The 129,028-nt window shown below is 36.3% G+C and overlaps 1 protein-coding gene and 1 long non-coding RNA gene across 3 annotated transcripts in view; one reads left to right on the forward strand and one right to left on the reverse strand.

Moving 5' to 3' along the window:
• The first annotated feature begins 9,458 nt into the window (after window positions 1-9,458).
• Window positions 9,459-85,290, forward strand: ATG4C (autophagy related 4C cysteine peptidase). Of its 2 annotated transcripts, none has more exons than XM_045064655.1 (11): window positions 9,459-9,816; window positions 33,192-33,329; window positions 41,452-41,535; window positions 47,211-47,444; window positions 49,352-49,682; window positions 51,692-51,762; window positions 55,240-55,376; window positions 61,354-61,432; window positions 62,089-62,165; window positions 68,986-69,105; window positions 83,435-85,290. In XM_045064655.1, exons 2-11 carry the CDS (start codon window positions 33,254-33,256, stop codon window positions 83,600-83,602), a joined length of 1,377 nt encoding a protein of 458 aa, XP_044920590.1. In that variant the 5' UTR covers window positions 9,459-9,816; window positions 33,192-33,253; the 3' UTR covers window positions 83,603-85,290. The 2 variants fall into 2 exon arrangements, with proteins under 2 accessions (XP_044920590.1, XP_044920589.1); XM_045064654.1 differs by having other exon boundaries at window positions 9,460-9,770.
• Window positions 85,291-120,422: 35,132 nt separating this feature from the next.
• The window catches only part of LOC123387343, a 34,628-nt gene continuing 26,022 nt past the window's right edge, over window positions 120,423-129,028 (reverse strand). The window contains exon 3 of the long non-coding RNA XR_006601773.1: window positions 120,423-120,559. This is a non-coding gene — a long non-coding RNA (uncharacterized LOC123387343). The remainder of the gene's footprint in view (window positions 120,560-129,028) is intronic.

Here is a 129,028-nt window from a genome sequence, read left to right on the forward strand (position 1 = left end):
CTGTTTTTCTTCCTCTCTTCATCTCCAAAAACTCACCACCATCTAACATTCTACATAATTTACTTATTTTTTCATTTTTGAAAGTTTATTTATTTTTGTTAGTAATCTCTACACTCTACAATGTGGGGCTGAAACTCATAACCTTGAGATCAAGAATCACATGTTCTTCTGACTGAGCCAGTCAGGTGTCCCTATTTTATTTTTTGTTTGTTCTGTCTTAACCAACTAAAATGTAAGCTCCTTGAGAAGAAGAACCATTGTGTTTGTTCACTGATATAACCCAAGCCCCTAAAACAGTGCCTAACACAATGTAGGCAATCTATACTTATTCAATATATTACCAAATGTTTGTAATAATATTTTATGTTAATATAGTCATAAAAAGCTAAGATTATACAACAAATTCCTAGAGGTCACTATCTTCATTGTAGTATGTTTCCTTAGTATTTGATTTTTTTTTAAAGATTTTATCTATTTATTTGACAGACAGAGATCACAAGTAGGCAGAGGCAGGCAGAGAGAGGGGAGGAAGCAGGCTCCCTGCCGAGCAGACAGCCTGATGCGGGGCTCGATCCCAGTACCCTGAGATCATGACCTGAGCCGAAAGCAGGGGCTTTAACCCACTGAGCCACCCAGGTACCCTTTGAATTTTTTTAATCAAAGACTTAGATTATTTTATTTGAGATTTCATTTATCTATTTTAGAGAGAAAGAGTACACATCTATGCACACAAGCAGAGGGAGAGGGAGAGGCAAAGAATCTCAAGCAGACTCCATGCTGAGTGTAGAGCTCGAAGAGGGCCTCAATATCATGACCTCATGATCATGACCTGAGCCCAAACAAAGAGTCAGATGATTAACTGACCGGGCCATATAGGCTCTTAAAAGATCTAGGTTATTTTATAAATCAGAATATATATGTAGAGGGGTGCCTGTGTGGCTCAGTTGATTAAACGTCTGCTTTTGGCTCAGATCATGATCCCAGGGTCCTGGACTTGAGCCCCATATCTGGCTCTTTGCTCAGTGGGGAGTTTGCTTCTCTCTTTCGCTCTGCATTTCCTCCTGCTTGTGCTCTCTCTCCCTCTTTGTCAAAGAAATAAATAAAATATTTTTTAAAAGGAATATATATTTACATAAACATGTACATGCATGTATACGCATAGATACAAAAGTGCATGTATATGTATATTCACACATGCATATCTATATTTAGCCCAGCGCAAATTATCTTCTACCCTGATATGGAATTTATTTTGAGGATTTATTCTTATTCTATGCCACAATAAGACTTTGTCTTTATTAAGTCCTATTCACATTCGGCCTTGCTTTATAATTTATTGTATATATTCTTGTCTCCCTCAAAAGATTTCAAGCTTTTCTAGGGCAAGACAATATCATGCTCACATAGGCACCTGGCCAACTGAGTTTTTAGCCTTGCCTCAAAGACCAAACATTTTCAAAACTCGAGTAAATTTATTTTGAAAATGGCATTTGTCATTTAGTGGTACAAATTTGCGAACTTAATAAACAAAACTAAGTACTGGGACTTAATAAACACGATCCTTTCCAGCTTTTGTGTTTCTGTGGAGAAGTAAAAAAGAATAAATATCAAAAGGAGTTCTCTTCTGGCTGCTTTTTACTTTAAGATACATCAATCTAAGGTTTTTATAAGTTCAAAAACTACAGCTTTTGTGATATCAAGGTTTAATATTAATACCAATTTATTATTATTCTTAAATGAGTAACACCTTTATATTTATAAAATAAAATACAGGTTGTAGGGCACCTGGGTGGCTCAGTTTGTTAGGCTGTTGCTTTCGGCTCGGGTCATGATTCTGGGGTCCTGGGATCGAGTCCCGCATTGGGCTCCCTGCTCAGCGGAGAGCCTGCTTCTCTCTCTCCCTCTGCCTGCCACTCTGCTTAATTGTGCTATATCTCTGTCAAATAAATAAATAAACCTTTAAAAAAAATACAGGTTGTAAATCATTTGTGAAGTGTAGAAATCTGTAAGAAAAAAATTATTCAAAATTTCATCATCTAAATGCAACTGCTATTGATATTTTAATCTGTATATCTTGATATCTTTTCTTCTAAGTGTAGTTTTTCATTTGTTTAAAAGAGTTGTGATTATTTTACACACATAATTTTTTATTCAGCTTTTTTCACTTGTCATTAAAACATAAAACACATTTCCATGTTATGAACTGTTGATAAACATTTGAATCTTAGCCCAATTCAAAGTTTGAGATCTGGCTTTTGGTTCAAGTGACAAGTTGCCAGTATCAGACTCTTTCTCCTTTCTCCTGTCTCCTAAAACCCAAAATAGTTAATAATTTTCTATCAACAGCGAGAGAGAGAGAGAGAGAGAGAGAGAGAGAAACTATATTTAGATTCAGAAGAACCTGAAATTGAGTCAGACTAAGACTTAGACTAACACAAGTAATGTTTATGAACAGTATTAAATTGCTATTCTTCCCTGGAGAGCAGTGTTTGGTGGAAGGAAGAGTATAAGTGCTTGTTTGTTTGTGTTTTTTTTTTTTTAAGATTTTATTTATTTATTTGACAGAGAGAGACACAGTGAGAGAGGGAACACAAACAGGGGGAGTGGGAGAGGGAGAAGCAGGCTTCCTGCTGAGCAGGACTGTAGGGCTCAATGCAGGGCTGGATCCCAGGACTCTGGGATCATGACCTGAACTGAAGGCAGACGCTTAACGACTGAACCTCCCAGGCACCCCCTTTGCTCATCTTTTAATTGGGTTTTTATCTGTTTCTGATCTGTTAGTTCTTTGTATATTCTGGATACTAAACCTTTGTTAGATATATGACTTGCAAATATTTTTTCTAACCTGTGGATTGTCTTTTCACCATTTTCACGGTGTCCTCTGATGCATAAAAGTTTGTGAAGTTTGATGAAGTCCAACTTATCTATTTCTTTTCTTCTTTGTGCTTTGGTGTCACATTTAAGAAGCTATGGCTGAATCCGGGTTATGAAAATAAACCTGTATGTTTTTTACTGTATGTTTTATTATTTTAACTTTTCTATTTAGATCTTTGACCTATTTTGAGTTTATTTTTAAATATGGTATGGATATATCATATGATTAGGGATTCAGATTTATTCTTTTGCATGTGGAAATCCAGTTGTCCCACCACTATTTGTTGAAGAGACTATTCTTTTGCCATTAAATAATCTTGGCATGCAATGCTTTTTTTCCCCTCCATTTTTTTTATTGTAGTAAAATATACATAACATAAAATTTACTATTTTAACCATTTTAAGTACACAGTTCAGTAGTATTAAGTACATTCACACTGTGGTGCAGCCATCACTACCATCTGTCTTTAGAACTCATTTCATCTTACAAACCTGAAACTCTATAACCATTAAATAATAACTCTTCATTCCCCACTCCCCCAGCCCCTGACAACCACCATTCTACTTCTGTCTCTGAATATGACTATTCTGGGTAGCTCACATAAGTGAAACCACACAGTGTGTGTCTTTTTGTGACTGGATTATTTCAGTCCTCAGGGTTCATTCATGTTGTCTCATATATCACAATTTCCTACTTTTTAAAGGGCTGAATAAGATTACATTGTGCGTCTATATACATTTTGCTTATTCATTCACCTGTTGATGAACACTTGGGCTGCTTCCAGCTTTAGCTACTGTGAATAATGCTGCTATGACTAGGGTGCCGAGCATGAACTGCTTTTTGTTAGCAAAAACCTTTTCCAGAAGCTCCCTGGCAAGTTTTCCCTCACATCTCATTGTCTGGAATTGTGCCACATGTTCATGCCTAAACCCAAATAAATGTTTGATTAGAGTCTAAACTTTAGGAAAATCATACTTTATGCCTTGTAGGGTTTGGGGGAGGAATATCCCTGCCCAGAAGCTCTGGGCCGTAAGGAGGATGTGGATTCCATCATAAAACAAGGATGTGAGTGGAAGCCAGTCAGTTGCACTTTCTGTGGCCAAGAGTCCTGAAAGCTACACACTATTAGGGTCAACCTCAGATTTATGTCGAATTTCTGCTTTGAAACCTCGAGCCTGGTGAATATACCTCATATTCCTCTCATCCTTGGTCATCATCTTTCTTTTTCTGTTCTCACCTGTGCTTCGCTTTCCCCTGACCCAATCCTCTTACTACTTTTCTCCCTTAGAAGTCTTTCCATTTCTTCTCTCATGCTCTAATTAGCTACAGCATGATTCTCCTCACAGAATTCACTTCCTGTTTTTTTTTTTTTTAAAGATTTTATTTATTTATTTTCGAGAAAGATAGCAGGAGCAGGGATGGAGGGCGGCGGGCCGTGGAGGGAGGGGATAAGGGAGGAGCAGAGGGAGAGGGAGAAGACTCCATGCTGAGCAGCTGAGCAGGGAGTCTGTGGCAACTGGGGCTCTATCCCAGGAACCTGGGATCAGTCTAAGGCAGATGCTTACTCAACTGAGCCGCTCCCCTCACCTCCTGTTCTTTTTTTGTTTTTAAGATTTTCTTTATTTATTTGTCAGAGAGAGAGAAAGGAGCGAGAGCAAGAGCAAGCACAAGCAGACAGAGTGGTAGGCAGAGGCAGAGGGAGACGCAGGCTCTCCCTGCCAAGCAAGGAGCCCAATGTGGGACTCAATCCCAGGACGCTGGGATCAATACCTGAGCCGAAAGCAGCCGCTCAACCAACTGAGCCACCCAGGCATCCCTCAACTCCTGTTCTTAATGAATGCTGACTTTTCTCTGGATTTGGTCTCTCTGCAACTTTCTTGAATTTCTTTTTTTTATTGTTTTAGTCGTTTTGTTCTCATTTATTCATGCACACCAGGTCCAGAGACAAGTTCAGCTCTCTCTTCATTCTGAAAATCCTCTGCTTTTATGTAAAAATCTGTTCCTTGAAGGATTTCGAGACATTTGTATATACCTTCTCTCCCTTACCTCATTCCTGAATTATAAGCTTATATCTCTATTTACGTAGCTCACAATCTTATCCATGCCCAGGGATGGCTGGTGGCTCAGTCGATTGGGCATCTGCCTTTGGCTCAGGTCATGATCCCAGGGTCCTGGGATGGCATCCTGCATTGGCTCCTTGCTCAGTGCGGAGCCTGCTTCTTCCTTTCTGCCTGCTGTTTGCCCTGCTTGTGCTCACGCTCTCTTTCTTTCTTTCTAACAAACAAACAAACAAATAAATTAAAAAATCTTCAAAGAAAAAAAAATCTTACCCATGCCCACGTTTTTTTCAATTGTCATCTGAAGTCAATTACTCCAAAAGTATATATTGAGCTCAAATCTTTCTCTTAAGCTTCATATCTGTCTCCTGGATATAGCCATCTGGGAACTCTAAAGCATTTCTTTCTTATTTTTTAAGATTTTATTTTCAAGTAATTTCTACACCCATTGTGGGACTCATACTCACAGTTCTGAGATCAAGAACCACATGCTTTTCTCACTGAGCCAGCCAGGTGCCCCAACCATTCCTAACTCAACATATGGAAATTGTAAAAGCAGAAACCTGGGGGTCTTTCTTGATTCCTTCACCCCCTCATACCCCCTTTTGATTCTATTATCCTAATATCCTAATAACTCTTGATCTCAAGGTTGTGAGTTCAAGCCCCACATTGGGCATAGAGATTACTTAAAAATAAAATCTTTTTAAAAAATCACTATTTACTTCAGATTTCCCATCTTTAAATGTGAATTATGAAAACAGTATCTTTTTAAAAAAAATTTGTATTGTTTATTTGACAGACAAAGATCACAAATAGGCAGAGAGGTAGGCAGAGAGAGAGGAGGAAGCAGGCTCACTGCTGAGCAGAGAGCCCAATGTGGGACTCGATCCCAGGACTCTGGGATCATGACCTGAGCTGAAGGCAGAGGCTTTAACCCACTGAGCCACCCAGGAACCCGACTCGATCCCAGGACTCTGGGATCATGACCTGAGCTGAAGGCAGAGGCTTTAACCCACTGAGCCACCCAGGAACCCCTGAAAAGAGTATCTTAACTGTTCTTTTCAGCCCAAGACATTCTCCATACCACTGCAGGCTAAAATGCAATCAAATTATACCATTCCCTAAATGGTTCCCTATATAACCAGGTTCAAGTCCAATATTCTTAACATAGTACACAAGACCCCTTCAGGAAATAGCCCCAGTCTGTCTTTCCTGCCTTGTATCGTACCACTCTTTCTTTCTTTCTTTCTTTTTTTTTAAAGATTTTATTTATTTATTTGACAGAGATAGATCACAAGTAGGCAGAGAGGCAGGCAGAGAGAGAGGAAGGGAAGCTGGCTCCCTGCTGAGCAGAGAGCCCAATGCGGGACCCGATCCCAGGACCCTGAGATCATGACCTGAGCCGAAGGCAGCGGCTTAACACACTGAGCCACCCAGGCGCCCCTTGTACCACTCTTTCACTCTCATGTTCCAACTGTAATGAATTTATGAGTTATTCTCCATTGGTTCAGCTGCCCTCTTCGGTAGATGATTAATTATTTTTGTCATTTAAGTTATCTCAGGACTTTCTACTCCAAGGTCTCTCAATTTGAGAATAAGTGACATGCCTTATTCTCTTAATACCTTGTCCATACCTCATCATAATGTTTATTACATTGTATTGTGGGACCATAATTTTCTTATCTGAAGTCTCTTCATATTTCCAGGATTTAGCACAGTGCTGGGTATTTGGTAGACATAGGTTGTGACTAGATCGTGTGCGGCATTTCAAGACTAAGGTTTACCTTGCTGCACTTGCTGAATGTGGCTATGTAATGAAAAGGAGGAGGGAATAATATTGCATTTAGGAGAGAAGCTGAATCCACTGAACTCGCTTTCAAAATTATGAGGATTCTGTAGCTAGCTAGGTTGAGATAAAGAGGGCAGTGGAGCAATAGAAAGAGATAGAATATGCAGGAGAGGTGATAGAAATAAGGTCACGTGGAAAGGAGGAAAGGTTTTAAGATTTCCTTAAAATAGGGGCATCTGAGTGGCTCAGTCCTTAAGATTCTGCTTTTTGCTCAGGTCGTGATTCCAGGGTCCTGGGATTGAGTCCCACATCCAGCTTTTTGCTCAACAGGGAGCCTGCTTTTCCCTCTCTCTCTGCCTGCTGCTCCCCCTGCTTGTGCTCTCTCTCTCTGTCAAATAAATAAACACATATAATAGCTTATGTTAAAACTACATAGTATGAATAAGAAGGGAGTTTCAGGGCCTCAGACATCACTCTGAACTCCCACAAACACTTATGGAGAGGGAGTTACTCTGAGCAAAGTGCTGTGTGAGAGCTGAGAGGGACACACATATTTAAGATGTGGTTCTCTCCTCTTAGAAGTTATATTAGCTAGTATAGGGTTCCAATTAACCAAATCCAATTAACCAAATGCATAAATGATTGTTAGTAGGCGGTGTTACACATATTTTACTTTCTGTTTTCCATTCTAATAAAGCTCTCTTATCTTCTTTCCATCATCCTTTTAAATCTTTCCCAACTATCAAAGCTATCTGTGCTTCAGAAATAGATGGTAGTGCCTAAGCAAAGTGCTTTGTCCCTAGAAGCACTAATTGTGTATGTGTTGAACTAAAATGAGTATCTTGTCCAGTTTTAACTCTCTTGTGCTTGGCAGTTGGCTGAATTGGAAAGTCAAAGACACACTTAAAAATGAGGAGAGAATATTGCGGAGTATTGCAGCTGCCAAGAATCTCCTTTCAAAACCTAAAAAGTCTGTTACATAAATTATGTACTCTTTTAACTCTCTTCCACTTTCATTTACACAATTGATCATTGAAACTACTTTAGAATATGTATATCAATTATTTAGCATATTTTAAAAGCTTCCTTAATAACATCTTTAATAAGTGGATGCAATTATGTATTTATTTACTGCAAACACTTATGAATAACAGATAATCTAATTATAGTTTATCATTACCTCTAACCATTCCAATGGAAAGGTTTCTCTCACTGTATTCATATTGTTGCTGCATGAGTATGGAAAGCAGCAGCTTGTTTTCTGTGATCATAGATTTTAAATATTTACTCGCTAGTGCTGCATAATTTAGCACACTGTAGTTGGAAAGCAGTTTGTATGGTAGTGCATGCTTTGTCAGTGTTACAGAATACAGTTTCCCTCTGTGACTTCTATGTGAGGTTGTAAAAATGGAAAGTATTCTACTTCGTTTTTCTAACCAATTAAAATCTGTTTAGCTGTAAATCCATAGAAAACCAATGTTTATGATATATTTCAATTTTATTTTGTGGAATTACTATATAATTTAAGAATTCAAGCATTGTTTTCCATGGGCTACTAGTGCACAATATCAAAAATAAAATATATTAATTCTTGGTAATGTAAATATTTTTTATTAAAGATCTTATTTATTTATTTGACAGAGAGAGATAGCTACAGAGGGAACACAGCCAGGGGTGAGGGAGACACAGGTTTCCAACCAAGCAGGGAGCCCACTGTGGGGCTCCATTCCAGGACCCTGGAATCAAGACCTGAGCAGAAGGCAGATGCTTAACGACTGAGCCACCCAGGCGTCCTGCTAGTGTAAATCTTAATGAAACTAACAAAAAGGAACCCAGACAGCTTGTTTGATTCATGGTATCTGTCCTAAGAAATCAAAACAAAGTTCTGTATTTTAAAATATGGAATCACAGGCTATTTAATGAGGCAAGAAAAGTTATTTTGTTTTGTTCACTCTAATAAATGTTACATTTATGATCTTGCTATATTCTTTGTGTGATTGGTTATTGGTTGCCTTACCACATAATAGAAAATAAATAGTTCCAATTACCTGTTTTTGTAAGAATAATGAAAATAATCCAAACTATTAGCACGTTAAAGAAGTGGAAAACATTTTAAAGTTTAACATTGAACTTTCAACTCGGCATTCTGAACGATTTTCTTTGCCATGTGGGTGCACAGTCCGACAGTACAGATTAATTTTTCACTTCCAGCTCTTACTTTAATTTCTTACGCAGTTCAGGATCATGTCTGGTAGTCCTTGCTCCAACACAATCTTTCAGTACTGCAAAACGATCTAGGATTACACTTTGCAACAATTTATTATTATACCCCTTATGAATGTGGATAAAAACTTCCATTTCATAAAAAGCCTTTATACTGTCCTGGTTTTCAATCCTTGAAAATAACGGGAATATAAAAAGTGCACACGTTCCTTAATATTTTGTAAGTATTTACCTACAGTCTCAACTACAGCTTGGCTTAGGGAACCTTCACAACAAGACAGTAAGGAATAGCGGCATTTTTATCAAAGTGGGTCTACATTAGTCCAAGGAATTTAGTGACTCCTCTGAAAGCACCCCTCGGCTCTGTGGGGATCAAGAGGAGCGAGAAGGGGGCGCAGTGCATACTGGGTATTGTAGTTCCTGCGCAAAGGAGGGGGGGCATGGTGTTGCGTAGCACTCTGGGAGTTGAAGTCCACTTGTCCAGTGGGAGCTCAAAGAAGGCATACTGTGAATTGTCCGTCAGAGTCACCAGTTACAGGTTGATGCTTTCTCTTGGCTCTGCGCTTGCCGTATTGGTGGCCGAAGGGCTGGCGTGGCGAAGAGTGGGGAAAAAGAATGAGGTGGAGCATGGGTCTGTTGGTTGCAGATATTGCTACAACAAATCAGAAGGCTTTCGTGCCCCGGAAGTGGCTGACCTACTCGGTTCGAAGGGGAGGCCTTTCCTCTTACTACGGTGGCCGGGGAGCTCGGGTCCCTGTGGCAGCGGCGCTGAGGTCGGAGCGGCTGCTTTTGGGGCGGCTTCTGCTAGAGCTGGAACACTTCCCGGGTTGGTGGCTCCTGCACATTTTTTACACTTTTCCAGTTCTGTTTCGGTGAGGGGCGCTTTGAGCCTGGCGGAGTCAGGAGAAGGTTGGGACTTAGTGTTTCTGGTCCCCAAATGACCGGATTTTGGGGGGACCCTGCCCTCTCTGAAGATCCTGTTGCCAGCCGTTTCGGCTCTCTCTTGAGAATTTTGGCACCTCCCTCATCTACCTTCTAGGGTAATTTGTCTTCTGACCCTACGTTCTTCCTAGGCTCCAAAGGCTAACAAACCGTAAGCCTTCCTGTGGGCAGCTGTTCCCCTCTCCTTGTGGCTTTTCTTGATGTTCGAGATACGACCTCTTGTCCCCTAAGCTTTCGCAGCCGTTTAACTTTTTCCCGTTTAAAAGGAAAAAAAAAAAAGAAAAGAAAAGAAAAGAAAAAAGAAAATCAAAACAAAAGAACTAGATTCTCAAGATGTCAATCTTCTCATTCCTAAAACCTTTCCTCCTTTTTGGCCTTTGTTACTGCTGCGGACCTTAACACAGTCGCCTGAGTGTCTTAATGTCTTTCCGTCCAGACACTAACGTTCACTCACTTTACTGGGTTCTCACTCATCCTCAACGCTTCCACCTCCATCCACATCTAAGGGCGTTATAGGTTGAAGTTCGAATACATTCTTAGGATGACTGGTGAATCTGAGAGACGTCAATGGTCAACTCGGCATGCTTCTGCTTAGAGAGTTTATATTTCTTAAGATTTCTTTGGCTTGCATTTTTGTTTTGTGTTGATTATTTTCCCACAAGGGATTGGCTGCTAGCTTATAGTTAGAGGAGAATACCTTGTCCTACAGTTCTTTGTATCTGAGTTACTTAGGTGGGATATTCCCCACTCTGTTCGTAGTCGGATCACGTGTCCCCTGTGGAATTTGCAATGATTTTGTGTCAGTCAAGAGCAGATAGACACAAGGGAATTCTCTTTCCTTATTGCTTGCTTGTGATTTGTAATTAGATTATGAGTCATTGAGAGTACCCAGAGGGATTGGAAAAGCTTTGAAAGGAAAGTCTATGTATGTTCCAATTTACAAATTAATAAAACTTCTTTCCTGAACAAGGAAGAGTTTCTAATTGGTACAATAATCTCATGCTATATTGACTTATCAGTTCATTCTCTGTAAAATTTTGGGGACGATTTAAAGTTAAAAAGTAGCCAATATAAGGAATTATATAATGTAGTATAAAAAAGTTTGAAAACCGTTTAACTAATGCTCTTTTTCTGTAAAATGGAATGCAAATATGTTGAAAATTTTATTTGTTGTAATTGTGTATTTTTTAAAAAGATTTTATTTATTTGAGAGCGAGAGAAAGAGAGAGATAGCAAGAGAGAGAGCACAAGCAGAGAGGAGAAGGGAAAAGCAGGCATTGTGATCAATCCCAGGACCCACTGGGTCACGACCTGGGCCGAAGGGAGACACTTAACTGACTGAGCCACCCAGGCGCCCCTATGGTGTATTGTTATATATTTTGATAAATCTGGTAAACTACATTGTTTACTATTCACTAATATTTTGTAGACAGAAATTTTTTTACTTCCTGGCTTTATGGGGACTGTGTGACTCAAATAAGTTTGCAGTTTCTCTTTTATTCTGATTATTGCTCTATGGAAATCCTAATAGTAAAACTTCATTCTTCCGTAAGCATCGAATATAATCTATACATGTCAATAAAATATAATTTTTAAAAAATATTTTATTCATTTTTTGACAGAGAGAGATCACAAGTAGGCAGAGAGGCAGGCAGAGAGAGAGGGGGAAGCAGGATTTCCACCGAGCAGGGCGCCTGATGCGGGACTCAATCCCAGGACCCTGAGACCATGACCTGGTTGAAGGCAGGAGGTTAACCCACTGAGCCACCCAGGTGCCCCAGTAAAATATAAATATTAATACCTGTATCCTGTCAAATTGGACTTATTCCTAATTAGTCAGAAATGGTTTCAGTCATGCTTATGATTTGGAGCTAAATATATAATTCAGATTTAATTCACTCATAGAATTCTTGACAGGATAAATGATAGGCTAGATATTACACAAACTTATTATATTTTTCCCGAGACTTTATTCATTTTGTAAGCAATTATTGAATATGTCTTGCTACTTAACTATTGTAAGAAAAATCATCAGAATATTTATTGAGAGCATCCTCTTGTCCTCAGCTTTGTACTAGATGCTGTGAAAGCCTTATTGCGTTTAATCATTATAACAACTCAGTGAGATGGTGAGCATTATTTACATTTAGCAGATCAAGAAACTGAAGCTCAAACAGTTTAAGTCATCCAGTTCATTTTGACTCTTCCCACTATACCACAGCTGCAAAGATGTGTTCTTTACCCTGGAATCTATAGGGAACATTAATTCAATAAGTATTTTTTGAAGTAGCTGTTATTTGGTACATGATAAATGTTATCCCTTGCTGGAGATATAACAGTAAAAAAAAGAGACAAAAGTCTCTGCTCTTGGGAAGCTTACAGTATAGCAGAATGTATGGGATGTAAACCTTACCTTCAAGAAGCAGCAAGTACAACCAATATGCTGTATTATTTTTTATGTGTTTTGGAATGTTAAAGTTGAAAAGAGAAATTAACTAGGAAAGATTTAATGAAGAAGATGAGATTAAATCTAGAACTAAAGTAGTGACTAGGTTTGGTAGGTGGAAACTGGGAGGAAAGTGATTCTAGTTTGAGGCATAAAAAGAAGAAAATTATGAATTTTGGGGACAAGAAAAGAAAGGGAGGGACAGGTAACTGGACTGCTTGTATCATCAGTTCCTTGTACACACAAGTGCTCAGTGTTGGTTGAATTTGAAACAAATATTTAAATGAATGAAGCTATGACAAGAGTTCAGATATGAAGCAATGAGGAATTAGATAGATCTAGTATTATAGTGGGACTGGGAGAAAGGAATGGATTTGATAGCTCTTGGTGAAAGAACTACTAGGTTCTGTTAATTATTGAATGTTGGGAGTAAACGGTGGCCAAAGGAGAAAGGGAGGCTAGATTACCAGGTTTGAACTGAGTGATAGACCGGATGTGAGGAATGAGGGAGAGGAAGGTGGTGCCACTGCTAGCTTTTTGGCTTATGTAACTGGATGTATAGTAGTACAGTGCACTGAGAGAACACTGTAAGATGACCAGGTTTGGGGGACATGGTTTGTTTGTTAATTTTTTTTTAATGGTGGCATCAATTTTCAAGGCTGATTTCTTATTTCGTCAAATAATGAGATTAAAAAAAAAATTCCAAGATGCATCTTTGTTTTGTGAACCACTATGAAAGAAAAAAATATTGCCAATTTAACAAAGATCATCAACTATAAGATGTATTTATTTCAGAGTTAAAATGTAAATGTATGATCTAGAAATGATGAAATAAAGTACTCCTTATGGTTGGTGGAACTGATAACCAATTTTTTTTTCTGTTTATAAATAAACTTGCAGTCTTTGACATGAATTCAGTCATTTAGCATTTACTTATTAACTGGGCACTCTCCTAGGTCACAATGATGAAATGGTGGGTAAATACAGTTTCTACCCTCATAGAACATATTGTATAATTGGAGAGGCAGACATAAATCAAATGTTCAAAGAAATTTAAAGTTCTGGTTATTTTAAGTGCTATAAGAAAGAACTTGATGTTCTACAGAGGAAAAACTATTTATAAGAGGGATAGCAGTGTGGATAGGGAGAGGCCAGATGAAAGATGATATCTTGGGCAAGATGGTGATGAAAATAAAGTGGGTGGATTAGAGATATTTAGGAGGTGGAAGTGGGTGATAGACTGGATGTGAGGAATGAGGGAGAGGAAGGTGGTGCCACTGCTAGCTTTTTGGCTTATGTAACTGGATGGATAGTAGTATAGTGCACTGAGAGAACACTGTAAGATGACCAGGTTTGGGGGAGATGGTTTGTTTGTTAATTTTTTTTTTTATGGTGGCATCAATTTTTAAGGCTGATTTCTTGTTTTTTTTTTTTTTTTCCTTTTATGTCATTGTTTGAATTAAGCATACTTGAGGAATGTTGTACCTGAAATACATTTTTTTCAGGTTTTTTTTTTTAAAGATTTTATTTATTTTCATTTGAGAGAGAGAGAGAGAGAGAGAGAGAGCACAGAGAGGAAGAGGGAGAGGAAGAAGCAGACTCCCTGCTGAGCTGGGAGCCTGACAGGGGCTCCATTATAGGATCTAGAGATCATGACCTGAGCCAAAGGCAAACACTTAACCATATGAACCACCCAGGGTCCCTCCCCTGCCTTTTTTTCCCTTGAGTGAGCAGGGATAACGTTCTAGATGAAAGAATTTGGAAATATGTTGGTATTTGTTTTGAATTTATATGTAACATATTCAGTCATACATATGAATAGGTGTATGATCTTTATTTTCACATGGGATTATGGGCAATAAATTGGGCATCTGGTTAAATTCTAACTTCATTCAGTTAGTGTTTTTGTAAATTTAAATGTGTATTAGGGAAGAAAGAAGTACTTTTTAAAAATTTTTTTTAATTTTTTATTTTTTATAAACATATAATATATATATATATTTTTAAAGGGTTTTTTAAAAATTTATTTATTTGACAGACAGAAATCACAAGTAGGCAGAGAGGCAGGCAGAGAGAGAGGGGGAGGCAGGCTCCCTGCTGAGCAGAGAGCCCGATGCGGGGCTCAATCTCAGGACCCTGAGATCATGACCTGAGCTGAAGGCAGAGGCTTTAACCCACTGAGCCACCCAGGCGCCCCAACATATAATATATTTTTATCCCCAGGGGTACAGGTCTGTGAATCGCCCGGTTTACACACTTCACAGCACTCACCAAAGCACATACCCTCCCCAATGTCCATAATCCCACCCCACTTCTCCCAACCGCCCTCCCCCCAGCAACCCTCAGTTTGTTTTGTGATTAAGAGTCACTTATGGTTTGTCTCCCTCCCAATCCCATCTTGTTTCATTTATTCTTCTCCTACCCCCTTAAACTCCCATGTTCAATCACCATTTCCTCATATCAGGGAGATCATATGATAGTTGTCTTTCTCCGCTTGACTTATTTCACTAAGCATGATATGCTCTAGTTCCATCCACGTTGTCGCAAATGGCAAGATTTCGTTTCTTTTGATGGCTGCATAGTATTCTATTGTGTATATATACCACATCTTCTTGATCCATTCATCTGTTGATGGACATCTAGGTTGAAAGAAGTACTCTTGATTTTTCCTTGAAATGTCTCCTTTGTGTAAATTTTGATAGATATTGAATTAATGCACTCAGTTTATTTTTTAAATTATATGTTTCATAGTAAGCAGAAGAATGTGTAGAGCAGAGAGCATGGCCTCTGGAGTCAGACTGCCTAGATTCAAGGTGTGTTTTGCTATTTATTAGAAGTATGACCTTGTAGAAGTTATTTAGTCTTTCCAAGCCTTTTTTGCCCTTAATCTATAAAATGAAGATGATAATAGTATATACATTATAGAGTTGCTGTAAGGATTAAATGAGATGATACATGTGCATAGGTTAACAAAATTCCTGGTACAGAGTTTGTGTTTATTATTGTTATAGATATGTGGCCTGAAATTGTATGTCTGTGATGACGTTTTAATTATAGAAATCCTTAACTAAAAGATCTCAATTGGAGAAAAAATTTGCTTGGTTAGTCATATTTGAATTTAGAGTAAATATTATGTAAGATAGCTTTGCTGATTCATAATTGTCATGAGTTAATACATGTCCTCTTTTAAGCATTTTCATCAGAGATTGTGTTTAGTCTACAGCTGTAATAGGAAACTGGTGGTGGGTTGGTTTATAATTACGTATTATTTGTTAGTATTACTACTTTTATTTTTAGCCAACCTTTTCTGAACTTCACACTTGCTTTTAGTGCTTATGGATAGGATAAAAAAGTAGTTAGACAATAAAATCTGATCAGCAGCTTGAAAGTCAATTTAATTTCCACACTAGTTTTTTCTTTTGAAAGTTTCAAACCTAGGGCCCCTCGGTGGCTCAGTCAGTGAAACGTCTAAATGTTTAGGTCATGAACCCAGTATCCTGCGATTGAGTCCTGCCCTGAGCTCCCTGCTCTGTGGGGAGCCTGCGTCTCCTTCTGTCCCTCCCCCTCAACTTGTGTGCACATTCTCTTTCTCTCAAAAAAAAAAAAATCTTGGGGCGCCTGGGTGGCTCAGTGGGTTAAGCCGCTGCCTTCGGCTCAGGTCATGATCTCAGGGTTCTGGGATCGAGTCCCGCATCGGGCTCTCTGCTCAGCAGGGAGCCTGCTTCCTCCCCTCTCTCTCTCTGCCTGCCTCTCTGCCCACTTGTGATCTCTCTCTTTCTTCTGTGTCTATGTCCAAACTTCCCTCCTCTTATTAGGACATCATTCTTTAAAAAAAAAAAAAATCTTAAACAAAGTTTCAAGCCTATTAAAAAACTGAAAGAATAGTATAACAAATACCTGTATATCTTTAACTTAGATTCAGTAGTTGTTAACATTATATCTCACTTGCTTTTGCTCTCTAAATACACACACATGGCATGCTTTCTTTTTCTTGCTGAACCACTGGGAACTAAGGTGGAGTCATCCTAACACTTAACTCCTAAATTCTTCCTTATATATCGCTTATGAACCAGGACATTCACCTACTTGGCTATAATGCTATGTGCACACCCAAGTAATTTAACAGTGTTTGACTATACTATCTGATGTATAGGCCATATTAAAAAATATGAATTTGCTCAGATGTTTATCAGTAATGTCCCTTATAGCTTAAAAAGCACTTTAAAAATACTTAAAATTTGGGCTCCTGGGTGTCTCAGTCAGTTAAGCATCTGACTCTTGATTTCTGTTCAGGTCATGATCTCAGGGTCCTGGGATTGAGCCCCACATTGGGCTCTCTGCTCAGTGTAGGGTCTGCTTGCTTGTCCCTCTCCTTCTGCTCCCCGCTATTCCCTTCTTGCACTCTCTCTCAAATAAATCTTTTAAAAAAATACTTCCAATCAGAGATTATGAATTTTCTTAGTTGTGTCTATTTTCATTTATCTAGAGCAATTCTCATCTTTACTTTTTCCTCCTTCCTTTTTTGTTTTTTTGGTCTTTCAAGACTGACAATTTTGAAGAGTCCACGCCATTTTGTTTTGTATAATGCCTCACAAAATGAATTTGATTGTTTCTCCACAATTTCAGGTTAAATTTTTTTTTTTCATGACTATTAAGTAGGAGATATTGTAAACTTTCCATGTCACCACTTCGGGAAGAATATAATGGCAGTTTGTCCCATTATTGGTAATGTTAAGATCAGCCACTTAGGTTAGCCAGATTTCTACATCCTAATGTTATCTTTTCCCTTTTGAAATTAATAGTTAATCTGTGGGGGTAATACTTTCAACAGTTTTTTTTTTCCCCTATCCTTGGTTTTTAGTAGCCATGGATCATCCTTACCTCAATCAGTCATTGTGTTGGTGGTTGCCAGATAGTGATTTTCCAGTTCTCTCAATCCTGCATGTTTGCTGGTTATCTTCTCCGAAGAAGAGCTATTCCTCCTCTTTTCTTTTATTTTAGTGTCACTATGTACCCAAGGATTCTTTAAAAAAAAAAAAAATTACCGGCTGTAAATCTATTGCCATTCTTCTTTTTTAAAAAGATTTATTTATTTACTTATTTATCACAGAGAGAAAGCACAAGTAGAGGGAGTGGCAGGCAGAGGGAGAGGAAGAAGCAGGCTCCCTATGGAGCAAGGAACCCAATGCAGGGCTCAATCCCCCTGGGATCATGACCTGAGCTGAAGGCTGATGCTTAACCAACTGAGCCACACAGGTGCTCCTTCTTCTTCTTCTTTTCTTTTTTTTTTTTGAAGTAGGCTCCACACCCTGTATAGGACTTGAACTCATGATCCTGAGATCAAGAGTTTCATGCTCCATTGACTGAGCCAGCCAGGTGCCCCACGATTATTCTTTCTTTTTTTTTTTTTTAAAGATTTATTTATTTATTTGACAGACAGAGATCACAAGTAGGCAGAGAGGCAGGCAGAGAAAGGAAGGGAAGCAGGCTCCCGGCTGAGCAGAGAGCCTCATGTGGGGCTCGATCCCAGGACCCTGAGATCATGACCCGAGCCGAAGGTAGATGCTTTAACCCACTGAGCCACCCAGGCGCTCCACCATTATTCTTTTGATGATTAAATTATCTTAAATTTGATTAGTCAGGTTCAAGCCAGTTTCTTTGGCCTTTGCCAAAGGAACTGGCATTCACATTGGTATCTGGGCACATTCTTATTTTTTTGTACAATAAGAAGTTCCAGGCTCACCTTGTAAATTCCCTGCTTGAGACCTGGATTAGTCATTTTATCACGGAGTCCTTGTTCAGTTTAGTGGGAAATGCTACTCCGAAACAAGATTTGGGCATTGAATGTACTCATTGCTACTGGAGTACATTGCTTTTAGGATACACACATGCACACACACACATACTTATAAGATACCTTAATTCATACTCAGAACCACAGAATTCATCTTCACCTTCTGGCAGTTCATATTTTATCTCCCTTTTCCTACAGGGAATTCTGATTCAAAACCATATCAGTATATTTACTCATCTAATCTCTCCTATAAAACACTCAGTTTTGGTATTACTATACTGGTACTCTCTCCAACAACAGATTTACCAATTAAAGATTTCTTTGCCATTTTATGTCTTTAGACTATATCCCACTAAAGACCTAGAGTCAAATTATGTGTTCAAAGTTATTTATATTATACTTTCTGTGTGATTTGGTTATAGCTTAAAATATAAAGTTCCTACTAAACTACATTTTAATAGACTCTGTAAAATAAGTTATCTGGTAAAATGACTAAAGTACCCATAGTAATTTAAACCTTTATCATAGTAATATGTATATTGCTATAGGGAACTCTATAACAGTTATATCAGGTAGAAAATACGCATTTTTAAAATATTTGTAAAGCTTTAAACCCTTAGCTTTATTTTCAAATTGATATACTATTGTTTAAAATTAGAAATGACATCAAACAATTCCATTTGTAAGCCAAAACAGTTGTGTTTGTGAACATTTTAAACAATGCTCTTTTGACCGATGATACAATTCAAGCATTAATCTTTAACAATAGACATAATTGTTGAGGGTACTTTAACTCCTTCCTAAGAAATATGCCTAGTGTTAGCCTTATTTACACCCAGAATGTAAGATTTATATTGTTTGTGTGTCCTTGGTCTTTGTATTTGAAGAATCCCAGTTGTGACTGTGTGTGATATTTTTCTTGTAGGAATATTCTCATTGGAAAGGGGAAAAATATTTCCCAGTAATGTTAACATTTTTATATTTCTACTGTGGGACATAACCATATTACAACTGAAGTTCTGGTTAATTATAAACATCTTGCATTTTAGGATGTAAATTTAATGGGGACAGGAACTGGATCTGATGGCTCATTTTATCTCCCATAGAGCCTTACGGAAGTAGCCACTCAAGTACTTGATGAATGAATAAATGTGATATTTTGTGTTTAAATGAAGTATAATTACTAGTCTCAATAATATGGATGCACCTTTTTGTAGCAGAAGTAACTAATGGAATGGGACTTGAAAAAGATCCTGTCCATATTTACTTGTTAAACAAACCTCAAAATCACTATGTCATACTGAATTGATGTTGCTAGTTCTATCATCTGAGCTTGCTGTTTATATCTCATTTTTTATATCTCATTTCTTATCCCTTTATCAGTACCCTGATTGAGGCCTCATTTCCACTCATTTGAATTGAGAATATTTAATGTGGAGAAGAGATGGTGCAGCGGGAGTGGGGAAGATATTGGAAGGTCTTTATTTTTTTACTTTTTCTTCCTTTTTTTAAAGATTTCATTAATTCATTTGAGAGAGAGAGAGCACAAGTGGGAGGGAAGGGGCAGAGGGAGAGGGAGAAGCAGACACGCCCTACTGAGCAGGGAGACCAATGCAGGAGTCAGTCTCAGGACCCTGGGATCATGACCCCAGCCGAAGGTAGATGCTTAACCAACTGAGCCACTCAGGCGCCCCTGGAGGTCTTTAAATACCTGATGGGTTATCGAATGCAAGGCAGATTAGTTTCAGAAGGCCCCACCAGGAACAGTTGGTGGACATTTTAAGGACACAGATTTTTGGTTCCATGTCTTTTAAGCAACTGAAGTTGTTTAAAATTAGGTGGAATAATGTAGTGATGTGGATACTCTAGAACAGTGATGTTAGTGAAGAAAAATAGTTTAAAATTGTATCAGGCTTTTAAACTTACACAGCTGTATTTTTAGCTCAGTACAGAGCTCATTAAGTACTGAACTTTCTGTTTTGGAGGCATTCACTCAGAGGCTTGGTCAGTGCACTTGGCTAGGACATTGGAAAGGAGATCTTGCTCTTATACGGGTAGTTGAACCCAATTAATAATTAGTGAGTGAATTTGAACCAGATAGCAGATTAGATTCCTGGGGATGGGAGTGATATATTTTTTAATCTTTTAAATTTACACATTTTCTTTCACTGCTTTCTTTCACTGTTCATAGGAGAGTTTAGGGATAGATTGGAGTGTATTATATGGGAAAATGGTTAAAACCTGTTATTAATACTACTACTTACTGACTAACTAGATACTTTGTAAATTCCCTTTCAATCCTGAGATTCTGACATCCTTCAGTTCTTGTAGAGGTTAGGTTAATTTTGTTAATGATTAAATAATTTGACCCTGTATGTTTCTTCTTATGCAGACTGCATGTTTCACCACTTGCAAAGTTGCTTTGGAAGCTCCAAACATTCATAGTTATGTTGGACCAGTCAGAGGTTATCTGACATAATTAAAATTTATTTCTCAAGCTAGAGTAAATATTATATGCTTCTTAGAGATAAGATCAGGGAAATCAAGGAATGCTTAAAACAACCCAGATATCATTAATACCTCTCACTATAATTTTAAGTAAGTGATTGAAGTCACTTATTTATATCCCATATAGATGGTTATGATGACAACTTTATAATCTGTGAATGTGTAGTACTCCATGCGGCACAAATGGAGGTTTTTTGTTTGTTTGTTTTTAAGATTTTATTTCTCTTGACATAGAGGGAGCACAAGCAGGAGGAGTGGGAGAGGGAGAAGCAGGCTCCCCCGCTGAGCAGGGAACTCCATGAGGGGCTCGATCCCAGACTCTGGTATCATGACCTGAGCTGAAGGCAGGTGCTTAACTGACTGACCCACCCAAGCACCCCTCTAATGGAGGTTTTGATTGTAGGACCTTGATACAAGTCACATGTGAAGGTAAATGAATGCTCAGTACTTAGTTTCTTTTTTTATTTAAGAGAATAAAGCACAAGTAGTACATATTGAGTTATCATTGTAAAGAAGCTCTGTATTGATTTAGTGTTTTTAACTGGAGGGTATATTCCTGAGGAGTTTTAAGAATGTTTAGAAGCTGTATTCTTGAGGCAAAACTATCTCATTAGTCCCTTATTAATCTTTTTGCTATAAGCTCTTTTATCCCTCTTTTAAAAGTCAGTTTCTGAATATGCGAGCCCTGCCCTTATTATGTTGCTGTTCCTTTGCTCAACTTTTTAACTCTTACTGCCACGTACTTTGCCTAACCCATAGCTCTGAAAGAGGACAATTCAAATAAATATTACCAGCATTCTCCCTTTCTTTATATTTGTGACTTTTTAAAAGAGATAAACATGCTGGGTTTACAAACAACATTTTTAGACAGCACGTTCAGTGTATGAAGATGGAAGACTGGCAAATGTAGGAAAAGAGGGAAAAAGAAATGGATACAGTAATTGATGTTTCTGCAGACAAAGAACTGAGATGGAGAGAAATAAGAGAGCAGAGATGACCGACCAACATATTGAGAGACATTCAAGGTCAGACAAGGGATTAATATTTGTTACTAAAAATGCAAGCAGGTAGAAAAGGTTACAGTAGATGAAAACTTAGAATGGACCTCACACTTCATTTTATTTGATGGTATAGCTAAAAGCACATAAAAATTTTTAAATCAATACCTATATTTCATCTTGCTGCAGAATACCATTTGGGGAAGATGCCCAAGCATACGCAAATCCTGTAAAGTCTGCAGTGTTTTTGTCGGTTGTACTATGTGACTGAGATATATTCTGTAGAGTCAGTCCCTAAAGTTCTGTTAGGAGCTTTTTCTTGGCTTTAAATTCTCAGTGGATAAAATATTCTTTTACCTATTGCCATAAGGGAGAGGCTGATTACCTTCATCTGCCCTTCAAGGACATTGATTTGAGTACCCTTAACATTTATCAGTTTATAATTTATTGACTGTCTTAATGCATGGTTATGGTTAGAAAAGTGACTCTCTAAAAATGACATCTGGGTCTCAATCAACGATTTTCATATCAAATGTAGCTCTGCTTTCCAAAAGAACTCTGCTCAATGTTCACTCTGCTTTTCACATCATTAAAATAGTAAAATTTAGGAATAAACCTCATCTGGTAGCTTTATGTTTACTATGATAAAATACAATAGAGATTTCTCCTCTTTATTGCTATTTTTTAATTAAAATGGATTTGTCAGAAGGCAAGCAGTGAACAGAAATATGGGAATGGTGGATGGTTAAGATTTATTGTAGTATCATTAACAAAGAAAGTCTACTTGAAAAAGTTACTAATTTCTCTAAGGTTTAGGAAATAACCATAAATCCCTTCTTAAAAAAAAGAAAAAGAAAAAACCATACCTCCCCCCTTTAACCATAAATCCCTTCTTAAAAGTGTTTGGAGGGGCACCTGGGTGGCTCAGTCAGTTAAGCATTTGCCTTCAGCTCAGGTCATGATCCTGGGGTCCTGAGTTAGAGTCCAGCATCGGATTCCCTGCTCAGTAGGGAGTCTGCTTCTCCCTCTGCCTGCCTCTCTCTCTCTGTCAAATGAATAAATACACTCTTAAAAAACTGTTTGGAAGTTGTGAAGAATGTTATTTTGATGGTTTTCTAGCTTAAGGTTCTGACATTACATAAACTAAACAAGAATTCTGGCATATCAGTTTGATCACTGGAGCAGTGAAACCAGGTATTTCAGGTAACAAAAGAGATAAATATACTAAGTAATGGGTAAATCAGCACTTCATTTTATACCTGATAGAATGAATTTTAATTCATTTTTAATTTTTTAAAAATCAAGAAAGCTTTTGGAAAGGGAATTTCTGGGTGAGGGTGGTTTAGACTTTTTAATGGTATTACTATTAAAGTGCATTGTGGTTTTGTTTGTGTTTTTTGCTAATTTGTAGTTAAACTAAAAGTACTGTTTGTCTTGCCTTTCCTTGGCCTATTTCACACAAGTATAAAAAATATTTTAATAGACTGAATGGACTCAATTATTAATTTATTCCTTTTCCTCTTTCCAAGTCTTACTACTATTTCAAGGAGGAAAAAAAAAAAAAAAAGAATTAACTAGGGATATCCTCCCAGTCATTTTATTCAGCCAGAGCTACCCTAGGGAATTGCATTGAGGAAGTTACGTTTTCTATATGACTAAAGAGCTGAATCTGATGTCGTTAAGAACCGGAAGAATAAAATTGTTTATCTTAAAAAGGAAAAAGCACTGGCTCAGCATTTTATTTTTCTTAGAAGCTGCTTAGGATTTTGTAATAGAATGTGTTCTCTGTAGGTTTTTTAGTCAAGCAGTTTTCGGCACATTTGTAATTTCCTGTATTATTTTTAATCTGAGCAATTTATTTTTGAATATTATTTTAATGTAAACATTAAATGTAAACAATTTAAATAAATAGAAGTACAAAAATAAATAAAAGATGACATTTCATCTCTTAGTTCCACTTTTAACATGGACTTCAAGACATTGTTTTTGCATATTTGTGTGTGTGTGTGTGTGTGTGCAGTTCTCTATACATATATAGTATATACACATGTAGATATGTAAATTGTATTCATGCTATTCTCTCTTCCTTTTCCTCACCTTCTATAAAGTTAGTAAACTTTTATTTTTTATTATTTAATTAACTTCTTTATAAAAATATTTTTTTTATTCATTTGAGACAGCAAGTTAGAGCATGAGCAGGGGGAGAGGCAGGGAGAGAGGGAGAAGCTGACTCCCCTTTGGGCCCAGGACCCAGAGATCATGACCTGAGCCAAAGGCAGATGCTTAACCATCTGAGCCACCCAGGTGCCCCTAAACATTACTTTTTTAGAGCAGTTTTGGATACATAGCAAGATGGAGCAGACAGAGTTCCTATATCCCTCCTGTCCCACAAAATGGAGAACTTTGCCCACTATCAGCATCCTGTACCAGAGTGGTACATTTGTTACCACTGAACCTACATTGACACATCATTATCACTCCAGGTCTGTGGTTTATATTAGGGTTGACTTTTGGTGTAAATTAATGTATGATGACATGTATCTACAACTGTAGTACTACAGAGTATAGTTTTATTGCCTAAAAATCCTCTGTGTTCTTCCTGCTCATTCTTTGCCCCTACTGCCCCATCCCTCAAAAACACTGATCTTTTTGCTATTTCCATAGTTTTGCCTTTTCCACAATATCATTCTGTTGGAATCATACAGTTTGATTAAGATTGGCTTCTTTCACTTTGTAATACACACTTAGTTTTCCTTAATACCTTTTTATGGCTTGATAGCTCCCTTCCTGTAAGTGCTTGAGTTCGTCTGTTGTCTGGATATATTATAGTTTATTTATTCATTCACCTACTGAAGGACATCTTAGTTGCTTCCAAAGTTTTGGTAATTATGAATAAAACTGCTATAAACATCTGTGTGCAGGTTTTTGTGTGGATTGTTTTTATTTCATTTGCGTAAATACCAAGGACCACAATTGCTGAATCATATGCTTAAGAGTATGTTTAGTTTTGTGAGAAGCTGCTGTACTGTCTTCCAAAGTAGCTGTAACATCTTGCATTCCTATCAGCAATGAATGAGAGTACTTATTGCTTGACATCTTTGCTGACATTTGGTATTATCAGTGTTCTCGATTTTGCCCATTTTAATAGGTATGTAGTGCTATCTCATTGTTTTAATTTGATTTCCTTGATAGCATATGTGGAACATATTTTCATATGCTTATTTGCCCATCTTTATATCTTTTTTGGTGAGCAGAATCTGTTAAGGTCTTTGGTCCGTTTTAAAATTAGGTGGTTCATTTTCTTATTGTTGAGTTTTAAATGTTCTTTGTGTATTTTGAATAGCAGTCCTTTGGCAGATATGTCTTTTGCAAATAGACAAGGACAAGTCTGTGGCTTGTCCTTCCATTTTCTTGACATTGTCTCTTACAGAGAAGTTTTTAATTTTAATGAAGTCCAGTTTACCAGTTGTTTCTTTCAGGAATTGTGCTTTTGGTGCTATATCTAAAAAGTTACTGCCATGCTACAGGTCATTTAGGTTTTCTTCAATGTTATCTTCTAGGACTTTTATAGTTTTGTGTTCTACATTTAGTTCTATGATTTTGAGTTAATTTCTGTGAAGGGTGTACGATCTATTCTATCTCCTTTTTCTTTATGTGTATATCCAGTTGTTCCATTTATTGAACAGGCTGTCTTTGCTCTGTTGTATTGCCTTTGTTCCTTTGTCAAAGACCAGTTGACTATATTTATGTGTATCTATTACTGGCCTCTCTATTCTGTTCTGTCAATCTCTTTGTCTGCTCTTTTGCCAGTATCAATAATGTCTTTGTCTGATTTTGGTATTAGGGTAATGCTGACCTCATGGAATGAGTTAGGAAGTATTTTCTCTGCTTTTATCTTTTGGGAGACATTGTAGAGAATTGGTATAATTTCTTCCTTAAATGTTTCGTAGAATTAAGCAGTGAAACCATCTGAACCCAATGCTTTCTTTTTGGAAGTTTATTAATTATTGATTTGATTTCTTTAATAGATATAGGTCTATTTAAATTGTCTATTTCTTATGTGAGTTTTTGGCAAACGGTCTTTAGAGGAATTGCTTCCTTTCATCTAAATTACCAAATTTGCTCACATAGAATTATTCATAATACTCCCATATTGTCCTTTTAATGTCCATGGGATCTGTGGTGATGGCTCCTGTTTTATTTCTGATGTTAGTCATTTGTACATTCTCTTTTTCTTTGCCTGGCTAGAGACATATAGATTTCATTGATCTTTTCAAAGAACCAGCTTTGGTTTTGTTGATTTTCTCTACTGATTTCTTTCTTCCTGCCTTAATTTTTGTTACTTCCCCCCCTCCCTTTTTTTCTGGCTTACTTTATATTTAATTTGTTCTTTTTCATGTTCCCTAAGGTGGAAGCTTAAATTATCGATTTTAGATCTTTCTACTTTTCGAATATATGTATTCAATGCTATTAATTTCCCTGTAAATTTTAAGAGAATTTTCTGCATCTCACAAATTTTAAATTATATTCATTTTCATTTTCATTCAGTTAAAAACTTTTCTGAATTTCTCTTGAGATTTCTTATTTGGCCCTGTGTTATTTGAAGTATTTTATTTAATTTCCAAGTATTTGGAAAATTTCCAGCTAACTTTCTGTTACTGATTTCTTGTTTAATTCCATTTCAGTGGGAATAATATTATATGATTTCTATTCATAACATAAATGACAAATTAAAAAAATTTTGTCAAGAGGTGTTTTATGGCCCAGAATCTTGTCCATCTTGGTGAATATTCCATGTGAACTTGAGAATAATGTGTAATCTGTTTCTGTTGAGTGAAGTAGTTTGTCAGTTGTGTCTAGTTAATTGATGGTGCTATTCAATTCAACACTGTCTTTACTGATTTTCTGCATGCTGGCCCTGTATTTCTTTCTGTTAGAGGGGTATTAAAGTCTCCAACCTTAATAGAGGAATTATCTATTTCTTCTCATAGTTTTAGCAAGTATGTTGATGCTCCCCAGGTATCTTTTTATGGTAATAAATATAGATCTATGTCATAATATGTGCATACCATAGTTTTGTCATCAGCAGATACTTGTGTCTATTAGCACACCCATGTGCTAGGTGTAAGGATACGGTAGTAAACAAGACATATTCTCTGTACTCATGGACTTTATTATTTGAGAAATTATTATGTAAAATACTTGTTTCTTCAGGCTCACCAATTTCATCTCTTACGATGATGAAAAAATATGAAATTCCTTTAATGTGCATTATTTAGATTTAGTAAGTTTGAAAATATTTTCCCATTTTTATTTGTCTTTTTCTTTTAGAGTGCCCAGATTTTTTTTTTTTCTATTTGGTTGTTTTTTCCCTAATTGATTTATAGGAGCTCTTCATATATTAGAGACTTTCAATTCAGTTTTGGGGGAGTCAAAAGTTACACGTGGATTTTCACTAAACAGGGGGTCAGCATCTTAAACCCTGCATGTGTATTATTCAAGGGTCAACTGTGTATAAATTATTAAACTAGCAACAGCTTAACTAGTTTGACATTATGATAATAATTTTATTATTCTCACCTACCCTATGTACAATGGCAATAAAGTATTCTTATAGCATAGTCAACGATATGTTACAAAACATTTTTAATGTTTCATGTTTGGGGGTATCGTTATTTGGAGTAAATAGTCAATAAAGCAGGAATTTTCAGGAAAAATAATAAAGGTATAACCTAACAATTTATTCTACTCCAAGTTCCTTGAGGTTTGAAAAATTTTCTAATTTCAGAATCTGTCACAGCATCTTACCTTGGCTAGCTATTTATTATTTGTTTAGGAGCCATTGTCTAAGGTACAAACTTTTCCCATACAAAATATCTTTGTCTTTATGTTCCTCCCACCCACTTTAACAGATCATTTTTACATTCTTTTTAAGGACTGTCCAGGGTATTCCTGGTAACCAGTGCTGCAAGCTTTTTGAACCAAAGTCTTCCCCATGACCTACTTTCTTTCTGACTTAGAAAGAAAATACATGTGTGTATATTCTCTTATTTTAAATATTTTGAATTTAGAAGACTTGTGGTTGGTGGCCCCCCCCCAAAGAAGATGTATTTATTTATTTGAGAGAGAGAGAGCAAGCAAGGGGAGAGAGAGGGAAAGGGAGTGAGAGAAAGAGAATGTCAAGCAGACTCTCCTCTGAGCGCAGAGCCCCATGTGGGACTCAATCCTATGACCTTGAGATTATGACCTGAGCTGAAACCGAGAGTCAGATGCTCAACCAATTGAGCCACCCTAGCGCCCTGGTTGGTGGCTTTTTAACAATAAAAATTTTAAATTCTAGGGGTACCTGGGTGGCTCAGTGGGTTAAAGCCTCTGCCTTCTGCTCAGATCATGGTCTCAGGTTCTGGGATTGAGCCCCGCTTCGGGCTCTCTGCTCAGCGGGGAGCCTACTTCCTCCTCTCTTTCTGTCTGCCTCTCTGACTATTTGTAATCTCTATCAAATAAATAAATAAAATCTTTAAAAAAATTTTAAATTCTAAAAATTACATCTGTTCTTTGTATAAGATTTGGAAAAGGTGGGCAATAGTGGTGTAAAAATAACCTCACACAATTTTACATCCAGAGAAACTTGTCATTTTTTTTATTTCTTTCTAACTCTTTCCCTGCTACTTCTACAGCTAGAATTATGATGCATAATGTTTTAGATTCTCTAGTGTTTCCCCATTATCACAAACTTTTGGAGACTTTATTTATTTATTTACTTATTTATTTTTGATTAATTATTTTTTAAAAAGATTTTATTAATTTGAGAGAGAGAAAGAGCAAGTGCAAGCAAGAGGAAGGGAGAGAAGCAAGAGGGAGAGAAGGAAGCAGACTCCCCTTTGAGCAGGGAGCTTGATGCAGGGCTCGATCCAGGGACTCAGAGATCATGACCTGAGCCAAAGGGAGATGCTTAACTGACTGAGCCACCCAGGTGCTCTGGTGACATTTTTTTAAAAAAACATTTATTTATTGGGCCATCTGGGTGGCTCAGTCCCACATTGGGCTCCTCACTCAGCAGGGAGCCTGTTCTCCCTCTGCCCATCACTCCCCCAACTTGTGCTTTCTCTCTCTGACAATTAAATCTTTAAAATAACCCATTTATTTATTAGAGCAAGAGGGAGTGAGAGCACACAGCAGGAGAAGAAGCAGAGTGAGGAGGGGAGAGAGAGAATCTCAAGCAGACTCTCTGCTGACCATGGAGCCCAATGCAGGGCTCGATCTAATGATTCCAAGATCAAGACCTGAGCTGAAATCAAGAGTCAGACACTTAACCAACTGAGCCACCCAGACACCCTCTGGAGACATTTTTAATGGATATGTAATCAGTCGTGTGGACGCACATTTTATAAACCTTTCTCCTTACTTTTCCAAATTTTGTTAAATTATGCAATTTTCTGAAGGAAGATTTTTCTTTTTCTTTTTTTAAAAAAATGTTTAATTTATTTATTTGCCAGAGAGAGAATGGGAGAGCACAAGTGGAGAGAGCTGAAGGCAGACGCTTAATTGACTGAGCCACTCAGGCACCCCTGGAAGAAATTTTCTTTCCTTTTCTAGGTGTCAGTGAAAAAATTTCCGATTGATAGACTTTTACACCTTGTTAGAGCACTACTAGTGATCTACCTTATTAATTTATCTATTCACTGATTCATTTAATAAACATATTTTAAGAACTAATTCATGCCAGGCAGAACTAAAGAACATGCAAAAAGTTGACCACTTAGTGTGTAAGAGGTAAGAAGTAATGATAATACAGTATGATGAATGCCATGATAGAGGAGGACATAGAATCCTATGGGAGCTAATAGCAGGACATCTGTTTTAATTTGAGGTATGGAGGTGGCTAGAAATCTTTTAAGTCTGACCAGAGGAGGTGAAACTTAAGCTGGGTCTTAGGGACTCATGATTATAAGGTAGTCAAAATTGAGGGTGAGCAGGGAGGGCTTTTAGGTGGAGGGAATAGCACATGCAAAGACATGGAAGCATTTCCAGTTTAGGAAGCTTTAATATTCATATTAAAAATGGATTCAGTAGCCTAGTATTATATAATTTTTCCCTGGAAGTGAACTTTGTTTGTAATGAAAACCTTAGTTCTGTGGAAAAAATTAATAAGTCAGGTTTATGTACACTTCTTTTAATTACCAAGTGTAATACCATTTTGTGATTAAATTTGCTTCAAATTAAAAAAAAATGGCTTCAGTGAATGGTACATATGAGGAAGTGGCAAGAGTGGAAGCTACATAAAAGGGCAGATGTAATTTCTTAAAGGGCCTTGGATATTCTCAAGGCTGAGGTGTAAACATAAGGCAAAGTCATTGAGGAACATGTTTGTAGCTCTGATTCTCATTTATACATCAGAATTTCTCAAATTAATAGTTTTCACTCAGACCTCATCTTTAAGCTCCAGATCTATAAATTCAACTGCCTCGTTGGCCTCTCTAGAATATATCAAGAAGGTAAGCTCCATGAGAGTAAGTATTCCACTGCTTTTGTCCTAAGCTCTATCTGCATTGCCTTGAAGAGTGCCTGGCAATAATTTCTTGAATAATTAAATAAATGGATGATTCTATAATATATCTCTCAGATATATCTCAAACTACATATAAATTAAATTCATGATCTTCTGCCTCTAACCTGACCCTCTTCTGACGCTTCCTATTTCAATGGTTGGCACCTTTTATTTAGTTTCATAAGCCAGGAATATGGGTGTATCTCTGGCAAAACTGCCTTTCTTGCCTTCCATATTCATTTAATCACCAGGACATTGAATTTTTGACACATTTCCTTATATGTCTAATTCTCTCCCTCTCTGTTGCTCCCTTTGAAGCTATTATCATCTCTCTTCTAGTCCTGTATAGTACTAGTAAGCTCTAATGTACTTTTGTCCTTTTCAATCTATTCTTTGTGCTACTCTGGGAGCCAAACCCACTGAATCAGATACTAATATTCCTGTTTGAAACCAATTGTTCCTAGGATAAAAAAAATTCTTAGCATTGTGTACAAGAATATGTGTGCTTTGGCCCGTGTCACAACTCAAGCCCCCTTTTTGGATTTATTGTGCTCTAAAATTTATTGACTTTAAAATTTTTCCAACAGACCATGCTTTCTCCTGCCTCAACTCTTCTGTATAATTAGTAGCTTTTAGTACATACTATAAAATGGAATGTCTATTGTTAGAGAATTAAATGTATCTATACTTTTCAGTAGATATTTATAACCCTAAAAGGGCAATGTTCTATGCAGCATTCTTTTTTTTTTTCTGTGCAGCATTCTTTTCTTGAAAAGTAAACTATCTGAATTATTGCAAATAAGCACAAGCATTTTAAGGTATAATTTGTTCCTCTTTCAGATTATATCGCACATCTCAACTTTCCCACAAGTCAGTTATAAAACAAATATCCGTGAGCTACATTTATTCTTATTTTAAAGTAAAAAAAATCTTCTGTTGTAGATTTAAACCATTCTATTTTTTTTAAAAGATTTATTTGTTTATGAGAGAGATGGGGTGTGTGAGCTGGGTTGGGGGGAAGGAAAGGAGGGACAGAAGGAGAGGGAAAGAGATCATCTTTCAGCAGACTGCTAAGCTCAAAGCCCCATGTGGGGCTTGATTTCAGGATCTGGAGATCATGGCCTCAGCTGAAATCAAGAGTCCCATGCCTATGGAGAGGATGTGGAGAAAGGGGAACCCTCCTACACTGTTGGTGGGAATGTAAGCCGGTGCAGCCACTCTGGAAAACAACATGGAGGTTCCTCAAAAAGTTGAAAATAGAGCTACCCTATGACCCAGCAATCGCACTACTGGGTATTTACCCTAAAGATACAAATGTAGTGATCCGAAGGGGCATGTGCATGCGAATGTTTATAGCAGCGATGTCCACTATAGCCAAACTGTGAAAAAACCAAGATGTCCATCAACACATGAATGGATAAAGAAAATGTGGTATATACACAAAATGGAATACTATGCAGCCATCAAAAGAAATGAAATCTCGCCATTTGCAACAGCGTGGATGGAACTAGAGGGTATTATGCTGAGCGAAATAAGTCAATCAGAGAAAGACATTTGATCTGATTAGAGGAATTTGAGAGGCATGGTGGGGATTGGGGGGGTAGGAAAGGAATAAATGAAACAAGATGGGATTGGGAGAGAGACAAACCATAAGAGACACTTAATCTCACAAAACAAACTGAGGGTTGCTGGGGGGTGGGGGAACTAGGGATAGGGTGGTTGAGTTATGGACATTAGGGAGGGTGTGTGGTATGGTGAATTTTGTGAAGTGTGTAAACCTGGCGATTCACAGACCTGTACCCCTGGGGCTAATAATAAATTATATATTAATAAAAATAATTTAAAAAAAGCCCCATGCCTAACTTACTGCGCTACCCATGTGCCCTTAAGCCATTCTGTTTTTAGTAGCGTTTAAAAGATGCTGCAGTATTGGGGCTCCTAGGTGGCTCAGTGGGTTAAAGCCTCTGCCTTTGGCTCAGGTCGTGAACTCGGGGTCCTGGGATCGAGCCCCACATCGGGCTCTCTGCTCAGCGGGGAGCCTGCTTCCTCCTCTCTCTGCCTCCCTCTCTGCCTACTTGTGATCTCTGTCAAATGAATTTTTTAAAAAATGCAGTATTGACTGCATTTAGGGAGGAAATGCCTTAAAAAACAAAACTTTAGGTTTTATATGAAAGTAGTGACAATCAGTTTTAAGTGGAGTCCTCCTTTCTGAAGATAGTTGTCATTTATTTTTTTAAACAATTATTTATTTTTATGAGAAAGAAAAAGAAAGAGCACAAGTAGGGGGAGTGGCAGAGGGAGAGGGAGAAGCTGACTCTCCTCTGGGCAGGGGCCCCATATAGAATTTGATCCCAGGACTGTAGAACTACAACCTGGGCGGAAGGCAGATGCTCAACCAACTGAGCCACCCAGGTGCCGGACAGTTGTTATTTCTTGAGAGACTTAAAACCAACTTCCGTCATTACAAATAAAACAAATCTTGAATAGTCTCACAAGCACCAAAGCAGAGTTATTTCACTAAACTAACATATTGTTCTTAATTGTGAGTACTTGGAAGAGGTTATTGTTTGGTTTTGTATGGTAATTTTTATTGTGTATTTGGTATTTGATGTTTTTTGTAATTAAAGTGCTTATAGAATATTATATATATATATTTTTTTAAAGATTTTATTTATTTATTTGACAGACAGAGATCACAAGTAGGCAGAGAGGCAGGCAGAGAGAGAGGGAGGAAGCAGGCTCCCCACTGAGCAGAGAGCCTGATGCTGGGCTCCATCCCAGGACCCTGAGATCACGACCGGAGCTGAAGGCAGAGGCTTTAACCCACTGAGCCACCCAGGCGCCCCTGTTTATAGAATATATTATATCCTGTTATGTAAAATAAGAAATTGGTTTGCTCATTTGCAGTTCAAATTGTATTCAAATTGTATTAATCATATATAAAACTTAAGCAGTAATATACCATATAATATATACTCATGACTTATTTTTCTTTAATTTTTTTCTTTTAGCACTAAAGATAACTTTACAGAAGAATGCAATCAAGTGATGGCTTTTTCTTTAGAATTTGAATATGGAGGCCACAGGAACAGATGAAGTTGACAAGCTAAAAACTAAATTTATATCTGCTTGGAACAACATGAAATATAGTAAGTATCATTCGAAAATTGTATAAATCTAAAGAAATATTTGAGGACGTGTATCGTTTGCCTTATTAAGTCACTCACAATTGCTTAAGTTTCTCTTGAATGAATATAAACATTGAATTTGGAAAACTATGGACACTGATTTTTTAAAAATTGAGATACAATTTACATACTAAAACATTTACCCTTTTATGATTCAGCGGTTTTTAATATATTTTAAGATTGTGCAACCATCATCACTATCTAATTCCAGAACATTTTTTCACCCCCAAAAGCAATCCTGAACCCATTAGCAGCTCCCTACTTCTCTCCAGGCCCTGGGAACCACCAGTCTACTTTTTGTCTCTATGGGTTTGGGTATTGTGGACATTTTTTTTAAAGATTTTTTATTTATTTATTTATTTGTCAGAAAGAGAGAGAGAGAAAGCACACAAGCAGGCAGAGAGGCAGGCAGAGGCGGAGAGAGAGGCAGGCTCCCCGCTGAGCAAGGAGCCCGATGCGGAACTCGATCCCAGGACCCTGGGATCATGACCTGAGCCGAAGGCAGGGGCTTAACCCACTGAGCCACCCAGGTGTTCCAATGTGGACATTTCATATAAATGGAATCATACAACTTGTGGCCTTTTGTGTCTGGCTCCTTTCATTTAGCATAGTGTTTTTGAAATCCATCCATATTGTAGCATGTATATATCACTACTTCATTCCTTGTGACTGAATAATATTTCATTGTATGGCCATACCACATTTTCTTAATCACTTACTAGTTGATGGACATTTTGGTTGTTTTGACTTCTTGGCTAATATGAATAGTGCTGCTATGAACATGGTATATGAATTTTTGTGTGAATATATCATTTCAGTTCTCTTGGGTATATACTTAGGAGTAGAATGGCTAGATCATATGTTAACTCTAAGTGTAACTGAGGAACTACCAAGCTGTTTCTCAAAGTGGCTGCACCATTTTATATTCCCATCAGCAGTGTTCGAAGTTCTGAATTTCTCTGCATCCCAACCAACACTTTCTATTGTCCATCCTTTTTTAAATTAAGTCTTTTATTTATTTAAGTAATCTCTAAATCCAGAGTGAGGCTCAAACTCACAAACTGGAGATCAGGAGTTGACTGAGCCTGCCAGCTGCCCCATATTGTCCACGTTTTTAAAAAAATTTTTAAAAGATTTATTTTAGAGAGAGCATGAGTGGTAGGGGCAAGGGCGAGGGAGAGAGAATCTCCAGCAGACTCTGTGCTGAGCACAGAGCCTGCACACAGGGCTTGATTTCACAACCCCGAGATTGTGTCCCCAAGCAAAACCAAGAATAGGATGCTCAACTGACTGAGACACCTAGGCTCCCTGTTCATCTTTCTTATTAAAGTCATTCCAGTGGGTGTGAAGTGTCTACGGAGTTTGATTTGTATTTCCTTGACGAATAATGACATTAAGCATCTTTCCATATTCTTATTGGCTATTTTAATAATTCTTTGGAAAATGTTTATTTAAATCCTTTGTGCTTTTTTAATTGGGTTATGTCTTTTTATTGTTGAGTTTTAAGTGTTCTTTGTATATTTTAGATACAAATCCCTTAGCAAATAAATGTATGGTTTGTAAATATTTCTTCACATTTTGGGGTTATCTTTTCACTTATTTTATAGTGTTCACTGAAGCACAAAACTTTCAAATTTTGATGAAATCAATTTATATATTTTTTTCCTTTGGTTGTTTGTGCTTTTGGTATCATATTTAAGAAACTTTTGCTTAAATCAGGCTCATGAAGATTTGTACCTATGTTTTTTTTTTTAAGAATTTTATTATTTTAGGAGAACCTGGGTGGCTCAGTGGGTTAAAGCCTCTGCCTTTGGCTTAGGTCATGATCCTGGGATCAAGCCCTGCATTGGGCGCTCTGCTCAGCGGGAAGCCTGCTTCCCCCTCTCTCTGCCTGCCTCTCTGCCTACTTGTGATCTCTATCAAATAAATAAATAAAATCTAAAAAAAAAAAAGATTTTTTATTATTTTAGCTCTTACATTTAGGTCTGTGTTCCATTTTGAGTTAATTTTTGCTTGTGATATGAGTTATAAGTCGAATTCATTTTTGTATGTGGCTATTGAGTTTTCCCAGCCCCATTTTTTGAAAAGACTGTTCTTTCTCCTTTGAATGATCTTGATACCCTTTTCTGAAATCAGTTGACCATAGATGTAGAGATTTATTTCTGGACTTGCAATTCAGTTCTGTTTATCTACACATCTGTCCATGTGCCAGTACTACACTTCTTGATTACCTTAGCTTTTTGTAAAATTTAAAACTGGGAAGTGTGATTCCTCTAACTTTGTTCTTCTTTTCCAAGGTTGTTTTGGCTATTCTTAGATCCCTTGCATTTCTATATGAATTTCTTGATCATCTTATCAATTTCTATAAGAAATCCATCTGGGATTTTGATATAGATTTTATATGGAATCTGTAGATCCACTTCAGAGTATTGTCATCTTAAAAGAGTATTGCCATATTAAGTCTTCCAATCCATGGATATGGGATATCTTTGCTTATATTTAGGCTTATATTTTTTTCAGTGACATTTTGTGGTTTTCTACATATAACTTTTGCACTTTTTGGTTAAAGTTATTCCTAAGTATTTTATTCTTTTTGATGCTATTTTAAAATGAATTGTTTTCTTAATTTTATTTTAGTATGTTTATTGCTGGTATATAGAAATACAGTTGTTTTTTTATAATCTGATCCTGTTTCTTGTAAGCTTGGTGTTCTACTTCATTACCTCCAACAGTTTTTTGTGTATTCCTTAGCATTTTCTGAATGTAGGATCATGTTCCTCTGCAAATAGAGGTTTATGCTCTTTTTTAAGCCATTTAATCTGGTGAACAGGTTGTGTGATGAAGATTTCATTTGTAAGTTGAAAATTGTCATATAGCTACTTGGTAGTAGTTCAGGTAACTAAGTGTTCTAGATAGCTTCAAGTTATGAAGTAGTATTCTTTATTTGATTTTATTGGTGAAAATCATTCTAAAATGTTTTATGTATTTTCCTTGCTTAGAGTTTGTGTATTATGGGTGGTGTAGGAAGAACTAACATTGATTAAATACCCATTAGCATATTAGCATTTTGGTTTTTGTTTGTTTGTTTTTTTAAAGATTTTATTTATTTATTTGAGAGAGAGACAGTGAGAGAGAGCATGAGCAAGGAGAAAGTCAGAGGGAGAAGCAGACTCCCCATGGAGCTGAGAGCCCGATGCGGGACTTGATTCTGGGACTCCGGGATCATGACCTGAGCTGAAGGCAGTCGTCCAACCAACTGAGCCACCCAGGGGTCCCAGCATATTAGCATTTTGTAGATAATTTATATACCTTCTTATGTAAATCTCATTTATTTCTGTGATAGATATCTTTCTGGTGGGGCACCTGGTGGCTCAGTGGGTTAAGCCTCTGACTTCGGCCCAGGTCATGATCTCAGGGTCCTGGGATGGAGCCCTACATCGGGCTAATTGCTTGGTGGGGAACCTTCTTCCCCCTCTCCCTCTGCCTGCCTCTCTGCCTACTTGTGATCTCTCTCTTTGTCAAATAAATAAATAAATAAACTCTTAAAAAACTGATATCTTTCTGGGATTTTTTTTCACTAAAAAACTGAGATTAAGGGACATATTCATGGTCATATATCAAAGTTATAAGTCTTGAAACTCATACTCAAACCCAGCCTCTCTTGCTCCCCAGTCTTGCTGTTTTCTGAATACAGTAAACATAATTAGGATTATTTATCAATGTCAGTGTTATGAAGTGATGAAGAAAGAACTAGAAATGGCATAGCACTCAAGGCTTAAAAGACTGAGGACTTTGGGACACCTGGGTGGCTCAGTCAGTTAAGCTGCTGCCTTCAGCTCAGGTCATGATCCCAGGGTCCTGGGATCGAGTCCCACATGAGGCTCCTTGCTCTGCAGGGAGCCTACTTCTCTTTCTGCCTCTGCCTGCTTGTGTGCTCTCTCTCTCTGACAAATAAATAAAATCTTTAAAAGAAAAAAAAAGACTGGACCTTACTTTTTTGTAAAACTCATTTTTTGCTTTTTTCCTCCCTCCCCCCTTTTATTTACATGACATTATGAGGTATGTAAACTTGACTTCCTTTTTAAAATAGTAATAAGTAGGGGCATCTGGATGGCTCAGTGGGTTTAAGCCTCTGCTTTCAGCTCAGGTCTTGATCTTAGGGTCCTGGGATGGAGCTCTGTATCAGGCTCTCTGCTCAGTGGGGACCCTGCTTCTCCCCCTTTTTCTCTGCTTCCCTCTCTGCCTACTTGTGATCTCTGACTGTCAAATAAGTAAATAAAATCTTAAAAAAAAAAAAGAAATTGAAAAAAAGTTTAAAAAATAATAGTAATAAGTAAACCATCCTTCTGTGCGTTTCTGATCCTCCAGAAAATCATTGTCATCTGTTATTTCTATGTTCTTTGGCTTATTTGCATCTTTTAAAGCCTCGTGATTTTCAAGTTGCTGACTCAATGGACTATAGGATTTTTTGTAATATTCTGTTTATGGTAGCTAGGCTCCAAAGATGGTCCTTAGTAAGGATCTTTAATCACATTTGTGTTGTTTCTTTTTTTGTTGAGTCTGGGCTGGCCTATGCTTTATATTAACCAATAGAATGAGACAGAAGTGAGGCTCTGTCAATTCTAGGGCTGGTCATTAAGAGGCAACTTCTGCTTGCTGTGTTTTGGAGCTCTGAATTGTTATGTAACCAGCCTAGATATTCAGCTGGAGAAATAGCATGGAAAGGCCACACGAAGAAGAAAGGCCCTGAGACTGTATTAGAGAGAAAGCATTAGCCAATGCAATGTCTCAGTTGAGCCTCTCCATCTGATTTTTATGACATTAGAGACTCCAAGCATGACCAGTGGGAGATTGAGCCCAAATCAACCCTCAGAACTATGTGATATAAGAAAAAAAGTTGTTTCAAATTATTAAGTTTGGAGTGGTTTGTTAAATAGGAACAAATAACTGAAACACTGTTCTAGTTTATCTCTTGATTTCTTTTTGTAATTAAGAGAAAAGTAACAAAGTGAGGTGAACATATCATAAGTATACGATTTGCAGAGTATGATACATGTTTATATCTATGAAACTAACAATTTAATCAATATATATAAATTTCCTTCACCCCAGAAAATTTCTTCATACTTCCTACTGGTCAATGCTCACCCCTCATAGACAGTAACCACCTTGTGTCAACTTGTTTAATGGCTTTTTGGCCAAATTCACTTACTTTCTTAATTTATTTAGTTTTATTTAATTAGTTTTTATTTAGAAATCATAATGACATTTAGGATGTCTCTGTCCCACCTCTCTGCTGCTATAAATTGAGATTTAGAAGTAAAAAGTAGGGGAAATTGAAGAATAAAATAAAAATATATACTCGAGTATGGAGAATTCTGATGAATATATATTTTTCAGTATGTGTAAGAACTTATTCATAATCATACTTCTTACTCATGGCTCTTTCCTATGCTCTGGGCTCTGTTATCCTGTTCTTCTATGAATTTTACATCTTTCATTTACCATCTCTGTGTGCCAGAGAGTCCTAGTTCAACATCAACAAGCTAGGTTAGAGATTGTGTTACATTGCTTACAATGCTTTTAAAAAGAGGAAATGAAAATTGGTCAGCTAAAACTAAATAATCAAAAAAAAAGAAGAACTTAAACCAGTTACTTGGCATATTGGTTTAATTCAGCTCTGACATGCTTGTGGAAAAACAGAGGAAAATGGCTGGGCCTTATCAGAAGTCCTGAGTCATCTTTATGTACCTAGCATCATGGAGTATTAAAGGAAGTCAGTCTATTATGAGGATTAGGTCCTGCCAGGATTTGCACAGGAAATACAAAAGCAAGAGTATGTACCATATGAATGATGGTTGAGCTTTAAAGCACTGTAAATCTGTGCTCATGTAAAATGTGGATCCTTGCAGTGCCTGAAACTAGATTCGCAACTTCTGTTTTCTTGAGGAAGGACTGGTAACTTTCAAGAGGGGTAGGCAGAGGTTAAAGCATAGAAGTTCCTCCTTAAAGATTATTTCCTTTTATTTGAGGTTTTTGTGAAGTTCTTCAAATTTTCCTTAGAAATGCTGTTGGAGGGCAGGGAGTTATTAGTATTTTGGGGATTAGAATTATTTCAGTACAGTACTAATAATATTTCAAAGACATAATGTTTGTAAAGTACCTGGTCTAGTTCCTGGTATACAGTAAGTGGCCAGTGAATACTAATTTCCCATTAGAGTTCAGAGAAGAATATCAAAGCCAAGTGTGAAAAGGAAAAATTGGCTTACAAGTGCATCCATGAGCCAGAAGAAGTAGGATTTAGATAGGCTGATATTGAGGAGGACGTTTTTGTCATGGTAGTATGACCCACATAGCAAGCCCCACTTTGAGTATAAGTGAAAGTAGTGGTAAAGATGGCTGTAAAGGTAATTTGTAGCATATTTTGGAAACTCTTTAGTATTACTGAGAAGAAGTTCATAATAAATCTGTTAAGTAATGAGTCACTGAGGATGGTTTTTGGGCTGAAGAGTTACCTAATCAAAACTGAGCCACAGGGAGATTAATACGGCAGTGACGTGTGACATATGCTAGAGTGAAGAAAGACTGATGGCACAGAAATCATTCTGGAGAGTACTGCAGTAATCCAGGCTGCAGGAAAACCCGATTCCTGGGTTTGATTTTCCATTCTTTTCTCCAGCAAATGAAAATACTTGCATCATCTTTATTGTGAATACATATTTTTATTTGTTTTTTGTATTTATTTGTTTTACAGCACTTTGGGGAGTACTTTCATGAGACTTACTGATTTTAAATTTTCTATCAGTTCTTCAATATAAATGGCAGATAGTCTACCTAAGAGTAGACCTGTCAGGCAACCCTCTTGGGTCTCCTCCCTCTTCAGGAGCTTTTTTTTTTTTTTTTTTTTTTTTAAGATTTTTTATTTGACAGAGAGATCACAAGTAGACAGAGAGGGAGGCAGAGAGAGAGAGGAGGAAGCAGGCTCCCTGCTGAGCAGAGGGCCTGATGTGGGACTTGATCCAGGACCCTGAGATCATGACCTGAGCCAAAGGTAGAGGCTTAACCCACTGAGCCTCCCAGGCACCCGTCAGGAGCCTTTTCTATTCAGTAAATTTTTACTATCGCTCAATAAACTTTGCTTTGCTGGCCAAAAAAAGAAAGAAAGAAAAAAAAAAGCAGACCTAAGTCTGTTGACTCCCAATTTCAGATTCTTTCTGTTTATATGCTCTTGCATTTCAGAAGCGGCTCTTAAGGCTACCATTAGCAGTCAGGAATTTCATATACTTGGGAATATTTAGGAATGTAATGGACAGGCTTTTTTTCAGGAAATCGAGAACTACTAATGGTACCACAAAAAAACCAAGAGGGGCACCTGGATGGCTCAGTTGGTTGAGCAACAGACTCTTGGTTTCAGCTCAGGTCATGCTTTCAGGGTCATGGGAAAAAAAACAACCCAAGAGGATACTACCTTTTAGACACATAGAGTTTAGTAGGAAGAAAATTGGAATGATATCTGAAAGCTTTATTCAGTATTTCAGAGATCCTCAGGTGGCTGACATGATGGGGTTAAAACATTTTTCCAGGAAACTTCAATACACATTTATCAAAAGCACTAGTGTATTTTGTATTTTGTTACCTTGTCCTTAAATCACTCCATTGGAATACTCAATTTCTTTAAATATTTTAATTATCTAAGATGGAAGGAAATATAAGAAATTGGTAATATTTGTTGCACTTGGGAAAAGAGATTGATGTCAGAGAAACTGGAGTAGAATTTGTACTTTTAAGTTTTATACCATTGTGTGGTAACACTGTGACCTGTTTGAAAAGAAATTAAAATTAAATTCTTTTTTTTCTATGTCCTTTTTGTGGATAGAATATGTTTAAAATACTTGACTGTATTTGAATGTCACATAAGTGGCCTGTATTTTCAGTTCATTGTCCATATATTTTGCTATTCATGCAAAAAAATGTGTGTCCATAGTTGAAAATTAACAATTTCAAATTAAGAAAAAGGAAATGCTGCTAGACTCTTAGTCTGAAATCCTTTAATTGCAAACAACTTTTCTCTTTTCTTGTTTAGGTTGGGTGTTGAAAACAAAAACATATTTTAGTAGAAATTCCCCTGTATTATTGCTTGGAAAATGTTACCATTTTAAATATGAAGGTAAGTGCTAAATTTGTAATCCATTTAAAAATCTTTCTAGAAATTCATTGTGTAACTGTTTTCATTGTTTTATTTCCAGATTAATCTACTTTTGGCATATTTCTTTTTGCTTACTTATACTTTTTTTATTGTAGCAAAATACACATAAAATGTACCTTCTTAATAATTTTTAAGTTGTATTTAATTGCTGATGACTTTTGAGAGAGCAGTTTCACTGGAGTGGTAAAGATAGAAAAGTAACAGCAGCTAGCCTGCATTTACTCAGCATAGGTATGATATTTGGGAGAGAAGAATTTTTTTTAAAAAGATTTTATTCATTTATTTGAGAGAAAGAGAGAGACCGAGGGATCATGAGCAGGGGTGGGGCATAGTGAGAGAGACCTGCATATTCCCTGAGTGGGGAGCCTGACACCAGGCTCCATCCCACGACCCTGAGATCATGACCTGAGCCAAGGTCAGATGCATAACTGACTGAGCCACCCAGGCGCTTCAGCGAAGAACTTCTTATATAAAACATAACATTATAGGGGCGCCTGGGTGGCTCAGTGGGTTAAAGCCTCTGCCTTCGGGGCACCTGGATGGCTCAGTGGGTTAAGCCTCTGCCTTCAGCTCAGGTCATGATCTCAGGGTCCTGGGATCGAGACCCATATCGGGCTCCCTGCCCAGTGGGGAGCCTGCTTTCCCCCCCTCTCTGTCTGCCTCTCTTCCTAATTGTAATCCCTCCTGCTGTCAAATAAAAAAAAAAAAAAAAGCCTCTGCCTTCGGCTCAGGTCATGATCCCAGGGTCCTGGGATTGAGCCCCCATTGGGCTCTCTGCTCTGCAGGGAGCCTGCTTCCTCCTCTCTCTCTCTCTCTCTGCCTGCCTCTCTGCCTACTTGTGATCTCTGTCAAATAAATAAATAAAATCTTTAAAAAAAAATAACATTATCGCCTATACAAGAAAATATTGATCAATTTGACCAAATACAAATTTAAAATATCTATATGACAGAAGACACCATAAACAAAATTTCATAGCAAGCAAGATAGAGAAGATATTTACACATACTCTTTCATTCTCTTTTCCTGTGTGTAGGTGTCTTATCTCTATGTGTATTACATGATGATCTTTCTCTCTCTCCATCTACATCTTAAACAAAAGGTTAGTTTCCAAAATAATAATGAACTACAAATTTAATATAAAACATATAAACAATCCAAGAAAAAAGTGAGCCAAGAAAATCAACAGGCCAGGTGCTTTTTAAGTAGAAATCTGAACGGCCAAATATGGAAAAGTGCTATGCCAATAATAAAGGGAGTGCAAATTAAAATGAGATGACTATTTCTTAGTCATCGGATTTGCAAAAATTGAAAGGTTTCATGATATCAAATGTTAACAAGGATATGAAGAAATAGAAATGCAAGCACGGGTGATCAGAGCATAAATTGGTACAACCTCTTCATGAGAAATTTGAGAGTGCTTAGAAAAATTGAAAATATATACAACTTAGAACCCAGAAATTTGACCTTTAAGTATTTACCGTAGTGAAGTTCCCCATATGTGTGGAGAACACACGTACAAGGATGTTTATTGTAGCTTTATTGAAATAAAAAGTTGGAAACAACTTAAGTATTCAGTAGTAGGAGGTTTGATTAATAAGGTTATTTATTTATTCCACAAATATTTATTGAGAGTCTTATAATGTGCCAGGTGAGGAGTTGATGTTGAAAGTATGATAGGCACAGTCCTTACTGTCAAGGAACTTATTGTCCAGCAGATAAGACATTAAACAAATAAGTAAAAAAAGTCATCAATACCATTATATTTGTGATGAAGCAGAAGTACAGGCTGCTATAAAACTACAGGAGGAGACCAAATTAGAAAAGTTGCTAATGGATGTATTTCAAAATAGTTTAAAAAATAAGGGGATGTATTAACATACACAAGCAGAAGTCCCATGTAGGGACGGCTTTAGGTTGGTTAATTCAGGGCCTCTGTGACATCAAGGACTCATATTCTGTTTATCTTCCTACTCTGCCAATCTCGGCATGGTGGCCTTATCTTCACCTACCACTCCTTAAAGTATCAAGTGTCTGTTTCAGCACCAAGCTAGGATATATAACCAAAACGACAGAATCCAGTGGAAGAAAGACTTTTTCTTTGTATTATTTCTTTATTACAAATATCGAGTTATTATTTTAATAACTTTATATTAAATCTTTAGAATTTTGAATTATGAATTATTCATACATAGAGAAGATAAAAACCTTGTGTATATACTTTTAAGGAGTATAACAAAACTGAACTCAACACAAAAAACACAATATTACTTTATTTAGCTTTAATTTGATATGACATAATACTGTATGTTAATTATATTGTAAGAATTCTACTTTCTCTTTGTCACCATTACTTGATATTTTCCTTTTTAATTAGAGCTACATTTTGATTTTAATTTTCATTTCTCTGATAACTAATGGAATGAGCATATTTTCATAAACATTTTTCCGTTTGGATATGTCTTCTATTAGATTCTCTTTTACTTATTGATTCATTCCTAAGTTTTCTTTATGTATTCTAGATGTGAATCCTTTTTTGAAAATATTTGTAGGAAATGTCTTCTTTTAATCTATTGGTTACTTTTTCACTCACTTAATGTTATCTTTCAAAGAACAGTAGCTCTTAATTTTAATACAGTCTGGTTAACTATTTTACCTCCTTACATAGTTATTGCTATTGTGTTCTGTTTAATAAATTCTTGGTTACCTCAGGACAAGAACATGTTCTCTCCAGTATTTTGAAGCTGTCATTTCTTTGTTCTCTCTGGTTGTTGTTGTTGTTTTTTTAAAGATTTTATTTATTTATTTGACAGACAGAGATCACAAGTAGGCAGAGAGGCAGGCAGAGAGAGAGGAGGAAGCAGGCTCCCTGCCGAGCAGAGAGCCCAATGCGGGACTTGATCCCAGGACCCTGAAATCATGACCTGAGCCGAAGGCAGAGGCTTTAACCTACTGAGCCACCCAGGCACCCTCTCTCTGGTTGTTTTCAAGATAATTTTTTTTTTTTTTGTCTTTCATTTGAACTTTCTTTTACTCTACTTAGAATTCATGTCTTTCTTAAAATCTGAGATATTTTCAGCACTTTTAATTTATAGCTATTCCCCATTCTTCCTATTCTCTCCAGCATCTCTGATAAATCTTTGTTAGATTTTTTCGTGTCTCTGAAATTCTTTGTTTTATTTTATTTTATTTTTTTACATATTCTATTACTTTGTCTCTCTGTGCTGTATTCTGAGCAATTTTTTAGCTCTTAATTCTGGTTTCTTAATTATCTCCTGAGTGGTATGTAATTTTCTGTTTAATCTTACACCAAATTTCTATTTTTAGTTATTATATTTTTCATTTCTAGCAGTTCCATTTGATTTTCTTTCCTATGTGCCTGATCAGTTTTAATAGTCTGGTTTTAGTTATTTGTTTTTCAATACTCTTCTATTTTTTAAACATATGCATACTTATTTTATCCTATACTTTGATAATTACAAGAGCTGTAGTCTTTGAGAGTTCATTTTACAATTTGCTTACTTATAATTATTTCTCATATTAACTTGTTTAATTGTGATAGTCAGCCTTGATTGAACCCTCAATGATAATAGCAGTTCTCTTCTGTTTCCTTTATCAGCTTTCATTTCACTTTGTTGTGGTTCTTTGAGACTTCCCATGCTTTGTAGAGCTCAGCTCTCACATCTCTCCCATCATAAAAAACAAAAGCAAAACTAAAGTTTAAAAACCCCTCTTCCTTTGGTTCCACTTATCTTACATTCACCTGACAAATGTTTATTGCATCCATTATGAACTGAATGAACTCTCTGCAAAGTCCTGGAGCTTTAGGGGTGCAGAAGAAAGCATTCCTTCTCCTCTAGTGTACTTGAAATTTGGAAAGGAGGCAAATGTAGATAAATATTATAGATTAATTAAGATTGTGAAAAGAAAAGCCAGTAAAAGAATGGAATAGTAGGGGCAGTATTACTATAGTGGAAAGTCAACAGGACAATGAAGTTCATTTAGTATTGGCAATTTTCCAATAATATTTAGAGTAAATTTTTTTCGGGGGCAGAGAGGGGGAGGGGCAGAGAGAGGGAGAATCCTAAGCAGGTTCCACGCCCAGCATGGAGCCCTATTAGGGTTCCTCTTCTGACCCTAAGAACATTACATAAGCCAAAATCAAGAGTCAAAGGCTTAACTGACTGAGCCACCTGGGCGCCCTGTAAATTTTAAATTTAGAGTAAATGTTTAGAGTAAATTTAGAGACTAGATCCCAGGACCCTGGGATCATGACCTAAGCCGAAGGCAGCCACTTAACTGACTGAGCTACCCAGGTGCCCTAAAGACTAGATCTTAAAAGGATAAAGAATTAATCACTTCATCAAGGTAGGAGATTAGGCAAGCCACAGGATAAGGGTGTGAGAGTTATGTACTGTTGTATCAGATTTCAAACAAATTTAAATGTCTCTAAAGTAGAAATATTTGACATATTTGTAGGGCCTTGTTAAATTTCTAGGCATTTCTATTTGTAATTAACTTCAAATAGTGAGAGAAATTCATTGATCATGGGGGTTTGGTAGTCATTCTTTTTATTGTCATTGAATCTGTATGCCACAAGTTACCTTCATTAAGCTGAATATTATGAAGTTCAGGTGACTGTGATTTTTTTTCAGAATGAACTTGAAGGAGGATAGGTGCAGCAAGAATAAAGAATAAAAGCATGATAAAACTGTTTTAACATCCTGCAGAAGGGCATTGGAAATTGAACTCCTTGGAATTGAGAGTTGTAGGCAGATTTATCTATCCACCTGTCCACCTACCTAAACCAAGCAACATTTATTAGGATCTACTTGTTTAAGACACTGTGCTGCATGCTGAGGTTGTAAAGGTGACTAAGATATTCTCTCTTTTTCGTTTTGAGAGAGTAATCAAGGAATGTTAGTTCATTTGAGCCTCAGTATTTTGTAAATTATTGGGCAAACAGTGACCACAGTTTTCACACAGAAATTGTATTATAGGTAATCAATTTGAAAAAGCTTTTTAAAATGATATATGTGGGTCAGAGCAGTTTTTAAAAAACTATATTTCAACATGAAAGGATAACTATATAGTTAGGAATTTCATATTCTTACTCTTCAGCTTCTTAGTTTTGATTATATAATTTGAGTATAAATATTCATGACAATAAATACAATGTGCACCTTTTATTTGATTTTAAGAACAAGTTTATGTGATCACATTCAGTCTTACATATTGACAAATCATGATATTTTATTTGCAAATCTCATTTTAGAGAGCACTAATATGTATATCCTCAGCCAAATGAGGCAAAAAGAAAAGGTATTTTTATATTATCCCCTCATAAAAGAGTTGATTATATTTGGAATATAGGATATTATTATTAACAGTGTTACTGATGATACCTTTTATTAGCTAGTTCAAGAGTGTACAAAACATTTCAGCATCCATTCGCATTTGATTTTCATAATAGCCTGATTAGGCAGAATAACATTTATCTTCATTTAAATTGAAAAAAAATCTATTAGAAAAACTATAATATAGTCCATATCTAATGGGCAGTAATGGGGACATAATACCATTATTGACATTTCTTTGCATATATTTAGATTATAGTTTATATTTTTATTTTGTAGATGAGAATAAACTGTTACCTGCAAGATCAGGATGTACAATAGAAGATCATGTAATTGCGGGAAATGTAGAAGAATTTCGTAAAGATTTCATTTCAAGAATATGGTTGACCTATAGGGAAGAATTTCCTCAAATAGAAGGCTCGGCTTTGACAACAGACTGTGGTTGGGGCTGTACATTAAGAACTGGCCAGATGCTATTGGCTCAAGGACTCATACTACACTTTCTTGGTAGAGGTAAATAAAATCTCTGTTTTTGTACGGAATTTTTGTTTTGGAGAGCCAGGGACAGAGGAAGAAGGAGAGAGAGAATCTTATGCAGGTTCCATGCCCAGCACAAAGCCTGACGTGGGGCTCAGTCTCAGAACCCTGAGATCATGACCTGAGCCAAAATCAAGAGTCAGAGGCTTAACCGACTGAGCCACCCAGGCTCACCTGTTTGTTTTTTTTAATTTGAGGTCCAGCTTATAAACTGTGTAAAATTTTGTATAGTTAATTTCTTGACTTCCTTATGTCTTCTAAAGGTTGTAACTAATCTAGCATATTCTATCTTTATTGAATTAGGGTGTGTATTACTTACATGTATGAGTTTTTAGTAGCCTTTGGTTTTTTTTTGTTGTTATTTAGTTTTTTTTGATTGAATTATCTGGATTATCTCCAGTTCAGTAAATCTTGAGCAGGTCAATAGCAGTGACTTTGAGCAGGTAGTTGTTATTTGTATATTATTTAAATCTTAAGAAATTTAAGCCATTTCTTTATTTTCTCTCTACATATCAATAATGCTTTAAAATGTTTTTATCTTTACAAATATGATTATAATCAGTTAACTTGATTATGCATATTCTTAATAAGGTTATCATGCTTCATCTTAAGATTATCATGTTTCATCTTTTAGACTCTCAAAAATATCATTGATACTTCTTACATATATCTATTTAAAAAAAAAAAACAAAAACCTTTCTTACCATTTCTGTTAGTCCATTTTTTTATAATTTGTACATTTGTAGGAAGATTTTGGTTTGGTATTTTAGCCTATCATATATGGTTATTACTAAGTATTATCATATTTTTAAAGTGTTAAATAATTTCCCTGCATTGCATGGCAAATATTTGGTAACCTTTCTGTAGGGATTATTGATGAGATTATTTAGAGAGAATGTTTATTAAAGAGTGGTATGGATAATACAAAGAAAAAGAATTTTTAAACTTTCTCTGAGAGGATTTATTTGTAGTCTTGTGCAGTCATTGGCAAGAATTGGGATATTTTTCACAGTCCTAATTAGTTCTCTGAGTCTGTGACTCATTTTTTTAACCTAAAGTTACATGTGTGCTTGAAACTGTCTTATCATAAAAACTGTGAAGTAGTGAATATAGTTGGTTTGGGGGGGGATCTTTGATCTTTAATGACTTCTGTTTATCAACTTCTCATTTACTAGAAAATTGATATTACTCTCTAAACAATGATTATTTTGAAAGGATTGTTTGAGAAAAAAAGAAAAGAAATTTAAAACTTCTATGGTTAGACTTATATTTTAACATATAATCAAAATCCTCTTTCTGAAGTTATTCTCTCATTCATGTTAGTGATTATGTTTATTGTGCCTTTGGGTAGTCAAGACTGGATATCTGATAAACAATACTGGTAAGGGAGTACAGATGTCCTCATTCCATTTCAGCACTGTCAAAGAAAAGAAAAGAAAAGAAAAGAAAAAGAAAAGCATTTTCTGGAGTTGTTTATTTGTACCTGAGTTTACTATTTTTTAAAAAATTAATCTCAATACTTTTGTTTAACATATCACAAAGCTTTATTGAGATATAATTTATATAACATAAAGTCACTCAGTTAAAGTGAACAATTCAGTGGTTTTTGGTATGCTTCCAGGGTTCTGCAACCATCACCATTACCGAATTTTAGGACATTTTCATCATCCCCAAAAGAAACCTCCTATCCTATGACAGTCACTCCCAATACCCTGCTTGCCATATGCAAACAATCTACTTTCTTTCTCTATAAATTTGCCTACTTCTGAGTTTACTATTTTAGTTTAGTAACCTGTATCACTTTAAATGCTATCTACTTACTTTAGTAGAATTGTTAAAATCTATTTAAAAGATCTGAACACCTTGCTTTGGAACTACTATAGCTTGGACGTGGCCTGATGCTTTGAACATTGAAAATTCAGACTCTGAATCATGGACTTCCAACACTGTAAAAAAATTTACTGCATCATTTGAAGCATCACTTTCAGGGGAAGGAGAACTCAAAACCCCAACAGTTTCTCAGAAGGAAGCAATCAGAAGATATTCTGATGATCATGAAATGCGAAATGAAATTTATCACAGGAAAATCATCTCTTGGTTTGGTGATTCCCCTTTGGCTCTCTTTGGTTTACATCAACTAATAGAATATGGAAAGAAGTCTGGGAAAAAAGCCGGAGATTGGTATGGACCAGCTGTGGTTGCTCATATTTTAAGGTAAAATTGTATTGAAATCTTTCATCTTACGACAGAGGTCCTTAGGCTTAGAGATACTGATTTTTGCAGTGCATATATAAAATTGGCAGTTCTAAAGTCTTACTGCTTGAGAATATTCACAAGGAAGCTTTCATTTGCTAATAAGGAAAAAACAAGACCTTGCAACTCTAGTTGCATTTAATTTATCTATGACAAATTTTTCTTTTGTTCATTGGTATAGATATCCAGGGTTTGTGTCTAACCAGCTTTTCATTAGACCACCTTATTGGAATGTTCTAAAAACTAACAACTCTTTCAACCTTGGAACATACATAACATTATAGTTTTTTTTTTTTTAATAGTGTAACCTGGGGGCTGTAATGTACTGATAGTGTAATGAAATGTCAAGAGCTAAAATGATGTTTTCAGCATTTCTTTGCACACATCAAATTCTTGTGAATTGTAAATGTATGGGACTATTAATATTATAATTATATCATAGTAAAAGTAAAGGGTCTGTGACATTCAGAGTAGTTAGAAAAAAGTCAAAAGTCAAATTTCACTGTTCCTCAGCCTTTTATGTGCCATTTGTTTGGATATTGCTTGATTTAAAAAAAAATTGTCTTATTTGTTGTGTGTTCCATTGTTGTAAATGGAATCATTAATATATCATCCAGATATAGTATGTTATAGTAAGTTTACTCCATCTAAAATCATATATAAATTAGAAATTATTACATTTTTTTGCATATTAACAGGCTTTTATATTTTATAGGCCAGATGCTTACAAATGGAAATGTATTTGCCTAATGTTATTAAATGGATTGTTAATAATAATATCAAGTCCTGCTTGGTATGATATTTATAAAGATGTAATTATAAAAGCCTAGTTTCTATTCTCCAAGATACTATGTTCTGACACCAGGGATCAGAACACTTTTTCTGTAAAAGGCCTCATGGTAAATATTTTAGGCTTTGTAGGCTATAAAGGGCTCTGTTGCCTACTTTTCTTTTCTTTTTTTGTTTTATAACCCTTCAAAACTGTAAAAACCATTCTTAGCTTACAGGTTGTACAAAAGCAGGCCACAGGTTGTATTTGGCCTATGGCCCATAGTTTGCCAGTCCCTCTTCTAAATTAACACATGCAAACATAAATAATAAGTCATGTGAAATTAAAGAATTATAAAGATACAGTTAAATAAAAATATTTATATTTTTTCCAATTTGTCTAATTTCCTTTTACAGATATTATTGTGGCTTTTTTCAAATCATGTGTGCCATTGAGAACATAATACTCACTCAAATATTTTTCAGCTTGCAATTTTACTTATAGAATTCTAAGACTCAAAATCAGGAAATTCATTTGTTCAGGTTACTTAGGTTTTTGAGTGAAGGGAAAAATAGTCATGCTTGCATTTATTTATCTATTTATTTTATTTTATTTGTTTTTTTAATTTTTTTTAAAAAGATTTTATTTATTTATTTGACAGAGAGAGATCACAAGTAGGCAGAGAGGCAGGCAGAGAGAGAGAGGAGGAAGCAGGCTCCCTGGTGAGCAGAGAGCCCGATACGGAACTCGATCCCAGGACCCTGAGATCATGACCTGAGCCGAAGGCAGCAGCTTAACCCACTGAGCCACCCAGGCGCCCCGATTTATCTATTTATTTTAAAAGATTTATGTATTTATTTGAGAGAGAGAGAGAAAAAGAATCTCCAGCAGACTCCCCACTGAGCATGAGTGCATTTGGGGCTTGATCTCATGACCCTAAGATCATGACCTGAGTTGAAACTGAGTCCAAGTCTTAACTGAGGTGTCCCTGTAACTTATATTTTAATGTTCTTTGAGTAATTTAGTGTAAGGATTGACTTGATTTAGATGTCATTCAGATAATAGTTTTGAGAGCAGACACTATAGGTTAAATAAGAAAGTTAAAAAAAAAAAAGATGATGGCTCTTTCCCCTTAAATTAAACCTTTAACTATTAACTGAAAATGTTAGGCTTTTAAAGGATGATATGTGTTGTTTTTTAGAAAAGCAGTTGAAGAAGCAAGACACCCTGATTTACAAGGAATAACTATTTATGTTGCACAAGACTGTACAGGTGAGGAATATATATAATTCTAATGTTTATTATCTATTATTTGGTTATACTTTTTAATTTAGATATAATTGACATATAACATAATAGTTTCAGCTCTATAATATAATGACTCATTATTTGTATATATTGTAAAATGATCACACAGTAAGTCTGATTAACATCTGTCACCATATGTAGTCACAAAAATCTTTTTCTTGTGATAAAGACTTTTAAGATCTACTCTCTTAGCAACTTAAAAAAATATATTTTATTTATTTGAGAGAGAGAGAGGGAGCACACAAACGGAGGGAAGGCAGTGAGAAAAGGCATGGGACAAGGACAAGCAGACTCCATACTGAGCAGGGAGCTGGATATAGGGCTTGATCCCAGGACCCCAGGATCACCACCTGAGACCTGAGCCGAAGGCAGATGCCCAACCAACTAAGCCACCCATGTGCCCCTCTTAGCAACTTCCAAATATAACAAGGTATTATGAACTGTAGTCCCCATGCTCTACATTACATTCTCCTGACTTATTTATTTTGTAGCTGGAAGTTTGTACCTTTTGACTCCCTTTACCCGCTTCACCTTCTTCCCCACCCGCTGCCTCTGGAAACCAGCAGTCTGTCCTCTGCAGGTGAAGCTCATTTGATTAAAGTATATATATTAGTTCAGAAGAGTCAGAGATAGGGATGGTCATGTGTGTGCTGCCTCAGAAAAATGAGAGAACTTAAAGGTTTATAATTAGAAGTCATTACTGAGTAGTTTGGAAAAAGTAAGATGATAGAATTGAGACATGAAAAAAACTCTTGTTGCATTTTTGTACCTTTGGTTTAGATTGACTATGGGAGATAGGGAAACTGCTGAACAGAAGAATTTGGTAGCTCTTAACCTAAATTTGAAATTTAAAGGGAAGAAGTCGGGCACAAGTAGCAGAATTTGTTAATCAGCTAACTTCAAGAGCAGAAGAGTTTGGTTTTCTTCAAACAGGGAGTTTGAAGAAAGCTGTTTTGTAGTTGTTAAACAAAACAAAATAAAGTTTTGTCTGTATATGGTTCTACAAAATCCCCCCATTTTCTCTTGAAGTATTCTACTTAGGCTGTTAACACCCATCACTCTACCCAGACTGCTCTTACAATAATTTAATCTTGCTAAAAATCCAGGGGTCACTTCTCAGTCCTCACATTACATAATTTACCAGCAGCCTTTGACACAGTCGACCACTTTTTCCTCCTTGTAATGTTTTGTTTACTTGGTTTTTAGAATGCTGCTTTTCAGGTTTTCCTTCTATCTTGTCTACTCCTTCCCAGTCTTCTTTGCTGGTTTTCCTTATCTTGGTGATCTCTAAAATTGCACTCAGCCTTTAGACCTTTTCTCCTGTACACAGATTTGAATTCACCTGGTCTCATGGCTTTGCAGAACCATCTGTGTGCTGTCAACTCCCACATTTATAGGACCTTTCACCAAATCCAGGCTTTTATATCCATCACTGGCTACTCATCCTCTCTGCTTGCATGTTTAATAGATATTTGAGACTTAGCATGTCTAAAACTGAATTCCTGATTCTCCTCTTTGTGCCCCTCCTATGGTTGTCTATAGTATGCTTTTGTAAATGGTATGTCTCTTACTCTGTTTACTTGTACCAAAACCATTCAAATCATCTCTGACTCCCTTTTTTTCCTTCTCCCATCTTGCCTTTCACATATTAAGGAGTTCTTTAATTTACTGATCACTTTTAACCAGCTCCAAATGACCAGCCCATGACTGTTCCCTACCTTCACAATTACTGCCCTTGTTTGAGCCACTATCATCTCATGATAGACTACTGCAATTCCTTCCTTCCTTTCTCTCTCCCTCCCTCCCTTCCTCCATCTCTTTTTTTTTGTTCTTTCTTCCTTTCTCTTCCTCCCTCCTTCTTCCTTTTCTTTTCCTCCCTGCCTCCCTCCCTTCATCCCTCCTTCCCTTCCTTTCCCCTTCCCTTCTCTTTCCTTCCTTGCTTTCTAGATTCATTTATTTGAGAGAGAGCATGTGAGCATGACAGGGGAGGGACAGAGGGAGAGGCAGAGAGAGAATCTCAAACAGACTTCCCACTGTCTGTGGAACTTGACACAGGGCCTGATCTCAGGACCCTGAGAGCATGACCTGAGCTAAAATCAAGAGTTGGATGCTTAACTTACTGAGCCACCCAGGCACCCTATTTTCTAGCTGTTCTATATGCTTCAGCCCTTGTCCCTACAGTCTATTATCAACACAGGAAACACAAGTAAAGTGTAAGTCATATTAGGACATTCCTTTTCTAAACTCTTCAGTGGCATGCTATGTCATTCAAAGTAGAAACTGCAGTCTTTACAATGGCCTTTAAGAGCTCACCCAGTCTCTTGCTTGCTTTGGCAGCACATACACTAATATTGGAAAGAGTTCACCCATTTTGGGACACATGGGGGCTCAGTCGGTTAAATGTCTACCTTTGGCTCAGGTCATGATCCCAGAGTCCTGGGACTGAGCCTCACATTGGGCTCCCAGCTCAGTGGTAAACCTGCTTGCCTCTCTCCCTCTGCCACTCACCCTCACTCGTGCTCTCTCGCTCTTGCTCTGCCCTCTGTCAAATAAATAAATAAAATCTTTAAAAAAAAAAGAAAAGAAAATGAGTTCACACAATCTGTCTTCATCCCCCCCCCAGTGTTTTACTTTATCTCCTAACCTTATTTCCTGTTATTTTACCCCTTGCTAACTTCCCTCCAGAGACACAGGCCTCTTGTACCTGGAATGTGGTGGTTATGCTTCTGCCTTCAGGCATTTGCATTGATTGATCTTTATACCTGGAATGCTCTTCCCCCAAGTTCTGGCATTCTTGATTTCTTACTTTGTCTTGATTTAACTGTTAGGTTTCTCATAAGGCCCTCCTCCCCACCTTATTTTAACTCCCACCCCCCACACCTGCATTTCCTATCCATCTTTCTCCCTGTGTTTTTCTTCAAAGCACTCATTACCATCTGACGTATCTTTTTTTTTTTTTTAAGATTGTGTTTATTTATTTGAGATAGAGAGAGAGTGTGCATAAGTGGGAGGGGGTTGCAGAGGGAGAGGGAGAAGCAGACTGCCCAGTGAGCAGGGAGCCTGATGGGGCCTGATGGGATCATGACCTGAGCTGAAGGCAGACGCTTAGCCAGCTGAGCCACCCAGGGGCCCCAAACCATCTGACATACCTTACATTTTACTAATTTACTATCTATTTCCTTATATTAGAGTATATGATCTATGCAGACAGGGTTTTTCCTCTATATTGCTCACTGGTGAAGTCCTTGGTACCATATAGTAGCTACTCAATTAAGTATCTGAAGAATGTATAAGTGAGGTAGACATTTTTTGACTCATTGAGACCTTGATAGTGATATCAGAGATCAGATGACTGGCCAATGGGGAGGAGGGATGAGAGTAAAAATGTTTCTGAAAATCATTTTTATAAAATTTAATACATATTTATTATATTTTTCTCAGTTTACAGTTCTGATGTAATTGATAAACAGTGCACTTCCATGGCCTCTGATAATACAGATGACAAAGCCGTTATTATTCTAATCCCCGTTAGACTTGGTGGGGAAAGGACCAACACCGACTACTTAGATTTTGTAAAGGTATGAAATAACTAATTTTTTTAACATAATGCTAGCTAATATGAAAAATACAGAAGATTTGCAGTCTTTTTTCTATGAAATGGATAGTCATGTAAAGCTTGGATTTTAAATTTCAGTACTGTAAGATCAAATATAATTTAAAGGGTATGGTGTTCTATGACCAAGTAGCCTTTTAATCTTTTTGTAGCTAATCAAAGAAACATAGATGCCAGAACAGTCATAATATGTAATATGTCTACAGTTCCCATTATCCCTATTTGTGATTGTTTAAAAGTATGTACCTTTATTTATAAAACCCACATTAAACTATTTTGAGATAATGATTAAAATAAACTGAGTTTTCTATTATTGCTGTATTGTCTCTTAACTTGTTTCCTGTGCCACCAAAGGTTAATAAGTAGAATGACTGTTTTATATAGACAGAAATGATGAAGATAGTATGGGGGAAGGTTCCACCTTGGTTTTTTTAATATTAGCCAGTTAAAAATCTGTTCTATTTGAGAACACATAATTCTTTTTTCCAGATGAACCTGTTTAATTATGTTATCTTGTTTTGGGCAACAAGACATTCACTTGTCACAAAACTTCAACTTAAAAGAAATTTTTTTTAATTTGAGTATAGTTGACACACAATGTTACATTAGTTTCAGATGCACAACATAGTGACTCAGCTTCTCTGTGTTATGCTTGTACTCACCACACCGGTAGCTACCAATTGTCATCATACAATGCTAACGCTTTTACCGTATCATTGACTATATTCCCTATGCTGTGTCTTTTTTTTTTCTTTTAGTTTTTTCTTTTATTAAGATTTTATTTATTCATTTAAGACAGAGAGAGAGAGCACAAGCAGGGAGGAGGGCAGAGGGAGAGGGAGAAGCAGGTTCCTTGCTGCAGGCTCCCCACTGAGCAGGGAGCCTGATGCGGGGCTTGATCCCAGGACCCTGAGATCATGACCTGAGCTGAAGGCAGTTGCTTAACCAATGGAGCTACCCAGGTGCCCTGTGCTGTGTCTATTGTTATGACTGTGACTTACTCGTTCCAAAACTGGAAGCCTGTATCTCCCATTCTTCTTACTCATTTTGCCCATCTCTCCCACGTCCCTTCTGTTTATAGGTCTGATTCTGCTTTTTGCACAAAACTTTAACTTTTGAAATACTTCATTTTGGTTAAGATTATAGTATTTATATTATTTTCATAGTTTTAATAAAGTTCTCATCTTTTCAAGGCCAGAGATGGAATTCCTCTTTGAATGGAGTGTTATGGCATAGTAATCTTGATAGTAATCTTGAAATTTGTCTCTTGTGTTTCAGTAACAGTTTGTTCCCCACATGAAGCATCGTGGTCCATGTGTATATGAGTGAAACATATATCCTCACTGTAGATTGTGCTGTTTCTAAAAATCTAGAGCAGTTGTTTTCAATACATGGATATAGAAGTTTTCTAGCTGGTATATTGGCTTTTCATAATAGTTACTAAAATTCTGTAGGCATACCTGTTACTAATAATACCAATACTGTACTATATTGATAACATATGAATTCCCTAGGTAGAAGTGGGGTTTGCTTTCTAACATGTGGGCTCTTTAGTAAAGTTAATGGTAGAATGTGAGAAGTTATGAGCCATTTCATCTAGCGAATCCATTGAAGGTTTTGGGACTTTTGGCATGTTGCCATGTCTCAATAGGTTGTAATCACGTTTGAACTGGATTCTCTATGTCTTTTCTTTAACCATGAAAAGATTAGGAACTGAGACAATCTTGAAACTGACTCCTTTAGCCAAACCCCAATTTCTGGTAGAATGGGCTGCAGATGGCTTCAAGGCATGTTTCATATAGCTGAGGGCTTTGCTCCTTGGTGGTATTAATATTTCTTATCAGATGGCAGGATTGTCTCATGCTCTTGAATGATTCACTGGAGCCTGAAGTGTAGTGAAACAAACCATGGTTAGCTGTTAAGAGTGATCCTCGGTACCTAGCATATAGGAGTTGCTCAACAAATACTTGTTACCTCTCATGTTTGTATAATACTTTTAATACAGATATATCTCATTTTGCCTTCGCAACAGCTGGGAACTATCTTACCTTCATAAAACAGAAAAGAGAGATGTCAAGTCATAAGTTTAAGTTCAGATAACAAACTGGTAATGACCACAATTTTTGTTATTTTCATATTTTCCCCTAAAATATGGACTTTAAAAAAGTATTTTATTTATTTAGCATGAATGGGAGTAGGGGCAGAGGGAGAGAGAGAATCTCAAGTAGACTCCCTACTAAGTGCAGAACCCAATGTGGGCTCACGACCCTGAGATCACAACCTAAGCTAAAACCAAGAGTCAGGTGCTCAAGCAACTGAGCCATTCAGGTGCTCCTAAAATATGGACTTCTAAAAATGTAAGTTTTGTTTAATTTTTACATTTTATACATTTTAACTTTTCAGTTATCAGCAGAAAATGGCTGAAATAGCTAAATAGAGTAGGCTATATGCTTTGTGTTATGTTTGCTTGGGTTTGGTTGGGTCAAAAGTCAAAATGATAACTTGTAAAGAGGCATTCACTTGGAAGTGAAAAAATAGAGTGATAGTCCTGAAAAAAGAATGATCTTCCTCTTCCATTTCTTCTTCCTCCTCTGCTCCCCTTTCTCTTTCTTCACCTCCTCCTCCACCAGCATTCCATGCTTCCTACTCCATCTCCCTCTCTCCTTCCACTTCCTCCTCCTCCTCCTTTGTCAGCAGTTGTCTTTTTTCCTGCCAAACCATTGTGCATTGTACTCAATACAATTCACCACTCAGTTCTATTTTTCAAATTTATTAATCAAGGTAATTCCAATCTTTCAGAGATGGTACCATCCCCTGCTACATTCTCTGAATAGAAAGAAGTTTGGTGTGGTGCTTTATCAGCTCTTAGCTCAGGAAGTTTGTTTGTTTATTTATTTATTTATATTTTAAAGGACCTGGGATGGGGAAAATCTAATATGTTCTTCTCCAGCAAGACAAATTAGGACTTTTCTTTTTGACTGATTACTTCAGTCTTATTTATTGCTTCATGAGTACAGCTCAATAAATTCTCACCACTAGATAACCGTGAAGAAGCTTTTTTAGGAGCTGAAAAGTGTTTCGGGTTTCCAAAGGTGCAGTCTTTTATATGTAATGGCATTCCAGTTCCTAATCTGCTTCTGTTTATTGCTAAATGTGCTCTAGTCTGTTATAAAGGAAATATAGATGTCAGGAACCAAAGTCTTTATTCCATTACTTGGAGTCATTCTTTTTTTGCTGAGGAGAGCCACTGATGATTCCTGCTATATATTTTTTTCTTTTCTTGGCTATGAGGGACTTAGAACTTTCACTTCCTGGTGGCTCTCTTTGTCAGAAACATTGTGTGTCAGCTGATCAGACTGCTTCAACTTGAAGTAAGGCACTCTCTAATTAAGGATTTTTATTTTAGGGGAAAGGAACAGAATAATAGACTATTAATGGAATAATAAAAATAGAATAATAATATTTTATTGTTCATTTTCTGTATAATTTCATCTTAATTTGTTAGCTCTAAAATTTTAACCTATCATACGTGTTCTTTATTATATTTAACTTTTTTAGTTGCAGTTCTCCTTTCCAGAAAAACCTCTATATTTTCACATGACTGAAAATGTACAAAGTTGTTGTTTTCTCTAAAGGTTTATTTATAACAGTGAGGACCTGGAAACAAATATTCATAATGGAGATTTTAAAGCATGTTGTGCTATTTTCATAAAATTGAGTATTTTACAGCCATTAGAAATTATACTAGTGATCTGTATTTATTGGTAGAAAAAGATGTATATAATATAATGAGCGACTAAAGTTAAAACAACATATGTAGTGTGATCCCACATACATAGGACTGTATTCAATAAATCTTTATGTGAATGTATGTAAAATACATCAAGTTCAAGATGGTGTTTCCCAAATATTAATAATGATGAGCTCTTAGTGTTGGGGTTTTGGGAAATTGTTAGTTTTCTTTTTTAAAAAAGCTAGTTTATTTAAGTAATCTCAGCACCCAATATGGGACTTGAATTCATGACCCTGAGAACAAGAGTCACATGCTCTTCAGACTGAGCCACCCAGGCACCCAGGAAACTTTTACTTCTTTTTAAAGTAGGCTCCATGCCGAGTGTGAAGCCCAAAGTGGAGCTTGAACTCAGGATCCTGCGATCAAAACCTGAGCTGAAATCAAGAGTTGGATGCTTAACCCACTGAACCATCCAGTCCCTCCCAATTTTTACTTTTTAAAATACATCTATGTTTTAAAAATAACAACCACATATTATTATTTTTTAAATATTTATTTTATTTATTTATTTTAGAGAGTGCATGTGTGGGGAGCGGCAGAGGGAGAGAGAGAGAGAGAATCTCAAGCAGACTCTGTGTTGAGCATGAAGCTCAATGTGGGGCTCCATTTCACAACACTGAGATCACAACCTGAGTGGAAACCAAGAGTCAGGCATTCAACTGACTGCATCCAACCACATATTATTTTTAAGAAAATAATTTAAAAAATACTCTATGGTTTGATTACTTGTTAAAGGGAAAAAAAAATTAGTTCATATACTTTGTATTTTATTAATTAATTAATTAATTTTAAAGATTTATTTATTTTGAGAGAGAGAGAGAAATCCATGGGAGGGGTAGAGGGAGAGGGAAAGAGAGAATCTGGAGGAGGCTCACTGCTGAGTGTGGACCCCAGTGCTGGACTCCATCTCACAACCCTTAGATCATGACAAGAGCCGAAACCAAGAGTTGGATGCTTAAACGACTGAGCCACCCAGGTGCCCCATGTACTTGTTATTTTTATGTCTTCTAGATTTCAAAACATCCTGTCGTTTAAGAGAAAGAAAGTTTATTATTTAATACTTCGTGGTTTTATAATGTGCATTTTATCATTATTAGTGTTTTCTAACTTTATATGATATATTTATATGCATAATATAAGCTAAACTATTGCAAGACTTTACATGATTCCACTGGACATGTGTTTTAAAAGGTTAAGAATTATTGGGGTGGCTCAGGGTGGCTCAGTTAGTTGAGTGTAGGGCTCTGGGTTTCAGCCCAGGTCATGATCTCAGGGTTGTGAGATCACACCCTATATCTGGCTTTGTGTGCAGCTTGGAGTATGTTCCAGATTCTCTCTCTCCCTCTCAGTCCCCTCCTTTCCCCCCAAATAAATAAATAATAAAACACAAAAATAATCTTTAAAAAAAGATTTAGAATTATTTGACCCACTTAAATAGAATTCTACTTAGAAGTGGATGCTGAGGGATGCACTAAATAATTTATTGAAGTATCCTTGTTATTTTATGAGTAAATTGACATTAAAAACAGTAACAATTATTATTTGCCTTAGATTAAATTATTTTCATCTTTGTTTATTCCAATAAATTTATGAAATAGCATAAAAATGTGTTAAGTGATAATGATGTACTGTATGGTGACTAACATAACATAAAAAAAAGTGTCATGTGAATGTTGATTAGAAAATTATTTATAGTCTAAGACTCGATGTTCAGTGAAAACAGTAATAAGGTCTAAGGACTGTTTCTAGTATTTCAAAAAATGTGATGAAAATACTGTGTTGATCATGATAAGGCTGCATCAGCTAACCGAAAGGCCAAGTGCTTGGGCTCTGGCAGGAGTTTTATTGCCTTTAAATGCTGACCTTATTTATTTCTGTATCTGGCAGACAGTAGTTGTTAATGTTGTTGAATGACATGTTGATCAGAACAGTTGATTTAGTCATGTTAATGTTGAGTGATTTAAAGAAAATAGAAAATAGTATGGTAGATAAAAGGATTTTAAAATATGGAGCATATGTACTAACCATAAAACTGGTGGTGAAATTTGGAAACTGCTATACATATTAATACTACTAATATAAGTTTGGTTGTTTTGAATAATTACCATTTTCCTCTTGACTCTAAATCTGAATTAATTTTTTTTGGCAGGGTATTTTAAGCCTTGAATATTGTGTGGGTATTATTGGTGGCAAACCTAAACAGTCATACTACTTTGCTGGATTTCAAGGTCAGTGATTTAATAAAACATATTTCTTTATTTTTTCTTTTAAAATCGGAAAGTTAATTTGGGACCATTTGGAAACAGAATGATTAACAGAGCAAAATGAGTACCTTATAAATTCATCAGTCCTACCATAGCCACTCATTTGTCATTTGGTCCACAACATAATTGGATTCTATAAAATGTATGTTTAATTTCTGTTATTGCATAAACAGGCATAATTTATTGGTTTCACTAAACTTCAGAAGACATTGCTGCCACATTGTGGCAGTTACTATTTACATATTTACTTTTTACCAGTTTTAGTGGTGCTAGTTGATGATAAAATGACAAGCAATATGTTCTTCCTGTCAGGATAAAGTAGTGCAATACATTTTTCATATGCAAACTGTAGAATATAATTGTGTGTTTGTGAAAGTAATTTTATGACCAAAAATTAAATGACAGTCTCATCACTTTATAAAAATTCTGCTTATACAAGCATATTTGATTATGCAAAAGTTAATCTGTCCTGTGCAAACCTATGTTTCAGTCAATGAATATCAGTCTGGCAAGCTGTTATTCCCAGGTTTTTTTCAGCTATTCTACATAGAAATTGGATTGTAAGCCGTGTAATAATAAGGTGTTTTTTGAATTACTTGTCTTCTGTTTTGTCCTTGTAGATGACAGTTTGATTTACATGGATCCTCATTACTGCCAATCTTTTGTAGATGTCAGCATAAAGGATTTCCCTCTTGAGGTACTATGGATAAAGAGCTGCTACTGTTTTCTTACAATATGAAGGAAACTCTTAAGTATGTAGAGATGTGCTAGACAGCTATGCTTTTATGGTATTACAAGTTAATAATATTTTACTGATTTATAAAACCACACTCCACACAGTAGTCAAAGGTTAAATAATTTGTTGCTGAATTTTAATTTATGACACACTTTCTTCTTCATTTATCTTTGTCTCTAACTTGTTAGATATCCCAGCCCTACCAAAATAAATGATCAAGCCTCTAAGTTATTTTGTAGATAAATAGCTGAATATTACTGAAAAATTTAAAATATTAGGTATGTTTAATAAAAAGAAAAAGGGGGAAGAAAAAGATGATGGAGATGGGTTAGAATGACAAAGTGTTTTGAGACTCTCTGCTGAATTATTTTAAGTATAGTGGTTGAGGCTTAGGCCCTAGCTAAGTTTTTCAAGAGCTAAGTTGTGTTTCTAATATTTGTTTTAGCTCTGATTTTTTTAAAGATTTTATTTATTTATTTGAGAGAAGAAGAGCATCAGTTGGGGGGTAGAGGGCAAGGGAGAATCAGACTCCCTGCTGGGAAGGGAGTTGGAATTGGGACTTGACCAAGCGGAAGGCAGACCTTTAGGCCACCCAGGTGCCCCTGTTTTAGGTCTGATTTCTTAACATATTCTTTTCCTTTATGTTGGGTCTTTTGTGAACCAGTATTTTATTTTATTTTTAAGTTTTATTATTATTATTAATTTTTAAATTTTTTTTATTTATTTTACTTATTTTTAAAAAAGATTTTATTTATTTATTTGACAGACAGAGATCACAAGCAGGCAGAGAGGCAGGCAGAGAGAGAGGAGGAAGCAGGCTCCCTGCTGAGCAGAGAGCCTTATGAGAGTCTCGATCCCAGGACCCTGGGACCATGAGCCGAGCCGATGGCAGAGGCTTTAAACCACTGAGCCACCCATGCGCCCCAGGTTTTATTATTATTTAAAAAATACTTACTTAGCAATCTCTTTGCCTACTGTGGGGTTCGAACTCACAAGCCTGAGATCAAGAGTTGCATGCTCTACTAACTGAGCCAGCCAGGCACCATGTGACTCAGTATTTTCTTTCAGAAAATTTTGAGAGTGCATAAGTGAGGTATGTAATTATTATATGGTTTTGGTTCTTGTTTTCTCAGTTGTTGCTTTTACAGACTTTTTTTTTTTTAATATTTTATTTATTTATTTGACAGAGATCACAAATAGGCAGAGAGACAGGCAGAGAGAGAGGAGGAAGCAGACTCCCTGATGAGCAGATGCCCCTTTTACAGACTTTTAATATAATTGTAATCAATTGAGGGGCATGGATCACTATTTCTCAAAGGCTTGACAAATCGGAAATATCGTTTAATACTTGTTTTAGTAATAGCATCCTAGCTAATATTAATATCTAGTGGTATTTAAATGATAGGTTATCTCAGTAGGACACTGAGAAATTGGGTTTAGATTTATATTTTTGAGATGCTGGTAGAGTATCTCCACCTGTCTGGGTAATTCCTCTGGATAGTTTTTCATTTATCTCAGCTTAGGGATGTATCTTAGGCTATTTAGTGAATAGTATCATTTATTTTTCTATGAGAGTATAACATAAAAACTATAACAAATTGCTTTTGTACAAAAATGAAATTTCACTTTTTGCTTTTTAACATATTTTAAGCTTAAAATGCTCCAGGAGAATGTATTTTAACTGCCCTATATAATTGACATCCTTGACTTCTTATGTAGGTTGTGTGTATTTATGCTACTGAAATTTTGCAGTTGATTGACATAATGATACGAGCATTCTAAAACCATGCTTATACCTCAATGATCAAAATTATTTTTTTAAAGATTCCATTTATTATTTGAGGGAGAGGGACAGAGGGGAGAGAAAGCATCCAAGCAGACTCCATACTAAGCAGGGCGCCTGACATGGGGCTCACTTTCACAACCCTGAGATCATGACCTGAGCCGAAATCAAGAGTCGGATGCTTAACCAGCTGAACCACCTAGGCATCCAAAATTATTTTTGGAAAGAAACTTTTTTTGATCAATACTTGTTTTTGGTCAATAGATGGAGAAATTAAAATCTTAGCTCTTTTATTCAATTCCATGTATTCAATCACTAGTAGTCCTGATACTTTGAGTGAATGCCTTGAATCCAATAGGATTATGAATATTTAAGAAAGTAGTATGATATCTGAATATTTGAGATTGAAGAGGAAATTTAGCAGATTACATCTTTTGTTTTTCTTACAGTATTGAATTCCTACATATTTAGAGTTGAGCTTTTAAAATACTGAAACCAAATCAGACCAAGTATTCTATTTTATTTTTATTTAAATTTTTAAATTTTATTTATTTGAGCTAGAGTGAAAGAGAGAAAGAGAGAGAGAGAGAACACAAGGCTGGGGGAAGGAGAAGCGGACTCCTCAATGAGCAGGGAGCCCGTGTGGAACTTGATCCCAGGAGCCGGGGATCACAACCCAAGCCGAAGGCAGATGCTTAACTGACTGAGCCACCCAGGCACCCCTCTTTTTTATTTTTAAAAAAGATTTTATTATTTATTGGGGGGTGGGGAGGGGCAGAGGACAAGGGAGAAACAGACTCCCTACTGAGCAGGGAGCCCAACATGGGGCCCAATCCCAGGACTCTGAGATCATGCATGACCTGAGCCAAAGTAAAATACTTAACTGACTGAGCCACCCAGGTACCCCCCAAGTATTCTTTTTTAAACTCTTTCCATATGCAAGGCACTCTCCTAAGCACATTAGTTAGTTGTTTGTTGAATTGTTTTCTTCCCTATAGTTCTGTATCATTATATATTTGTACTAATTTTCCATTCTTGTGGGATACGTTCTTATAAAATATATTAGTTTATACTGTTGAATTTTTATGTTAACTTTGTAGAAGAGAATTTCCTTCATCTCTATCTACACAGAGTTTTTAACACTGTGAAGTGAACGTAAGTAGTCATGAATGCATATATGTCTCTAATTTTCATATAGAGAATAGGGTATGAAGGAATAACATGAGCACCTTAAGGAAAAAAGTTGTGGAAAACAGCTTGAAATTAAAAGGGAATGAGAAGAACACAAGTGGCTTCTAGCAGTGAGGGTATGTTGAACTGTGGGTTCCAACTATCAGTGGTTCAGGCAGAGTATCAATTGCTGGGATGAGAGGACTAGAAGATAATGTATCTTCAGTGTAAATACATATTTGTGTGTGTGTGTGTGTGTATGTTTAATAAGATTTCTCAAACCAGAGACTATTGTTTCATGTTATTTATGATATACTTTCAGAATTACAGATTCTAACTCTTATATAACAAATTCTATTCTATTATTAAGGCAATATTTGATTTTCTAAATACTAATATTCCACTAGTAAGGCAGGAAAAGCCTTATTAATAGACATGTTAGTCTGTTGTGATTCCTAGGCCCCCAGTTTCAAGTTTTAGAATGTCTATGCAGTGATTATTTTAATCTACCCTAGTAAAATCAGAGAATAGTGGCATTAAAGATTTAAGAATGATGTGACTGATTAGAGAGATGGATGAGTGAATTCATCAGTGAAACATGTACCCATTATGAATTACACATGTGGACTGCAGTTAGTAGGATTTGTTTTGTAGTAAGGGTATTCTCTAATTATCTTAGGAGGCTCCACCTTAAAGTATTTGTTTCAGTATTATTTGTATGTTTAGGTAATAGGATCAACTATTCCAGAAAATAAGCCTAGAGTAGTACCTGGCATTTAGTATGTACCTAATAACTATTTGTTGAGGCAGTGAATAAATAATATATTGAAAAGTGAAATAAATGGGAATTGACTCTTTTTTTAGTCATATATTTTTTTCAGAAACATATTTCATTGTCACAGAACTGTATCTAGTAAATACTCCCTAAAATGTGTTTGTAAAGTAGAGGGTGCTACTCTTACCAATCGTCAGAATTGTAAAGATTAAAAAAAAAATCATAAGTACATAGCTCAAAGAATTATCACAAAGTAAATATAGCTGTGTAACACCCCTTAGAAAATATTTTAGTCTAACTTGTTCTGCAATAAATAGACATGATTCTGAATTATAAATTAATGTTGGCTTGACTTCAGAATCTTCTTGGGTGAACGAAGAAATATAGTTTTAAATTTTAATGTTATAAAATGCCTCTTTGTAATATGAATCCTAGTACTCATATAGTAACACCCAATAGCAGTTTTAGTTTTCAGTCATCGGAGATTTATATCTGTGTTTTTGCGAATAATATAAAAAGTTCTTGGTATATATCAAAACACTATGAACAACAATGTAGTATTTGTCATTACTATGATCATTGAGATAATACAGTGAAACAACACTAAAACGATTTGGTTTAGTCTTGTTGGTTCTTACATGAAAACAATAATTAAAAAAAAAAAACATAGGACATCCTCGTAGATGAATTTAAAAAATATTTTGTTGGACCTTGTAGAAACGTTTGGTCCTTTCTTATCCCTAAGTAGTAAAAACTAAATAAACATTCCTTATTATTGGCTTTGGAAGGAGTTGGACTGTTTTTAGATAGCTTATATGTATGTAGAATAACTTCTTTTTTTAAAGATTTATTTTTTATTTACTTATTTGATAGAGAGGGAGAGAGAATGTAAGTGGGGAAGAGGGGTAGAGGGAGAGGGAGAAGCAGACCCCCTGCTGAGCCAGATGCAGCATTCCATTCCAGGTCCTGGGATCCTGCCCTGAGCCAAAGGAAGAGGCTTAACCGACTGAGGCATGCATGCACTCCTAGAATAACTTTTTGTAAATATGACCTAGAGCTGTCTGTGCCGTGTACACTAATCTATTCCTGTATATTGTTAACAAGTCTATGTAGTTATTCTGTGCCTTTTCAGATCTGTTTTCAGTAAAACAGATAAAAAAAGGCAGGTGACACAGTGTTGAAAAAAGACCAACTAAGGCAATACTTGTGTTGACTTGTACTTTGGAGACTCCAGTTTAGTTAGGTTGGATCTCACTATATAAAGTACTAGTTAAGCATTTTATAGAAGTTATAGGGTTTTTTTTTAAGATTTTATTTATTTGACAGAGATCACAAGTAGGCAGAGAGGCAGGCAGAGAGAGGGGGAAGCAGACTCCCGGGACCCCGAGACCATGACCTGAGCCGAAGGCAGAGGCTTAAACCACTGAGCCACCCAGGTGCCTTAGAAGTTATAGTTTTGAAAACATATTTGTTTGGCCTGTATTTACTGCAGTGATAGAGAATTTGAATCTAATATATGATTGAACTATCTATAAGGGAAAAAAGGAGCTTGAATAGGAGCTTGAAAAGGAGCTTGCATAGTCTCTAGTGGTAACATGGGACACTAATTGGATCACTGGGATGGATATAGGGGGAGGGAAAAGAATTATTTTGACTGATTTACCATGAACATAAATATGAAAGCCTATGTTTTTCTGTATTTTGATAGTTTCAGGTTAAAATCCCTTAGTTTTAGATATTAAATGTAGGGAAAATTTAAGTTTATGAGTTCAAATTCGGCCTGGATCATTTTGAGAGAAAGAACATGTGTGCACAGGCGAGTGGGGGAGGGGTAGAGGGAGAGGGAGGGAGAATCTTAAGCAGGCTCTATCCCCAGCGTGGAGTCAGATGGGGGCTCCATCTCACAACCCTGGATCATGACCTGAGTGGAAATCAAGAGTCAGTCACTTAACTGTCACCCAGGTGCCCCCCAAGATCATGTCTTAATTGAGCTTATTCTTCAATTAAAAAAATAGAATATACAATAAAGAATTTCTCATACCTGTCTACCATTTACCCAGTTTTCTCTCTCTCCCCTAAACTTGTTAATTTTGGTATATCCTTGGGCGCCTGGGTGGCTCAGTGGGTTAAGCTGCTGCCTTCGGCTCAGGTCACGATCTCAGGGTCCTGGGATCGAGTCCTGCATCGGGCTCTCTGCTCAGCAGGGAGCCTGCTTCCCTCTCTCTCTCTCTGCCTGCCTCTCCGTCTACTTGTAATTTCTCTCTGTCAAATAAATAAATAAAAAATCTAAAAAAAAAAAATTTTGGTATATCCTTAAAGTTCACTTATACAAACATAAACAAATTTGAATATATATATTTCTAAGGCCCTCCTTTTTTTACATATAAGCATTTTTTTATACACAGAAAAACAGACTTTGGTAGCCTCAGTGATTTTTAAGGACAAGCTATCTGAGCATTCAGGATGCCTGGATGGCTTAGTTGGTTAAGCGTCTGCCTTCAGGTCAGGTCTAATGATCTCAGGGTCTTGGGATTGAGCCCTGCATGGGGCTCCCTGCTCAGCAGCGAGTCTGCTTCTCCCTCTGCCCCACCCCCACCCCGCTCCTTCTCTCTCTCTCAAAATAAATAAATAAAATCTTAAAAAAAGCAACCAAACCAACCCAGCTTTAATTGAACTATCATAGAAACAACTAACTTGATTCTAAACCTTGTACTAGCTTATGTATGTCTTTTCCAGTGGCACATTTTTCCTCCCTTCTGCAAGTATTAGAAATGCATATCACTTTGACACACTTGTTTTCTTTTACAGAATGACACTAATGCCACATAAGGTGGAGATTTGACTTGAATGTAAATAATGGTGGCTGTCATGTTTTACAGCTTTGGAGAGTGGAAAGGACCATTTGCAGAGGATAGTCTAAAACGCTGTTTGAAATATGAAAGCATATTTATGAGAAAAACTAGAGGGCAAATTTTAAATTAAGTAATATCTTGTATATATTCAAGTCCATCAAATAAAACTAAATTAATCCTAAAGAACTTTTAAAATTGCAGACATTCCACTGCCCATCTCCCAAAAAGATGTCATTTCGAAAAATGGATCCTAGCTGTACGATAGGATTTTACTGTCGAAACGTTCAGGACTTCAAACGAGCTTCTGAAGAAATCACTAAGGTACTTTTATTTAAAATATTACAATATTTGTAAATAACCCAATTTTTATTAGACATAACCTATAAGAGGACAAAACTCTGTAAATAATTCTTTGGTAAAATTTCCTCTTGATTGTTAATATTATTAGGACTATTGTGAGCCAGAAAATTAGACTATTTGGGGACTCCTAGTCTTTGAGACTAATGAACATTACCAACTAGTGACCAGTTGAAAGTATCAATTGCTCCACTAGGTGGCACTGTTGAAATAAAAATCCCTTTGCAAACTAGCCATGTGCAAGCAATTAGGGTTATATTTTATTTGAAGAGGATTTTAAAAGGACAATACCTTAGGGGGTAGAAAAAAATTAATGAAGTATTTGATCAAGCCAAATCGAGCATTATTTCCTGTTAGTTCAAGTGCTTCTTTGATTTTTTTTTAAAGAGAAATGGTATTTTTGGATTTCTCAGAACTGCTTTATAAAATGAGCTGTGTTGTTACCTTCCAATAAGCTTGTCTAATCTGATCTATTCTACTTACAGGATCTTTGAAATAGGTTTATTTAACTCCCTCTCATAAGCTTTAAACTTCTGCATTTTTTTTATCTTTGAGTACTGCTAAAACATTTATAGAACCTTAAGATCTGTCTATATTTAGTACTTTAGAAAATAAAAAAGATTATTTAGGAAGTAAGCATAAATGGATGGCTGTCTTTATTAGTATCAGTAATAATAGGCTATCATTTTAAGGTAAGTAAAACCAATACTAAATTCATTTTTTGGAATTTTCAACTTGAGTTCAGGTATAATAGTATTCATTACTGCTTTAATTTCCAGTTAGTTTCCTTCTGGAAAATGGACCCAGTGGGTTGAAATTTGATTTTTACAATGTAAAAATAGAATAAAAAGTTTCATATAAGCTAAGTTTAGTTTACTTGACCTGCCATGTAAAAGAGGAAATTTAACAGGAAAATGACAGAAAAATGAATGAGAGGAGAAAATGAGATATGTGAGAACCTTTCCTTATTCTTCATTTCTCATAGTTGTCGTCTTTTCATTCTCCTTTTTAACCCAGAGGGCCAAGTGAATGTAACAAAATGTGTCTTCTCTATTTCCCCCCTTTTCTTGTTTGAAGTTAGTATATACATTTGTTTAATTTTTCTTTGGCAATTCTGTCTTTATAAAATATCATGTAAAATATGTGCTAAAATATACAGTCCAGATGATATTGTAATATAGATTTATGTTGATGAACATTTCCCTTTTAAAGCCGTTTCTGTTTCTACCAGTTTATTTTCTGTCTAGGTGAAAATAAGTGTGTTTAAAATAGTGGTCTATTCCTGGAATAGAAACAAATCAAATTATCATTACCAAATTAAAAAAAACAAGATGAACAAATGAGTTGCATATTGATATTTTCTGATTAAAACAGTTTTTGTCGGTTTTATATATTATATATATATATATACACACATACATAATATATATTGCCTGTATATTTATATTGTTTTTACATGGGAAAAATACCTAGAAATTATTGCTCATGATGCATCAGAGTAATATGCAATATTAAAATAAAGGAAAACCATATTGAAATGTCATTTTGAAGTACTGAGAATTTTTCCAGAGTCAGTTAACTTCTTTAAATAATAGTTTTGTTCTTAAATTAATAGCTTTTCATAGCAGTATCAAAAACTCTCTTTGGTGATTAATAACTTGATCATTTACTTTTGCTTGGAAAATTGTAAGTGAAATAGTTTTCCTTTTCATCTTAAAAACTGAACTTGGCATTTTTATGTTAAACTTATTTTTTTCTTTTTAAAAATTAATACATTTTATATTATTTGTTTCAATGCAGGATATAATTTCAGTTGTCTCATTTTGAAAATAAAGCTAGGTAGCCTAGATTCTCATGTTTAATTTATTATGTGTGGATGAGTATTCTAATGCCATATATTACATGATTTTTAAAATGTTAATAAAAATTGTGAAATTAATTCAGTGTTTAGCACAGCTCAGCCCAGCAAGTATCTGAATAACTACCATGTTGAGAGCATAAAATGACCAAGCCATAATACTACTATTGAACAGGTATAAGGTTTCTGCCCTCAAGTAGCATTTGTAGGCCAGGAGAGGGAATAAGACAAATACACATACATTACATTGAATATGATAAGCACTAGTACAGAAACAGAAACAAATTGACAGCAGAAGGAAGGATGTTGAAATGAGAGCAATGTCACATCCAAGTCAAAGTTCTTTATTGTGATGGTGATATTTAATTTGGCCCTTAAAGTGTAGGCTTAATTTTTACTGCTGTAAGGAAAAGAAAGGTTACTTCAAGCAGAGGAAATAACAAGAGGAAACGTATTGGAAAAGGAAAATGTAGAGCTTGACTAGAGAATGGCAAATAGTCCAATTTGTTAGTGCCAAGGGTACATGTAGAGTAGGATTTCTGTCTTCTGACTCCCTAAATTAGGATCCTCGATGGCCCGAGAGCCTCCAGTTCTAACAAGCCTCCCAAGTAGTCTTGTATTCCAAATTTGAGAACCATTGGTGTAAGACTGCAAACCAAAGTGTGACACTTGATGTTTTTAGGTAGCACCAGGATACATATTTTAATCCATATGTATTTATTTATATTCATATTAGAAAAATATAACTGGCATATTAAACATGTGATTTCCTGTTAATTAATGATTTGTACAAGGCTATTTAAGTTAAAAACTATGGAAAAAAAAGAATCCTTAATCGTAACAGAGATGGTGTACATAAAAAAATAATGAAGAGGGTATATGTGTGTCCAAGGCTTGGAAAACACTGCTGTAGGAAACAGCAAAGGATGAGGCTAGAAGAGGAAGTTGGATACTATTGTGAAGAGTCTTGTAATTTAGCAATATGTTGATTTTATTAAATTAGTTTTAATTTCAAGCATACAGAAATATAGAGAATAACATAATAAATACCCATGTGCTACCATTGAGCATAAGGGAAAAAAATACATATATAACTGAAGCATTTTAACCTTCCTCAACCTTATTCTCTTCCTTTCTTCCCAGTGGTAACTATTATCCTATGTTAGTATATAATATTCATTCTTTATATATACATAAACCATATATACTACTTTGCGTGTTAGTAAATTTATCACAAATGATATGTTTATATGAAAATGTTTATATCCTGTCATTTGCTTTTTCATTAAATAGTGACTTAGAAATTAGATCTATATGGATTGGTCTAGCTTATTCATAACTGCTGAATAGTAGTACATTTTACAATCTACTACTTTTTATTTAAACTGTCTTTTGTTAATGGTCATCTAGCTTGTTTCATTTTCCAATTACAAATAATGTTTTTAAGAATATCCTTGTTCTTATCTCTTCATTTACATGTACTATGTTAACTGGGATTATTACAGTAGATACCCTAGACACAGCAGAGTAGAACTGCTGGGTCTCAGGGTGTGCATATTTTTAGATTTGCTAGATATTGTCAAATGCTCTCCAAAGTAATCATACCAAGGAGTCTATGAAAATTTCCAATGATTCACATCCTTATTAAAACTCGATATTGTAAGACTTCTATACTTTTATCCAATCTCATGGATATAAATATAAATATAGCTACAAAGTATTTCTTTGTAGTTTTAATTTGTATTTCCCTGATTAATAGTGGAATTGAGCATCTTACCAAAGTTTATTGGTCCTTTGGTTCCCCTTTTGTGAATTTCTTATTTATTCCCTTTCTCTAATTCTCTGTACGGTTATTTGAGTTGAAGGAAATCAAATCAAATTTATAATTTTGGATCCTACCACTTGTTGGCTCTATGTGTTTTAAATATATTCTCCCAGGCTACTATTTTCACTTGTTAAGGGTGTCTTTAATTTTTGTCAAATTAGTAAATCTTTTTTTTTTATGGGTTTTGAATTTTTTATCAAAGAAATATGTAATAACCAAAGTCATAAATAGAATTCCTAAATTCTCCAGAATTTCTACATTTCTTCCAGAAGTTTTATGTTTCACATTTAAAACTTGTATATGTCTTAAGATCTGCATCTTCTTTGGGAAAAAAATGGATAACTGGTTGTTCTAGCATTATTTATTAAAAAGCTAACCTTTCTTCATTGATTTGTAATGCTTTTTTCAAAGACTTGGATGAGGACAGTGCTGTGGGATGGGAGAGGAAGGAATTATTCGGAGAGTTTGTGAAAGTAGAGTCTATAAGATCAAGCAGTTTTGAGGGCAAGTGAAAGGCGGAGACCCTAAACAAGTCTGCTTTACATCGGAGTGTCTAGGAGAAAACAATTATTAGTTCATTAATATGGCAGTTCAGGTAATCAACAAGATTTGAGTGCTCTCACCCCTACCATTCTGCCAAAACTCCACATGGCCAAGTCCATTAGTCATATCTTTGTCTTCATCCCACGTATCCTGACATTAATATTTGCCATAGCTGAACACTCACTATACCTTCATACATCTTCTTCATTTGGCTTCTATAATCACTCTCTTGATTTTTCTCATTCTTCACTAGTTTTTCCCTCTCATTTCTCCTTTGTCTGCTCTTCTCCCCAGTCTCTTAATGTTGGAACACCCCCTTGCTTAGTCTTCAGTACTAATGTCTTTTTTATCTTGGTGATCTCTTCTAGCCCTATAGCTTTAAATATCAAATATAAGTCAGCTAAAACCAAGATCATGTCTTCAACTCAAACCTCTCTTTCCAGTTAAAGATTACATATGTCCAAATGCATTCAGCATCCTATGTATGTCTGATATACATTTCCAAAATCAGATTCTGATCTTCCTTTTCAAGCCTCTTTCTGCTCATAATTTTCCTCTTCTCATTTAAGGGCAAATTTATCTGCTAAGGCCAAAAGCTTGGGGTTATCCTTACCTTCTTACTCTCTCTCATATCCTATAATCAGTTAGATGTTCAATATATATCTAGAATCAGACCACTTTTCATATCTCTGCTGATAGTACTGTGGTCTGCAATGGCCTAATTTGTTTCTAAACCTCCTCCCCCAAACCTATTCTTTCTTTCTTTCTTTCTTTTTTTTTTTTTTTAAGATTTATTTATTTATTTGACAGAGATCACAAGTAGGGAGAGAGGCAGGCAGAGAGAGGAGGAAGCAGGCTCCCTCCCTAGCAGAGAGCCCCACAAACCTGTTCTTGATTTAGCAGCCTTACTGATTTTTTAAAAACCAAAGTCAAAGCACACCACTCTTTTCCTCAGAAACCTGCATTGACTTTTCAGTTCACTTATAAATAAAAAGTTCTTATCACATCCTCTACGACCCCAGGTGATGTATGTTTCCATGCCCCATTCCCTTACCTCAACCCCTTATCCCTTACTCTACCCTCTTTCACTCTGCGTCAGTCATGTTGGCCTCCTTGCAGATATCTACCCTAGTTGCAAAGGACTGGAATGCTTTTTTCCTCAGATTATCCGTAGGACTGATAATCCTTGCTTCCTTTAAGGCGCTTCAGTGAGGCCTAATTTGATCACCTTATTTAAAGGTGCCGTGTCCTCCACCATTCCTTCTTACCTTAGTTATTTTATTTTTTTCTTAGCAGTTACAACTTTCTAATACACTATAAAATTTACTTATATTACTGTTACATTTATTATATTATATATATATTATTATTATATTTATTATTACCTGTCTTCCCCAGTAGAATATAAACTTCACAAGGGCAGGAATGTTTTGCCTGTTTAGGTCACTGATGTATCCCAAAGCTTCTACAACACTGCCTGGCCCATAGTAAGTACTCACTATATTGAATGACTGTTTGGTGCTGGGTATGCACTTGTGAACAAGAAAGTTATGACTTCTAACTTCATGAACATACAGTCTAAGTGGACAAGATGAACATTAAATCAACAAATAAGTGGATAACAAAAATGTAAAATTCCATAAAAATATAGTGTTATGGACAAGAAAAACAGGAAACATATAATTTAATTTGGGGAGTACAAATTTTATAAAGTATATCCATTTCATTTTCCTTAATGTCCAGATAAAAGTCTTACATGGTCCACAGTATCTGCCCTATTTAAACCTACCACATTAAAACTGGTAAAAATCTGTAAGAGAATAGTGAGGGTCCTCCTAATTACAATGAACCTAACTGATACATCTTCATGACTTGCTTTTAAGAATTTGAAACCTTGATTTGGGAGCAGATAAGATGAGCAATAGAGTCTGGTGTGTTAGAGATAGCAGAATTTCTGGTAGAGTTAGGAGTATCTTTTATGTCATTGAAATGGTCAATCATGGAATCTCTCTGGATAGGGATCTGGGAGAATTGAGAGAGGTGGAAAATTTGGAAGTCAGGTGAATATGATGAAGTCAGGTTTACTGGTATGCATCTAAAACAATACCTCTTCCATCTTCCACTTCTTTAGATTTTAGGACCTCTATGGAACAGTTCTGTTTAATCCTGTCTTTGATCTTTCTATTAACAATCTTCTCCTTCCCTCCCTTTCTCGTCTCTCAGTAGTTAGCTGTGTTGTTAAATTTTTTCATGTCCTTTTTGTTCCTGCATAGTATGTAAGATATGTGATAAAAGTTTCCACTTGTAATTGTGGGTTTGTTCATTTCTCCTTCAAGTTCTCTTGCCTTTTGTTTTGTATATTTTGATTACATACAAATTCAGTATTGTTAGGTCTTCCTATTGAATTGACTCTCCACGTTCTGCAGGGTGAACTTGCTCACTTTTCATAAGTATCCTGCCAACACATCTCTTTGCCAATCCCTGACTTAGATTATGTCTCCACTGCTCTGCTTTCTTATAAAAAGGCCTGATGTAGATTATTTTTATCTTATCTCACATCCCCTGTTCTTCCTTTTTTTTACTTGTTCTCAGCCTAAAGATAATTGTAAAATAAAATACTATTTTTTAATGATAAAACTTAACTACCTAATAGTACTGATGTTTGAGCAGAAAATCTCAAATAAAAATGTGAGTATTAGGAAATTGTTTGATTATGGAATGAATGTCCACACAGGAAAAAATATTTATAAGTATCCAGCTGTCCTCCAGCTACAGAACAAACATGATTTACAGCCATTGGATCCCAGATATCTAAGAGATCTTAGGGGTTATTTTTAATAAAATAATAAAAATTATAAATTTTTAATTTATAAATTATAATAAAAATATTTACAAGTATCCAGCTGTCCTCTAGCTATAGAACAAACGTATATTATAGCCATTGAATCCTGGATATCTTGGAGATCTTAGGGGTTATTCAATCCAGACCTAACGTCTGTGGAGTCCTTACCATATGTTTGATATTGTGCTACACACCTGATATATATTATCTCATTTAATCTACACAAACCTTCTGAGGTAGATACTGTTATCCCCTTGTACATATGAGGAATCTTACTTTGGTGGTATAGCTGCCTTCCATGACGAATCTTGTCCTTACAGAGGTTCAGTAACCTTCATAAAAAGGTCACAACTAATAAATGATAGTGCTGAGATTTAAACCTCAGACACTTTGACTTTGAGAATATGCGCTCATAAACACTATTCTCTATAGTCTCCTCTTTATCCATCAATCCACATGGTCTGGACAGTTGACTATCTAATCTTCATTTCAGGTAATGGTGAGCTAAGTATTTTCCTGGAAGTCTTTTCAATTTTTGGACAGATCCTTATTGTTAAAAAAGCATTTCCTATATTGAGCTGGAATCATTCTCTACATAACTTTTACTCCATCTCACAAAGCAAGAGAATAAGTTTGCTTCTTCTTCTAGAACAAACATTCCCTTTTCTCCAGGGGTATGCAGTTTCTCATACCCATTGCTATTTGGTAAATGTATTTTTGTAAATACCTTAGTGTGTCAGGTTTATGTTCATGATTATATTTCCCCTCCTAGTCCTATACTTTCCAAGTGAAATTTGAGGGATATTTTTCTTTCATAGGTCTTTTTCTGGGTTTTAATGATAAGAACTCTGATTTCTTTTAAAATCTTAAGGGACTTACTGTTTATTGGGAAGACATGAAGTGGATATTAAAAATAAATGACTGTAGGGGCGCCTGGGTGGCTCAGTGGGTTAAGCCGCTGCCTTCGGCTCAGGTCATGATCTCAGGGTCCTGGGATCGAGTCCCGCATTGGGCTCTCTGCTCAGCAGGGAGCCTGCTTCCCTCTCTCTCTCTGCCTGCCTCTCTATCTACCTGTGATCTCTCTCTGTCGAATAAATAAATAAAATCTTTAAAAAAAATTACTGTAAAAATATATTTAGTAAATGCTAACATTGTGATAATAATGACAGTAATAATAGCCAACATATTAGAGGCCCGGTAATCTGAGTGCTTTCCTCACAACAACTTTGTGGCAAAGATGCTATCAATACTGACATTTTACAGCCTAAAGAAAACGAGACAGTCTTGTTAAGTAACTTGCCCAGGGTCATACAGTTTGTAGGTATTAGCCAGGTTTTAGCAGAGACTAAGTTCCATAGTCCCTGTTTGTAATCCTTGTGCTACACAAATCTGTAGAACTTTGGGAAAAGTCATAAGCACTTCAGAATGAGGTACTTGACAGTAGATTTTGGGCTGGAACTTTGAGGACTGAGTTTGTATGATCAGAAAGGATGTAGGAAGGGCAGCTAGATGACAGGATATCATGAGCAGAAACATTACAGTAGAGTGTTACTGAATGTTTATGGTTGAATGTTAGGAGGTAGAATGTTTAATGTGGCTAACAAGGGCCTGGATGATCTGGCTTTTATGTACCAACCATTCTTCCTTTTTTCCTCTATCCTTGAGCCACACGGGCCCTCTTTCTGTTCTTTGAACATGCTAAGTGTATTGGCATCCTAGGCCTTTGTACTAGCTGATTTTCCTACCTGGAGTGTTTTTCTCCTAGAACTCTAATGTGTGATTGCGTATTATTATTATTTGGGTCTCAGCTTGGCTTTTTCTGACCAGAGAACCTACAGGAGCCTTCCTGCCTTCCTTACCACATTACCCTGTTTTTTTTTTTTTTTTTTTAAGATTTTATTTATTTATTTGACAGAGAGAAATCACAAGTAGACGGAGAGGCAGGCAGAGAGAGAGAGAGGGAAGCAGGCTTCCTGCCGAGCAGAGAGCCTGATGCGGGACTCGATCCCAGGACCCTGAGATCATGACCTGAGCCGAAGGCAGTGGCTTAACCCACTGAGCCACCCAGGCACCCAACCCTGTTTTATTTTTATCATAGTTCTCCTCTCCGAATAGTGTGCAAGCACCATTAGTTACCTGTTCAATATCCACCTCTCTTTTTTATTGTTTGGCTGAGAGAATCCTGTAATTTGGGGGAACAGTGTGCCCAAATATTCATTTTTCTTGGTCTCCCTTGTATTTAAGCACAGTTTGGCCAGTGAAATACAAGGGGATGTGTGTTGGAAATATCTGGGGAAAAATTTGCTCTTCTGATAAAATGGTAGATTTAGATGTGTTTCTGTCACTCCCTTTATATCTACCTGCCCCTGCCTTGAATGTGAACGCAACACCTGGGGTTTCTGTAGTTCTTTGTGACCATGAGGGAAAGGCCAAGAGAATTGTAGGAACTGTCTGACATCAATTAACCAAAGGTAGCATTGTCAGACTCTTTTGTTATATTCCTGGTACCTAAAACCATTGCTGTATTTTATCTTTTTGTCAGTTGGCACAAAAACCATTCCTAACTAATAAAGATGACGTTGTCAATGATAGAAACCTGGAGAAGTTTGGAAGGGAGCTAATTTGGGGAGGCAGAAATGATCATCAGTTTGAGTTGATATTGCAGCATGCCTCTACTTACTGTAGGAGGCGGTATAGTATAGTGGTTATAACAGTACCAGCCTGCTTAAGTTTAAATGCTGGCTCTGCAAGTTACTGGCTATGTGAACTTGCACAAGTCACCTAACCCCTCAATATTTTTCAGTTCCCTCAACTGTAAATTATGGATAATAACAAAGCCTAACAGAGAAATGGCTGAAACTAAGAATAGATAATATTTTTGAGAACATGAACTATATAAAGAAGATAAAGGATCAATAGCTGATTAATATCTGCATTTGGGGATGTAGGAATAAATAGAGTCAATGAAGGAGAGAGAAGAAATGGTTTAGAGAATAGGAGAAACAGGAAAGCAAAATATTGCAGAAATCAAAGGGAGTGAGTATTTTAAGAAAGTAATGCTTAGCAGTGTCGATTACTATAAAACTATCAAGAGAATAGGAACTAATAAAAGCTTTTTTAATTTGAGAACCAGAAGAGAGTATGTTCAGTATGGCAAGGGGTAAAAGTTGGGTTACAGTAATTTAAGATTGAGCAGAGAGAAAACAGAGAGGAATGAGTATCACATGCTCATTTAACTTACTTCAGTTAACTACGTGAACTCTTGCAATAAAACAGGAACATGTTTTTCCATGTGTACTCTTTATTACATACTCTAAATTAATATAGACTGTAGTGTATTGTACTACATGTACAATTGTACTACATGTACAACTATTCCATGTTATAGAATAGGTTTGTACACACAAGACTATGCATAACACCCTTTAAACAATTTAAAGGCCTTTTGAAGATAATTTTAATTATATTGATTTTGACTGTTTGATTTTCACATAGTGGGCTGACTTTAGAACCTAACCACTACATAAAATGTAGCTCCACTGTGAATATAGTTTTGAATATAGACCACATAGGTCTCGATTGCTCTGTACTGGTTATAATTTTACATGTGTGGTGGCAGAAGCTAGAGCTAAAGGTTTTTTTACCCTGGGGAAGAAGAGGTCATCTCCTCGTTCTATTTCTGTTCTTCCTCACACCTATGAGCATTATGGAGGAAGAAATTGCTTAACTTATGTCCTCCAGCTTTTTCCTTTCTAGATTTTGAAACCTGTCAACTTAGCACATGGGAAAAATGTGATAAATTATTTGAACTCCTGAAAAATGATTTTGCCTTTTATTTTTTAATTATTATTATTTTTTAGAGATTTTATTTATTTATTTGCCAGAGAGAGAGAGCGCACGAGCACAGGCAGGCAGAGTGGCAGCAGAGGCAGAGGGAGAGGGAGAAACAGGCTCCCCGCCAAGCAAGGAGCCCGATGTGGGACTTGATTCCAGGACGCTGGGATCATGACCTGAGCCGAAGGCAGCCGCTTAACCAACTGAGCCACCCAGGCGTCCCTGATTTTGCCTGTTAGATAATAAAGCTGCTTTAGTGTATCTTTGATTATGTTAATAAAATACAACAGAAGAAGGCTTGCCTATTCTAAAATTATTGTTGAGCAAACCATTGAATCACCTTTTGAAAAGCAACCGTGAGATAGTAAACTCAGTTATCTTAAATTTTTTAAAAAATGGTTTTCTCCTAACTATCTAAGATATACATGTTAGAAAGTTTGGAAATTAGAAGTCTAACAAAAAATCACCACTAAGTCTTTTGTTCATAGAAAACTTTATATTTTGTTGTATCTCCTACTAGCCTTTTGAAAATACATATTTAAAATGATTTTAACATGACTGAGATTATATTTTATATATAACTTTATATCCTATTTTTTCTTTTAACATTACATAATTTCCCAAGTTTTTGTTATCTTTTATTTTGTATATCTCAATTGATAATACCCTGTATCATACATAATCTAGTTTAGATTTTTTTTTCATGTAGCTTTTATGTAATCCATCATAGAGCGACTTTAAGCTTAGTTTTAACTTGTAATACAAGAAAAGAAGACTAAAGTTTTCACTTTTGATAAAAGTTTTTAGAATCAAATTTTCAAATCAGTGTTTTTTTTTTTTTTAACAAGTCTGAAAAAACATTCTTGATAGGGTGCTTAGGAGCTGGGAAAAATGTTTAAAAAGGCATATTGATAAGTGGTTGAGGCCTAATATTCCCAATAATTCCTTATTAGTTGATCTCTTTTTATTGTTGCTGCTGCTGTTGTTAAGTCATCTTGGGAAAGTAATTTAAATCCTTGGGAGCTCAGTTTTCCCATTTATAAAATGAGAGTAAGCTCAATAATTTCTAATGTTTCCTTTGGCATGCCATATTTATGTTCTAAAATTATTTCTTCCCTATCATATCATATTTATGTACTGATAGGTTATCACTTACCTTACTGCCCAACTCACTTGTCCTTTAATATGTATATTTAAAATAGGCTTTATTTTTTAGAGACATTATAGTTTCAAGAAAAGTTAGAAAAACTTGAAACAAGATGGGATCAGGAAGGAGACAAACCATAAGAGACTCTTAATCTCACAAAACAAACTGAGGGCTGCTGGGGGAAAGGAGGTGGTGGCTATGGAGAGGGTACTTGGGTTATGGACATTGGGGAAGGTATGTGCTATGGTGAGTGCGGGGAAGTGTGTAAGCCTGATGATTCACAGACCGGTACGCCTGGGGCAAATAATACATTATATGTTAATAAAAATAATTAATTAAAAAAAAGAAAATATGGTGTCGAGTAACCAAATTCAAAAAGAAAACAAATGTCACATTGGTCAATTTTAGAAAGAAAGAAATTTTCCCCCCTCAAAAAAAAAAAAAAAAAGTTAGAAAAACTATAGTTCTTAAAGCCTAAATCAATAAATACATATAAGGGGGCCTTACACTACAAGTGAGTTTGCAAAAAGTAAGTATATTTTGTAATTAAAGGACAAAGATCCCCTTTCTGACATTTTGCCCTGGGTCACAGATTTGAATCTTAGTTGATGAGCTGCTAATAAACCTAAATGACTTCTTTATTGATCTTGAAAGAAAGGATGAAGAGATGATAATATTAGCTTTGTTGTGCTGATTTGAAAATGATACAATGCCCATTAGATATTAACTTTTATAAGTAACATTAAATGAATATAAAATGACAATTTTCAGCTGTATTCCAGCCATTAGCTGGAGGTGAAAGAGGCTTGATCACATTATTTTTATCTTCTGCACTTTTCCTTCTTTCTTCCCTTTTTTTATAGAATGTAAATAAAATAAACGAGCAATGTATACTTTAGGAGAGCAATTTGAATAATAGGTTATGATTTTCATTACATCCAATTTTTTCTAAGTACTTAATTATTTCTAAATGGTTCGTTCCCATTCAGTCTTAAAAATGTATTTCATAGTAACTGTCTCATTGAAACATTTAACATTTTAAGTTTAACATTGTATCTGTATGCTAGAGCTTTATATTTATTTAAGCCACATTTCAAGAGAATCTATAAATGCAATATATAAGAATTTGATGATCCTTCAGTTGAATATTGACATTTGGGAGAATTTAGTTTTTACCCCTGAAATTATCCTTTAGAAACAAATTATAATTAATTGATCATGATTAATGATGTGTAAATACTGTTGGTATTTTTTCAGCATTCTCTGTAATTCAATAAATTTCTCAGAATCCTTACAGGTCCTGGTTATCCATAGAAAAGTTTGTTTCTACCACAATGTCATTCAAAAATTTTATTCACTCTTAATGTTTTAATTTTTTAATAGAATTTATTTAAAAGAAAGTTTTAAAGTGGTTTAGAATGGGTTGTTGGATTGTTACCGTATCCCAAATTGACAAAGGTTATAAGGTTGTTGGGTCTTGCCACAAAATTCCAGGTACTGCTTTTTTCACTTTTGAATTATGTAGCTTTAAGAAGGTAATATGTAAGGTATGGATTATTACTATCTATAACAACACTATTTTTCATGTTTACCAAATTATTGAAAAAATATTTTTTTAAATATGTGACTATGAAAAGACTAAATTTTTAAAAATAGCTTTTTATTACTGCTTTTGGCCAATTTAACATTTCTCTGAGGTAAGAAGATTGGCTATCTTTTGCTGCATTTTATAGACGATAGTCAGGTAGAGTGATTTTGTCCAAGGTCTCATCAAGGTGAGTTGTAGAACTGAGTTTAGAATGGGCCTTTTGACTCAGTTTAATGGTTTTTCTTCTGTGTAATGGTAACAGTCTTTCATAGTATTTTACCATAGTCAGTAATACCATTTTGTTTTATTGTCTGTTACTACCAAAAGAAGAGAAATCTTGATTCTTTAGTAAACCTTTAAATCACAGAAGGTGATTAGAAGACTGACTTTGGTTAGGGGTGGGGGTAGGAAGTGAATGATAATGTACTTAATTTTGATGATCTACTCTTAAATGGAGAAGCAGGTATTTAGCTATAAGTAAACTCTGCAATGCTAATTAACTTTTTGTCTTTTGTGAGAACAGTGAAACAGTGGTACTGGATAAATGTAAATGAGAGAAACTAACAAGAGAGATTCAGGGCTAAAACATTAGATTTCGTTGTTTGGTCCTAGTGTACACTTTTGCATAAGTGATTTTTCTGTACTTTCTGTTACAGATGCTGAAAATTTCTTCTAAGGAGAAATATCCCTTATTTACTTTTGTAAATGGTCATTCCAGAGACTATGATTTTACATCTACTACAACCAATGAAGAAGACCTTTTCTCAGAGGATGAAAAGAAAAGATTAAAAAGATTTAGCACAGAAGAATTTGTCTTGCTCTAAAGATTAGTGTTTTTGTGCTTGTTGAGAAGAACTCCTCTGCAGGGGGAAAAATGAAGAGAAACAAGTTTACTCGAAACTGGCTTATTTTCACAAATATCTTAATTTTATATGTTCTTTTTAAAAAAGAACATTTGGAAATATACAAGTTTTAGAGATATTTTTCTGAAAGAGAAATGATTTAATGAATCTTTATTTCTAATAAATATCAAGTGATTCTGGCTGCATTCCTATTTCCCTAAGATCTGCTAACGTTAACTCTAACTTAATTGTAAGCCTTCCAGTCTTCAGATTCTTCCACCTGAGGCCACTAGTCTCCTGAAGGGTTTGTGATATAGGTCCCCAAATCAGAATCACCAAATAAGTTTGAAAGCTTCCACTTAGACACTAACAACCAGAAGACCAGAGAATGAACCTTCTGCATAGCCTCCTCATATTAATGCAACCAAAGGATACTTATGGATGTATCTGGATATATTAAACAGCAGTTGTTAGCTGTGATATGCATACAATTATATAAGTAGAATTGTAAGTTAATGTAATACTTAGCAGTATGATTTTATAATGGCTCCTCATTTTGCTTGCTATCAAGTCTTCTCTGAGGAGTGAATATAAAGTATTGGTGTTCCCCAGAAATTTAAAGGTTATGTTATTAATAACTTCATCTAATCAAATCAGATAAAGGCAATTTTAAGGCAGTAGTACTGTTTGTTTCCTGTCTCAAAAATGGAATTTTATGGAATTCTGCTTACTATGGAGTTTTTAAATCTAAAGATAAGGACTAAGAAAGATATCAGTAAATGCTCCTCAATGTGATTTTTGCTATTTGTATGAATCACTGTAGTGGTATTTAGAAGTTGAGGCTATCTATAAGGTAATTCTGCCTTAAGTGTGTTATGTGTTACTGAAAGGCAAATATGTGATATAAAAATATAAGAGTTATTATTCAGCCAGGATTATGTACTTTAATAAAGATGTGAGAACATAAAGTATATTTGTTTGGTTTTAATAGGATTATTTTAGTTCTTTAATTTGAAAAAATCATTGTCTTATATGAAGTCTATTTATTTATAATGAAGGCAAGTAATATTGTTTCTCTGAAAGCAAAATATTAACTTACTTTATGGAGCTTTCATGTTTCAGTGCAGAAAGGTGACTTATAAAGACATAAAACTGTGTATCTTTTAAAGTCATTGATCTCTTCCATCAGAAAGCCTATTTGTTAGGTTTAGAGTTGCATACAAAACAGAAACAGAGGGGGCAATTGCTTTAATATGCCTGATGAGAGAAATCAGGTTTGGCATTTCCCTGTGAGAACAATTTACTACAATGATAAAAATGGCCTAAAATCTAAAATTTTCCTTTATTCCAGATAAAATCTGGACAAATTAAGTCCAGTACTAATTTTCCTAGAATGTCAAAGCATTACAAGAATACGAAGCCAATATTATGCCCGATTTTATGCACTGTAGTTGTATTGTCTAAACTATTGCAGTTTGTTCTTTATATGTACCTGCAGTATTCACAGGATTTTACAACAAACACATCAAATGAGAGTACTCATACCTTCCAATGAATCAGAACTGATTGTAAGTATTCTCTTACAAGAGCTATATAAAAGTTTAGACTTATATTCTTGCATTCTACTATTTTCTCACCATCTTTGGGGACCATTTTCTTTCTTTCTTTTTTTTTTTTTTAAAGATTTTTTTTTTTTTTTTTTTTTATTTGACAGAGAGAGATCACAAGTAGGCAGAGAGGCAAGCAGAGAGAGAGGAAGAAGCAGACTCCCCGTCCAGCAGAGAGCCCAATGCGGGACTCAATCCCAGGACCCTGATATCATGACCTGGGCTGAAGGCAGAGGCTTAACCCACTGAGCCACCCAGGCGTCCCCATCTTTGGGGAGCATTTTAAGTTGGTTAAAATTAGACCTGGCCAAAGTTGAGGTGAGAGGAGGCAGAAACTCCCTTTACATTGAATTATATTGAAAATACTCAGAGTACTGTACAGAAAAAACAAACCAATCTTGTAATGCAGTCATCCCAATGACTGAGAATAAATGTGTCGAATTGGAAATGATCAGCATAATATGCACATTAAAAAGTATTCAATATGTATTCAAAAGTATTCATTCAATAATGTATATGAATGAATGCATACATTCATGAAAATCAGATAGGCTGATTGATTTATCTCCCCTGTTAATTCAACTTCAGCTGAGGACCAGCCAAAAGTTGTGCTAATCTTTTATTGGAAAGGCAGCAACAAAACTACATCATTAGATTTAGAATAGAGGTACTGTATATTCTGGTTTCAGACTTTTTTTTTTCCAGTTCTCACATTTTTTTTTTATTAATTAAATTTATTTATTTGAATACAGATTTCAAGTTCTGACAGCCAGTAAACTCGGTCAATAAAGCTTATGGATGATCTCTTTCAGACTGGAATAAAGGAAAGTAAAAAAAAAAAAAAAAGACAAGATACTAAGATGGGTGTTCTGTTAAAATTATTAAAGGAGGATCCTGCATTTAGACATCAATATTAAGATACTAGTTTTACCATTAACATTTCAGAAATGAATTTTTAAAATTCTTAATGTGACTTTTTGATGGCAAAGGTTTCTTTTCTCTCTTCCTGAAAAGATTTGACACTTTGAATCCCCTTTTGTCAATGTACTAACCACCAGCAGGCAATGTTGAGAGTCATTTGCTGTATGAGTGAATGAAAAGATCTTTTACAGTACAAGTATATCCAAAAGGATTTCCCAAGGTATCCATTTTTCTGTTTTTATATTAAACTAGCCCCATTAAGTCTGTATTATTGAGAAGACAATAATATTAAAAATTTAGGTCACTTTTGTGTTCTGTTAACCTTAGCATTGTCCAAGGGCAAGCATATCTAAAAATATGTATGTTAATTCTGTCTTATTTTTAGAAGAATTAAAGAAATAGAACAGCAAAAATGACTTATCTATATAATATATCCAGTGCTAGGTCAGAAATCTTAATTTTTTAGAGATCTCTAGTTACTTTCTATCTTTGCATGCTGGAAAGCACTGTATTTCTGGTCAAATCATACTAATCTAGTCCCTCTCCTCCGTTTTCTCTGCTAATTATTTTGGAACTAGGAAAGTTGTATTTTCATGCTTTACCACAATCACCTTCAATAGCTTGCATTGTACATCTAAGTCTTTTTGACTATATATTTATATACAACCCCAAAACAAAACAAAAAGCACAGTCTAAGAATTTTCCAGAAGCAGGAAATGAAGAACAGATAATGAAAAACACTTTGAAAATATTAAATAAGTATATGAATTTCCATTGAAATAGACAAGATAAGGAGGAAACTAGAATTTTTAGTGAAATTGAAGCAAGATATCCAGAACATATTGATAGAGGCAATTTCTTGGAAAGGATTAAGGGATTACTGTTTTTTATAAAAAGAAGAGTAAATTTCTTTCAAAAAATTTTATACTAAATATTTTGTATTATTTAGTATAGCCTCAATACTGCAAATCACCACAATTTAGTAGTACTATATTCAGTTGAGGATTTAGCCTGAATATTTTGAGATAACTGAATTGAAAAGGTGAAACATCCCACCAGAAAAAATTGGGAACATCTCATCCTATTCCAAAATATAAATTTTATATCATTTTATAGTTTGAATCTTAACTCAGTTTAGAAATCTTAAGCATTTCTGTGTGGTTTTCATGGTTATATAAAGACCTTCTCCTTGCCTATAAACTTTGAAAAATATTATATTTAGAGTCAGTATTGCAGACACATTTTTGAATTAGCATTTTCTTCTCTTTCTTTTTTATAGTCCTCCTCAACATTATTGGTGGCAAGCAATGGCCCAAAACATTCACAACTACAGTTATAAAATTTCACTTATTCTCTCACAATAAGAAAAATATATTAAAAGTGAAGACTACATGTATGTTAGGTAAGAAAAGTACTGTGCTACTCTGTAACCAGTTCCTCCAGAAATTTAGAAATTCAACCTTCCTTTATTTATTTATATATTGAAGCATAGTTGGCGTACAATATTATATTAGTTTCAGGTGTAAAATACAGTGATTCAAAATTTATATACATTTTGAAATGATCACCATGATAAAAGTGTAGTTACCATCTGTCATCATACAAAATTATTACAATATTGTTGACTATATGCCCTATGTTGTACTTTACATTTCCATTCCTTGTTTTATAACTGGAAGTTTGTACCTCTTAATGCTCTTCACCTATTTTGCCATTTGCCCTGTCCCCCTGTTGCTCCAGCAACTACCTGTTTGTTCTCTGTGTTTATGAATACATTTATTTATTTATTTTGGTTTTTAGATTCCACATATAAGTGAAATCATGTTATCTGTGTTTCTTTAATATATATACACACATATATGTGTATCATATCTTTATCCATTTATCTGTTGATGGACACTTCTATATTCTATGTTGTAATGAATTTAGAGGTGCATATTTTTTTTGGATTAGTGCTTTTCTTTTCTCTGGATAAATACCAAGAAATGGAATTGCTAAGTGTTATGGTATTTCTATTTTTAATTTTTTGAAGAATTTTCATACTGGCTGCACCAGTTTACAGTGTAGGAGGGTTCCCTTTTCTCCATGTTTTCCTCCCACACTTGGTATTTCTTATCTTTTTGATACTAGCCATTCTGGCAGTTGTGAGGTAGTCTCTTTGTATCTTTTTTTGGCATTGCCCTCATGATTAGTGATGTTGGGCACATTTTCATATGCCTGTTGGCCACCTGTATGTCTTGGAAAAATGTCTATTTAGGTCCTTTGCCCATTTTTTAATTGGATTGTTAGTTTTGGTGTTGAGTTGTATGAATTCTGTATATATTTTAGATATTAACCTGTTAATCAGATATATTATTTGCGAATATTTTCTTCTATTCAATAGGTTCTCTATTTATTTTGTTAATAGTTTCCTTCACTGTGCAAAAGCTTTTTAATTTGATGTAGTCCCAATTATTTATTTTTACATTTGTTCTCATTGACTGAGGTGACAAAGCCAAAATAAGTATTTCTAGGGCCAATGTTCAGAGTTTACTGCCTATGACTTCAGCTCTTACATTTAGGTCTTTAATCCACTTTGTTTTTGCACGTTATAAGAAACTGGTCCACTTCTACTCTTCTGCATGTAGCTGTTTGGTTTTCCCAGCACCATTTGTTGACGAGACCATCTTTCCCCCATTGTATATACTTGTCTCTTTATCACAGATTAATAGGTCACATAAGTGTGGATTTATTTCTGGCTCTCTATACTGTTCCATTATTCTACATGTCTGGTTTTGTTCCAGTACCATACAGTTTTGATTACTATAGCTTTGTAGTATAGTTTGAAATCTGAGAATGTGATACTTCCTGCTTTGTTTTTTCTCAATTGCTTTGGCTACTTGGGGGTATGTATGGAGGTATTCTGTGGTTCCATACAGATTTTAGGATTTTTTTTCTAGTTCTGTGGAAAATACTACTGATAAGGATTGCATTGATTCTGTAGATTGTGAGTAGTATGGACAATGTTATTCTCCCAGTCCATGAGTATGGTATATACTTCCATTTATTTGTGTGATCTTCTGTTTCTTTCATCAATGTCTTAATAGTTTGCAGAGTGCAGGTATTTCACCCCCATGGTTAGATTTATTTCTAGGTATTTTATTCTTTTTGATGCAATTGTAAATAGAATTTTTCTTTATGATAGTTTGTTGTTAGCATATAGAAACACAATTTTCTGCATATTAGTTTTGTATCCTGCAACTTTGCTGAATTCATTTATTAGTTTCAGTAGTTTTTATGGTGAAGTCTTCAGGGTTTTCTATATGCAGCATCATGTCATCTGCAAATAGTGACAGTTTTTCTTTTTCCTTACCACTTTATTTTTCCTTTTATTTTTCCTGTCTGTCTGCTGTGTCTGAGACTCCCAGTACTATGTTGAATGAAAGTGGCAAGAGTGGGCAGTCTTGTCTCTTGTCTAGTTCCTGATCTCAGAGGAAAAGCTTTCAGCTTTTCACCATTAGGTATGATGTTAGGTATTAACATCATAAATCTTAGAAAAAAAAAAAAGTATTGTCGAATTGGGTTTGCTAATATTTCACCATTAGGTGTTATGTTGAGGTATGTTCCCTCTATACCCACTTTGTTGAGAGTTTCTATCACAAAAGAATGTTGGATTTTGTCAAATGCTTTTCCTGCATCTATTGAGAAGATCATATGATTTTTATCCTTCATTTTGTTAATGTGTGGTGCATCACATTGATTTGCAGATACTAAACCATCCCTGCATTCCTGGAATTATCTCATTAATCATGGTGTATGATCCTTTTAAAGTATTGTTGAGGGACTCCTGGGTGGCTCATTCAGTTAAGTGTCTGTCTTCAGCTCAGGTCATGATCCCAGGGTCCTGGGATCAAGTCCCACATTGGGCTCCTTGCTTAGGAGCCTGCTTCTCCCTATGCCTGCCTCTCCTCCTGCTTGTGTGCTCTTTCTCTCTCCCTCTATTTTTCTCTCTCTGAAAAATAAATAAAAATCTTTTTTTTAAGTTTTAAAAAATTTTTAATATATTTTTTAAATTTTTTAAAAAGATTTTATTTATTTATTTGACAGAGAGAGATAGATCACAAATAGGCAGAGAGGCAGGCAAAGAGGGAGAGAGGAGGAAGCAGGCTCCCTGCTGAGCAGAGAGCCTGATGCGGGGCTCGATCCCAGAACCCTGAGATCATGACCTGAGCTGAAGGCAGAGGCTTAACCCACTGAGCCACCCAGGCGCCCCAATAAATAAAAATCTTTAAAAAAAATAAAGTATTGTCGAATTGGGTTTGCTAATATTTTGTTGAGGATTTTTGCTTCTGTATTCATGAGGGATGTTGGCCTGTAGTGTGTGTGTATGTGTGTGTGTCTTTGGCTTTAGTATCAGGGTCTTGTGGAATGATTTTGGAAGTGTTCCTTGTTCTTCAGTTTTTTTTTAAATAGTTTGAGAAGGATAGGTATTAACTCTTCTTTAAGTGTTTGGTAGAGGGGCGCCTGGGTCGCTCAGTTGGTTAAGCATCTGGCTTGATTTCAGCTCAGGTCTTGATCTTGGGGTCGTGGGATCAGCCCTGTGTTGGGCTCCACGCTCAGTGTGGAGTATGCATGAGATTCTCTCCTTTTCCCTCTGCCCCTCCTCCCCCACTTTCTCTCTCTAAAATACATACATACATACATACATACTTCAAAAAAATGTTTGGAAGAATTCACTTATGAGGCCATCTGGTCCTGGACTTTAGTTTGCTGGGAGTTTTCTGATTACTAATTCAATTTCTTTACTAGTAATTGGTTTGTTCAGATTTTCTATTTCTTCCTAATTTAATGTTGGAAGGTTATATATTTCTAGAGACTTATCCATTTTTTTGTAGGTTGTCCAATTTGTTGCCATATAGTTGTTTGTAATAGTTCCTTATAATCCTTTATATTTCTGTGGTGTCATTTGTAACTTCTCTTTCATTTCTAATTTTAAGTCCTCTCCCTTTTTTTCTCTTGATGAATCTTACTAAGGTTTATCAATTTTATCTTTCAAAACTAGTTTTTAGTTTAGTTGATTTTCTTTTCCTTCTCTCCTTCCCTTTTAACCCTCTTTCCTTCCTTCTTCCATCTCTTTTTGTTTCCACTCTAATCTTTATTATTTCCTTCCCTCTGCTAACTTTGGGCTTCATTTTTTCTTCTTTTCTTGTTCCTTTAGTTGTACAGTTAGATCGTTTATTTCAGATTTTTCTTGTTTCTCGAGGTAGGTCTGTATCACTACACACTTCTTTTTAGAACTGCTTTTCCTGTGACCCATAGTTTTCAGAACATTGTGTTTTCACGTTCATTTTTCTCCAGATATTTTTGATTTCCTCTTAGCTTTCTTTGCTGATTTACTGTTCATTTCATAGCATGTTATTTAGTCTCCATGTTTATAGTTTTTCCAGTTCTTTTTTCTTGTAATTGATATCTAGTTTAATAGCATTTTGTTTGGAAAAGATGTTTGATATAATTTCAGTCTTAAATTTATTGAGACTTGTTTTGTGGCCCAACATGATCTATTCTGGAGCATGTTTCACAGTCATTTGAAAAGAATGTGTATTCTTTTTGGAGGGAATGTTCTGGGAAGTCCATCTTGTCTAATGTGTCAGAGTAACTGTTTACTTATGGATTTTCTGTCAGTATCAGTGATGCCAGTGGGGTCTTAAAGTCATCTATTATTGTATTACTCTCAGTTTCTCCTTTTTTGCCTATTAATATTTGCTTTATATATTTATGTGCTCCTAAGTTGGATGCATAGGTATTTACAATTGTTATATCCTCTTGTTGGACTGATCCCCTTATCATTATGTAATATCTCCTGTTAGAGTCTTTAAGGTCTGTTTTGTCTGAAAGTAATAGTGCTACTCCAGCTTTTTAAGTATATTCATTTGCATTTGCATAGACTACCTTTTGCCATCTTTTTACTTTAAGTCTGTATGTGTCTTTAGGTCTAAAGAGACTCTCTTGTAGGTAGCATATAATAGGTTTTGATTTTTTTACCCATTTAGTCACCCTATGTCTTTTCAGTGGAGCATTTTGTTCATTTACATTTAAAGTAATTACTGATAGGTATGTACTTATTGCTCTTTTATACATTGTTTTCTAGTTAGAAAATTTTATTATTTATTTTATTCTGTCTTCTGTTTTTGTAGTTCTTCTCTGTTCCTTCTCTCTTGATCTTGTCCCATATAATTTGATGACTTTCTTTAATGTTATACTTGGATTCCTTTCTCTTATTTTTGGTTTGTGGTTACCATAAGATTCATATATAATATCCACTGTATACAGCAGTCTATTTTAAGTTGAAGATCATATAAGTTCAAACTCATTCTATTTTTTATTTTTTAAAGATTTTTATTTATTTGACAGAGAGAGAGAGAGAGAGTGCAAGTAGGCAGAGCAGCAGGCAGAGGGAGAGGGAGAAGTAGGCTCTCTGTTGTGCAGGGAGCCTGATGCAGGGCTTAATCCCAGGACCCTGAGATCATGACCTGAACCAGAGGCAGTGGCTTAACCGACTGAGCCACTCATGTGCCCCCACATTCTATTTTTTAATATAAAAACCTCAACAGTTTTTAATGTATATTGAATAATTATTGAATTCAAAAATTATAGAATAAACATATAAAATACAAGGTGTTTTTTTTTCTTTTTTCACCCAAGTTTTTATTTAAATCCCCGTTACTTAACATACAGTATAATACTAGTTTCAGGTGTAGAATTTAGTGGTTCATCACTTACATACAACACCACGTGCTCATCACAAGTGCCTGCCTTAATACCCATCACCCATGTAACCTATCCCCCAGCCCATATCCCTTCCAGCAAGCCTCAGTTTGTTCTCTGTAGTTAAGAGTTTGTTTTATGCCTCTCCCCCCACTATGTTCATGTTTTGTTTCTCAAATTCTATATATAAGTGCATTATATTGTATTTGTCTTTCTCTGACTGACTTATTTCTCTTAGCATAATACACTTTTGCTCCATCCACATCATTACAGATATAAGATTCCATTCTTTTTTATGGCTGAGTAATATTCCTATATATATATATATATATATATATATATATATATATATGATGTGAAATATATATATATATTTCACATCTTCTTTATCCATCATCCGTCAATGGACATCTGGCCTCTTTCCATAGTTTGGCTGTTGTGGACATTGCTGCTTTCCATAGTTTGGCTATTGTGGATATTGCTGCTATAAATATCAGGGTGCATGTATCCCTTTTAATATTTTTTAATGACATCTTTTTAAAAAAATGATTTATTTATTTTAGAGAGACAGAGAGCAAGAATGCATGCATGAGTTGGGGGAGGGCCAGAATGGATATTTTTCTATCCTTTGAGCAAATACCTAGTAGTGCAATTGCTGGGTCATAAGGTAGTTCTATTTGTAACTATTTGTGGAGCCTCCATACTGTCAAACACATTGTAAAAGGACTACATTTTCACTCCTCCTTCTGTGTTTTCTGTATGTCGTATTTTATATCTTTTTATTGTATCTCTTAACTAATTATTGAAAATAAAATTGACTTGACTACTTTTGTCTTTTTGTTTTGTTTTGTTTTTGAAGATCTAATTGGCTTTATTTGATGATCATGAATTGGGCAGCATCCCATCTAACAAGTAGATAGGTGCTACTCTTGTTTCCTAATCTTCATATTAACTTTATAAGTGGTTGATACACTGCATTTACTAAATGTTTGCTTTCACCAGTGAGATTTTCTTCTTTCATAATTTTCTTACTTCTAGTTATGGCCTTTTCCACATTTGTTATAAATTTGGTTTAGAGCGATAAACTCCTTTAATTTTTGTTTGCCTGGGAAACTCTTTACCTCTCCTTCAATTCTAAATGGTAATTGTGCCAGGTAGAATATTCTTGGTTGTAAGTTTTTTTTTTTTTTCAATACTTTGAATATATCATGCCACTTTTTTCTGGCCTGCAAATTTTCTGCTGAAAAAGTAGCCAAGAAAAATCAGCGAACAGTCTTATGGGTATTCCCTTGCATAACCAGTTGATTTTCTCTTGCTGCTTTTAAGATCTTTAATTAAAAAAAAAAAAAAGATTTTATTTGTTTATTTTTCAGAGAGAGCAAGCAGAGGGAGCAGCAGGAAGAAGGAGAAGCAGGCTCCCCACCGAGCAGCAAGCCCAATGTAGGACTTAATCCCAGGACTTGACCCTGGGATCATGACCTGAGCTGAAGGCAAACTCTTAACTGAGACACTCAGAAGTCCCAAGATTCTTTAATTTTTGACATTTTAATTATTAAATGTCTTGGTGTGGACCTCTCTGGTTCATTTGTTTGGAACTCTCTGTACTTCTTGGACTTGGATGTCTGTTTCTTTTCCCAGGTTAGGGAAATTTTTAGCTACTGATTCTTTAAGTTTTCTGCCCCCCTTCACTCTCTGTTCTCCTTCTGGGACCCCTGTATCATGAATGTTAGTATGGCTGGTGTTGTTCTAGAGGTCCCTTCAACTATCCTTATTTTTTTAAATTCTTTTTGCTCTTGAGCTTAGATGATTTCCACTACCTTGTCTTCCAGATCACTGATTCTTAATGGATCTTCCGATCTGCTATTGATTCCCTTTAGTGTATGTTTCTTTTCAGTTATTGTACTCTTCAGCTCTGATTTTTTTAAAAATGTATCTTCTTCTCTGTTGAAATTCTCACTGTGTTCATCCATTCTTTTGCCAAATTTGGTGAGCATCTTTAGGACCATTACTTTGAACTCTTTTATCAGGTAGTTTGCTTATCTTGACTTAGTTCTTTTTCTAAGGTTTTGTCTTTTCTTTCATTTGGAACATATTCCTCTGTGTCTTCATTTATCTTGACTTTCTATGTATTAGATAGATCAGCAACATTTCCTGGTGTTGAGGGAGTGGCCTTATATAGAAGGTGTTCTATGGGGCCTGGAAGTACAATCCCTCTTGGTCATCAGAACCAGGCACCCTGAGATGTAGACTATATGTGCTCTCTTGTGGCTGGCTGAGACTGCCATGGGTGCACTTGTGAGCAGGGCTAGACCTAATGTGGCTTCCTGCAAGACCCTGCCTCTACTCTTGTGGGCCTGCTGGTGGGCAGGGCTATCTCCATTCTATGGGACAGGAGAAGCTTTGGAGGAGTGCCAGCCAGGGAAGGCAGGTTGGGCGGGATGGGTCTGGAGGGGAATACCAGGGCAGGGTGAGTGGTGCTAGCAAGATAGATGGAGATTGTCAGCATTGGTACCCACCAATGTTGGCCTAAACAGGAGGGCAAGAAAAGTGGCACCCACAAGCGCTTCTGTTACCAGAGAAAGTTCCTACAGATCTTTGCCCCTCTAGCACCTGCCCTAAAATTAGTCAAAAAATCTTCATGTATAGCCCAGGCACTTTCCAAACTGCTGCCTCTGTGCTGGGTCTTGGGAGTTAGTTTGTGCATGGGCTGTTTAAGAGCAGAGTCTTGATTTCCTACAGCTTTCTGGCTGTAATGGAGTTAAGCCCCACTGATTTTCAAAGTTCCTGGAGTTACTCCCTGCTAATTTTCACAGCCAGATATTATGGAGGCTTGTCTGTCTGGTGCAGGTCCTCAGGGTGGGCGGTGCCTAATGTGGGGCTTGAACCTCTCACTCCTCAGGGAGGACCTCTGCACCTGTGATATCCTTCTACTTGTGGGTTGCCTTACTGGGGTTGTAGGTCCTGACCAGATGGCATCTCTGCTCCTACTATCCTTTTTTTTTTTTTTAAAGATTTTGTTTATTTGACACAGAGAGAGAGCACAAACAGGGGGAGCAGCAGGCAGAGGAAGAAGGAGAAGCAGGCTCCCTGCTTAGCAAGAAACTAGATGTGGGACTCCATCCCAGGACCTGGGATCATGACCTGAGCCAAAGTTAGACGCTTAATGACTGAGCCACCCAGGTGTCCCCTCCTACTTCCCTTCTTGATGTAGTCTTTTTTTATTTATATCTTTAGCTGTGGAAAAGCTGTTCTTCCAGGTCTCAGGCCATTCTCAGAGAAAGTTCCTTTATATGTATGTGCAGCATGTCTGTGGTATGTCTGTGGGAGGAAGTTAGCTCAGAATTCTCCTTTTCCACCATCTTAAGTTATTCTTCCTATTGGCTCTTCCCTTTATTTTAAGTCAACAATCCAGATACTGACTGTCATTCAAGAGTAAAACATAAAATTCCATGGAGATTCTCTTCCATTTAAATGATTTAAATGGAAATTACATTGTTATAAATGATTTTGTGTAATATAAGTTAAGAATTGAGAATTCATGGGTTTAAAAAGAAGTTATAAGCAGAAAAGGTAAACAAAATTAGAACTCTCATAGGCAAATACAGTATAGTAAATACAGTATAGTAAATAGACACAGGTTAAAAAAATATGAATTAAAAAAGTGAATTAAAAAGATCCGTAGGCTGGGGTGATTTAAAATTTGATGTAGGCTTTGAAAGAAAGTAAATACTGACCAATACCAGGAATTGGATATGGGCTGCCATGTTGCACAACTCCAAGGGACACTATCTTTTGTTTATGTTATGTGAATGACACTACCTGGAGTTACACAATGTGGTATCCCTGTAACTAATATTTATATACTACTTGCTATTTACTCAGCATAATTGTGGTCAATTTACTTGTATTAAATTATAGTTAATGAATCAAAGATGGGGAATTAGATCTGGGATTAAGGCAACAATTAATAAGAGTCCTTGGATGGATGATCACATATGGAGGGGGAGGTCAAGAGATTTTATGGTCAGGAGTCTAGTTAATAATAAGGGGGCTTTAATGGGAGAGATCCACATATATATTTAAATTATTTCCAAAATACCTTAAATAGATATCACAGGAAAAAAATACCTACCTCACACTTCTGTTCCATTAACATACTTTTGGGTGCCTGTCTGGCTTAGTCAGTGGAGCATGTGACTCTTGATCTTGAGTTTGTGGGTTCGAACCCCACACTGGGTATAGAGATTGCTTAAAAATAAAATCTTAAAAAATACATATATTACTTTCAATGGTCTACATTCCCTTCTATTTCATGTTCATGTTTACATTAAGCATGTTTAATAGGTTGAATTTTGATTCTTATTTTTTAAATTTAATTGTGTTTTGGGGCATCTGGATGGAACAGTTAGTTAAGCGTCTAACTCTTGGTTTTGGCTCAGGTCATGATCTCAGGGTTGTGAGATTGAGTCCTGCACTGCACTCTGTGCTGTGCATGGAGTCTGCTTAAGACTCTCCTCTTCCCCTTGCCTCTCCCTGCCATGTGTGCTTTCCTCTCAAAATAAGTAAATAAATCTTTTAAAAAGTTTAATTGTGTTTAATGGAGAAAGCCACCACTTACTCAAAATACTTATATTTTGGTTTGTATACTGACATTGTCTGAAGGCTCTGATTTGCATGGTAGTCTTTTTTGTGTGTGTCTTGTGACTGGTTCCTAAAACTGACACACTGTGCTTGGCCAGTTTCATGCCTGTACTTAGAGAGAGTCTTATTTTTGTATATTTGATCCTATAAGTACTTAAAAATAGTTGAATCTCAAGGAACTGAAACATAGATGTTTCCAAACAATGTTTTAAGGAAGGTTCCAAGAGAGTATAAAATATAAAAATATTAAAAACATTGTAAAATGATTTTTAATCATAAAAGTTTGACATGATCTTGGATGATACAGTTATAACATTTCATAGATGTTCTTTATTTTTATTCTTTTATAGTCAAACATATAGTTCACTGATAAAGGGAGCGTTTCATTGAGGCTAATCATTCTTTTAAAAATACATTTATTTATTTAGAAAGAGTGTGTGCAAGCAGAGGAAAGGGCAGTGGAAGAGGGTGAGAGATAATCCTCAAGTGGACTCCTCTCAGAGTGCTGAGCCCAACATGGGGCTGGAGCCCAAGACCCTGACAACACCACCTAAGCTGAAATCCAGAGTTGGCCACCTAACTGAGCCACCCAGGTGCCCTCAGGCTAATAATTATTTCTATCTTTGTGTTAATTACATCATAGTAAGCAGCAAGACATACGTTTCTTATCATGACTTTTAGCACCTTACTGTGGTTTTGATTTGTATTTTCCTAGTGAGTAATGATGCTGAGCATCTTTTCATGTGCTTGTTGGATATTTGTATATTTTCTTTGGAGAAGTGTATATTCAAATTCTTCACTTATTTTAAGATTTGATTTATTTATTTGACAGAGAGAGAGATCACAAGTAGGCAGAGCAGTAAGCAGAGAGAGAGGAGGAAGCAGGATCCCCGCCAAACAGAGAGCCCTATGCAGGGCTCGATCCCAGGACCCTGAGATCATGACCTGAGCTGAGGCAGAGGCTTAACCCACTGAGCCACCCAGGCACCCCTTTTTGCTTATTTTAAATTGGGCTACTTGTCCTTATGTTATTGAGTTTTAACAGTTCTTTGCATATTCTAGATTTAAGTCCTTTATCAGATATAAAACCTACAACATATCCTCCCATTCTGTTCACTTTCTTGACGGTATTATTTGAAACACAAATGTTTTTAATTTTGATAGAGTCCAGTTTATCTATTTTCTAATTTCTTTGGTTGCTTGTGTCATATTTAAGAAACCATTGTTTAATCCAAGGCTACAAATATTTATACTTATACTTCTAAGAGTTTTATAATTTTAGCTTTTACATTTGGTTTTTTTTGTTTTTACTCATTTTGAGTTGATTTTTGTATAAGATGTGAGGTAAAAATGTCCATACTCCTTTTTTTGCATGTGGATATCCAGTTGTTCCAGCACTATCTGTTGCAAAGTCTATTCCTTTCCCATTGAACGGTCTTGGCATTCTTACTGAAAATCAACTGACCATAAATATAAGGTTTATTTCTGGATTCCCAGTTCTATTCCATTTATGTATATGTCTATCTTTATGCCAGTACCACACTATCTTAATTACTATAGCTTTGTAGTAAAATTTGAAATTCGGAAGTGCTCATTGTCCAACTTTCTTATTTTCAAGATGATCTTGGAAATTCTGAATTCCTTGTATATTCATATGAATTTTAGGATCAGCTTGTTAATTTCTACAAAATTTTTGTTCATTTTCTTTTCAGTTTCTGTTTTTACAACAATAAAGTGTTACTGAATTTTTCCACAGTATAAAATTGGCCCGAAACAGCAAAGATACATGTTTGGAAAGGAATATACCATGAAAACACATGTGGGGCACCTGGGTGGCTCAGTTGGTTAAGTGTTTGCCTTAGCTCAGGTCATAATCTCAAGGTCCTAGGATTGAGCCCTGTATTGGGCTCCTTGATCAGCAGGGGGTCTGCTTGTCTCTTTCTCTCTCCCTATGCCCTTCCCTCCAATTGTGCTCTGTCTCTTTCAAATAAATAAAATCTTAAAAAAAAAAAAGTGTAGGGTCATTTGGGTGGATCACTTGATTAAGTGTTTGCCTTTGGCTGAGGTCATGATCCCAGGATCCTGGAATTGTGTCCGGAATCAGGCACCTACTGAGCAGTGAGCCTGCCTGACACTCTCCCTGCGTTTGCTCTCACTCTCTCTCTCTCTCTCTCTCACAAATAAAGCAATAAAATCTTAAAAGAAAGTAAAAATAAATTTAAAAAAAAACATGTAAAACATAGGTCTTATAATTATGGGCATATGTAAAATTACAGATTACGTTATAGCCAAGCAGTGGTCACAACAAGTGCTTCAAAAGTAAGACTACTCATATTCACTTAAAACTACTAGTTTGGAAAAAATTATGAATCCTTGTCTTTAGATACTTAATTTCCCTGTCAAGCTTCAGTGTTATACAGTGGAGATGGCATTAATAAACTGGTTAAACTGTAGAGTCAGATTGGCTCTACTCAAATTGTGACTTTAACACTTACTAGCTACATAGCCTTGAGCATGCTACTTAATCTCATCTATGAAATATGGATAATGGTAACTATTACATTGGGCTATTGAGAGGATTAAGTGAGGAAACATGCAAAAACACTTAAAAAAAAATCCCTGGCCCATAGTGAATACTCAGTAAGTATTAGCCTTTAAAACTGTTGTCAAGATTTCATTCACGTCGCCTTAAGATCTGAAAAGGCTTTAAGAGTATTTTTTGTGTGTCAGGTGGCACTGGAGAACAAGACTTAGAAAAAAAAAAGAGAGAAAACCCAAATCCCCTAAAACCTTTTAATTCTGTTCCAATATTGAATGTCTGTAGGGTCTATAGAATTTATTGAGGTAAAGTGACACTTCTGTCAGGGAACTTCGAAATTTACTTAAAGGTTGGGAAAATACACCAAAAACTCAAACTTGGTAGGGGAAAGAAGACTCAGAAGTTCTACAAAATAAAATAATATTTGGTTTCAAGAGAGCTTACATCTGGTTATGGGGGTTAAGAAAGTCTTCATGGAGGCAGCGGCATTTGAGGTGAATACTAAAAGTCTGGTATGATTTACATAAAGGCAGGGATGAGGTAAGTATTTGGGCTAATAAGGAAATAGCACAAGGGCCCAGAGAGAGGATCCATAGACATGTTTTCTAAATGAAAGTGGGGTCAAGGTGGAGGGCCATCCCCCTAGGGTGCATTTGAAACACATGTGTCTGCCTAAGGAGCTGGTATTTAGTAAAGAGATGATGATAAACATCCTGTGATGACGGATAGGGACAGAGAAGTGAGTGATAAGAATGAAAATGTTTATTGAAGGCCTTGAGGGACTTGAGTATCAGACTGAAATTTATACTTATGTAGGTAGATGGTTGGGAGAGAAACACAGGAGAAAAGACAACAAAGGAAGGAAGAAAAAAAGAACTGGGATTTAGTTCTAACACTTTAAAATGTGAAGATTTAAAGTTGGAAGATGATTTCTAAAGCCCTACCCCGAGAGTCTGTTTTACCTAGATAAAATTCTATAGAGTCTATGGATGAAGTCAGTGTATTTCGATGGGGCTGAAGAACAGTACGTCATTTAATGTACAGGTTCTTAATTTGAACCCAGAAAAAGAATTCAAGAGTCTATGAACTTGGATGCAAAAAAAATTACAACTTTATTTTTTGCTAACATCTAACTGAAACTTAGTATTTCTCTTCCACCAAGAATGTCGGCAACAAAGTCCAGTTGTATCAGCAGTACCTAGGACTATCACTAACAGAAATCGTAAGTACTTTCAAATCATAATTAATGCAATTATTTTGAAATATTTACACTGCTTTAAAATATGGTAGGACTTTGCTAGGACTTATTAGTATGTTGATAAAGAAGTCTATATGTATGTCACAAGTTTAAAAATATTTTAACCATTCCCTTTGTAGCCATATGTATTTCATTTATATTTAAAAATATTTTGAGAATGGGTCCATTGACTTTACAAGATTATTAGAGGATTTAGAGTGACAAAGTGGGGGACATGGGATGATAGGTCAAAAGAATGTTAGTCAAGACAGTTCAGGCTGCAGTCTGGAGTTGGAGCATTTTGAGTGTCTGAAATAGATGGTGGGAGCATTAGGGGAAGGTGTGAATGTTGACAGAGCCAGCACCTGACAGTGGGAATGTAAAGCTACCCCTCCGCATCAGAGAGGTTTAAATGGAAGGAAGAGTCTCTGCTGGTGAGTTTAGGAATCCCTTAGTACTGTCAGGAAAAATAAAAGTTTGAGCTGATGTGAAGAGACAGAGGACTGATGACTGCAGTAATGATACTAATGGCAACAATGGCCTTTTTTTTTTTTTGGCACTTGTTAAGTATTTTATAATCGTATAAAATAGTATATTTAGTTTAATCTTCACAAAAATCCTGGGAAATTAGTTCTTTTTACTGTTTCCATTTTAGAGATGAAGTAACTGAGGGTCAGATATGGTAATATAACTTGCCAAGTTAATGCAATAGGTAATTTGCAGAACTGGGATTTAAACCTCTGCGGACTCCAAAGCCTGTTCTAATTTTAAATGCATCACAGAGAGGTTCCAAAGGACGGAGGAGAAGGCGCAAGCAAAAATAGCATAGAGTGGAGGAGGAACTGCATGGGAATGAAAGCAGGGAGGCTGTGGGAGGGAAGTCTTTGACCTAACGTGGCCAGAATTTTGGAGGACTGGGATTAAAGACATAGGCAGTGTGGTTGGTAGACTGGACAGGCTGAAGAGAGGAGACAGCAGTTGACAGATTTGCTTATATTTTACTGGCACTGAGAATTGGGTTCCTGTTGTTTCAGAAACTTCAAGATAGATGGGAAGTTTATGTAAGCTGCTCCCTTTCTCTCTTCCCTTTGCCTGGTACATCCTGCCCACCCTGAGGTGAAGAGTCTGATCCCAGTAGCTTTATGAGGCAACATTTTGAGCTTCTCTTCTTTCCCTGGCTTTCAGACCCCAATTTTCCAGAGATTGCAATTGAGAAAGAACCTTTTGTTACTGTACAATAGGAGGAAAACTCCCAGTGGTATTAAGCAGACTGAGGACTTTGCAAAATATAGCAAGTTCATGTCTGCTAATATGTTAAGTTATTTGGCCTCCCTAGTTTAAGTAGTGATTTGTTGTTTTCATGCTAATACAAATTCTTGTATTAATAGGAGCATGGCCTGGGTTTCTTCATCCGCCTGGGAAAAAATTACTCGTTTGATGGTAAACAAAGAACAGAAGAATTGATTCACTGTCCTCATTTTAAAAAAAGATGGTATGAAGCAATAGTGGAATAATTTTAATTGTAACCCTCTAACACTTGCGATCAGTAAGATCATTTGTGTTCTGTTTTTAGGAAATGGAGTATTAAAGAGGACATAGTGCATTAGAAATGCAAAACATGACCGCATGTTCTCAGGATTTTGTCAGTGTTACATGAAAGAGCACTTGTACTGGGATGCTCAGCTCTGAGGGTATTCTCTGTTCAGTGTGTATTTACAGAGATGTATGAATATTTGATTAATGAGTCATGGTCTCTGGAGAAATTTAATAACTGTGTTGCTGTACAAAGCCAGGCCCTTAACTGTTAACACAGCTGCCAATAGTGTCATTGACACTGCAACCCCTTTTGAATCTAATATGTTCTGTGGAGTAAATTCCTTGGTCAAAAAGGGATCTGTGAGAGACACTATTCAGTTATCTTTTTTGAACTTTACTTAATTTGCAGGCTCTGATTTGTAAAGATTTTTCCAATGAAAATAAGCAGTGATATGGAAACTTAAAAATGACCTTTTTTAAGTGATTGCTTTTCCCAGAAATTAGTTGTAAAATCATTGGTAAATAAAAAGCAGTTGATTATCCACTTCAAGATGATGTTAGCAGTTCAGAAATAATTTTTGTCTTGTTTATCATATAAGAAACATAAGAAGTAGATATATGAGATTTGTGATTTAGATATAGATCTCCTATCTACTTGAATGCTATAAACTAAATTCATTATTAAACATAATTTAATGCTTTCTTAGGAATTACTGAAGGCTAATCTATCCTTTCTCTTTCTCTTTGTGTGTGTGTGTGTGTTTTAATATCTGTGGAGAAATCAATTCTAACTTCCAAAGTTAGGTAGGTATTTTAGTAATGTTACCTCATTTAACTGCTTGAGTAACAGGGAGAAATGTCAGAAAAAGATAAATTTAGTGCATGAGCTTTTGCTGGAAGCTGTAACTGCAGGTTAGAATTATCCATGCTATGCAGAATTTCCTGCAACACTTCTCCTTAGGGCCACAATGCATTACAGCAGACGTATAATGAAGCTGCTATAAAATCTCTGGTAATTAAGGGGGATTTGACAGTAATTGCAACAGTGAATCAACTTAATTATTACCTGCTTCAAAGAGAGCTAACCTGATGTTATAATCTAACCTTTTCTACTCTTAAAATGGGAGATTAAACAAGTATATGTAGCATTTAAGAATTAAATCTGTTGAGATAGAATTGTATTAATATACTTATAATATACATTTTATGCACAGGTACACATCAGCCTCTCAAGAAGAACTAGCATTAGGCTGTCTGTGATTTCCATTCAAGTTATTTGGTATGCTCTGGAAACTGAACCAAACCCACAACTCTGCTTCAAGTCAGCTTCTCTTCAAGCCACAGACAGACCTTGACTGCTGTTTACCTGACTTCCATAACATAGAAAAAGGGTACTTTCTTAATATTAGTATGTGAAGAAAAGACACCAAAACAATTGTTTACATTTAGATAGATTAGCTCTTAGAATCTTAAATCCCATCAAAAGCTACAAACAAGCTGATAGGAAGGTGAAGATTTAGAATCAACTGAAAGCTCTTACGTAACTTGGAATATCTAACTTTGGGTACAAAGAACAAGACACCCAAGTTTTCAGCCAGAGTTCTGTCTGTGGTATGTTTCTTCTAAACTATCTCTTCTCATTTCCTATTGCTTGCTATCTTTCTTCTCACAGGAATGCGAGTGGAGAAATATGAAAGTAGTCATTGTGGTTTTGATATGAGTTCATGTCATAAACTATCTATCATCAGGTACCTAGAACATTTAATGCCAGGTTCCATATTTATAGTTTGGCCTCCTCTCTGTCAAATTCTCTTAGCTCTCTCTTCTGCTTTTAAGTCTTGTATATTCATTGGCTTTAACTTTATGAATAGCCATATTAACTTCTGTAATTATAGGAATATCAGAGTGTAGTAGTTTTATCTTGGAATGTAAATCTTTTTGTATGGTTTTGTGTTTGCCATCTGTAGAGACCCAATAATCTGTCTCAATTCACAGGGGATGGTTGATTAGGCAGTTTGGGGATGGGACAATCTCATCCTCTACCAACGTTTGCCACACTAAAAATATGCTCATATGAACGTGAACCAGAACTGATTCTCCATCTAAGGTGGCAGGACCTTGTTGACCCATTACATACCTTGTTTTCTTTCTTTCTTTTTTTTTTTTTTTAAGATTTTATTTATTTATTTGACAGCCAGAGATCACAAGCAGGCAGAGAGGCAGGCAGAGAGAGAGAGGAGGAAGGAGACTCACTGCGGAGCAGAGAGCCCGATGCAGGGCTTGATCCCAGGACCCTGGGATCATGACCCGGGCCCGAAGGCAGAGGCTTTAACCCGCTGAGCCACCCAGGCACTTCTACATACCTTGTTTTCTAATGCTGCTTCATACCACTAATCAAATTCTCTCTCAAAACAGGAGGCAAATAAGTATGATCAATAATTGAATAATAATTAGGAAATTAAGCAATGTGAGTTCTAATTTCAATCTGATCAATGACTGACCTGGAACAAATTGTCCAGAACCTCTTTCTGTTTTATTCCTCTATCAGACTGAATTACAACTATTCCACAGGGATCCCTAAAACCCAATTTACTTGTTTGTCTGTTTGAAAACTTTCACCAAAGCAGAAGTTTACCAAGAACAGTGGCCTTTTGTAAAGGTAGTAAGGACAACTTCCAAAGGTACCTATTTTGTGATGAGGGATTCTCCTATTCTGTGTGAGTCATGGTTGTCTTTAGTTCATGCTCATAACTTTTAATTTACTAAGGATCAGCGATCTATGTAGGGTTTCTCCCTCTGACTTTTCTCTTTTCGATGGCTCAAATTAAAGGTCATGAAATTCAAACCATGTGATTTCTACATGATAAACAGTGTAGCAAGACCACCGAAAGAAGTTGGAGCTGTTGGCCAGAGTAGTCATCTTTTAATGCAACTTTTCTGAGCACTCGAGATAGAAAGGTGAGCAAAACAAGCAAGGTTTCTGCAAAATCTCACGGAGCTCACATTTAATTGTAACTTATATTTACTGGGTCCTTACTATTCTAGGCACTTTATATGCATTATCTCATTTTTATGCCATAAACAGAAATCTGTGCTTTGTAGGGAAGAAACTTGAGATTCAGAGATTAATCAAATCGCCTAAGGCTATCCAGCTGGTAAATGATTCATTCAAGATTCCATCCCTGATCTATTTGATTCCATATATGGCTGAAACCACTAAATTTTGGAATTGTCTGTGGAATTAATGAACCATACTGTTCCTTCCCTAGATATTATAATGAAAACTAACTTTACCGTACCAAATATTTACCATATTTTACTATAATAATGCAACAAGGTAAAGCACCCTAACTTTTATTTTTGCTTGCTTGTTTTTTCACTAGAATTATACTCAAATTCTGTTTGTGACTAAACCCAGAAGTTAGCAAGTTTTCATGAAGACCCTTTGTAATACAAAAAATTTTCAGTCTCAGCATTTTCAGTGTCTGAAGTAAGAGCCAGTAAGTTTTGAAGGTATTTTGTTCCATGATATAGCTATTACCCTCTCTCAGTACCTATCAGATCTTTCCCACAAGCAAAACATGTACTAACTCTTTATGAACTTTATGAAGAATGGGCATCCATTTAGATACCAGCATGGTAAAGACAAATTGTCATACTTCTTTGTTCTTATAGAATGATGGAGTAAAAAAAATTAGGATTATGCTTTCTGAAAGAAAGTTAATTATACAATCACCTCAATTATTCAGGGGTAGAATATTAGATTAAGGATATATTCATTCCTGCCTTGGGCACTAGAGGAAGACTTTTTAGTTGACACTAATGTGATCACAATAAGGTATTCAAAGTGAGCTGGCACTACCTGAAAAATGACATATATCTTTGAAAACTGGCAAAATTTAAGGGACCTTGAAGGGTATCTGATCCATTATCTTCTTTTTATAGATGAGGAAACTGAGGCTGAGAAAGATAAAATTAGTTGCCCAAGTTACACACTGATATATGACAGAGCTATGACTGCAATCTAGTTTGTTCTTTTAGCTGAGAGAAAATTTATTTTAAAGAGCTAATGTTTGGTGACTTTAATATAAATTGCAGAACATTTCCTGATGTCTTTTATTTTTTTATTTTTATTTTTTTAAACGTTTATTTATTTATTTGTCAGAGAGAGAGAGAGAGCACAAGCAGGCAGAGTGGCAGGCAGAGGCAGAGAGATAAGCAGGCTCCCTGCTGAGCAAGGAGCCTGATGTGGGACTGGACCCCAGGACCCTGAGATCATGACCTGAGTCAAAGGCAGCAGCTTAACTGACTGAGCCATCCATGTGTCCCTTCTGATGTCTTTTAAAAAGTCTACTCTATTTAAGTAAATTGGGTCATTGCACTGACTTTCAAGACCAGAATCCTGAAAAGGGTTTGAGTTCTTGTTACAAAAATTGTCTTTCCTTTGGTGTCCAATTTGAGCAGATATAGACTTTGGATATTGATCGAAGTTATAAAGAGAAAACAGAAAACTAAGAGCAGAGGGAATCAGTCTGACCTCCTTTTTAAAAAGAATTCTACCCCTGCCCCATTAATATTTTGGCTTTTTATTTTATTGTTACTGGGTCACTTCTGCAAGAGGCATAAGAAAATAGGTGTTGACTGCTAGTTAGTATAACTTCAAAAGGAGAGTAGGACAGGAAAAGAAAAAGAACAGATTTTTATTATAAAATCTCTGTTTTGGTTCTCTATTGCCATGTGACATATTGCCTGAAAACTTCATGGCTAAACCTAATAAGGATTTGTTATTTCTCATGATTCTGTGGGTTGACCAAGCTCAGCTCTGAGGTTCTTCTGCTCCACATGGTAAAGCTGCAGTCACTGGGGCAGCTGCTATCAGCTGGGAGTTTGTTTGCCTAGTCCTGGTACACCCAGGGTGGTCTCTTGTTTCCCATGATGACTCTCTAAGTTAACCAACCACTCAACATTTGGTAGTCTAACCTAATTTTTTTTTACAGCATGGCAGCTGATTCCTAAGAGAGTACTAAAGCAATAGCTTCCAGACCTTCTCAAGGGCTTGGCCTAGGATCTTGCATGGCATCACTTCTGCTAAATTCTATTGAGTAAAACCACTCATAAGGCCAGCCTAGGTTCATGTGTCAAGGAAACAGACTCCACATACAGACATGAGAAATGGCAAAGAATTTTGTATCCATCTTTAATTCATTATACTCTCAATCTTTTAGAATCTTGATTTTTGTTTCTCACCCAATCTTACTTCTTAATTAACTTTCTTACCACTTTAATGTCTACATCAAATAGTCAACAAATGCCAGTATTTCCTGAGCCTGTGCAATAACCTATATCTTTCCTCAGCTTCCCACAAGACAGAGCAATTCACAGAGCTGCATGACTCAAGAGAATACTAGGACTATGACTTTGTGAACTCCTGGATTTCAGAGGTTACAAAAAGATTCCTAATTATCCACATTAGAGCTGAGGTAGATTTTCCAGCCCCTCTTACTTTTCAGTGGTATAAAAACAAAGCTTCAAGTCCTAGGAAATTCATATTTTGGAATAAAAAGAAATATGAATATGTGAGAGTGAGCCAGAGAGAGAATTTTGGCTGGACAGTTAGATGTGTAATTTGGTTCAGCAAGAAGACCCAATCCATTTTCCCTTTGGCTGCTTAATTCTAATTTCTCTAATAGAGTCTGAATTTAGAGAATCATCTTCTCTGACCAGGTACTCCTCTGCCAGAACAACAGAAAGTGCCAAACTGCCTCAGCAGTGATGGCCAATTTGACATGGAGACACTGTAAAAATAGGAATGAGGGATCAGCTCTGATTTCCCTAAACTTTATTTTTTAAATACTGACAAAGGCCCTCTCCACAGGCACTCAGGTCTGCTTTTCTGCTGAAAATGCAGTGACTGCACAGCCAGCAGGGCCCTCCTGCTAAAGCATTTAGACAATGGTGGGAATGGGCGTTATGGAGTGGATTACACTGTAAAGACAGCAATGTGATTTCGAATCCCCTTTTCCCTGAAGGCACCAGCAGAATCACCAAGAGGCAGCCTATTCCCCCTCAAATGAGATACAGCAGTTTATCATGTCAGACTACGCCACAGAGGGTTAAGGCTATAGGGCTCCTGGCTGTCAGGAGCAGGATTTCATCTTGGGGCCCCTCAGGCCATATGGAGGAAGCCTAAAAAGTTCATTCTGCTTTTTCCATTGTCTAGCATCTTTTCTCCATTCTCCATACTAGTGTCCTCTTGACCAACTTAAATTCCAATCATGTGTACAAAATAAGCATCATAAGATTTTTTTCCTCTTGTCGATTTAGAGGAGTTTTCCAATTGTATCCACACAAATTTAGGGGGGAAAAAAAAAGGAATGGATTTTTATTTTAATTTATAAATTTTCATATACTTCCACAAACTTAGAGAACTATCCTTTAACATTCGGAACAATTCTATGAAAAGAATTTGAAATTATTTCTGCCTAATAAGAGACATAATTGATGGAAACAGGATCATCAGAGAAAAATATACATATGTAATTTTTTTATGGAACTACAATATTAAGATTCTGTTCACGGCTCCTATTAGAGTTCATCACTACCTATTTCAGATTTTGCACACAGTAATTGTTTCATTGTAAAAATCTTTTGTGTCTATTTTCTGAATTGCTATGTTGTCTATAAATATTTAGTGATAATTCATGATTGGGTTGTATTTACCCCTGTAGTTATGTATTACAAATGAAACGACAGCATCTGCTGAAATTAAAAGTGGCCACATTTTCACTGGAGCTTAATTAAATGCCAAAATTTATCTACATTAACAACAAAGTAGTGAAATTTATTGATCAATTCACATGATATAAGTTGACAAATGGCTTAAGCAATTTCCATAATTTTCTACACGTGTTAAAATTTGTAATGAAAAAGAACACTATATTAACATTAAATGAGAAATGAAAGGGAGGTTTTGTACTGGGGCCAGTGCCCTGGAGCAGTGTACTTTGTTTTCCGGGCCCTGTCCAGGCTTGCTGTTTGAGCTGTGTACAGATGGGTCTCTGACAGTCCTACAGCTGTTCTCCTAATTGTCCATTAAGTGTTCTATTGATTCTCTGATTCAAAGTACATGTCTTTCAGCTCAAGCTATCGTGTGAAGTGGCAGACACATTCCTTGTAGAATGACAGAGCTGCTTGAAACCTAAAAATGTGGTCTGCCAGTTTCAATTGAGGATCCTGCTTTCAAAGGAGAAGGCTTGGTTAAAGGCGCTTTGTAATAGCTGGTTAGGTTTTATTTTCTAAACTTTTAGCATCAATCAATTAAAGCAGCAGCAGCATGAAGAGTTTTAATTCCTGGTTAAGCATGTACAGATTGCACCTGGCTGATTCAGGGCAGGGCAAGGAAATCAGTATTGCTAATAGAAGTTCAGCCTTGTTTAGCTATATGCAGATTTCTTCCCCTGTGCACCTGACATGCGCAAAGTCATTTTCATTGACTTGCAAGTTCACTTTTAGCATTTTTTAAAAAATTGAGATCATCTGCAATTCCAGATTATGCCAGTCAGAAGCCTGTTTAAAATCATCTCTCTTTAATCTGGAAAGTGAGAGATAAGATGCATATCTGTTGCAAGGACCATAAATCTTCAGAGAAACAAATAACCATAGATAAAACTGTAAAAGTTATTTAGTTCTCCACTGGAAGAGGTTTATTAATCTAAAATTTCCAGTCCACTGTGTCATGATTTGGTTAGCACTCTGTATCTCATTTTGTGCAATTGTACCTCAAGCAAAGAGCTGATGCTTCAGAGTTGGAGCTTTATCAGTTGTGTAATTCAGTTGTGATCTAAGTGTAAGGAATAAAATGAAATCCATTATCAAAAAAATTTTTTAAAGTCCAAAACTATGGTGTGTAGGTCACCCCAAATGGATTTGCTTTCTTGTCTTAACAAAATGACACATCTGAATGTTTTCACCATGTAGGTTTAGCTCTTGATATTTTGAAATATAACATTTTAATAGTCTTACTATGTAGTAAACTTTCACCTATAAATGAAATGAACAAATAATGTTTGTTGCCTCCTGTGTATCAGTTTAGTGAGGAGCTACCCCAATGGCCCTAATCACAGTTGAGGTTCTCTAGTGTGATTTTAGTTATTAAATAAGTACTGAAATTCATCTAAGACTTTCAAAGGGAAATAAAACATACACATGTGAATGTGTTTAATGTAGTAAATATTCATATTTAAATGTATAAAAATGAAAAATAGGGATTATACTAAGGAAAACACATTAAGGGAAGGATGAATTAAAAACCGCTCTGTTTCCCACAATTAGCTGTTCTTTTTTTTTCTTTTTTTTTAATGTCTCCTTTGTATTTCTCACAATAGCCCCTTTTAAAGAACACTCTCTTTTCTTTTCCTCTCATTATTGTTGGGTAAAGGAGCATGGCCATTAAACTAGTGTTCCTTTTGTCAGAAGCAAGTGATTTGTATCCTGATGCTCTGTCTGAAGTATGACTCTCTCTACTCTGACCCTCCCTGTCCATAAGCCTCCATGGTGTAGCGTCCTAAGTAGGAAGTGAGTAGCTGCTGAAACAGGGCAACAGACCTGGTGTACTTTTAATTTTTTTCTAATGTAATAGATTTTGGATTTGGAAGCATTAGGAGCATAATCTGTTTGTTTTTAAAATTATTTGTTTTGAAATAATGTAAAATACATGAATGAATGAAACATGGTATTACTACCATAATATGTGGTATTATCTAATCTGAAGTTAGGGATTTATATTTTTTCAGAATATGGAAGCTTCAACCAAAATGTCCTCTTACCAAAGGATGATAAATCCCCCCTATCTGCTTTTTTGTGGGAAACAAGTGAAAAATCTATTTCTAACATAGTAATATAGTATATATTGATACCTGCAAAACATTATGTGAATCTACTTAGACGCCAGCACTTTCAATTACACTGTTAGCCAGTTTTTTAAAAAGATTTTTAGAAGCTTTCAACTGTAGACTTTTGTCTTGTTGAATGAACTTCAGCTACACTAAATTTTAAGTAAATTTGTGATGACTGAGCAATATACATTGGCTGAGCTAGAATCCAATAACCCACAGGACAAATTAATTTTCAACAAAAAGGGCAGAAACCTCAAGTGCCATGAGTATATGGAGTCTCATTCTATCTCTCTGGAGCCATTTTTGCAAATCACTACAGCTATTCATAATCTAAATCAGTCTCCTTTAGCAGCAGAAAGATCTTTTTTCATGACAAAACAGAAGATGACATTCATTAGTGCCTAACTTGCATAAGCTACCTTAAATTTATTGGTGCTCTTCTACTTATCCGAGTAAGAATTCCTTTGTCTACAGCTATAGGAAAATTCCAGTTGTACTACTTAAAAATATAAATTGTCACTTTTATCAGAACTTTTGGCAGTTTACTTTATTTTAGAAGTAAAACTGGTGGTTAAGGTTTTAAGACTTCCAATGGGCGTTGTTTCAATCATATTTAATAGGTGCCTAGGATAGTAATAGGATTATGTATAAGCTTCTCTGCAAAAAAAAAAAAAAAAAAAAAAATCCGCATTTCCAACCATGTACTGCTACTAGGAGGTTTGTGGGGAAACCAGCCTCTGTGGTGGTAGACACAGTTAAATGCATCATATTTCCTGCCAATTATGGCCAGACTTAAAACCACCTAGCCTGTTACATTAAAGGGTTACGTGTGATTTTAAAAGGGGCAGAATGCTTATATGACATCATTTTGAAGTGTTCCATAAGCTATTTTAAGCCTTTCTACCTAAAAAAAGACCCAGTGACTGGGAAACTTAGTTTCCTGTTTAAATCTTCTGATTAGAACACTTCTTTTGTTGGTCAAATGTTCTTTTCAACTTATACGAAGCAGCCATGGATCCATCTGAAAAAACTAAGCTGTTGCTATGTCATCAGGGCTGTGTTTCTTGCTTTTTGTTCCTTCTATCATCACTCATGCTGGTTAAAAAGAAATAAAGAAAAACTGAATATACATAAATTTTGCAGTGATGGTTTTTGTTAGTTTGTTTTTGTTCCCCACCCCCCTTGACAATCAGATGCTTGGCCTCGTGAGACAGTTAGGAGAATTACCCAGCAAGAGCTATTTTGGCAGGGCAAAATGGCACCATGGTGCATGCATCTATGTAGAGCTAGAGGAGAATGTGGATGTGACCTTGACTGAACCTGGTTTGGCTATGGGTTGATAGCCAGATCTTGAAAGAATCTTTCATTACAGCTTCTTTTTTCTGTGTCTACATAGCATCTCTAATGCCTGAATTCACATTTTTATCTGTTGCTGGTTACCATTTATCGTAGGTGACAACACTGAGGCAAGCCTTGGATATGACCTGGAATGAAGGGAGCACTGAATAGTACCACAATGGTGTGGTCTATGAATGGGAAGAAGTCTTGTACTCTGATTACAACAAAACAGTTATTTTCACTGTAGGAATTGTGGGGAAATTTGGAATTTAAGGGAGATGAAAAAAGAGAGCTAAAGATACTTTTAAATTATATATTTGCATGAGGATTTCAGAGTACTGATCAGCAATACTCTCAGATGTAACCAAGCTTGATAAAGACTGCCAAGTGGTCAAAACCCCAAGTTAGTGGGTCAACATGTAGAATGCAAGTTAAAAGTGACCACTTTTATTTTTTTAAAGTGACCACTTTTAATAAAGTTTATTATAAATTTCTCATTACCTCCAAAAATGTAGGTAGAGTAAATCAATGTGGGCAGAACCAAGTTTGGCCATTAGATCTAAATAAAAGGCAGATGGACGCCGGGACATGATTACCTAAGGAATAAATTTACTGGGTGAGGTCTTGGAAGTTTAAATCACAATTGACACACAGAGATTTTTATCAACCGGTATCTGCTGCCCAAAGCCTCGTAGATTACTCATTAGGTAATGCTCCCTCAAAAGGTAGAGCTGATTTTTAAAATTATATTAAACAGTCAAAATTTCTCTTCTCCAGATTTATTCAAAGATATCCCTGAATACTGGGCTCTGTTTCTTGCTAATGCTTTATTCAGGTTTGGTCTCCATCTGACTGGTTCCAGAATACAGTCTATCCCATTTATATAAAGAGCAACTACTTACTCTCCAAAATAGAGACATTAGTTTACAAATCTGAGCTGTTGAGGATGCTATCATGTGAAGATGTGGACACAGTAAACAATCCTCAGCACTGAAAAAGAAAATAACATGTCTTCTAAACAGGAAGAGGTTCTAGTAATATATTGGCAATAGAACACATACTGTAATTATTTTTTCAGGAGATTAACTACCACACTGAACCCGTATACAAGGTATTTGTCCAGAGCAAAAAATTTAGCCCATGTCCCTGAAACAAAGTTGTTCTGGTAAAACTGACTGGTTCAAGTCAAAAAATGCATTTGCACCCCTGGTGTCAATCACTGTGATCTAACTAATTGAGCTAGGTAGGCTAGTCTTGGTTATTAATTAAGCACTGTTAATTCTCTATACAGATGGGCTTTTAAAGTCAATCAATGCCTTTTTCCTGACATGGAACAAAAAAATTCTATAGCAGATTAAGTCAAGGAGTAGGATCAGAAATAGAGCTACAGCAGAACAGGTTAGAAGGAACATTCTACGGTTTTCTTTTCTTTGCCATGTAGTCAAATTTCCCACAAAATGTCTCTCTTCTGTTTTTCCTATTTTTCCAGGCAGGGAGTGCTCCAGAACTACACAGCCTAGGTTCAAATGCCAACTCTGTCATTCTCTTGCTGTGTGACCTTGTGCAAATTACTAAATGTTCCTATGCTTTAGTTTCCTTCTTTAGGGGAATAATCCCTATCATTGAGACTTGTGAATCTTAAATGAATCATAGTATTAGTGTCTACCTACTTCTCTTGTGTCCATGATGTCAAATGCAATGATCAATTCTTAGTTTCCTTCTCATTTGATTAGCACAATTCAGCACAGTTTATCACCTTCTCTTCCTGAAACATTCTTCTCTTGGCTTGCCAGATTCTTTGCTGTCCTGGCTTTTCTCCTCTTTCACTGCTCCTCCCAAAGTTCTCCTCATCTCTCTAATCCAGAAATGCTGGAATGCCCTCGAGCTTAGTCCTTAGTCTTTTTCTCTTCTCTTCAGTGTTTAGACTCCTTTATGATTCCCTCTAGGTTCATGACTTCATAAATATCTATATGGTGGCTGCTCCTCAATTTGCAACTCCAGTTTGAATGTCACCCTCATCCCTTTCCCTGCCCACAACTAACTTGTATATCTCTAGTTGGTAATCCACTAGGTGTCTCAAATTGAACACAAAGTTCGACCCCGATCTCTCCTCCCTATACCCACCCCACAAAGCTGCCTCTTCCACAATTTTCTATCTCAATAAATGGCAATTCTATCCATTGAGTTGCTCAGGCCAAAAACCCTGAAGTCATCCCTGACTCCTCTCTCTCTCTCTTTCTCTCGCTTTGTATCAATTTCATTAGCAAATCCTGCCATCTCTACTTAAATACACATATTGAAATCAGTCTCTCAATACCCTGCTGCTACCATCCTGTTCCAAGCCTATCATTTCCCACCTGGATTATTGGAACAGCTCTGTACTTCAGTCTGTCCCCTCCTACAGTCTACTCTCAACATACCAAATGGAGTGATCTGTTAATAATCTGTCACAACCCTCAAATGGTGTCACAGCATAGAAACCGAAGTCTTCATAATAGTTCACCAGGCCCATGGTTACTCCACTGACCTCATCTCCTCCTGTGTGCACTGCTCACTCTTCCTCAGTAATGTGGCCTCTTGTTCCACAAATATGCCAGACAGCCTCCTGCCTTGGCACCTACTGTGCCCCCTGTCTGGAATTTTATTCCTCAAGATACTCTTATGGTTTGTTTCCTAGCCCCTTCAGGTATGCTTACATATCACCTCCTTACTTATGTCTTCTCTGATAACCTCACTGAAAACTGCCACACTACCCCCCAAACCCCTAGTATCTAACTCTTCCTCTTTCTACTCTTTGTTTTACATTTCCACATAGCACTTAATCACCATCTATTGTTCTGTATGTTTTGTTTGTTGGTTGTAGCTTCCCATACAGAATGTAAACTTCTAAAGAGCAGGGGTTTTGTATTTTGTTTCCTGTTGGATTCCTAGAAACTAGAATGGTGCTGATCATATATATTAGACATCAATAAATATTTCATTCAATAAATATTTACTAAATGAGTTAATGAAGTGCTTGGAGTAGCCCTTAGCATGTAATGAGAACTCAATAAATATAAACTATTATTTGATCCCAATTATAAAGTTGTCATAGTGCATATAGGATAAGCCTATGCAGAGTTCCCTAATGCATATTAAAAATACATTTTAGTAACTCCATAAAGTAAAAGCTCTTCTATTATTTCACTTTAGCTTCAAAATTTCCCTTTTGGATTACTGCAGTACTTAGCACCATGCTTTTTTTTTTTTTTTAAGATTTTTTTAATCTGAGAGAGTGAGTGAGCAAGAGAGAGCATAAAGATGCAGGGGCAAAGGGAGAGGGAGAAGCAAGCTCTCCATTGAGCAGGAAGCCTGACTCAAGGCTCAATCCCAAGATCTTAGGATCATAACCTGAGATGAAGACAGATGCTTAACCGACTGAGTCAACCAGGCACTCCAGCACCATGCTTTGTACACCCCCCAGTAAATGTTGAGTAAGATGCATGGTTAAAGGAAGGCTTCATAAAAAGTTATGCACCAAAGCTTTCATGTATGAAAAAGAATAAGCAGGCGTTATTCTGGTAAGTAAGATGGGGGCTAGAAAAAGTGAGGCATTTCAGATGGAGGGAGCAGCATAAGCAAAGGCAGAGAGATGTTTAACAGTATAGTGTATGAAGAAAATTACAAATAGTGTAACATTATTGAAGCACAAAGAGAGAGAGAGAAAGTGAGTGTGTGTGCGTGTGTGTGTAGGATATGGTGGTATGTATGGAAAGTCACAGAACATGAGTCTGCATGGCTTTCCATCCAACATTAAGAGCTGGTACTATCCCACATGGTCAGTGGGGAGCCATTCAAAACAGAAAACTACTCTGCCTACTCTACAGAGGGTATACTGAAGAAGACAAGAGTGGAGGTAAAGCATTACTTGGGAGTTTGTTGAGAAAGTCTGGGGATAAGGTGATGATGGCATGAACCAAGGCAGGGTTCCTATAGATATGGAAGAAGAGAGGGACTTTGAGATATTCTTAAGACTCAGACAAAACTAATTTGATGGATTGAATTTAGGGTGCACCAGGTCAGCAAATATCTATTTGCTTCTTAAAAGTACATTTCCCGTTCCCAGATTCTAAATGAGTTGGAGCCTCATCATTTGCTGAGAAGGCATTCTGAGAGCAACGGCTATGGCAGGACTCTATACCCCATAGGCCCATGGTAGAGTAGGTTTCCTTTGGGGTTTTACCTCCAGAACTGAATGGTTGGTTTCTAAGGCAAAAATCTTCAATCTGGCCTCTAAGAGCTAGAGGAAGTCTCAGAGGTCGTTTAGTCCAAGCTTCTACCTAATGCAGAAACCATTTCTTTTTTTTTTTTTTTTTAAAGATTTTATTTATTAATTTGACAGAGAGAAATCACAAGTAGACGGAGAGGCAGCCAGAGAGAGAGAGAGAGGGAAGCAGGCTCTCCGCTGAGCAGAGAGCCCGATGCGGGACTCGATCCCAGGACTCTGAGATCATGACCCGAGCCGAAGGCAGCGGCTTAACCCACTGAGCCACCCAGGCGCCCCGCAGAAACCATTTCTATATGGAAGTTCCCAGCCACAAGATCATCCAGGCTTGGCCTGAAATCCACTTCCCATCTGGGGATTTTAGCACTCCTGAAACTAGCTCCTTCTACCTCTGAACAGTTCTATTAGAAAGCTTTACTCTTCACTGAACCAAAATCGGCCTTCTATTCTTTGGTTCTGGTGATATCCTGTAAGGGCCACGTAAGTGCGACACTTTTTCAAGAAGTCTTCCTCAGGAATTAAAGATGACTTTCTAGATCCCCCCAAGTTTCCTCAGTTCCAGCTGCCCCTTGTGGGACTTGGTATCTGCACCCCTTATCATCTCAGTCATGCTCCTGTGGACAAGCATGAAAATATCAATGCTCCTCTTAGGAGGCAACACCAACAACCAAACATAATACTGTGCATTTGGCTTAGCCACAAATGCCCAATGGTCTGGACATGTGTTTTCTTTTTTTGTTTTTTTAAGATTTTATTTGTTTATTTGACAGACAGAGATCACAGTAGACAGAGAGGCAGGCAGAGAGAGAGAGGGAAGCAGGCTCCCCGCTGAGCAGAAAGCCCGATGCGGGACTCAATCCCAGGACCCTGAGATCATGACCTGAGCCGAAGGCAGCGGTTTAACCCACTGAGCCACCCAGGCGCCCTGGACATGTGTTTTCATCACTGTAACCTGAGGTTCTTAGTTTTTGTAGCAGCCAAATCAAAGGCATCTGCTGAATTTCTGGTCATCAAAACCCCCCACACTAAATCTTTCTTATATTGTCACATCTTACTCTGTCAGTCCTATCTACCTCAGTTAATTTTTTAAAAAAATATTTTATTTATTTATTTGAGAGAGAGTATACAAGCAGGAGGAAGAGCGGGGGGAGAGAGAGAAGCAGGCTTTGCACTGAGCAGGGAATCTGCACAGGGCTCAATCCCAGGAACCCAGATCATGGGTTCAGATCATGTTCAGTTCATGACTTGAACTGAAGGCACATGCTTAACTGACTGAGCCACCCAGTGGCCCCTTCATTTCAGTTGATTTTGAGAATCTATGTGCAGGACATTATATACATTCTTATCACCTTCTTGGGTTTGTAGTCCCGGAGTTGGTCTGTGATGAAAGTTAACTGATACAGGACTCAAAATGATATTAACCATGCTTTTAGTTTTGTGTTACCTGCAAATTTGATTTCCTTGAGGTTTACCTCTAATTGCATCTCCTCTTCATCGTTACCTGTTTGATCTTTCTTGTTTTATCTTTTCCTAATCCTAGAGGAGCTTAGGAACTTTGTTCTGCTTCATCAGCCTTTGTGGCCCCACACTCCACTGTCCCTTAGCCTCTGCTGTTGCTGCCATGGCCCTGTTGTCACCCCTGGTGACAGGCGCTGACTCAGATATCTTTGGGGTTTGCCCCTCCTCTGCCCACTGCTCACCCCCACACTGTTGCTAATGTTGTTCTCATTCATTTTCCTTCTAGTCATCCTGTACTTCCTGTGCTCCAGCAGGCCCTGTACACAACTGGGGAAGCCCTCTGCCCCTAGGCATTGCAGTTCTTTAATTATACACCACAGAGGAAGGCTTACCTGTGTGTGTGTGTGTGTGTGTAAGAATATATCCCCTTGTGTTGCAAACCCTATTTCTCTCACCCTATCTTTAGGGTTTTACAGGCTTCCTAACTCTCCACAGGATTCCTTAAAGGCTGGGACAAAATAAAATATACATTGTAAGCAATGCTCGTAAGCTCTATCAAGGGCTTGGTGTATAGTCAGTACTCAGTGCCAAGACTATAACACCCCAAACCTTCACTTCCCACCAGACTTCTACCAGTGTCCCTCGCTTAAACTTGTGAGCTTTCACTAGCTACCCAAGGTGAGTTCTACCCATCTCCCATTCTATCCTTTTAGAGCACTGCATGAGGAGCTGAAGAACATCCCTTGGCCCCTACCCTTGGCTAAGAGTCTTTGTCTTGGAAGTGAAAATCACTTCTAGCTCAATCTCTCTTTTTGGAATGTCTGCCTCTTCACTCAAACAGAGTGTATATAGGTGACAGTAATACATTTGAATTCTGAGGCAGGTTCCCAGAATGCCAATGTTCCCATCTGTGATACTTGACACATCTCTTTACTGAATGTATGTGCATCATCCAGCCTAAGAAACTCATACTTGAAGTTTCTTCTTTTCAGATCTGGCCCTAGTCACTCTAGCAGTTATGACTTAACCTCTCCTAGCATAGCTTTTCTCCTCTATAAAGTGAGGAGAATACATTTTCCTTCCTTAGTTTTTTTAAGGATCCAATGAAATACTGTATATAAAATCATTTCACAGGTTCTAACAAACTATGCAAGTATGATTTACTAGAATCATCCATAGTCCAATTCAGCTGCAAGAGTCTAAATCAGGTTGTTGGAAAATCTGTGACCAACGGAAGGAATCAAGTTAATCCCTTGGGGGCTACAAGATTGTCACAGGGTCAGAATCACCAAATTTTAGAGTAGGACGAGGCCTAATAGATCGTTTGGTCCAACCCCCCCATTTTGCTGATGAAAAATCAGACTAGAGAGGAGTCGGAGACTTGCCTTGAGATTTGCTTGGGTCAGGCGATCTGCAGAGAAGTAGCAATCCCAAAGCTAAAGAACACGAGAAACTGGCCAGCAATCTGAAAATGTGTTTTGTCTCTCCCTAGGACAGGGACCTTTTTATCAGGTAGATGACTTTTTAACTTTTTCCTTACCTTTGAGAGCAAAGTCAGGCTTCCTCAGGCTTCCTCAGGCTCACAGGCTCCTTGAAGACTCACCTGTGTCCTTTTGTCAAATGGGTTTCCCAAGCAAACAGAACCATGTTGTTGTTTGTTGCTCAGTCGCTCGCTGTGCTGGGAATGAAGGCTCCACTCTTGATCAGCCAGGGACTCTGGTGCCAAGTCTCTGATATATAGTGCGGGGACTGCAGGGCATCTGAGTTGTAACAAGAACAAGATGAGCTTGTGGCCTCGGGCTTGTAACCTGCTCCTCAACCCACACTTCAAAGAAAGTTATTACACAAGAGTTAGACTAAATCAAACCAAACTGCAATGTTTTCGCACTGTGGCCCATTTTCAGATCTTGTTGTATCTCACCACAAGTCCCTCGGAAACCCAGTTGGGAGCAGAACAAAACGATCCAATGATAATTTAGTTGTAGGTCTTTAAAAACGGGCCCAACTGATTTATTTTGAAATTTCAGTTAAGCATGATGTCAAGAAAATCTCTTTGGCTATTTATCATCTTTTTTCCTCTTGCATAGTCTGAAAAGGCAGAATAAAATTAGAAACTGACTATTCACATGCTTCCAGTTTTTGTTGTAAGCTGATATCATTACTAGAATATCAGAATGTTAAGATGTTTTGGTGGTAATTTTCTGCCCAAAGAAAATTCTTTATTATATCATTTCTCTTCTTTCTTTCTCTCTCTCTTTTTTTAGAGAGGGAGTGAGGAGGAGCAGAAGGAGAGGGAGAGAGAATCTTTTTTTTTTTTTAAGATTATTTATTTATTTATTTGACAGACAGAGATCACAAGTAGGCAGAGAGGCAGGCAGAGAGAGAGGAGGAAGCAGGCTTCCTGCTGAGTAGAGAGCCCGATGCGGGGCTTGATCCTAGGATCCTGGGATCATGACCTGAGCAGAAGGCAGAGGCTTTAACCTACTGAGACACCCAGATGCCCCAGGGAGAGAGAATCTTAAGCAGACTCCATAACCATCATGGAGCCCAATGTGGGGTTTGATCTCACAACACTGAGATTATGACCTGAGCCAAAATCAAGAGTCAGACACTTAACTGACTTAAGCCACCCAGGCATCCCAATGCCATTTACTTTCTTTATTAGGGATTTTACAAAGGTGCTATAGGGAAGAGACACAACAGATGATCTAAAGATATACATTTCACTTTGGTTAGACCTACTATTCCCACTTTTTCAAATCACCACAACCTGAAAGTATGAAAAATTACATTTTTTTCTTTTGTAGCTTTGAACAGTGGATATGAGATCCATAAGGCTTCTAAATCATCAAAGAAACAAAACTTTTATTTATTGTCACCCAGTGTTGAGTATGTGTTGTAGGATGGTTTCCAAAATTTCATATGGTAAATATGCTAACTTTCATTTAAGGTAGTAATTGAACAGTTGAAACCTGTTCTTCTTAGCCATTTGCCATACATTTCCTGTGTATACACTGAAGCTTTTTAGATAATCTTCTAGTTCCAATCACGAATCACTGCAACATCACAGAATCATGGAGGGTCAGGACTAGGAGAGATTGTCAAGTTGTATGAAAAAGGAAACTAAGACCATGAAGAGAGGTGATTTGCCCAATGTCACACAGCCAGTTCCCCAGGGCCATGACTAGAATTGAGGTTGGTCTTCTTTTTGCTTACATTCCATATGAGGCACTTCTCTTGTTAGATCTGGGTGACAGACCAAAATTCAAAATCAAAGCATTTTGCCTAAGACAAATGTGAACTGTTTTATCAAAAACTCAAAGCCATTAAGTGAAACAGCAACTACAATAAAAGCAGCCAAAGCAGGCAACTAGTCCTTATGGGTGGAATGAGAGGCTGCAAAACCCAGGAAAAGTTATGATCTGAGGCTGAAAGTAGAAAGAGAGAAGTACTCTTTTAGCTTCTGTGGACTGGACATATCTATGATTCAGGAATGGAATATTTTCAGATTATCTTTCCATACTTCTCTGTATTACTCCAATATCTGTATCCCTTCCTTCGGTAGCAAAATGAAGATTCAAGTTGTTTTGCTCTGGAAAAATTAAAAGACTGAGATGTTGACCTGGCTCCTCACCTTTTGCCCTATCCAACATCCTGCCCTTTCTGTGGACATGCTACCACCACCTGTCTTCTGAGGCAGAAGATTAATTAGTCCATCACTTGGTCTTAACACACTCTGCATCCGCCCCAGAACACACACAGAGTATCACACAGTCACTTCCCTAAGGGGGATGACAAAAGTTCAGAGGTTTTAGGGGATATTAGCATCTTGAAATTATTTGCAAGATTTCACATATGTGGAAATATCTCTTTTTAAAAGAAGATTTATCTATATATCTATTTATTTATAGTGGGAATGGGGGGAGGGACAGAAGGAGAGGGAGAGAGAATCCTCAAGCAGATCCCCCCACTGAACATGAAGCATGATGTGGGGCTTGATCCAGGACCCTGAGATCATGACCTGAGCCAAAATCAAAAGTCAATGCTCAACAGACTGAGCCAACCAGGAGACCCTGTGGGAAAATCTTAGAGAAGAATTAAAGAAATATCTGGTTATCGAGGGGTCCATGACTCAGAAGAGATTAAGATTAATTGGTCTAGTTTAAGAGACAAGACTAATTTACAGAATCAGCATAACAAGAAGAGTATATAATACATTTGTGGGATCAAGGTGGGTTAGTATAAGACAGCTTCCAGAATGAGGTGAGATTTTTATATGCCCCAAAAGCTGGAAATTTAGATAGGTATAAAGGAGAGTAAGTGTGCTTGACTGGGGGAATGCAGTGGATTGGAAACTAAAATGTATTCAATAGAACCCCTACTATACATTGGGTACCTTATTACATATGATCTCATTTAATCTTTACAAAAAGCCAACGAAATGAAGATTATTGTCTCCATGTTACAGGTGAAAACAGATTCAGGGAAGCAGGGTGACTTGTGCACAAATAGAATATTAGCAAAGCCAGATTTAGAATCCAGGTCATTTGACCTCAAAACCTTTGTTCCTTTTCCCACACTGACCTATGATAGCTGTAGCATGAAAAAAGAAAAGAAAAATAAATGAGCATGGCAAATACAAATGAAAGAGGGAATATTCCTGATTGAAATAAAGGATTCCTGCTGAGAAACAGGGCTTATATGGTAACAGTAGAGCTAGATCCTATCAGGCTAGGATAATAATTAACCTTTATTAAGCATTTATTTTGTGCCAGTCATGACGCTAAGTTCTTTTATCTCATTTAATTCTCAGAATAACCCTATGAGGGGATACTGTTATTATCCTCATTTTGCACTTAGTGAATCTGAGGTTATAAGTAATCTGTCTTGGTTCACACAGACCAGGGATTGCTGAATTAGAATGAGTTGAAATTCAGACCTAATCTGTTGGACTCTAGAGTCTGTAATCTTGAAACATGCTAGAGAATTAACATTTTGTGAGTATTCACAGTGCACCAGGCACTGTGCTGAGTGCTCTATATGCATTATATCATTCAATCCCACAGAAACCCTATGAAGGAGATATCATTACTATTTCCTCTATTTTATAGATGAAAAGTCACAGGTGAACTGAAGCCCAGGAAGGTTTAGTAATTAGTCTAATGTCACACAGTTTGGGAGGGCTGCAATCTAACTCAGAACTGTTTGCCCAAAGCAGGGATTCTGGAAGCAAAGGACTAAAGGACACTTCTTTACTATTTCCTCTCCTCACACTAAATTTCTTATCATCTCCTTGATTTTCATGTCTTTTCGTGGGTCTTCTATTCCTTCAGAGCCTTGTATACACTGGACCCAAATCACTTAAAAGCAAGCCTGGGGTAAATGTTGGTTGTAATATTGTAAATGGAAGTATTGTGATTAAGACCTCATTTACTCATCAAACATTTATTGAGCCCCTACTAAGAATTGTTCAGGATGCTGGAAATATAAAGATACCAAAACCAAATTACCTACCTTCAAGGATTGCGTAGTATTATGAAGAGGAATAGACAAGCCAATAAATAAAATGCAGTGTGATAACTGATGTGATAGAGGTAAGGACAGAGTAAAATCAGAATAGAGAGTGGGGTGTTTAACTCAGTATGGAGTGAGGGCATTGGTGGGAGTTGGGGAAGATGCCCCAAAGAAAGTGATACTTCAATTAACTGTTTTTAAGCTTAATTTTCTTGCACATTTGATGACATTTTGAAGCTGTTCAAGACCGTCAATACAAAGTCACTTAACTGCATTTTCTTACAAACACACACACACATACAGTCTCTCCCTCACATTACTTTTATTCTTTCATTGCACAACTGATTTCTTTAACTTAAAAAGTCAACACAAGGACAGTGGTTTGTGAAAACAACATTTGCTGCTTGCAGGGCTTTTGTTGATGATATCAAATGTGATGCTCTTAGGAAAGGCTTTGAATGCTTCCCTTATTTGGCCAAAGCAGCAAGCCCAGCTGATGAAGCATGAGTCAAGGGTATCTCTCATCACATGTGATTTTAAACCAAGAGATATTTCCAAGTTCTTTCTGTACACTTTATTTTTAGATTTTAAAAAATCGTCTTTATTGCCATGTAATTTACGTATAATAAAATTCAAGTGTATAGTTTAATGAATTTTGACAAATGTATATAATTGTGTAATTACCATTAGAGTCAAGATACAGGTATTTCCCAAACCTGAAAAATTCCTTTGTGCCTTGTTGCAGTCACTGGATTCAGTCATAGTGAGGCCTGTAGTGAGCAGCTGTTAAAGATGTTGAACACTGGAGAGAGCAGCACCAATCTAAGAAACCCAGAATTATTGAGCACTTTCTAGATACCTTACACAAGTATATGCATAGATTTATTTATAACCCATACTGTGGAGATATTTTCCCCATTCTTGTAGAAGAGGAAACTAGGGCCCAGAGAATTTAAATAACTTGCTTAAGGTCATTGAGGCAGAAGAGGTGAAGCCAGGATTCCACCCAAATTATGGTTCTCAGAATACCTTCTCACCGCTAATACATAGAGGAAAAGATACAGAGAAATATGGGAAGCCAAACACAGAAGATACTATCTAATTCTATTTATATGAAATTCTAGAAAAAGCAAAACTAGTGATCAAAAGCAGGTCATTGGTTTCCAGGGCTGGGGAAGAGGATTAACTGTAGAGGTGGACAAGAGAATTTTTTCAGGTTACAGAAATATTCTATATCTTGATTATAATGGCAATTACACAACTATATACATTTGCCAAAACTCATCAAAATGTATACTTAGAATTGAATTTTATTATATGCAAATTAAACCTCAATAAAGCAAATTTTTAAAAATGCAAAAAGAAAAAATATAGAAAGACTTTGGAACTATCCCTTTGTTTAAGTCACAGCAACCACATTACCTTTAAAAATGTAACCTTTGTCATACTGAATAATAAAAGTATAGAGATATCTTTTTATGTAACTTGATAAAAATTTTTAAACTTGGCAAAATTAAATTCATGTTTGTATGATACTGAAATCAAATCAGCAAGCTTTATTTTCTTGCACTAAATGAAAAATTCAATATACACATTTCTGAATCCCTTGCAAATGTTTGGTGAATGGGGGTCTGATTAAGCATGATCCAAAAAGAGCTTGCAAGTAGGACTGTTTACTAACATTTCAATTTCTATGCCTCATTTATTAGACTTAGAATAAAAAGGTGAGAGGGCTGTTTGGGATTGTCTTTAACCTTGATGATATTTCCACTGAAGCAGCATAATGGCTCTTAATTGCTTAAGTGAAGAGAACATGTTGACGTGTCCTTCTTTGGGCTAAGAGCTTAGAGCCTAAACCATTATGCTAATTCAAGCATTATATACACCAAAGTATTTATGGGACTGACACAAGTGATGTTGCAGGTAAAGGGCTGTGAAATGGTCTGTAAACAGAGAGAATTGATTTGAGGCCCAAAAGCAGTGCTGTTAAAAGTCACAGCCATTGAACAGCCAACCCTACAATTTCTATCCAGATTGTCAAACTGGGTCAGACAGTGTCAGTAGGGCTGCCATTAGAGATCAGATGGGTGGTTTAATAATATGTAAACCAACCACATAAACAGGTAATTCTCATGGTAGAGGTCCATACCTGTCTGGGGTGCGTGTGTGTCTATGTGTGTGTGTGTGTGAATTTTCATCAGGAAAACTTCACAATGCCATATTTAATCAAATGTTAATGCCCTGATTTTTGGCAAAAGAAAAACTTCCAGGAAGTACAAGTTAGATAAGAGAGCAACATTGCAATGTAAAGATATTTAGGGAGAATGAATCTGCAATGATATAAGAAGGAAGGACAATCAGATCCTTATACTTGACCTTCGAGGCTTTCAACATCATTTGTTTTTTATGTGTCTCTTCCTATAATAGGACTGTACATTTTTTGAGCCAACTTCAAAATAATTATGTAAGGCTCCTCATCACCTTACATTAGAAAGGTGCTAGCATGCCTCACTTCAGACATTAGAAAATGTAATCGATTTCTTTAAAAACTAGGTTCTATATATATGGTCTCCAAAATGAATTTTGGATGGCTTAGTTTCATCTGTGATTTAAATCTGTGAAAACCAGTATTATCAAATTGTTTAGTCTGATTTTAGAAGACTATTATGGAAAATTTCCTTCCATCCCAACTTAAAGGCAGAGGAAGGTTCCCTTCCTTTTCCTTTTCCAAAGAGAACAAAAAAGAAATCTGTAAACATACTAGGAGAAGTAGAGCATGATGATAAAGATTATAGACTATGAGTTCCAATCCCTACTCTGCTACTTACTGACTTTGAGCAAGTTAGGCAACCTCTCTGGGACTCAGTTTCTTCTCAGTATAAAGGGGCATTTGACCTCGCAAGGTTGTAATGGTGATAATTATGTAAGAAATGCTCAGATAAGTGCCTGGCACCAAGTGAGCATTCAAAAATGGAACATACTACTGACACATATTTGGCCTCATAAACTTTTGATTTATGCCTCCTACAATTTATAGCTAAGTATAAGCTTGGGATTCACAGAGATTATTTTTTTTTTAATATTTTATTTATTTATTGAACAGAGAGAGAGAGAGAGAGATCACAAGTAGGCACAGAGGCAGGCAGAGAGAAAGTGGGGAGCAGGCTCCTCGCTGAGCAGAAAGCCTAATGTGGGGCTTGATCCCAGGACCCTGAGATCATGACCTGAGCCAAAGGCAGAGGCTTAACTCACTGAACCACCCAGGCACCCCTTCACAGAGATTATTAACATTCTAGGGAGTTTAATAGATATGTGTCTTTGGTGTTTAGAAAACAAAATAGCTCATTGTTCCCCTTTTTTCTTTTTTCCTTGATGAAAGTTTTCTGCCATAGGATTAGGTCCTACCACAGGAGGAAATCTTTCTCATTTGGTTTCAATACTAGAGCTGCATAAGGTGGCAGTCACCATGAATGGAATAACAGTGACATCCTGTGCTAATTGATATGGATCAGTTAAATTCTTCAGGCCCCATTTTTGGACAACAACCTCTAGGATGCTTTTCCTCTTATTAGATTGGCATTTTATGTTAATTTGCTGCCATTCCAAGCCAAGCTTTTAGTGGAGAGCTCTGCTTATACTGGCTAATAGTTTTAATTAAAACATCTTTTTCTAGGTATACACCTGCTCAGGAAATTTTGATGAATTTCAGAATCATGAATGATTGTATTTAAAACTGAGACAGCATGAAACCAAGACATGGTTTAAACATCATATGACTTTGCTGTCCTTCCTTTTAACTGTCTTTCTTTAGAGTGGTCATTAATTAAAAGATAAGATTTTGATTTAATTTTAGTCAGCTGATTAGCTCTAGAGGTAAATTGTATGATGGTATTTTCCTTAACACATGGGATTGTATCAAAGGTTATACAGTTTATATTTACTAAATAGCTTTGTTTTAAAATTTCTAATATGCTACAAACATATATTTAAAAATATTTTTAAATGTACATATGATATTCCTTAATTGTAGATGAAAGAATTTTTCCAATTTCTGTCACAACATTTTTGAGCTAGAGGTTTCTTTGAATCTTTGAACACAGATACATTTGTTTCAGAGATACTGTCATTAACTCTGGCTGAGGAGAAAATTCAATAATAAGACCAAAGATGCTCTCCAGAGGTTATTTTCTTTCAGTCTTTTTCATAGGCAGGGTAGTGCCCAATTATTCTGGACCAATAGGGATCTAGCTTATTTACAAAGGTAGCAAAAAGATTTTATAGCCTCACGTAGTAACCCATTCAGAGATTCTATAATCCAAGCCCAGCAGTTCCTCAATGAAGTTTAAACCAAATCAGGATGGTCCCCCAAAACAGCATTATAGATTATGCTCCTTCTGTCCTCTTAAGTGGCAAAGTCAAAGAGATGTACAAACGCTTGAGCTGGTTCTCTGATTCCCTTAGGCCAGAGAGAAACACCATGTAAGTCTATCAGGGATGACAAATAGATTTCAGCATGAGTGTCAATTCTGATAGATTAGTGGTAATTGCCTGGAGCAGTGTATGAGGGCTTGAGGTTCTATTCAGGATCAACAGGAAATTGTGCCATGATCTATAAGCAATGCCTGCCATGGTGAAGGGATGGAAGATAGGAGCAAGGGCCCCATTTTTTGCTAGGATTTGCCATTCCAAACTTGTATGTTTTATGTTCTTACCTG

This window comes from Mustela putorius, unplaced genomic scaffold (assembly GCF_011764305.1).
Source record: "Mustela putorius furo isolate JIRA1106 unplaced genomic scaffold, ASM1176430v1.1 tig00003853_pilon_pilon_pilon, whole genome shotgun sequence".
Taxonomy (NCBI): domain Eukaryota; kingdom Metazoa; phylum Chordata; class Mammalia; order Carnivora; family Mustelidae; genus Mustela; species Mustela putorius.

What these genes read in the sequence shown, in the direction of transcription:
- ATG4C (XM_045064655.1), top strand. Translation starts at nt 33,254, where the DNA reads ATGGAGGCCACAGGAACAGATGAAGTTGACAAGCTAAAAACTAAATTT. An exon ending in ACTACTTAGATTTTGTAAAG is followed by an intron (nt 55,377 to 61,353) that starts GTATGAAATAAC and finishes TTTTTTTGGCAG; the next exon opens with GGTATTTTAAGCCTTGAATA. An exon ending in CTACTTTGCTGGATTTCAAG is followed by an intron (nt 61,433 to 62,088) that starts GTCAGTGATTTA and finishes TTGTCCTTGTAG; the next exon opens with ATGACAGTTTGATTTACATG.